This window comes from Aricia agestis, chromosome 10 (genome assembly GCF_905147365.1).
Source record: "Aricia agestis chromosome 10, ilAriAges1.1, whole genome shotgun sequence".
Lineage (NCBI taxonomy): Eukaryota > Metazoa > Arthropoda > Insecta > Lepidoptera > Lycaenidae > Aricia > Aricia agestis.
Genome location: NC_056415.1, coordinates 717,263 through 833,726, shown reverse-complemented (window position 1 = coordinate 833,726; position 116,464 = coordinate 717,263). Strand labels below are relative to the sequence as shown.

The following is a 116,464-nucleotide window of genomic DNA, read 5'->3' as shown; positions in this document are numbered from 1 at the left end:
TATCATACACATATTTAATACACATCCAGACCCGGGAACATTGAAAACTTTTTGTTCCGTCGGCGGGATTCGAACTCGCGACCTCCGGCTTGAGCTACCGACGCGCTCACCACTGAGCCACAGTCTTACGAGTAAACTATTTTAAGTAGAACACCTCTCACTTTGAGTTTGTTCCTAGAATGAAATATTTGGGAACTTATTACCTTTTTCTTGATTAAAATTTCATTGAAATTCATCCTAGAATGAAGTATTTAGGAATTTGTTATCTTGTTCTAGACTAAAATTTCATGGAAATTAAAATAAGAGATGAATACTTCGATATAAATGTCTAACAATACAAATATAATATACAGTAAAGTACATTCGCATGTTCTTGAAATCTAACTATTCAGAGACAGGTTTTTAGAAAGAAGTTGCGACAATGTACTAAAAAATTCATGTTGTAATAACATAAAAATATTATTTTACTTACGGCTACGTGAAACGACGTCCAACACGTATTTTTTGAATAACATATTTTAATTACGGCTACGTAAAACGAAGTCCAACAAATTTTTGCGTCAAAAAGATTTTTTTTAATTAAAGGGACGAAAAGGTACTTCTTTGATATTAAATTCACGAGTTACATCTTTGTGTACATTATATAGGGTGTAACAAAAATAAGTGATATTTTTTTTTTTTTATGAAATAAGGGGGCAAACGAGCAAACGGGTCACCTGATGGAAAGCAACTTCCGTCGCCCATGGACACTCGCAGCATCAGAAGAGCTGCAAGTGCGTTGCCGGCCTTTTAAGAGGGAATAGGGTGATAGGGGAGGGTAGGGCAGTAAAGGGAAGGGTAGGAATAGTTGAGGGTAGGGAAGGGAATAGGGTAGGGGTTAGGGGATTGGGCCTCCGGTAAACTCACTCACTCGGCGAAACACAGCGCAAGCGCTGTTTCACGCCGGTTTTCTGTGAGAACGTGGTATTTATCCGGTCGAGCCGGCCCATTCGTGCCGAAGCATGGCTCTCCCACGTATAAAATACTTAAGGATGTGTATGAGCCCCTTGTATAGAAAGGCTGGATGAGTATCTTATTTTTTTACTTTTGTGTGGGCAAAGATACATCAGTTAATGTCAGGCGTTACTTTGCGGAAATCCATAGTTTAAATTTAGTATTTAACGGACGTTGTTCCTAGAGTCCATATCCTGAGGATGCTCCGGTGTTGGGGCGAAACGCGCGTCGAGGTTTTCAACCTGCATGGTGGTGAGGGGCCTTGCACGGATTTGCCAACATGATTGCTTGTGTGGTGGTGGTGTTTGCAAGTTCTTGCATGCGAGTGTACGCATAGGCAGTGTGTACTCTACACTCACTCATTTACTTAAAGGTGGAAGTTGTTTACGCGGAATATTGCTAAAAATAATAACAAACTAAATTTTAATCATTTCATAGTATATCTGATTCTTACGGCCTGTCCAGTGTCCACATCTCCACGTCATGACGTCGTCAACGTGGAACGGTGCGGTAACGTGGCACGGTACGTTGACGTGACGTAAAAGTTTACGTCAACGTAATGTAAAAATGCGAATCACGGTGTAGCAACATTTTACGTCTTTTTTTTCTTAGATCTCTCTCTCCGTCTTCTTAACAATAGCAAAAGCAGAATACGTATTATGCGGTCCACATCTAGATGAGTTGTGAAGTATGTAGCAGTTTTACAAGGCATGGTGACGACGTACAATGTTGCTACATCGTGACGTGGATTCTTACGTTAGGTTGACGTAAACCATGCCACGTTATTGCACCGTTCCACGTTCACGACGTCGTAACGTGGACATGTGGACAGACAAGGGCCTGAAGTGAGACCTACCAAGTGAATGTTCAATAAAATTTTGACCAGCCGTTTTGAAGAAGTTTGGAAAGACGTTGGGACACGAGGATTTTATATATTACTAGCTGTCCCAGTGAACTTCGTGTCACTTTAGAATCTTTCCTGGACTTCTACGAATATTTTAAGACTAAAATTAGCCCAATCCGTTCAGCCGTTTTCTAGTTTTAGCGTTACTAACACAATTGAAAATCCATTTTTATATATATAGACTAGATGACGCCCGCAACTCCATTGCGCCAAAATTCGTTTATCGCGCGGGAACCGTACATTTTTTCGGGATAAAAGTATCTTAATAAATGTCCTTTCTCGGGACTCAAAGTATCTCCATACCGAATTTTAGCAAAATCGGTTCAGGGGTTTGGGCGTGAAGATGTAACACACAGACATACTTTCGCTTTTATAATATTAGTATGGATGATACATATTATAAAACGTCGAGATATCGCGTCACTGCGATGACGCAGCGCAATGCAACGAATTATCGTGGCCTCACTGTTACGATTAATTGAAACTTCTTTAGGGTTGATTCAGACCGCAACGCGACGCGTAGATGCATTTCTAAATTAGTATGGATTTGACAGATTTCAATTGCGTCAGACGTCTTGCGAATCTGTCAAATCCATACTTTTTTTTTTATGAAATAAGGGGGCAAACGAGCGAACGGGTCACCTGATGGAAAGCAACTTCCGTCGCCCATGGACCCTCGCAGCATCAGAAGAGCTGCAGGTGCGTTGCCGACCTTTTAAGGGGTAATAGGGGAGGGTAGGGAAGGGAATAGGGGAGGGTACGGAAGGGAATAGGGGAGGGAACGGAAGGAAATAGGGGAGGGTAGGGAAGGGAAAAGGGAAGGGATTGGGCCTCCGGTAAACTCACTCACTCGGCGAAACACAGCGGAAGCGCTGTTTCACGCCGGTTTTCTGTGAGGACGTGGTATTTCTCCGGTCGAGCCGGCCCATTCGTGCCGAAGCATGGCTCTCCCACGTCAGAAAAGAATACTAATTTAGAAATGCATCTCGCGTCACGTTGCGGTCTGAATTGACCCTAAGGCGCGTTGTTTTAACGTCACGTCATGCACCGACGTCATGACACGGTCGTCACGATTTTCCATTTCATCTACAAGCACATTGCACTCACTTTTTTCTTAATTATGTTTTAAATAGACCTTGAACGTATGCCAAAAAGCAAGGTGATACTCATTGTTGATGTAATTAGTGACACAAAGCGGAAAATTACACTAGTGTGTTAAAAATATTTTTTGTATAAAAGATAAACAGTATATTATGGAGATATAATGACTGGAATATATGCCATCGATATAATAATATAATTTATGGCATAATTACGTTCACAAAACTGTAAAATTATAAGAGAAAAATAGTAAAAGTAGCATAGACTGTGTTAATATTAACAAATCAAAGCACGCTGGATTTTACAAAATATAATAACGAACTTACAAGTGATATTTTCGCTTTCACTATTTTCTCTACGCAATAAATATTATTTAAGGCCGGCAACACACCTCCCCGTTGCCCAATGACCCCTTTGCTCGCTTGCCCCCTAATTTTATAAAAAAAGAGATTCCAATACATTCTTATAGTATTATTCAACAATGAAAACACCTGGACAAAAGAAAAATACTTAAAGCTTTCAAGCACGAGTAGACATTTGGCCTTATCATTTTCTTGGTGCTTTTGAAACTTTGAAAGTTAAATCTTCTAATTTTAGTGGAGACGGTAGATCAACAAACCCAACTAGGCATATTAAATATGCCAACTTGAGAAGTTTGTTTTCAAGGTCTATATTATTTGTCTTTGATGAAATTTATTCCTATTTTAGATTTAAATAAACTGAAAACTTTCTGTGACGAGAATTAAATGGTGGTACCATGTTTTATTAAAATGCGAATTGGACTCTTTTCAAAAGACTCCTCAATAATTGGAGATAAGAATATGTACATTTTACCACCATAAAAAGTATCTTAATAATTCCTTTCCATATATTTGTGCTCAATTTTTACAAAATTGGTTCAGTACTTTTGAAGTTTATACACAGCAATCGTATTTTTTTTCAATAAAACACTTCTTAGCTTTGTAGCTTTATTTAGCTAATACTTTATAAGTTACTAGCTGTTCCGGTGAACTTCGTGTCACTTTGAAACCTTCCCTGGACTTTTACGAATATTTTAAGACTAAAATTAGCTCAATCTGTTCAGCCGTTTTCGAGTTTTAGCGTTACTAACACATTTGAAAATCCATTTTTATATAGATAATATTATTCTATACTTACATGATTATTTAAGGTTCAAGCAACTTAGTGTCTCTATATAACTCCGCCTCAAGCTTTAATTGGGCACAATTATACCGTCTCGAATATAATTATACAGCATTAGCAGTGATAATATTATACAAACAAATTATAAGCAGCAAATTCGCGACTCGATCTCAGTGCAAATTCAGTCAAACACCATAACGTCTGGCAGATAGACGTATTGCGCGAAGCCGAGTTGAACGTACGAAACTTACAAGTATTTTGTTTTGTACTGCGAAAGTATGTTATACAATGAATAAAAAGTTTTTTTGTATGATTTAATATCTACAAAGCTTAAAATATAATTGCGAAGGTGTATAAGAAACAGTAAAAGTGTGTTTGTGGAATTTTTATGCGATACAATATTTTTTTATTACAAAAAATGTGATTTACAACTATTAACAAGGTTAAAGATGTGAAGTGAGTAATAGTAAAGTCTATTTAGTTCCTACTTAAAGTGGGATAAAACTGTGAAGTTTTAATGATGTGTTTATAGTAGTGAATTATGTTTTCTAACGTGACTGTCGTGGAGGATTTATTTAACGTGACTAATATAAGTAAGACGTTGAAGTTTGCTCTGCTGCTAGATGACTACCTCTATCAGCCTGATATTATACTGATAGTGCTGTATGTGCCGACGATACTGATATCTTTAGTGACGAATATACTACTAATAGTCGTAGCAGTGAAATGTAACTACACCAAAAAGTGAGTATTGTAACACTACACTACACCTCTTACGCGATATTTCTTTTTGAGTGTTTTTTCTAATATAATTTATGTAAACAAACCGGCTTAAATATAATATGGTTATACCAAAGTCTTACAGAAAATTTCTCCATTTCATCTTTTGGAGACAGTTGTAGTTTTTTTAGTTTAGAATTTAATCAAGTTCTTGAAGTTTTTTGGGTATCGTCATCTTGTATGATGTACCGTAATATATCATTCCTACGGGGAGCCGCTAGCCGTGCCAAGAGCTATTAAGAACGTCGTCATTATAAGCAGTAAATCTATGTTCTTACTACGAGTACTGAATCATGTTATACATATAATTATTATTCATTCAACATACAACGACGATATCAAGAGAAAAACGACGACCCCCAAAATGTTATAAGATCTAGGTCATATCACTTGTATTTAAAGTACATGTAATTTTTCCTTTTCTGAAACACTCTATGTGTACTCACAATTTCTAAGGTCCGCTTTCACCAGTCTGAATGCACTTTAATTCTTGGTTAGATAATATTATGTTTTTTCTCTCATTTCTCATATAGTACTGGTTCTTTTTGATAAGACGTAAACAATTTCCTCTGCGAAAATTCTCGAAAGTGGTAGCTAACAGAGATAGACAGGATTTAAGATTTTGATTTGATGGTCCCAAAATATGGATTGTTTTATTTGTAGGACAATGTTACTCTTAAATTATATAACTATTAACCTATCAATGTACAAAAAATCAGCCGGTTAGTCACGAAAAATTAGCTAGATAGTAATAAAAAAAATCTTCTAGGAGATCCGGACTAATATTTATGATTATTTAAGACTCAACTTTAGCTCGTTGTCAAAAGTGGCTCTCAGAAAATCAAGCAACGGATATTTGACACACTTTACTGAAATTACTTGTAATTTATTCTGTGTGTTTACGGGCACTCGCTAATGGCTTTCCGAAAGGCCCACTGTAAATTTAATTCTGTCAATTTTCGTGAATTGGCGACCAGAATGGCTATGGAAGGACAATTTTTCATCTGTTAATTGATGGCCCAGGAATTTACGGCGTTTTTCTCGCCTAGATAGATTACGAACCGGTATTTTGTATTTAAGTAGAGTCGACGTTTGCTCAATATTCATTTTGAAAAGTACTCAATATACATATTTACGTAATCGTAAAGTTTTTATAAATTTGCTGTAGATAAATATAAACATATCTATCTATCTATATAATATATAATATAAAACTCAAAGGTGACTGACTGACTGATTGACATAGTGATCTATCAACGCACAGCCCAAACCACTGGACGGATCGGGCTGAAATTTGGCATGCAGGTAGATGTTATGACGTAGGCATCCGCTAAGATAGGATTTTGATAAATTCCAACCCCAAGGGGTTCAAATAAGGGGATGAAAGTTTGTATATAATAATACTTCTTAACGCGAGCGAAGCCGCGGGCAAAAGCTCGTCGTAATATACATTGAAACAAGTCTAATTTACGTCAAAACGCCAAGGCCAAAAGGTTCGAAGATCTGAAAAGATTTATTCGATGCAAAGTTTCAAGTACATATAAATATTTACGCGTGTTTGTCTGCTCACGAAATATTGAAATATTTTTCTTTCAACGTGTCATTAACAATATATTTACATTCATCACTCGTTTGATGTTCGTTGCTGTTGGGATGTTGATGTTATCGCCGTAACGTTACGCGGTATTATACGTCATATCATACTAATATTTTTTGCTCTTAATTTGTTTCTAGAGGTATAAAGTGAAAATATAATTGCCATTGTCCAAAAAAAATCTCTTACTACTTTTTATATTTTTTTTCGTTAAAATAGGGTATTTTAAGAATATGAATTAAATAATTTTGAAATTCATTGGCTAGTTTTTTCTCAATAAATTTTTAAAGTTTTGCTCTGACGTCATCATCAGCCGCCAATTGACCTCTGCAATTGTTTTAAATTTCCTTTCAATCTTATTTATAATGGCTGGTTCGTCAAATGCAAGTTCTGATTATGTGAAAGCTGATACGAGGAGCTTACCATAAGTTCGAAACGTAATGTTGGTCGAATTTATTGCTAATTTAACGCCATTGAAGGTCAAACAAAGGTTAAACGTATTTGTTCAAAAATATAAGTACCTAACTAATGGGTATCTTTTTCGTTTATATACAGAAAAACGATCACTGACCTTATTCCTCGAAATGTTTTTGTAATGAGCAAAATTTAAAAAAAATGGACAATCCCCATTCATACTATTATCCGTACAAATTATTAACTTAAAAAACACTTAAAATGTGAAAACTAAAACTACCTTACATCTAAGGTAAGCCAACCATGGGTCTGCTTCTTTAAAACTCTTCCACCTCCATAACAATTACACGTAATATTTTATTGCACAGTTTACATTTTCCATCGTTATAAAATGCCTCCATAATGAAATGAACCAGTTTACTTTTTTTTTAAAGTTTACAGCATGACATAATCAAAAGTCGTAATCAACTGTAACAACGTAAAAAGTTACGACCGTAAATCTTTTTACGTTGTAAACTTTGTTCTCGTGATACATTAGGAGTAATAAATTATTCGTAGAATCACGTACTTTTACGTGTTACTTTTGAACATTAAAAATATGATAATATTTCGAGTAAATATCAATTATTGGTTATATAAATATCACGCCGCATTGCTAGACCTAAACTCCACCACTATTAGATTCACATCCTTATTAAAATCGTATAACCTAATTAATTTATTTAATGAACCAACTAGAGTTTGCGAAACAACTGCCACTTGCATTGATAATATTTTCACAAATGTTACTCCCTGTAAAAAAGAAATAATTAATGCTCTGAGTTCTGATCATCGTGGACAGTTAGCTTCTTTTAACATTAAATGTGATAGTAATACTGAAGAAAAGATTGAGTTTATTCCTGTAAATACAAAACGCATTGAGAAATTTAGAAGTAAACTTGTTTCAAGTCTTCAGCGCTTAGATATGTCAAATAAACCAGATGAAGCTTTTAATACATTGTTTAAAGTAATAAGAAATCAATTTAAGTCTGTGTTTACTTCTAAAACGGTCAACATAAATAATAAAAAAAATAATTTCAGAAATTGGGCAACTGCAGGTATTATTGTAAGTAGGCAAAGACTGTATGAGTTATATGATGAAAAAACAATTAAAACTAGTGAATCCTTTAAAATATACGTGAAGAAATACCACACTGGCAAAATTAGCGGAACATTGGTAAAAAGGGCCAAAACTTGAACTCAACTGGGCCGGGCTGTCTGAAAGCCTTTTTTATAGCTTCTAAGCTCATTCAAGAAATAAAATATTGAACAAAACTGGCAAGTTGACAGGTTTTTATAGCAATTATACCCTAATAAGTGTTTTTCGATTATTGACGTTGTAAGTGTTCCTGATAAGAATGGCGTTTTAGCGGGGTGCAAGGTATGCTCAGCTCATTTGATTATTTGGTTTTTGGAAGAACACATTGCTTAGATACAAAATTAGTGATTTCCCAGCATCTGCGACAGCTAGAGCTGTAACCACGATAGAGAAAGGTCACACCTACCGTTCGGTCAGTCAGGCCTTAGGTGTGTCGGCTTCCGTGGTTCATCGTAACTTTCAAGGCTTCAGAGAGACTGGATCTTACGTTCGGAGACGAGAACAAGGCAGATATCGGGTGACAATGGTTCAGAATGACCATTTTGTAAGGAAACAAAACTTAAGAAATCGACCTCAAACTGCTATGCAGACACGAAACCTGTCGGAACAGGTCCAAGATGAACGTGTAAGTATTGTACAGTAAGAAGAAGACTCAAATAAGTTAAATTAAACTCAAAAGTGCCAGCAAGGGCACCAAAACTTGAGACAGGACACCGAAGAGCCAGGCTAAGATTTGCGCGTGAACATCAAAATTAGACAAGTGAGTGAAATCTTGTGCTGTACAGTGATGGGAGCAAATTCTGTGTACATTGTATTGACAGGCGATAAAGAATGTGGATAAATCATAAGGAAAGCTACAGGCCATCAAACTTACCGGAAACAGTGGCCTATGATGCAGGCTTCGTAATGGTTTGGAGTTGCATATGATTTGGAGCCCGCATGGAGCTGATGATTATAGATGATGGTACTTTGACAGTACAGAGCTATAGCACCGACATCCTGGAACTGCATGGTGTGCCTTTTACACAGTTTTAGGTAGTTATTTTCAATTTTATGTGCGTCCATAGAGTAAGAAAATCGGGCATTATTACCTAAACGATGCTGGCGTAGCCCAGGTGGAGAGGCCAGCGTGGTCTACGGATGTGGATCCGATTGAAGACATGTGGCACATCAATGGGTGAACGGTACGAGTTAAAACTCCAGCTCCAAAATGAGTCCAGGAGCTCGAGTTGGCGCTACTGGAGGAGTAGGAGAATATCCCACAGGAAATGATTGACAATTAAAATGCAAGCATGGAATGGCGTATCCAGGCCCTCTTGAGATCCATAGAAGGCATTACACCAGCATTACACGCTTTTAACATGGCATTTCTTTAATAAAAATGAAGAATTTATCTTAAAAACTTACTACTGAAATTTATAAGATTTTCTTAATTTTTTTATTTTTGCTTATTTTTTTCTATTTTTCACGTTTTTATGCCCTAAATTTATAATAAATTAATTTTTTAATAATCAATTAGTAAATAAATATATAAAAATCAGTGAACAATTAAAAAAAAATTGAAAATTTTGTTATGTTCCTCTAATTTTGCCGGTGTGTTTATTCAAAAATTTTTAGAAAAGTCTGTCAAGCTGCGAAGGCCCTCCACATAAAAGAAAAAATTAAGAACTCTAAAAATAAAGTGAAAACCACCTGGAAAGTTATTGCAGATGAGACTGGAAGAGTCAACTGTCGTAACTCAAAACTTGAACTTTATATTGATGATAAAAAGGTCAACTCTGACCTTGAGGTTGCGACAGTCTTTGAGAAGTTTTTTGCTGACATTCCGATCTCAACTACAAAAGACTTAAATTCCTCACCTGCAGTTGCGGAAAGGTTGCTTAAAGAAAATGTCAAGGAATGTGATGTCAATTTTATTTTTAAAGAAATCGACTCCAGGGATATTATTAAGACTTTTAAATCGCTGAATGTTAAAATTACAACTGATCTCTGGGGTATGTCCACAAGAGCTAGCGCTGTTTTCATACAAAAACGTCATTTTTGACAGTTCTTCTTTACCAGCAGCGCCCATTGATATATTCATTTAAAGCCTTGGTGCACTATATATGTTCAACTTGTAATTTTCCATCTTTTTAGTAAAAGATGGCCCCGTGCGAGTTTCTTACGCCGGTTCTTCTCGCCGGGTTAGTTCCCGAACCGGTGGTAGGCACCTTAGTATCGACGTTCAGAAATATTTTTGTAAAAAAATTACTCTGAATAAAAAATATTTTGATTTTGATTTTGATCAATTATTAGTTATAATATTTTTTTAAATACGTGAAAATAATATTATCTATATATTAATACGTGAGCCAAAAACTTTGTATCCCTGTTGACGAAAAATGGGGAAACGTAGGTGCATGAAATTTTGCACAGTTATAGTTTACATGGTGAATGAATGCATCGAGCTAATATTATTTTGAAATTATGCTTTTATCATATATTTTTTTAACAAATAAAACATTACACACAATACAACACACACACAGGAAAAATGACAGATTTTTGAGTGACAAGCCTATACATACGAATTATACTCTTCTATTTTATTTATTTATTTATTTATGGTTGAAGTCTGTTTACAACAAGGTGACAAATTGAAAATGGATTATAGTTTTTTTTATTGAATCTAAGATACTATTAGACAATGCTTACACGGCCAGTCTGAGATCAGCTGAGTCCCAGAGACAAGAGTTGAAAATTATTATTTTTAACAAAAAATTTAAACCGACTTCCAAGGTAAAAACAATAATAACATTCTTTAAATAATATGAACTAAAAAGTATTAAATAATTTTTCCTATCTAATAGTGCCTTTTTCCGCATTCGGCTAAAACTCAACTATTTCTGTACTCAATCTTCATCATTTTGAAGTCGGTACCAGATATACTTAGGTGAATCTTCAGTCTGCCAGAATATTTGAAACTTTTTTAACTGGCATTATTTTTTTTTTAATTCGATATTCAATTTTCATGAGATGCACACTGAATAAAAATGCTGCAATTTGCAAAATTTGCAAATCATTTACTTACCTCCAGTACATATTATGTAGTTTTCATACAACCACAGTCCAGATCACAGAACACAATAATATTTCTAAAGGAGAACCAAATCAACATCTGTTTGTATATATTTTGTAAAGACAAGACTGCCTGCTCTTTCATTTTGTTAGTTTAGTTGCTTTGTTTAGGCCAAACAATGCACTTTTTTGGGTCTAACCACTTGCGAATCGCGTCAGCAAAAATTACACTACCGAATTTAATAATAAAAAAACTCGAGTATCTACTCGTTAAAAGAAACAAAAATAAAATATACCTTTGTTTAAGTACTTTTGAACTATTTTTACGGTTATACCTTTATAATTTTTATTATTTAACTGTAGATACGTTATTGAAAACGGCCGTAAGTTTCTAGGTAAGTACTCAAATATTAGAAATAAACTCCAATACTTTCAAATCAGACTCTGATGAGCTGCTCGTATTCATCATGTTAATTTTAATATTTTAACTGACAATTTTATAATAAGCTAAAAGCTAAAAGTTTATGTAATTTGCTTGAAGCAAAACGTCAAATAAAGTTATGAAATCGATAAACGGCCAGTTAAGTTAACCTGCGGTTAAACGGAGTTTCTTTACATTGCGATGTTCAGAAACGCACTTTCTTAGTTTATCGAACCAATAGCGCCAACGAATAGATAAACTGCCGTTAAAAGTTCCTAAGAAACCGGGCATAATTCAGCTACTCCACAGAATTCACATTTGTACAAGCTACTGTAATTTAACTAAGTTTCTATTAAACACATTAACTTATGAGTAGGGAAGTATATTGTAAAAGAAACACAAGCACGAATATTTGTTCGTAATTTATTTATTTGACAACTATGAACTACTTTGCTACATATCCACCAATAGGAGGGTGAATTTGTGTACGAATTTGGACATCTACCGGTCCATAGCTTTTGTATGACTCGAGCGATCTTTACACGAAATATTTCGAGTGTGAAGTTTTGAGAATACACAAACTATTAGCAAGAAACAATGCCCAAGCGGCCACATGTGGTGTACGAATTGGGACATCTATAACCGGTCCCACCGTTCGACTCGAGACACCGTTCGGCCCCAGGTGCGCGTGGTCTATGGTGGTTGCATAGTGGATGGATGGCAGCCGCGGCCTGGCCGCTGCGGCTCGGCCGCCTATTATCTAAGCAACTTACTTCTCAGAAATAATGTCAAATTTGTGCCTTACACACTGGAGTTAAGGTTGAATTTGTTATGTTCAATTTTGGTGACATTGGTGACCCTGTCGTGGTAATGATGATGATGATGATGATGATGATGATGATGATGAATGTAATTTGCATAGTAGCATATGTTTTCAGTTCTTAAAACAGCGCCGAAACCCCCAAACTTGTATCTATAAGGAATCCGGAGTTCTCTTAGTGTCTTCGGAACCATAGTATACCTCGTTGCGAAATCTTGCGTTTTGGTAGCATATGCTTAGGATGCTTCTCATAAAACCAAAATCACTACTACATTGGTTTAATGTTACTAACTTACTTTTAAACTCTAAGAAAACCAAATGTTTAAAATTTACTTTGCCCAATGTTAGGCAAGTTCAAACCAATTTACTATTAAATGATGAGAAAATGAATTTGGTGGACTCCACTGTATTCTTAGGCATTACATTAGATAGTAAATTACAGTGGGGTCCTCATATTGCTAATCTTGCAGGTAAGCTCAGTTCTGCAGCATATGCAGTCAGAAAATTTAGGGAAATTTCTGATGAAGACACGGCAAGACTAGTTTATTTTAGTTATTTTCACAGTAGAATGTCTTATGGTATCCTTTTCTGGGGAAACGCTGCCGACATCAATACAATTTTTGTGCTGCAGAAGCGAGCTATACGCTCAATTTATAAAATGTCAGCTTTTGAATCTCTGAGAGAAAAGTTTAAAGAAATTGGTATTCTAACTGTTGCTTCTCAATACATTTTGGATAATGTATTGTATATTCTCGCCGGGTTAGTTCCCGAACCGGTGGTAGGCAACATGTAGTTCAACATTCTGAAAATATTTGATTCAAATTTATTCAGAAATAAAACAATTTTTATTTATTATTTTATTTATTTATTTACTATATGTTTCCATATAAATTTCGAGGAGTTCCCTCGATTACTCATGGATCCCATCATCAGGTCACCACTTTTGTGAACATGGTACCAAATTGGAGTGAAACTTAATACAACAAAACAAAAATTTCGAAAATCGGTTCACAAACGGCGGAGTAATCGTTGAACATACAAAAATAAAAAAAATAAAAATCTCCACAGCCGAACATATAACCTCCTCCTTTTTGGAAGTTGGTTAAAAATATGATAAAGTCAATATTTTTTACACAATATAGGTAAGTAATATTTTTTTTAAAGTAAAGTCAATATTTTTTTACAAAATATAGGTAGTAGTCCTAATAACGTAGAAACTAAGGTCGAATTTCGACCATTGGGCGATCTCTAGTAATAAAAATTGTTTGAGTCGGGAATTTTGTAACATGAGAGCGAAAGAGATTTTTCCAGAATCTGCTTTTAAAAATCAAATTTTTGACTTTTTGGAATTTAAAACTTATAGATGAAAAAATTCAATCAATGTAATGGTTATTATAGTCGTGTTTATTAAAATTTTCGAATAAAAAAAATATTCAGGTTTATAGTATACTTTTGCGTATTACTTTACGACCTGCAAACCTTCAAGAAGAGAGCGTATTCCCTCTTAAAAGGCTGGCAACGAATCTGCAGCTCTTCTGATGTTGCGAGAGTCCATGGGCGACTGTAGTTGCTTTCCATTAGGTGACGCGTTTGCTCGATTGTCCCATTATTAAAAAAAAAAACTTTTCATTATGTTAGTGCGTATGTCACATGACAAAATACTTGTAAAAACCTGAAGATTATATTTTATATGGAATCTCAGAAAATTTATTCATAGGCGGATATCAGACTTCATTGGCAGGCTTGTGGTTGGCTCATGTCAAACTCAGGGGATAGAAAACTAGGCCTTTACATCCGTTGTAGATGATTTATACAGTATTTTCAGAGCGAAGTAACCACTCTTCAAATACTGTAGAGCCTGGGACAAGATTTTTTATATGCCTGTATGATTACCCAAGCACATACGGCATTCTCGCAACATAGTCGACCTAGTCCAGAGGAAAGAACGGGTCAATATGTCTGGGACCAACCATGTCAATACGTCTGGGAACACGCCTCTATCCGGGATCGAAACTGCACCCTCTGCGAGTATGAAGCAAAGGTCTATCCATTAGGACGGACGGACGGACGCTCAGGGAGGATAGAATATAATTAAGTCGCATTAAATTGACATAACCCAACAAAATAATATTGCCAGTTGCTTATAAACATTTTCATGGTACCTACATTGTACACAATGTAGATTTATCATGGTTGGTTATCCATAAATGGACATCAATACAATAAATAAACAATAAACAAGACTCGATAAAACAAAACGAGTTTATATTATTTTTCTTAACTTTGCCTACAAACTTTACCTACAAGTTATTCTTTAATCTTTTGTTCCTTCCATGAAAAACGTTTCCCCCATCTTTTATTTTCCCTTTGTTTATGTTGAAAAAGTAATTAATTTTCAATTAATATACTTTTAGTTGCTTTAATATTTTATTCTTTGAAAAGATGCGCAGTAATCAAATAAATTGGTTCATGCCAAGCCACGCCCGGAAAAAATGTGAAACATGATATCCTTATAGGTACTGAAAATAAAAAGCAAGTGTGTTTGTCTATTACCTCTTTCTACCTAAACTACGGAATCAATTTTCATGATAGGTATCTATGGAGATACTTTAAGAATATCAAAAAAGCCAACAATAGAATGAATTTAATAATAAATGAATAGGATGAATTTTTATCACGCAAAATACAGTTTCCTCGTGATAGACGTATTTTTACGCTTACAAAATTTGCTCTACATAGGCTTTATCTAAATAAAGAATTTTGAAAATCCATCTATAGTTTTAACAAGACAAGCCTTCTTATGTTGGCAAACATGGGCCTTCCTATTTGGATACAGTACAGTCAAAGCAAAAAGTACAAACAACGTCTACATCCACGGAGAAAAGCTAATATTTGAGTAACGAAATTCTGTTCAAATTGATAGAAAAACATTATTTTATATTTGAGCGCTTATTGACAAAGCTGTGCACGGGAAATTAAATGCTTAGCAGATTCTGAAATTACTAAATGATACTACCCATAATTCAGAATTGCTCATTTTACTTTTAAGTTAATGTTTATTCATAAACGAATCTTCTTGAAGTATTGCCACTTAGTTTTGTTTAAGCCTGTATAATATACATTTATAGTTTTAAAGTTTTAAAAACTGTTTAGTTTGTAAATTAGCCAACGTCAAACATTGCTGTTTTAAGATATTGTTGAAAACTACAAAAATTACCCGATATACCTTGTACCGCTATTTAATATAATTGTTGAAAAGTATAAAAATTATATATATATATATATATATATATATATATATATATATATATATATATATATATATATATATATATATATATATATATATATATATAGCCAAGCTTTTAGCACGGCACGGCCGTAGCATCCTTTCCTCGAAGCGGTTCGCGGCTTTTTCACACCTCCTTTATCTTCGATGTTAACAAAGCTAGAGATTTAGAATTTCGGTGACTAGGAGCAAGTATTAAAACTAGCTTAACCTCCAAATTACATCACATTTTGATAAATAGTTTAATAGTTACGGATGATCAAAGTTACAACATTTTGTCACTCACTGACTGACAGATCATCAAAATTCTAAGGTACTTCTAGCAGACTTAGAACCTTAAAATTTGGCAACAAGGTACGTTGTTATCCACAATGAAAGGAAAAATTATGAAACTGGCCAAGTACGAGTCGGACTGGCGTACATAGGGTTCCGTACCGTAAATGAAATTTAGTATATAGGGGGTTTCGGGGGCGATAAATCGATCTAGCTAGGAATCATTTTCAGAAAATCTCTTTTTATTCGTGTTTTATCGATAATCGATAAACTGAAAAATATGACTCTTCCTGACATCTATTGGCGAATAATAATACTATTTTGTTAGCAACTAATTCTTTTAACGACAAGCAGATGGCGTTATTAAGTAACACGAAGTCAATGAGTGTTTGCTATACCGAGCAAAGCTCGGTCATCTAGTTACTGTACTTTTTATTACTTATTATTAAAGTTGAAATACAATTAAGTATTTTCTGAAATTTTCAAAAACCTTACTTTTACCATTATGGATATAGAGCAAAAAAGGGCAAGAAACGTGTTTGTTGTATGAGCACCCGATTAATCATTTATTTTATTTTAGTTGGACCTCAGCTTTTATAGCTACAACAAAAGTACATAATTTGTAAAAAAATAAAATATCTAACTATTGCGGTTCTCGAGATCTAGCCTCATGACACACGGACGGACGACAGACAGACAGCGAAGTCTAGACTCATTAGGAATAAACACAAATAAATCACAATATTACTTGCACTTTTTCCACTATATTCAATAATTACTACAAATTTAACTTAAACACGACCGGTTTCGACATCGAAACCGGTCGTGTTTAAGAACAATCAATTATATATATCATTAGGAATAGGCTCCCGTTTTCATCCTTTGGGCAAGGAAACCTAAAAACTGAAAAGTATAATATAACTTTATTAAATAAAAGAAAAGATTTTTATATTTGTGGCTTTGCAAGAACATTAAAAATGAGTTTCGACTTCATAATAATTATTTTACTTACAGAAGGAAAAATAGTGTTAACAAAGTTAAAAATGAAACTATGATAATTAAATTTGATTAAAATATAAATGAAATCAGAACTGCGAATTACGATGTACACTCCATACTCGCTCGATAGATGGTGTAGCACTCTCTTTACATCGCGGTATCACTTGTTTGCGGAGTATAATTATTATGGTTTAAAAATATCCGGAATAGGTCGTAATACCTACTCAATCGAAAGTAACATCGGTGCACGAATAACCTCCTGAAATTTCAAAAGTTGTTGGGCTATCGTCATAGAATTTGTACTTTGTCGAAGTACCTACCTGTTATTATCAATTAATTTTACGATCTAGAACATATACCTAGAGATAGAGAATGGGTGCTAAGCTAAGTACAGAAAAGTTTTAACGTCACCTGAAAAGAAAAAAGACCTTAAAAAAAGAAATGAAATCCCACCAAAACATTAAATGTAAAAAGGAGCCAAGCAAAATATTGCATAGCCATGCAATATATCTATCGTAAAAAGTTTTCAGATCACATTCAAGCCAAGCCTTCAACTTATTTTGTAATTAAATCAACATTCAGTGAATTTATCAATAGTTTTCTTTATTTTATAATTATTATAGTGGCTTGGCAATGAGCACTAAAAAAATAATCAGCGACTGATTGGATTTATTGGGTACCATCGTCCACATGCGTCGTTACATACTAAAAACACTTTATGCTTGCCGTTTGTGAAAGTATGAACTACCCCAAATATGAAGTTTTATATTTGTTTTTCTTGTGCTCATTGCCGAGCCACTATAGTAATTATATAATAAAGAAAACTATTGATAAATTCACTGAATGTTGATTTAAATTACAAAATAAGTTGAAGGCTTGGCTTGAATGTGATCTGAAAACTTTTTACGATAGATATATTGCATGGCTATGCAATATTTTGTTTGGTTCCTTTTTACATTTAATGTTTTGGTGGGATATATATTATTTATTGTGTCTGGTTTTTCCACGATCGAGGGATTCGGTTTCGGATCGAGAAAAATCGAAAAACAATGGCCTCAAGCTGCACATCCCTATAGAACAAAACAAAGTTGCCACATCAGCTAGTAGTTTATACAAATTAATATAATAATACCCGTATCAATGGTTTAAGATTAGTTAATATTTAGTATGGACAGAATATGTAGCCCGACCTTTGTCAACGTCTAGATAAGATGATGTATTGTTATTGTGCCGACTGCCTTAAGTGCTTTGTCTTAATCTATTAATTATTATGTACAAGATTGACATAAGCAGGGTACTCCGGTAAAGGGTAAGCAAGAAATGAGAAATGCTTCAATGTAAAGAGCCACATGCCCACTTTTTGTTTTGCAACCTCATTATATGAGTATGAATGAAATGATGGCTGATTCTCAGACCTTCCCAAGAAGCAGATAAAATTTCATGGCAATCGCTTCGGTCGCATCGGAGGAGTTTGGCAAAAAGGACACGATAATTTCGTAACATAATATCGTCCCCGTAGAGCTAAAATTCACCAGATAGCTTTTTCATCATTTTGAGATACGACCGTTTAAAGTTTTAAAATTTTCAAAAAAATCCTGCAGATTTCTGTTAAGAGATATAAACATTTTCTTTTTGCTATTGCTTGGATGGTATACCAAAGCTACTGAAACAATAATTTTTAATGAATTTAAATGTATTTTTATAATAAATATTCAATAAAAACTACTTTAGTTACTTTTCGCCCTCAACGTTTCTTTCATTAGTGTAATTTTATTGCTTGTTAAGTGCATTTAGTGAGTTTTCGCATAAAAACTGAAGAAATAAAAAGGGTTATAAGTCTGCTTAGTTAATTTTCAACTAAATAAAAATTAATAATGCTCACTTAGTGAAAAGTTAGAATTTTCGTTTATTAATAAAAACAACATTTTAATCAGTAATCCTTATAAAATTCACAGCATGAAAACGAAACAAATTTATTATTTTTTTCTATCATTCATAATTGGATACGGATATGGTAGACTGGCCGACGAGTAGTACCAGCCAACCCACTAAAAACATTTGCCATCAGCCGTATAACGAGAGTCTCCTGAAACTATCTAACACAAGAAGCCCACCTCGACTGGCTGGTCTACCACATAAGGGATAGCATTTCTAATAAAATAAGGGAACTTAGGCCAACTGAAGCATTTTCATCGGCACCGAGACTGGGTCAGCTGAGAAGGTTCCCATCTACACCCAAAACCCTTTTAGAAAAAGTCTTAGAACTTTCCAAAACCACGTCTCTGCTCTTTTGTTCTACCGAAATCTGTATCCTGAGCCGAATGGAGGGTGGATCTTCCTCCCTGTTCCGCTCTGCGGTCCTTTTCTGTGAAATTACGGATTCACAGCTAATGTCATGGCGCTGCATCGCACACCACAAGTCCTCCGCAACAAGACATTCGTGGCAGGCTGACGTAAGCTCTCCTGAATTGTTAATATTACGTACATGTACGTGCCGAAACATCTGAGTCCGGTGAGTGCAGCTGTGTAAGGCGGAGCCGGAAGGTAAGAGATTCTCTGAGTTTTGAGAACTGGACGCAGAGTCTGCGTCTCTGTTGGCGTTAAGCTTCTCACTTCACCTTATCAGGAGCTACTGCTCTCTTTTTCCGCACCTGCCAGAGCTGGTTCCATTGGACGTTTTTCACCTTGTGACCTTATCTCTTATACGAGCAGGTGCAACTTGGCGAAGAACCCGCAACACACCCTCATTGGGTCCCCCTTTCATACCTCAATGCTCCTACTCATCGTGTCGTGTTCCTCATGTCTGAGGATCTTGACCTCCCCCTTCTATGACCTTCCTTTATATGGTGTTACGCCAGCTATTTCTATCTTTGGCCACTCGAAAAGCGTTATAGACATTGAACTCAAGTGTGGTGCGGATTTGATCGGACCAAATCATGGGACAGCGGCCCTAGAATCTTGCCAGTTATCATAAGTTTTTCAAGGTTGCCTCCTTGTTTCTGCCTATGTGTCCGAAAGATTCTAAGATGTGTGATATTTTTATCTCTCTTTATTAATAGAGAAGCCTAAGGTATTGATGATTTGCTCCATTCTCTGAAACAGTTCTTGCATCTCGACTTCATTTGCAGTCAAGAGAGTAGTGTCATCCACCAAAACTTTATAGGGAACCTTTAAAGATAAGTTACCCTTATTTGAAAAATATTTATAATTAAGGTAAGGGATAAATTTTAGTAAAGTTATAACAATTACATAATTTTATGTCTTAATTCTCAACGTAAAGGACATGTTGTGAGAATTGTACTAAGCTGAAGGTAAGAGACTGCATCGTATAATTTTAGAAGCATTTACGCTATTTTTTTACACGTTAAAATATTTACGTCCTTTAAATATTTTTTTACTAAAAAACCTCGAAAGTTCCAAAATGTGTACATTAAGAGACATTTTTTAACGATAGAGGAATTTCAAGTATACCAAACGATAGAGCTCGAAATTCTGAATTCAATGATATAAAACTCATTTTCGCCAAAATACATTACGTTAATTGATATTTCCGGTCAGGGGCGTCTTTCCTTTAGGTGCAGGGTGTGCGTTGCACACGGGCGCCGGGGTCCTAGGGGCGCCAAGCGCCGCTCGCAACGGAGCCCCACTCGGCGCGCGCCCGCGTTGGCCGGCCACCGCGCTTTAATGATCAATGTAAACTTAACTCCCGTTTGCATACATTTTGTGTAGCATCTGGAGCTCTTCTTATATTTGTCGAATTACAGCAAAATAAGGCGCGCCACGAGCGGCTCGGCTTTTGCAATATAAATATTTTATTTTTCAACGTGAAATTAACCTTAAAACACATAAATGAAGATTATATTATATTTTGCCGTCAAGATGGGCGCTAAAATGAGAGCCGCGCGACTCACGTCAGCAAATGTACTCTTGCACGGCGCCCGGTGCGACCGCAAGGGCTACACCCTCCGTGCCTCCCCCTCATGGGATCTGCGTATTAATTTGCTTTCCGCTCTCTTTATGCAGCCTCCGTTTGCGACATAACAGTTTCGCAGAAACTATATAAGCTACTTCCTCCTAATAAGTAGTAGGGTCCAATCCAAGGACGGTGCAAAATTCAGACCGTTGCTCAGCCCAAGCAGAGCGTTCAATGAGTGTATGCTGCGAATTTCATTTTCACCGCGCGCGCTTGCTAGGGGGCGATAGGGTAATATTTGCACACGGGCGCCACATGGGCTAGAGACGGCCCTGTTTCCGGTGTCGAAATATGCACTTAGAGTGGCATACAATAGTCACTAAGTCTTGTTAGATGAACACATAATTCGCATTTGCTGTATTTAAAAGAACTATAAAACTCATTAAAATGGTTTAGTTGAATAATTTTTACAATATATTTATGCAAAAAGTAACTAAATAAGACATAGTGAATTTACGCATACCAAACACAAACGCTAAACGCGTAAATTAATAGATCGAAAATTCACTAAGCAGACTTAATTAGTTTCATTTAACATTATTCAATGCAAATATTTAGAGAGTTGTGACTAAATCAATGTAGTGAATTTTCGATTTACTTAAGTTATTTGAAATATGATTTGTTCATAGGACGAAAAGTACCTAAATCAATTTAGTTACGTAAAAATGCGCTCCGTTAGTAGCTATAATTAATTATGTCCATTAAGTGTTTTTTCGCTATCATAGTCGATCTAAAAACACGAAGTTAGTGAGTTTTTACACAAATTATCTCCGAAACTACGCAACGTATCGATAAACTAGTAACATAGAAAAATAGAAAAAAAATCACACATCTCAATTGCCCTTAACACAATTTTTGCCATTTTGCTATCTGGTGAGTTTTAGCTCTACGGGGACGATATACATTTTATGTATTGTGCTACTATAACTGAAATGCAAAAATATTATAAGCATATATAACACAGTCACATACGTATGTAATATAGGAATTCTGAAACATTCGTAAATTATTTTTTCGTCGAGCTAAAAGTCCAATTTATCTGCGGCGAAGGTTTTTGCCAATCCCTTCATATTTGAATTGAAAACCGATATATTTTATATACTTTAATTATATTGGAAATGTTTAATGTTTATTCATATCGAAAGTCCGATCTGGGTCAGCCATTTTAATTAAATCCTGATGAACTACAATATTTTAAAAGGTGGACTGTTAAAGTCAGTTTATCAAAAAAGTAGTAAATAAAGTTTGTCTATGTGTTAGCCTAGAGCATAAACTACTTCCTAGATACCAAAATTGGTCAGATTTCACTCAGTAAATTTTGCGTGCAGAAGCAAAAAAAAATCAGACACCCAAACATTTATTAAGCTCTTATATTTATTGTACATAGGTATAAGATTGACTCGACAAGAGTTATTCGCATAGAGTCAAAAGGTTCAATGTGGGACTACAGAATACAGGACTTATTTTGTTTCTGTCCCTTTTAGGTTAATCCATACTAATATTATAAATGCGAAGTGTGTCTGTCTGTTACCTCTTCACGCCCAAATCGCAGAAATGGGGTATGGAGATAATTTTGACGTCCGAGAAAGTACATAGGATACTTTCTATCCCACTGTACACGAAAATGTACAGTTCCCGGGCGTTAAACGATTTCTTTATGAAATAAGGGGGCAAACGAGCAAACGGGTCACCTGATGGAAAGCAACTTCCGTAGCCCATGGACACTCGCAGCATCAGAAGAGCTGCAGGTGCGTTGCCGGCCTTTTAAGAGGGTAAGGGAGGGAATAGGAGAGGGTAGGGAAGGAAATATGGGAGGGTAGGGAAGGGAAAAGGGTATGGAATTGGGCTTCCGGTAAACTCACTCACTCGGCGAAACACAGTGCAAGCGCTGTTTTTTGCCGGTTTTCTGTGAGCCGGTGGTATTTATCCGGTAGAACCGGCCCATTCATGCCGAAGTATGGCTCTCCCATGTATAAATGCCAAGTGTGTATGTCTATTACCTCTTCACGCCAAATCGCTGAAATTTAGTACGAGGATACTTTGACGCCCGAGAAAGGACATAGAATACTTTTATCCCACTGTATACGAAAATGTACAGTTCCCGGGCGTTAAACTTATTTTGACGCAACGGAGTTCCGGGCTTCATCTAGTTTTCTCTAGAACAAAAGATTTATGAAGTATTGAAAGCTTATAGGAACCGGAGCTTACAGTATAATAATGCTTCAAAAGAAATATTTGTTCTGATAGGATTGTAACAGAAAATTGTAAGACTTGGCTTGTTATAATAATAGACTTAAGTATGGAGTCACAAATAAAGAAAATTTTTATCGTTATAAGAAAATTTATACCCCATTTTTACTAAACATTTTATGACGGTTTACTGTATCCATACTAACAACTAATATTATAAACTAGATGTTCCGCGCGGCTTCGCCCGCGTAAATTAGATATTTCAGTGAAAAATTATTAAAAAATTAAAAGCCTATGATCCTTCACGTGGTCTATCTACTTCTTATCTGATCCGATTAACAGAAAAAATGCTCCAGTAGTTCGTGAGATAAGCCCTTTCAAATAACTTTCCCCGTTTTTTCCACATTTTCCTCTATTTCTCCGCTCCTTTTAGTCTTAGCGTAATAAAATATAGCCTATAGCCTTTCTCGATAACTGGGCTATCTAACACTGAAATTTTTTTTCAAATCGGACCAGTAGTTTCTGAGATTAGTGCGTTAAAATAAGTTCTTTCAAATAATTTTCCCCGTTTTTTCCACATTTTCCTCTATTTCTTCGCTCCTATCAGTCTGAACGTAATAAACTATAGCTTATATAGCCTTCCTCAATAACTGGGCTATCTAACACTGAAAGATTTTTTCTTTGAATTGAAGAATTCCTGAGATTAGCGAGTTCAAATAAACCCTTTCAAATAATTTCCCCCGTTTTTTCCACATTTTCCTCTATTTATTCTTAGCGTAATAAAATATAGCCTATAGCCTTCCTCGATAAATGGACTATCTAACACTGAAAGAATTTTTCAAATCGGACCAGTAACTCCTGAGATTAGCGCGTTCAAACAAACAAACAAACAATCAAACAAACAAACTAAAGAACTCTTGCGCTTTATAATATTATAGTATAGATGCGAAAGTGTCTTTATGTATTCGACAGAGAGCTGGCGACCAAATCGGTCATGTGGCTTGAGCTGACAGCTGTATTAAAACTCCGTAAGCTACTTCCCTGAACAACCCTTTCTGATAATCTGCGTGCTGGCCGTGGGCGGTGTGTGTGGGAGTAGTGGGGTGGGGAAAAAAATGGAAAAATAATGTAGGTTCAGCGACTTTCATTTTTTTTCCAAACAGTTGCTCTTAATACTTTTTAATCGATCGGGTGGTGGGGAGGGTTTTCCAACGTTAATTAAAAGTAGGAAAATTATTATTATTTTTATGTCGGCTCAGCTGTGCTAGCATTTTTTCTGGCGCGAGTTTAGTTAGAATAGCTAAAAGAAGCCAAAACAGCTACCCCACATGAAAATAATAATAATTTTCCTTTTTTTAATTTTACTTACGTTGGAAACCCCTTCCCACCACCCGATTGATTTAATTTTTTTTGGGTGTACGGGCAAACGGGCAAAAGCAACTGTTTGGATTTTGGAAAAAAAAATTAAGTCACTGAACCTACATTTTTTCCATTTTTTCATTGGATGTCTTATCAAGGGCTTTCATGACATAATTATAACATAGGAATTTATTACTATGCTTATACTAGTAGGTACACAAATTATTCATTTCAGTTTAGTTCTTCACTTCAAAGAATATAGAGCTGATAGAGCGAGAATTCCTCTCCGCCGGAGTAAAATTAAAACGCATACCAACATGTGGAAGTGAGATGCATCACTCTAAGTATATTAAAAATACCAAAATGTTTTACTACAGTAAATTTTTATGTGAAAGCAACTACGCAATTAATATTTGTGAATAGATATTCAGATCGTAAAAAGCTATATTTATAAGTCGTCATATCAGCTGTGGATGCCTGCCTTATGTTATTGTGAAATTTTTATGTTAAATAAATGTATATTATTATTATTAAAATATAAGTAATAAGTACATTCTCACCATACACCATACCGCACATAAATGTGGCCTTATGATGTAGAACAATAATATTAATTAGATGTTACACTGTTTATCAGAGCCTTATGCCATTGAAGAAATTGATTCTCAGGCAGTTGAAGAACCTACGTCATTTGGTTGATTTATTGTTAATATTAATACGTGAGAGAAAAACTTTGTAACCCTTTCTACGAAAAATGGGGAAACGTAGGTGCATGAAATTTCGCACAGTTATAGTTTATATGGTGAAGAAGTGCATCGAGCTAATATTATTTTAAAATGATGCTTTTATCATATATATTTTTAACAAATAAAACGTTACACACACTACGACACTACTACTAGGAAAAATGACAGATTTTTGAGTGACAAGCCTATACATACGAATTATACTCTTTTATTTATGGTTGAAGTCTGTCAAGAAGTTGACAAATTGAAAATGGATTATTGTTTTTTTTACTTAATTTTAGATACTATTAGACAATGCTTAAACGGCCAGTCTGAGATCAGAGATAACATGATTTCTATGAGATTAAATTGTCAACGTGCGGCACGTGCCGACTGGACGTCAAAAAAAGAGTGCTTATCACACGTCTCTTTTTACCACACAGTGTTACTGATAGTGACATCTCCCTTGCTCAGGCCTTTGTTTCTCTATTCCGCTAGGTATTATAGAGGAACAAAGGCCTGACAAAAAGCGACCAAAATGCGGAATCCGCCATATTTTGCCTAGGTTCCCGCGCGATAAACGAATTTTGGCGCAACGGAGTTGCTAGAATCGTCTAGTCTCATTATAATATTATAAGGAAATTTCCTCACGCAGTGGCGGGCACTTATCACGGTAATAAAATATAAGATGCAAATAACGTCGTGATAAACGCCGTTATAACTGAAACGCGTGAGGGTGCGCGAAGTGGTTTGTTGATTGCTTTCATTTCCTTCTGTAATAGCACTTGCTAGTTTATCTTGAGCTGTTATATTGATGATATTTCTAGGAAGAAAAATACGTGTTGCACTCGGAGACTGGCGCAGTAAAGCTACGTCTAGTCGCATGCACACAAGCACCGCGCAACGGAGTGGGGGGGGGGGGGGGGGGGGGGGTGTTAGGTTTTTTTGTTACGGATTTTCTTGTGAACGAATCTTGGTTGACTACAGAACCCTATAACGGAACCCTAACGAGCTGATTTTTTGTATATTGATAAATTATTAGTTATATAATTTAAGAGTTACAATAATTGTCCTGCAAACAGAACAATTCATATTTTAGTACCATTAAAGCAAAGTACGAAATCCTTTCTATCTCTTTTAGCTACCACTTTCAAGATTGTTCAATTTTTCACAAATACAAATGTTGTTTGTCTTATCAAAATGAATCTATTCACAAAAAATTCAGTTGTTAGTAATAAAAAAATGTTCTAGAGCTCCAGTACTATTAGTTATAGAACTAAGTAAGTACTAAGTAGTCTAATTGAAGTCGTCTTGTATAGGAATTGTGTAGAAACTTGACAATAAACTCAACAGAGGGAATGAATTGATCGGCTTCACAATAGTCTATCGTGTAGAGTTACACTATCGACTCAAGTACGATGCCAAGTTTAATTGCTTTCTACAGATTTGTATTGTTTTCGATTGCGTAAATCGAATTGTCTTAAATTTAATTTCGAAAGTTTGGGTAATCCTACGCGTGGTGAAATTAGCTGTACAATTAGAACTAGCGTTGCTACTTGTACAACGTCACTTATGCCTTGATCACACCTATCGAGTAGTCCTACGCGTGGTGAAATTAGCTGTACAATTAGAACTAGCGTTGCTACTTGTACAACGTCACTTATGCCTTGATCACACCTATCGAGTAGTCCTACGCGTGGTGAAATTAGCTGTACAATTAGAACTAGCGTTGCTACTTGTACATCGTCACTTATGCCTTGATCACACCTATCAAGTAGTCCTACGCGTGGTGAAATTAGCTGTACAATTAGAACTAGTGTTGCTACTTGTACAACGTCACTTATGCCTTGATCACACCTATCGAGTAGTCCTACGCGTGGTGAAATTAGCTGTACAATTAGAACTAGCGTTGCTACTTGTACAACGTCACTTATGGCTTGATCACACCTATCGAGTAGAGCGGCAAGACAGTGCCCTAGGCCGAGCACTCTCTCGCCACTGTCGTTTTCACACTTTTGATGACCTCTGTGGCTCAGTTAGTGGGCTGTTGGTAGCTTAAGCCGGGGATCGCAGGTTCGAAGCCCGCCGACGGAACAAAAAGTTTTCAAAAAGTTCCTGGGTCATGGATGTGTAATAATAATAATACTCCCCACTCCGGTTTCGGTGACGGTGGCCGGTTTCATTGAAACTAGACCAGGTACGCAGGAGTACTTTTATAGCGCCCAAGTGCGTGCGCAGTACACAAGAGCACTCTCTATTCCTTTACTCTCATAACCCAGTGCGACGGAAGACCGACACGACTGGTGAGAGATCAGGCGCAGGACCGACTTTTTACATGCCCATCCGACGCATGGATCATCTTACTTGTCAGACAATCAGGTGATCAGCCTGCATTGTCCTAACCAAACTTGGAAATAACATGTTTCCAACGCGGGATTCGAACCCACGACCTCCGGAGTCGAGAGCCACGCTCTAACCACTAGACCACGGAGGCCATGGATGTGTATTAAATATGTGTATCATATAATAAAAATCTTAAATATATTATGTATAGTATTATAGTACTAAATATATTTCCGTTGTCTGGTACCCGTAACACAAGTCCTTCATGTACTTAGCACGGGGCCGGACTGACGTGGTGTGAAGCGCCCATAGATATTATTATATTATTATTACTGTCTCGCCACTTTCGGCACGTGCAATCAAGCCCTTCATGCTTTGAGGAGCATCAGCATACGTGTTGTTTACTTACCCATTTCTCATATACCCACTAACGCCCGTATCCAGTGTCACTTTTAATATTATAACAGACCTACAAGAACTGACAAGTTTTTTTTACGTAGGAGAGCCATGCTTCGGCACGAATGGGCCGGCTCGACTGGAGAAATACCACGTTCTGACAGAAAACCGGCGTGAAGCGGCGCTTGCGCTGTGTTTCGCCGAGTGAGTGAGTTTACCGGAGGCCCAATCCCCTACCCTATAGATCAAATCAAATCAAAATTGTTTTATTTCTGAATAAATTTAAAATTTAGAGAAGGGATTCTCTACCCTCCCCTATTCCCTTCCCTTCCCATCCCTACCCTCCCCTATTCCCTTCCCGTCCCATCCCTACCCTCCCCTATTACCCTATTCCCTCTTAAAATTCCGGCAACTCACCTGCAGCTCTCTGATGCTGCGAGTGTCCATGGGCGACGGAAGTTGCTTTCCATCAGGTGACCGGTTTGCTCGTTTGCCCCCTTATTTCGTAAAAAAAATGTCACGAAATAACTATGGTTGAAAATTACACTAACGACGATATACTAAATGGTTGCGTCGGATCGGCATGTCCAACGTCCGCGTCAGTCTGATCTCTCGCCAGTCTCGTGGGTTATGAGAGTAAAAAAGAGAGAGTGCTGCTTCGCACTGTACATACACCTCAGTGCTAGCACGGCGAAAAGTAGAAATGCAAAAGTTGCGATAGACAAACTGTGGACATAAACTTAAGGTGTCTTTCCGATCTTTACCGCGGCTAATCGCGACCGACAAAAATTCAATTAAAATGCCACTTTATGACAGACTACAGTATATGTCATTAAGTAAGATGTTATTTAAATTTTTAGGACTATATTCTGTCATAAAGTGGCATTTGAATTGAATTTTCGGAACGAAAAAAGATCAGAACGGCACCTTAAGTTTATCTCTACAGTTTGTGACTATAGTCTGTCATAAAGTGCATTTTAATTGAATTTTTCGGAATGAAAAAAGTTTGGAACGACACCTTAAGTTTATCTCCACCAAATTTAATCAGTTTATCTATACTTTCGCATTTCCACTGGTTACCATGCTAGGCCTACTTGGCATTATAAAACAATCCTACGTAATCTGGCCGGTTTTAATGAAACCGGCCAACGTCATCGAAACCGGTGTGTGGGACATCTAATAAATGGATTATTTAAATCACATGAGGCCGTATATGTGAAAATGCCTCTAAGCTTAAGCATAAACAGGTTTCAGACAAGTGCCAAAAACATCCTTGTCGGCTTGTACTATCAGAGAAATTGATTCCTAGGCAGATGGCGGACCTAAGTAATTTGGTCGCGTTACGTTAAACCCATCCGATCGGATGGGTTTGACACATTTGATCACAGCTAACATTGAATTGACATAAGCCGACCAAACGACGTAGGTCCGTCAACTGAATAGGAATCAATTTCCTCGATGGTACATAAGGATCATTAGTTTTATATTTACTACAAGGTGTAATAAAACTAAGTGATAATAGCTTAGGGTGTGTATGTGTCTCTTATATAGAGTTCACTGTGAAAGAAGCAGTGCTGAAAGGGCATTTTTTTGTGATATATTATGTATTGCATGGGCAAGCAATCACGCGTTATAAATTTTTTGGTACAAAGGTGAAAAAAGTTACTCTTTCAGCGCTGCTAATTTCACAACGAACTCTAAATTATAGGGTACTCATGCACATATTGCATATCCTTATGTACCATCGAGGAAATTGATTCCTAGGCAGTTGACGGACCTATATATTGAAAAAGGTTGTAATTATAAACATATTATTAAAGAGTTAAAAGATAACAGCTGTACACAATGATATTCGTTATTTTGTATAGTTTTGACGTACTTCATTAAAAAGTTCTTTTCATTCAAGAGAGTTTTGTAGTAGTCGCAACTCGAAAAATAAAAAATATTATTAACAACACGAATGTCAGACTGTCAGTGCATTGATGTGTCTAAGTGTGAGTCGGAATTTCCGTCCACTATAATAGAGCAAAATAGGTAAAAAATACATAATCTGAGAGATTTTCAGAAGGGTAGCTATACCGTTTCATGAGATAAAGCCCTGAGACAGATCTGTCTGTCTTAGGGCCTATTACTGAGACTTATTACTGAAACTTAGATGTCTGTCAGACTGTCTGCAGTCTGCCAGACATCTAAGTCTCAGTTATAAGTAATAGGGGTTATAGTCTCAATAATAATAATTTTCACCCTTTAGATACTGAACCCTAAAAAAATGGATACAACTACATAATATTAGGATAAAATTGTTCGGCGTGCATCCGTTGTCTGATTGCCATAACACGAGTTTTTACTTAACATGGGATTAGATGTACGCTACCTAGCTTTTATACTATTGTATATTATTGTATGCTTAATAAAGAATATTATGAATTTGAACTCAAACTGACTTTGAAACTTTGACGCTTTATCTTAAACATCTGAGAGTCCTTTGATTAACTAAAAAGGACAACTGAATGTAAAATGACAACAAAATTAATTGCCCAAGCTTCAAATATAACTCGAACAACAATACAATTTTGAACTTGGAACATCCACACAAATAGTCATATTTCGCTGGAGAAATGGCTGAACTAGAATAGCTAGCTTAATTTTCTAACATTGTTTACTATGTTAGAAAATTAAGCCAGCTTTCGATTTATATTTATAGGTTTGTCTATTTCATTTTATATGTTTAGATTTTTGTCAATAGTGTAGGTGTATTGTTACAGTTAATGTCATAGTTTTACTTATTTTATGTGTTATGTATTATTATTACAGTATGACAAATTTATTAAAAACACTATAAAAACATTCATTTTAGAAATGTTTATTCTCAGTTCGCGTTATTTCCTTTTAAATAAAAAGTACTAATTAACTAACTATTAACTAATTACTAACGCCCGCAAGTATCCTATTTCCTGGAAAGAGGTCCAGGCAGACAGACACTTATTTAGTATTAGTGAGGATAAAATGGAAATCTCTCATAGAAATATAAAACTCTCCTAAAGTCCCTTGTCGTCGCCATGACGGTAACAAGGCCGCCATTATGCAAACGCAATGGATATCGCCGGCAGATGTTTTTCCTCATTGTTTCTGTTTATTGTGAAGGAATGAAGATTTACGACTAAACACTAAGTGATGATTTCAATGTTACTCGTCATCCACCGAAATAATTGTTATCGCTTTCGAGATTTGTAGGCGAAATAATTATTAATTTGCCTAAATTATCGAGGGTGTTTTTGGAAAAACTTCTTTGGTGCAGAATATGATTCTCTTAAAACTGAAATTGATTTGAAAAAAATGTTAGAAAGCCTTTTTTCCCTACAGTTACCAGGCTACATAGCGCTAAAGGTAAATAAAAAAACTTTTAGTGCTATGTACTTGATGATGATAACAATATTATTGTCAAAACACACTCACATTTGAGTTCAAAACTGTGTACTCGTATCTCTATGTTGTAGGAAATTGATTTGCTCTATGTTAAAATTATTCACTTTTCATCTAGATAACTTATATATTACGAGCTTTTGCCCGCGGCTTCGCTCGCGTTAAGAAGCATTATTATATACAAACTTTCATCCCCTATTTGAACCCCTTGGGGTTGGAATTTATCAAAACCCTTTCTTAGTGGATGCCTACGTCATAATATCTACCTGCATGTCAAATTTCAGTCCAATTCGTCCAGTGGTTTGGGCTGTGCGTTGATAGATCACTATGTCAAACAGTCAGTCACCTTTGAGTTTTATATATATTGATATAAGTAAAACTACTAGTCTATAATGAAGGTTCGTAATCATATCTTAAGAGAGGTTTTACATAACCACTAAAAAGAGTCTAAGACGAAAATAATTAAAGAGTTTTACACAAGTTTGCCTTTTGTAAGTTAAGTCTCGTAAAATTCTGATTACGTATTCAAAGCTAATTAAGTGTTTTGAAGAAAATTTATGAAAGTACAGAAAAGTTTAATAAATAATAATAACAACATTAATTTGTTTTTAAAAGAAATCTAGAACAACTCAAAGGCTACTTTTTGTTATCCTCTAAAACTTTTTATTTTAAATTAAATTTACATTCCTCCGTACTCAGAGATATTTCATTATGATTAACCTTCAATTTAATGAAGAGTTTGACAGATAATGTATGGGGCTTATGTCAAGGTTTTGAATTAATTACATTTAAGTAATTAATGTTCCAATCTGAGTGCGGCAGTTTTTTTTTAATGAAATAAGGGGGCAAACGAGCAAACGGGTCACCTGATGGAAAGCATCTTCCGTCGCCCATGGACACTCGCTGCATCAGAAGAGCTGCAAGTGCGTTGCCGGCCTTTTAAGAGGGAAAAGGGTAGGGAAGGGAAGGGAAGGGAATAGGGTAGGGGTTAGGGGATTGGGCGTCCGGTAAACTCACTCACTCGGCGAAATGCAGCGCAAGCGCTGTTTCACGCCGGTTTTCTGTGAGAACGTGGTATTTATCCGGTCGAGCCGGCCCATTCGTGCCGAAACATGGCTCTCCCACGTATGTTAACGTAACGTAAGTCACACGTACAGTACGTAAGTCACATACATAGCCTTTGGGCCCTAAATATTCAAAATATAATTCGATTAACCCTCTAAACAAACCAAAAGTTAGCTTTCGTGGCCACACACAAGGGTTACTCGTATTAGTCAATTTGCATTTAGTTATCATCGAATGCAACTTGACTATGCATTCGATGATAAAGTTTACTGAGTTTGACCTTGACTGAGGTTTTAAGTTTTTTGACATCAGGTAGTGTGCATTCTTCAGCTCCATACAAAAAAAGATTGCAAAACTATTAAGGTACAGTTCCGATCAATTCGACAAGCGTCTGCGACCGACAAAAATTCAAATAAAATGCCATTGTGTGATATATAATAGGTTAAAGGTTTCATTTTGCTCAACACTACTGCAAACAAGCGTGGGAGAGCCATGCTTTGGCACGAATGGATCGGCTCGACCGGAGAAATACCACGTTCTTACAGAAAACCGGCGTGAAACAGCGTTTTCGCTGTGTTTCGCCGAGTGAGTGAGTTTACCGGAGGCCCAATCCCCTATCCTATTCCCTTCCCTATCCTCTTCTATTCCCTTCCCTTCCCTACCCTCCCCTATTACCCTATTCCCTCTTAAAAGGCCGGCAACGCACCTGCAGCTCTTCTGATGCTGCGAGTGTCCATGAGCGACGAAAGTTGCTTTCCATCAGGTGACCCGTTTGCTCGTTTGCCCCTTTATTTTCATAAAAAAAAACTGCAAAGCAGCGGCGGCATGGGTCTCTTTTAAACTAACGTCGGTAGAAAATAACACATATTATAACCTAGGTCATAAAGTGGCATTTTATTTGTGTTGGTCGCGTTCAGTTGCTGCTAAGATCGGAAAGCCACATTTAGTAATGTTTATTCTTGTTACAGTTTTTAAGCTATAGCAGTGACCGAATTAAGAATTAACGGAACGAAAAAAAAAATAACACGGGGGCAGCGGTGCGTTGCGCTGTTGCGAGATTTCGGCACGGTATTTGTGTGCGTGTGACTTGACGTATGCGAATTATAATGCTTTGCAATAAGCTCTGCGGCAGTACCCGAGTGCCACAAGTATTTTTTCCGTCACTCTTTGACAATTGACGACAACGGCACGTGTTTGTCCATTCGCATCCGGCATCCTAAACGCCTGGTCTACCTCTGGCACCCGATCAAATGGACCTGGCACTGCGCCAGAATATTATTCATTCACAATTTGTTTATCACAGGAGCCTCTCCATTCGTTATTCTCGTCGATAACATAAATAAAACGTGTGAATGAAAAGCACGGTTTAATACGTTTGTTGAACGAAATAGTTTGAATATTGAAAGTTTTATAGGTAATTTTTAAGAAGAATACGCCAGTACGTTGACCCATATTGACGTAATGATGCGGAACCGCCGCGTAACTGCAGCCTAGTGTGTTTAGACACTTAGAGCTGGTTGCTTGAAACTGTACTGGTGCATTGTCCCGGCACTGCCGTGCATTGTCTTACTTCGTTTCAGTTCGGCAGACTTCCGCTCAATGTTTGATGAGACGTGTGCAACGTGTGCTAGGCTAGATGCTATGCAATAGCTCCCCGGCAGTCCCCGAATGCCACACGTATTTTTGTTTACAATATAAATTAGTCTACTGGGTGATACTTCGGAATATAGCCTAGTGTTTGTGTTATTACTTTAAACTTGTGGACTGGATAAGAACTTAGATGTAAAATGTAAAAATATAAGATAAAAGATAAATAAAATTATTACGTTGAGGAAAAGAAAATGTTGCAACCCTGCAGGGATTTGTTCTTCTTCTTCTTTACAAATGGCCGACTCAGTGAGTTGCCAATGTCAGAGTGGCTTGAAAAACTTTGCTCTATGAAATGAAGGTCTGGTGAAGTAACAAGTGTACAGTTACAAAATTACATATTTACAGGAATTGATTGACCTAAAACAAACACAAACACAAATGTAAGTAGAAACATCACAATCTAATACTGTTAACACGAATATATGTACATAAAATATCAACAAATGGGGTATCGATGAACAGAAGTAAAGTGAGTCCGGTGTTGCTAGATGACACGACCGGAAGACGTCTTGACGTAGGTTGGATTGCTTATGTTTTTTGCCCGTTAAAAAAGTAATAACCGTGTATGGTTATTCTAAATCGCGGAATCGCGTACACCTAGATACTTAAGTACGAGATACTTATGAAAAACCTTTAACCGCCATTTAACCTAACTAATTAATTTTAACGAATTCGGTCGTAATTTGTGAAGCGATAAAATTTCATTACCGCTTCATCGCTTTCTATTTGCCGAATAATTGTTGTCATCTCTTTGAACAATTAGCGAGATTCCATTCCAATTCATTAAGATGCTATCAGAGAAGTCGATTTCTAGGCAGTTGGCGGACCTAAGTAATTTGGTCGCGTTAAGTCAAACCCATCCGACCGATCACAGCTAACATTTACGGTCGTTCCCAATATTTGATCTATCTCTGGTTTTGCCCTACTAGAGATAGGAATAGCTCAAATTTGACATTAGAGACATATATTTTATGTCAATTGTGAGCTATTCCTATCTCTAGTAGGGCAAAACCAGAGATAGATCAAATATTGGGAATGGCCGTAAGCCGACCAAACGACGTGGGTCTGTCAACTACCTAGGAATAAATTTTCTTATGCTACCTGCAGTTACCACGTATACCTGTTATACCTGTCGTTCCCTATAATATTATTATAACTAGAGATCGCCCAATGGTCGAAATTCGACCTTACTTGCAACGACATTAGGACTACTTAGCACCTATATTTTGTAAAAAAATATTGACTTCATCATAGTTTTTTTTTCAATTTTTGTCTCTGGGACTCAGCTGATCTCAGACTGGCCGTTTAAGCATTGTCTAATAGTATCTAAAATTAAATAAAAAAAAATCTATTTTCAATTTGTCAACTTGTCAACAGATTTCAACTATAAATAAAAGAGCATAATTTGTATAGGCTTGTCACTAAAAAATCTGTCATCTTTTTTAGTAGTAGTGTCGTAGTGTGTGTAACGTTTTATTTGTAAAAAAATATGTATGATAAAAGCATAATTTTAAAATAATGTTGGCCCGATGCACTCCTTCTCCGTATAAGCTATAACTGTGCGAAATTTCATGCACCTACGTTTCCCCATTTTTTGTAAAAAGGGTTACAAAGTTTTTCTCTCACGTATTAATATATAATTATATAGATAACTAAGAAAGTAGATTTTAGCCACTATCCCTGCAGTCCTGTAGTATAACTGGAAAACTGCGGGGCTAAAATGGTCACATTTAGCAATTCCTATAAATCAATTCAGCAAATGAATTGTCAAAACTGCCAAACTGACAAATGTCAAATTAGTACGAATTACTAGATATGAATTGCAAGCAGACTTGCATTTTGCGATTTTAAAAAGAATGAATAATAACATGATTCATTACATGATTCTTCAAAGCGACCATTTTAGCCCCGCTGCACTTTTCCAATTCATCTTGTCTTTCATTATAATAATATTATATTGACCTATATGCCAAAGCATAGACATAGAATAGACCACAGGAAAGTATATGGGATACTGTTTATCCCAGAAAAATATACGATTACCATGATATAATGTTTTTTTTAGCCTCATACTCGTAATAATATGATCTATCGAAAATTATATCGGCTCATTTACACGTGTTGGTCTGCGGTCGTGTATCACGCGATTCCTGTAGTCCCACCTTCAGGAGGAGGAACACCGTTGGGGTTTTAGTGGGTAGTCCCGGTGCGTCTTCTGTCCGACCCGGGGAGTCCCACGTACCTCGGTGGTGCTCCCCAGTCCCCAGGCCGTAAAAGTATACCCCCAACGCAAAAAAAAAAAACATTTACACCTGTTATCTATTAAAACATGAAAATAACATTACTGCCTATCTAAGCTAAAGAGCAAAGAAAACTCAGTAATGCTGACAAAGGTCAGCATCGTCACTGCCTCATTAGAAGCTAATAGACTACATTATGATCTAGTATACTACATATCCGCTCTTGATGTAGGGTGGCTTTGAAAGGGGGGTTACAGGTGGTAAGGGGGCTAGAAGGTGAGGGTTATAGTGTCTCCATCAAAGGTAAATAGGGTGGTAATAAAGTGCTATTAAGTTGGTAATGTAATCTTGGAATTCGCTGGTGTTATGAGAGTTACTATGATGATCAGCTAAAAGCCAACACATAATAAAAGCAAATATATTGTTGACTAGCTGTGTACTATTTGAGCTGCTGAATATTGCAGTTTAAATAATAATATAATTATATTATTTTTTAAACTAATTAAAAAAATTGAACTTGAAAAATTGAAAAAAAAAATTGCTCGTACTGTCAACAGTAAAAAAACGTTTCAATATGCTAGCTAAATCTCTTGTAACAAAATGATCCGCCATTTTTTATACAAAGATCTTCCTTTGCAGCCTCCACGCATAATATTCCCACCTGCTTTCTATTTATGAATGAATTTCTCTGATAGTACATTTTATAAAGTCTCCCTACGAACCTATAACGTTACTAATTACACTCTCAGTCAATGATATTCTATGTTACTAACGTAACTAGATTGGAAGTTTACGGTAGCAACGCGTTGCCACTTCGAAGATGCCTGCAGGCATATCTCACATACATAATGACATAACGAATATATGTCTTGACCGTGGTCTTGACATTGTCTTTTGAACAAAAAAGTGGTTACGCATTTCTGAGAATCTTTTGTAAGACATTGCTACTCTAGTATTTTAGAAACTCATTGCTCTCAGTCATCAAACATACGATTTGTGTATATCGATTACTAATGAATTGAAAATGGTTTGGATCTGCCACCGACATAGTATCTTTCGAAAGTAGGTGGTCATTATTTTGGGATAGATAGGAAATTAAATACTAATTATTAATTATGAGTAATTATCATTGATAGTCAAAATGTTTAAATATTTATATTTTTATTTATTTATTTATATCAGGCTACATAGGCGGTAGGCCCATACAATATATAGCTTAATGACTAACATACGCATAAATTATATTATACACTTGATAACTACACTTTATCACGTCGGCGACGTGACGCGCGCTTCATTCCGGAGTCTCCCCCGGAACCTTCGGTAGACTACATCAGTCGGCCAGAATTCCTCCGCTTCAAAGGTCGACAGAAGATGCGTCGGTACTCTCACCACAAAGGAACTGACTTGTGGCGAGACTGCAGACGTTCGAGTCTCAAGTGGAGAGATGTCTTCTTACTGATGTAGTTCACGACGTCCTCGATCTCCATGGACCAGTGCAGTATACTACTGGAAAAAATATAATAGTGAGATAATAATATAATCATATTAATAACTAAAATAATATTAATAATAATAATATAATAATAAAAAAGCATAACGAAAAAATACAAAAATGCATTCCCCTTGCAGACGAGATTAAGCAAATGTGGCGCCAGAATACTGTTAAAATTGTACCTATTATCATATAATCTTCAACCGGTGTCATCCCTAAAACTCTACATTCTGCCTTAAAAACAATAGACTTACATAAAAATACATACACATAAATGCAAAAATCAATCGTCATTGACACCTGTTCTGTAGTCCGTCGTTTCCTTAACCCATCTTCATCTTTCACCACACATCAATCATAACTCTTAACGTGAATCAGGTTACTTGGCATTAGGCCGTACCTGAATCATTTATCCGGCAAATAGCCGAGACTCAAATTCATTTTAACATAATAATAATATTTATTTATTTCTCCCAAAATTACAATGTAGTAATTTGTGGGAGACTTGGAGCCCAAACTAAGCCTGAGCCTGTATATTGGTGCCCCAGATATTTTAATTTTTAACTTATTTAAACATGTATTTTTATTTAACTTAAAAATCTATTTTACTTTTTAACTTAAAATTAAATGCTGTATTATAATATTATAATATTTTATACGTAACTAATTATATTCGTCGCGGAAAAAGATTTTCAGTATCTTGATAACTTAGGGTGACTAGCCAGCGAGTAACTTTTTGTTGCACTTAGTTTTGTTTTCGTGGTAGATTGATAATATTTCATTTACCTTATTAGTTACTATACATGAAACTACCAAGCAAACAGAAAAATCTTTGGGCAAAAGTAGTCTTAAATATAATAAAATCTTCGTTAGGGCATATCTTTAATCTACGGCGAAGATTATGTTTTAATTCTCTATCATAGTCTAAGGAAGAGTGTTTTTTGATGATGCAAGCAAAATGAACAACTGGCGTACGCTTAAGGCTCCGCATTTGGCATAAAAATCAGCTGTAGGATAGAGGTTTGCTAACTTCCAGCCAACTTTTAGAAGGCACCTTTGCGATCTTTCCAGCCCCAACATTCTAGTTTCAGGAGCGCCCCCCATATGAGAATACGATAGGAGTGATTGTACTAGAACAAAGTAAGTTTTCTTAATGAGATTTGTATCGCAGACACTCATTCTGTCTACTCTGTCGCAGTCTGTAAAATAGAAAGGTGAGTTTGCGTATTTTTTTCATGATTATGACAATGTGGTGATCAAATGACATTTATCACACATCAGACACATCTATCAGAATTCCCAAATATTTAACACACCCGGTTTGAGCCAAAGGGATACATGTATAGTTGTTAGAAGTGTGATCAAGACATGAATGCGCTTTTAAATTTAAGTACCTGGTGACCGAGCTTTGCTCGGTATAGCAAAAACTCATTTACTTTAACAACGCCATCTGCTGGAATAGCTTTAGCTGTTGTGGTGTCGTTAAAGCAATTAGTTGCTCAAAATAGTATTATTATTCGCCAATAGATGTCAGGAAGAGTCATATTTTTAAGTTTATCAATTATCGATAAAACACGTATAAAAAAACATTTTCTAAAAATGATTCCTAGCTAGATCGATTTATCGCCCCCGAAACCCCCTATATACTAAATTTCATGAATATCGTTGGAGCCCATTCCGAAATTACAATTATATATATATATATACTAGCTGTTGCCCGCGACTTCGTCCGCGTCAGCAAAATGTGATGAAAAAAAAAACGAAAAAGAGAGAAATTTTCCCCTTCTTTACCCAAATAGTAAAAATGGGATCTTGTTAAGTAGTTGATCTGATAACTTTTCATGAACCTAAAGTTACATAAAAACGCCAATACTGTATAGAAAATCTTAAGGATAACGAATAAGAGTAAAATTATTATTTTTAAACCAAAATTGAAACCGATTTCCAAGGTAAAGACAATAGTAATTTTCTTAAATGAACTAAAAGTATTAATTAATAATTCATATTCTGTACTCAGTATTTCTGTTCTCAATCTTCATAATTTGAAGTCGGTACCAGTCATATAAGTTGCAGTTATATTTTGTCATAGAACTGGCGATTAGGTTAGCTGGTAGTTGGTACCGACTTCAAAATAATGAAGACTGAGAACAGAATTTTTTTATACGTGGGAGAGCCATGCTTCGGCACGTATGGGCCGGCTTGACCAGAGAAATACCACGTTCTCACAGAAAACCGGCGTGAAACAGCGCTTGCGCTGTGTTTCGCCGAGTGAGTGAGTTTTTCGGAGGCCCAATCCCCTACAATATTCCCTTCTCTACCCTCCCCTATTCCCTTACCTTCCCTTCCCTACCCTCCCCTATTACCCTATTCCCTCTTAAAAGGCCGGCAACGCACTTGCAGCTCTTCTGATGCTTCGAGTGTCCATGGGCGACGGAAGTTGCTTTCCATCAGGTGACCCGTTTGCTCGTTTGCCCCCTTATTTCATTAAAAAAAAGAAATACTGAGTACAAAATATGAATTATTTAATACTTGTTAGTTCATTTAATCTAGATCTACAAAAAAAATCCAGGAGTTCCCTCTATATCTCACGAATTTCAGTATCAGATCACCACTTTCGTAAGCATTGTACTATCAGAGAAGTTGATTCCTAGGCAGATGGCGGACCTAAGTAATTTGGTCGCATTCAGTCAAACCCATCCGACCGATAGCTGCTAGCATCGAATTGACATAAGCCGACCACATGACGTAGGTCCGTCAACTGCATAGGAATCGATTTCCTCGATGGTACCAAATTCGGGTTATTGTACCTCTATAAACAGTATACACTAAATAGCAACAAAAGAGTTTTGAAAATCAGTCAACAAACGGTGGAACAATAATATTATAATAATCAAAGGCAAGATTTTTGATAATAATATTATTGTGATGATTCATGGCATAATTATTATAGTGATGATGATGATTAGTATTATTGACACATTAACATAATATTGCTTTTAGTTGTTGAAACAATGCCAAAATTGCCGAACATTTATCTATAAGGATTCAAGAGTTCTGTACAGCACCTTCGGAACCAGGGTGTACTTCGGCGCAAATTTTTTTTTTTGGTAGTTTAAGCTTAAAATCCTTCAGAAAAACGTAAAATCACTATATGTTTCCATATAAATTTTAAGGAGTCCTGTCGATTTCTCATGGATTGCATCATCAGATCACCACTTTTGTGATCATGTTACCAAATTCGGGCTACATCTCATACAAAAACAAAAGAATTTTGGAAATCGGTCTACAAACGACGGAGTTGTCCGCGAACCAATATAAAAAAAAATGAAATATATCCTCCTCCTTATCGGAAGTCGGTTAAAAAGTAGCCTAAGTTATGCCTTACTACATCAGCTATGTGCCAAAAAAAGTCCCGTCAAAATCGCTCCAGCCATTTCAGAGATTAGCCGGAACAAACAGACAGACAGACAGACAGACAGACATACAGACAAAAATTTTAAAAAATGTTGTTTTGGTGTATGTACCCTATATACATTCATATGCATCGAGTAAAATACGGTTCTTTCAATATTACAAACAGACACTCCAATTTTATTTATATGTTTAGATGTTTAGATTTAGATGTTTAGATGTTTAGATATGTTTAGACAAAAATTAAAAAAAATGTTGTTTTGGTGTATATACCTTATATACATTCATATGCATCGAGTAAAATACGGTTCTTTCAATATTACAAACAGACACTCCAATTTTATTTATATGTTTAGATGTTTAGATTTAGATGTTTAGATGTTTAGATGTTTAGATGTTTAGATATGTTTAGACAAAAATTAAAAAAAATGTTGTTTTGGTGTAAGTATATACCTTATATACATTCATATGCATCGAGTAAAATACGGTTCTTTCAATATTACAAACAGACACTCCAATTTTATTTATATGTTTAGATGTTTAGATGTTTAAATGTTTAGATATATACAAGAATGGCTCGTTTGAAGATATAAGATTTAGAGATTTTTATTATAGCTTGTGTATTAACTTATTGAATGACACCCGTCAGCCGTAACTATTTTTTTTAAGCCGTACATTTTGTCGCAACTAAAACTTAATGTGTCCTTTACCGTCTCTCAAAGTATCTCAATACTAACTTTCGTGTAAATCTGTTTAGCTGTTGCGTGAAGAGGTAACAGACAGACAAACAGCGCACGTCTGCATTTACAACATTAATATAGTTATTAATGTTGATGACGCCCACAACTCCGTTGCGCTAGAATTCGTTTATCACGCGGGAACCGTACATTTTTCCGGGATAAAAAGTATCCTATGTTCTTTCCCGGGACTCAAAGTATGTCCATGCCAAATTTCAGCAAAATCGGTTCAGCGGTTTTAGCGTGAAGAGGTAACAGACAGACAGACAGACAGACAGACAGACAGACAGACAGACAGACAGACAGACAGACAGACAGACAGCCAGACAGACAGACAGCCAGACAGACAGACGGAAGGACGGACGGACAGACAGACAGACAGACAGAGCCTTTTGTAAAGTAAACTATGTTTATAGATTAAATGAAGCAGAAGAAAGTATTTGCTTTGCTCTTCAACTCAACTAAATTGCAAATTGCAACGTGTTTTTGCGATCGGAACATTCGCTATTTATGGAAATGGTGGGATTTAGGCTGCGTTCACACCAAACTGACTATCAGCCGCGTGAGCAAGCGGCGCGTTGCGTCAGCGTTGCGACTTGCGTCAACGCAACGCTGCCTTTGCATTGTTTTACATACAAATAACCATGGTGTTCACTGTTCACTGCGCGCTGCGTCGTCGCAACGCACACATGACGAATAGCAGCCCCCGAGACGAAGCGAATTTAAAGAATTTAAAAACAAAGAAATATAAAGTAAAATCCTCGCGAACGAGCGGTTTGGCCGCTACACCGCGAGATCACAAGCATGTAACCATTTATTTAAATAGCGGAGCGGTGTCATTTACGTGCATGATGCAATTTCTTGTGATCTCGTAGCGTACTATGTGATCATGACTATCATGTGAGCATGTCAAAGTCAGCGGTTGATATTTTGTTCGGTGTGAACACAGCCTGAGAAGATCGGAACTCAAAAATCCGAAAACACGTTTTCACATGAAAATTCAGTTTCTTTTACAAATGGACGTTACTTTGGCAAATGTCAGGCTTATTTCCATTTGAAAGGTTCTAGGTAAAATTTGTTCCAATATATCGAAGTCACATTTTGGACTCATAACTCAGGTCCATTATTCGACTTTATTTTGAACATCACATCGTTTACTAAGCATCAGTGATTTTAGTTGGAAATGTTTTAGGCTTAACCCTAGAATCCTAGGCATCTCCTGGGTTTTTCCGTCCGAATTCGAATTTGACACGACGTAACTCGCCTATTTTATTTATTTATGAATTACTGGGCCTCGGAGGCGATCGAAAATAATAATTATTTTTTTAGAAATTAAGTATATCAAAACCACTTATTTATGGGACATAATAGTATTGGACATATTGAGCCTTCCGTGAGATAGCTGTGCGAGTATGTAGCGTAAAAGAGGTTTGAATTGTAGAGTTATAAATAGAGGGAGACACGTGATAAATCAATGAAAGGTAAATAGAATTCTAAAATTCTTAGCTAAAAATAGATCTACGTATGAAAATAGTTCTAAATGTTACATCTCAATTCTCACAAAAATATTCTAGCCAGCTTCACTACACAGTACACGTATAAAGCGCTATTTATATCCAAATGGAGTGACTTCCAGTGGAAGTGATATTGTCGGTATCCAATGAATGATGACGATCTCTGAAAGCTTTTTGGAATCGAACGAACCGTCACATCTGGAATGGAATTGATATTTTAACGGAAATGCCCGATATGTAGTTACTGTGCACTGTCAAAAGTAACAGGTTTATGTAGCTAAAGGTATTTTAAATATATTTGTAAATACGTAGAACTTATTAAGAATGTTCTTTAAATTGTTTGGTTGTTGCCTGATCATGTTTTATCCGCTGAAACGATAACGACGAAATTTAGTGAGTTACGTATTTTATATTTTGAATTTTAGCTACGGTTATAATATGATTTACTAGATGTCCCGCGCGGCTTCGCGCAGCTTTTTACAGAAACCGTACATTTTCCCATGAAAAATAGCTATACTCTCTTCACGTGGTCTACTCTATATATTTTATGTACATATTATGTGCCAAATATTGCCATAAAAATTGCTCCAGTAGTTCGTGAGATAAACCCTTTCTAATATTTCCCAAGTTTTTCCCACATTTTCCTGAGTTTCTTCGGTCGTATTAGTCGTAGCGTGATAATAATATAGCCTATAGCCTTACTCGATAAATGAGCTATGTAACACTGAAATTTGAAATAAGTTTTTAAATCGGATCTGTAGTTCCTGAGATAAGCGCGTTCAAGCAAACATACTCTTCAGGTTTATAATATTTTTATTTTTTTTATGGCCCCTGTTATGGGACCTCTTGTTCCCCCTTCAAGGAGAAGGGACAATAACTTGCATATATGTACTTTTTTACATTTGCATTAATTTTTTAGGTTTTATTTACTAACATTGTTTGCTTTATATTAAAATGTCATTGTGATTTATATTCTAATTTTACATTCATTTCTTTACCTCAGTTTACATTTCTTTTTATATAACATACATTTTAAAAGCATTTTTATAGTTTGGTTTGCGTTAAGAAGTATTATTATGTACAAACTTTCATCCCCTATTTTAACCCCTTGGGGTTGAAATTTATCAAAATCCTTTCTTAGCGGATGCCTACGTTATAACATCTACCTGCATGCCAAATTTCAGCCCGATCCGTCCAGTGGTTTGGGCTGTGCGTTGATAGATCACTATGTCAATCAGTCAGTCAGTCACCTTTGAGTTTTATATATATAGATAACTATAGATTTTTTTTAAATTATCGCTTGACAAACTCGAGTCTCGATCTAAAAGACTATGAAAAGTAACAATAACAGGCTCATCATCATGGGACGATGCATAGTATAATATGGTAGTGATGATGATGATGATGAATCTAATTTGCATAGTAGCATATGCTCTCCGTTCTTAAAACAACGCCGAAACTCTTAAACTTGTATCTATAAAGAATCAGGAGTTCTCTCAGCACCTTCCGAACCACGGTATACCAGGTATACCTCGGTGCAAAATCTTACTTGTTGGTAGCATATGCTTAGAATACTTTTCACGAAACTGAAGTCACCACATGTTTCCCTATAAATTTTGAGGAGTTCCCTCGATTACTTATGGATCCTTAATTAGATCACCACTTTTGTGAATATAATACCAAATTGGGATGATACCCTACATACCAAAAGAAAAATTTTGAAAATCGGTTAACAAACGGCGAAGTAATCGTTGAACATAAAAAAACGAACATAACACATTCCCCATTTTGAAAATCGGTTAAAATTGTAGCCTATGTGTTATTCTGATGTATAAGCTATATTAAAGTTTCATTAAAATCCGTTCAGTAGTTTTTGCGTGAAAGAGTAACAAACGTCCATACATCCACATATCCACACATCCACACATCCATACATCCATATTAATATAAAATTATAAATTTTAACTGTGAAAATTATTGTTACGAAAATATTTGAGAAATGTCAGATGCATGAAATGGAAGATAAGCCAATAGAGATTGACACTGTTGAATCGAAATCAAATCGATAAAAAGTGCGGCCATTTTAAATTGCCGGCGCCACTCTGAAACGTCAGTACGAAATCGATAATTTCGATTGCAATTCCTTTACGAAGTGATTCGATATTTTTAAATTATCGATTAATTTTCTTAGGTAACTTCCCTACTATTGTCAATTATAATGTGTCACCCATATCATCTAACGGCCGTTCCCAATATTTGATCTATCTCTGGTTTTGCCCTACTAGAGATAGGAATAGCTCACATTAGACATTAGAGGCATATATTTTATGTCAATTCAATGTTAGCTGTGATCGTTTGTATGTCAAACCAGAGATAGATTGAATATTAGGAACGGCCGTTAAAACGCACTAACTATAGTAGGAAGTAGGATTGAATAAAAATGTATGGTTCTCTCTCTCGATAAACGAATAACGCAACAACAACTTTGCGAAATACGTATGGCACAATATAAGCGTAAACGATTTCCACGTAAATAAAATTCAGGCTTTTTTAACCCTCGGCCAATTACATGGGACGAATGACCCACGTTAACAACGACAGCCCAATCCCGTCTGACGTCACAAGATGTGGGATTTCATTAACGAAGGGTTGAAATCGAACTTAGACGTAGATTTGTAACTTTAGTAACGATTTATTTAACGATTTAACATTTGATAATATATTATGTAGTAAACTGATTTTAAGGGGTCCCGATACGATCAAGCTTGACGGCAAGCACGTAGATTTTTGCTTGCTTCAAGCGTATTATATTGAATGTTTATAATGTTTGCTTGATGCTTGAGTCAAGCATTTACGTGCTTGCTCGTGTTTTTATATTATGTTTTGCTTGATGAGACGGCTTGACGCGGCGTTTTGATGGTATTGCCGGTACTGTGGCTGAATCAAGCTGCTTGGCGTGCGCATCAAATTTCTATAATAATAACTTTCATTGAAACCAGGCCTGTTACGCAGGAGTAATTTTATAGTGTGTGCGCAGTACAAAAGAGCACTCTCTATTTCTTTACTCTCATAGCCCAGTGGGACGGAAGACCTACACGACTGGCGAGAGATCAGGCGCAGGACCGACTTTTTACATGCCCATCCAACGCATGGATCATCTTACTTGTCGGACAATCAGTCTGCATTGTCCTTACCAAACTTGGAAATAACATGTTTCTTACTCTAAACCACTGGACCACGGAGGCGTTAAACGTCTATTATAGCAAGCTACACATTACACAAGTCTACGTGCTTGCCGTCAAGCTGCTTGATCGTCTCGGAATCCCTTTAGGAAAGCCATTTTTTACGTGCTTATTTAACTGTGCAGTCTATGAAAATGTTTGTTTAGCGCACAAAATTTTTCATTTACTGTGTTTATACACATTAGCATTTAACACCACGTCGTGCAATCCCATGCTTATTGCTTCGTAAAGATTAGTATTATGGCAATCAGACAACAGACAATCAGACAAGGTTTAAAACCTCGTCAGAGGCATGTCTTCGAGGCTGGCTAGGCATGTGCAGGTGTTGCGAAGTGCCAACTGTCCATAATCCGAGTCTTTGATTGTTTCGCGATTCAGATTCAGGGTACAGCTGCTGCATTCGAGAATCATCAATCAGGCTTTCTTGCTCGTACAGTCTCTGGGTTCCGCGTAAACTTTCGCCACTCAAATGTAGCACCTCCACCTATGCCTCCACATTTCATAACACTTGATCGTGGTTAGGGTACATTGTAACAGATACTAATTAAAGCGCGGGGGCCGGGGGGGGGGGGGGGGGGGGGGGGCGTAACAAACAAAATAATTACGTGTTAGCTATACAACTACGCGCGTGGTACTAAACAGTATATAATAAAGTACTCTGTGTACTAAACGGTCGCCGGCGACCGGCGGGCCTCCCGCCTCCCACCCTGCGCGTCACCCCCGATTTACCCCTACGCATAACCGGTCTTCCGACTGGATATCGTAATAATTATTATGAACTTATGAAGTGACCATTGTGCATCGATTTTTTTGGGATAAAATATGTTATTGTAAAAAAATTAACACCCTATTTTTTTTTGGTTTAATGGACTCACCTAATGATACCTAAGCCCCAAAAAAAATTTGGCGGGTAGGTTTAATTGCACCCTGTATATTCAAATTCTTTAAATTTGAATATACAGGGTGCAATTCTGTGCCAATGGTCGAAATACGACCATAAATTTAATCATCTTCTTCTTTTGGGTCCCCGTTTAAAGTATTGACTCTTTCAGATTTAATAATAAAAACAACAATCCATTTTAATTTGACAACAGACTTCAACCATATACAATTAAGGAGTATAATTCGTGTGTATAGGCTTCTCAGTCAAAACATGGTAGTGTGCGCGTTGTAGTATGTGTAATGTTTTATTTATTAAAATAATGTATGATAAAAACATAATTTTAAAACAATATTAGCTCGATGCACTCCTTCTCCATATAAACTATAACTGTGCGAAATTTCATGCTCCTACGTTTCCGCATTTTTCGTAAAAAGGGTTCCAAAGTTTTTCACTCGCGTATTAATAATAATATATATTATTTTAGATTATGTTGATTAAATAATTCCTGTCTCTCTCGTTCCTAGTGTTCATGGAAGGGATATCATTAAAATTTTCAACAAATTATTATAATTCAATTTCTTGGGTCGTTTCATCGCAGGTAGTTTTTCTGAAATAAACGATTTGAATTTGAATAATATTAAATACAAGTAGTTGTTTATTATTTTTTGTTTGAGTTGATGGCATTACGACAAAATGGCATTACGGCATTAGGAAATGACTATGTAATAGTCTTCAAATATAATCTGGAGACTTATTTTTGATATATTGTTACTTCTCTTTCTCTTAAATCTCTGACCTCATTATTGCACTCCACTAAGCACTACAGAAAATTATCAATAAACAATCTTGCCCGGTAGGCCCGATCCCCGCACAAAAGGTTTTTTGTTGTCGTTTCTTGTCTAATGGAAAAATATAATACAGGTAATTTTTTACTCTTAATTTTTTGTTATTACAAGCGTCTCGTTTGGAGGCTCATCAAACACAAAACATTATAACGAGCCGTAAATAAAAGGGAAAATTTCTTGAAGAATTTAAAGTATCAAACTGATTGTCAGCATTTTAAACAGCTGAGTATTCTTTGATATTTTTCTATACAAAAGAAATTAGTGGCTACCGCGAAGAAATTCTGCGGGGGAATAGCAAAATTGTCGGAAACGTTTATTCCTGTATTTTTAAAATGGTCGAGATTTAATGTATTCCACAGCTGTTGAGAAAGATTCGCGGAAGATCTATCCCATGGGAACCTGAACGGAGCATTCGGTACAGAGATAAGGTCAAGCAAAGCAAACATTTTAAGCAATCTTAATATATTATAACAATTATGATAAATGATTTGTTTTCTGCAGCTTACTATAAAACGGGCCGAAAAATTATAATTAGATACACCACGATCCTACGCGTCTTATGATACTACATAGGAGGACAAAATATGGCGTTGCAGTTCTTATAAAATACTTTGCGAAAACAAACCGTTTTTATTCGCTTCTCACAAACATTAAAAACGCCATCATGTACTATCGAAAACTTGGTTTGTACATCCTTTTTCTCGTGACATACTAAGGTGTGAAGGCTGAAAGGCTTAGATTTTATTATTCGTAGGCGACCTCCCAATAACGTAAAACGTCCGTCCGATCCTTGTTTATGTGCAATATATTCTCAATTAAGTCGCTGCTACCGAACCTAACTGCACAGAAAAAATACAAGCCACTAACATAGTTATTGAGAATCATATTGGAAAATTGGCTATATCAGCCATATACATCCCCCCAAAACATAACATGAAAACTGAGGATTACGCAAGTTTTCTTAAGACCTTGGGTCCACGCTTCCTTGCCGGAGGGGATTACAACTCCAAGCACATCGAATGGGGATCGAGAGTCACTACAGTAAAGGAGCGGGAATTTTTAAAATGTGTCAAAAACTTACATCTTGATGTATTCTCTACTGGTACTCGTAGCCAACCTACTGGCCCACGGACAGTAATAAAAGGCCAGATCTCGTAGACTTTGCTATCGGGAAGGGCATCACTCGCAGTTCAATACACTGTAAGTCCTGCTTAGAATTAACTTCAGACCATTCGCCAGTTATAATTCAAATTAGCTGTGATGCCCACATTACCAACAAATGTAAGCTGCATTCAAGAAATACTGACTGGATGCGCTTTCAAGACCTAGTAACAGAATCATTGGATTGTCAAATACCACTAAAATCTGACGAGGACATAACAGAGGCAGTTGAAAAATTTAACTTGACAATTCAACAAGCTGCTTGGAATGCCAAACCAGACCAAACAATACAAAAGTCAGTACCGTACTTCCCAAAAGATATACTAAATCTAGTGGACGCAAAACGAAAGGCTAGAAAATTGTGGCTAATAACAAAGTACCCGAGTCACAACACGACTTACAACAAACTTACAAAAGAACTAAAAAATAAACTAGCTATCCATAGAAATCATGGAGTAGAAAATTATCTTAAAAGCTTAGATGCTACAGCGGCTACCGATTACTCTTTATGGAAGGCCACCAAAAAAAACTTAAAAGACCAATAGCACACTGTCCACCTATTAAAAAACCTGATGGAACTTGGGCAAGGACTGACGAGCACAAAACAAAGACCTTTGCTGAACACCTGAAAGGAGTGTTTACTGCAAATGAAGACCAGGGATCTACAAAAACAGAGGAAATTGACTCCGTACTAAGTCAACCTTACCAGCTAGATATTCCGCTAAAAAAGTTTACAAAAAACGAGGTCAGAGATGCTATAAAAAACTAAATATCCACAAAGCGCCGGGCTATGATCTCATTACACCAAAAATACTAAAAGAGCTACCAGAAAAGGCTACCAGAAAAGGGAATCACCAATTCGGTTTTCGACAAGCGCATGGGACTATTGAGCAGGTACACAGACTGGTAGAAGAAATTCAAAAAGCTTTCGAAAGCAAATCTTACTGTTCAGCCGCATTTCTGGATATATCACAGGCCGTCGATCGAGTATGGCATCGTTACGAATAACCAAATCCACAACGACGTGAAAATCAAGTATGTAAAAGAGGAGATTAAAAACTCTCTCCAAAACTATTGTAAAAGGATAAAATCACATCCGAACATATTGGCAAAAAAATTGATGAAAAACCTACCTAACCAAACATTCAAAAGGTTAAAAAGACCCACAAGATCTTCTGTAAATAAAGATAAAATATAGTAAATACATGGACGCATCAATGGATGCATGCCATACATGCCTTCAAAGAAGAAACTCAAAATGACTAGTTCAATGTCTAAGACAGATCGCTAGCAGAATGAGAAGTTTAAAAAAAAAAGTCGCTGCTAAAGCTGAAATATTCGACGGGTTATCTCACGAGGCTGAATATTAATGAGGTACAATACCTCATTAACCTGTACCTGAGCTCTGTTGGTTAAAAAAGGATCCTGATTTAAAATATCTATATATATATAAAACTCAAAGGTGACTGACTGATTGACATAGTAATCTATCAACGCACAGCCCAAACCACTGGATAGATTGGGCTGAAATTTGGCATGCAGGTAAATGTTATGACATAGGCTAAGAAAGGATTTTGATAAATTCCAACCCCAACGGGTTCAAATAGGGGATGAAAGTTTGTATATAATAATACTTTTTAACGCAAGCGAAGCCGCGGGCAAAAACTCGTTATAACTTTATTATACAGCTGATGATGAAGTTATAATTTAAATATTGATTTAAACTTGTTTGATACGCTCAAAAATCACTTAACAGACAAGAGCATAACTGTAAAGTATACACATACACATTGTGGATCCTTTTTATTGTTCAAGGAAAAAATCACGTCGTTTTGGTTATATAATAAAAAACCTCCAATTCCATCTTTAACTGTTCTTTCTTCCACAGTTCCGTGACGAACATCTTCCTGGTGAACCTGTCGGCGGCAGACCTGGTGGTGGCGGCGGTGTGCATGCCCATCCAGCTCAGCAAGGCAGTCACACTGGTGTGGTTCTACGGCGAGACTGTTTGCAAGATAGTCAATTATATACAAGGTAAATAAAACCCACACTAATGATGTTATAAACTAGAAGTTAGGTAGGCCCCGTCCGCGTTTTATCAGCCACGGTAATTGTTTTATCAGAGGAGAGATTCATAAGCAGATTGCGGGCCTAAATAATTTGGTTGCGTTATGTCAAATCCAGCCCACAGATCACGACTAGCATTGAATTGACATAATTCGACCAAACGATGTAGGTTTGTCAACTGCCTATGAATTTCTGCGATGGTACATTTTCCCATTAAGTCTATGCATTTTCCAGTGTACGTCGATGTCAAATCAAAGCCGGCCCGGTGTTGTTCCGTGTTCTTACCATGCGAAAAAAACTAACTTACCGTTCCATAACAATTATTATTGGATGTAAAGTGTGAAAGACTTTTATACAATTTTTTGGTCCAAGCAATAAAACATTTCTTGAACACTTGCAGAATAAATAAAATAAAATATCTTTTTATTCAAAACTAGCTGTCCCGGTGAACTTCGTGTCACATTAAAACCTTCCCTGAACTTTTACGAATATTTTAAAACTAAAATTAGCCCAATCCGTTCGGCCGTTTTCGAGTTTTAGCGTTACTAACACAGTCGAAAATCCATTCTTATATAATTACTAGCTGTCCCTGTGAACTTCGTGTCACTTTAAAACCTTCCCTGGACTTCTCCGAATATTTTAAGACTAAAATCAGCCCAATCCGTACAGCCGTTTTCGAGTTTTAGCGCGACTAACACATTTGAAAGTCCATTTTGATATATAAGATATAGATGGGTCACACATTTTGAAAGTCGTAGAATAATAATAATATCTATGGACGCTTTACACCACGTCAGTCTGGCCCCGTGCTAAGTACCTGAAGGACTTATGTTACGGGTACCAGACAACGGAAATATATTTAATACTTTTATACTATACATATATTTAAGATTTTTATTATATATTACACATATTTAATACACATCCATGACCCAGGAACTTTGAAAACTTTTTGTTCCGTCGCACACGACGAGATTTGGCACATGTATACAGTGATATACAAAGATTTTAAAAATAATCAATTTTTGTATTTTTTTTTCAATGTATACATATTTATTTTAGGTTAAAAAAAAAGAAAAGAGTAAAAGTAATACGGGTAGTACTTATATGTTTATTTTTTATAAATAAGTACTAATATGAGTAAAATTAAGAAAACTTAAACAATTACTTATCACACAAGCATAATAACATACATAAAATTATAAAATCGTATAGTACCTATCTATACCTCACACCAAAGTAATTGATCTCAGATTAGACATATCTTATAATATTATTGGTTTTATAATATAACTAGGTTTTAGTTACTTAATGTTATATCTAATTGTTATTATCCTCGCTACTTCTAACTAAAATTACTTCCGGATCACCTTCAGGTACCACCTTCAAAAGACTTGGTGCCTCTTCATCAAGATCCTTCACATTTCTCACATAAGGTTTTCTTAAACTTGAAATGTATGGATCTGAAGTATATAGAAGCGTTTTAAATACGCCTTCATTTGTAGCTATACATTTTCTGGCATGGCGCTGGCGCATATTTCTGTAGTCTTTATTGCACGACTCTTGTGCATCTTCCGACAATTGCCCAATAGGAAGAACAGAAAAATGTTTGATCACGTTTTCTCCGTGTATAAGTAATTTGTGCACGGAGGATGGCATGTAGTACCAAGCATAGTTACTTACATTAATTCGCGCAATTTCTAGGGCATAAACTCCAAATTTTTCGGGATCGATCATCATTCCAGAAGATAGAGCTTGTAAAATAATATACAAGCGTTTAATCAATATTTCATCAACACCTGTTATGTTCGCTGAGCAAGTGTAATTGTAAAAGAACTTTCGTGCTGTATTTCCATCACTTGAGTTTCCACTTACTGTCGATAATTAATGCTAGCTCTTCCCTGAAACGTTTTTGAACAAATTCCTTCTTTTCTTTCTTCACTTTCTATTTTTCTTCTGTTGTAGCAGACCAAGTCTTAAAGTCAAGATTTTAGCAAATGTTTAATACCATTTCCATGCTGCGAATCCAGGCATGCAATGCATATTGGTAAGCACTTTCATTTTCAGGTCACTTTTAATTCATCAAGCCCCATACGCTCACCGGTGAACGAGACACAATAGAACATCTATTGTGTCTCGTTTTCCCACGATCGACGGGTTAATAGGTCATTCATATCCTGACTCCAGCCAGCTTATGAAACGACGGAAAAAGGACAAATTTATTCCGAATAAATTTGTCCTTTTTCCGTCATGCTTGGGCCCAGCGCTTATTGAAAGAAGGCAGAATACGTCTTTGAATGTCACCAATTACAAAACACAAGTTGTTTTCAGAAACATTTAATGTTTGCTGTAGAACTATGGACGACGATTCCAAGGTTCTGCTACACTCGATATAGGGAATGATGAAATCGCCCTTAGTACAGTTAAAAGTTGACATTTTAATTGAAATAACCAATTTAAATAAGTGTCACTTAATATGAAATACACGCTGAAGTGTGCAATTTGAAGATATTTGCTTCCCCTTATATACTAGTTTTTTTGATATAAAAAACGTACTAATATCAATGTTATGGCATATTTACTCACGCAGGACAAGTGCAAAATATATGATAAGCTATTGCTATCAAAATATTGTGGTTAATATTGTTTTTGTAAACTATGTCAGCAGTAACCGCAAAAGATACCGAAATATCTACTCCGACCTCTATCGCATTTTTCCCCATAACTTCCAGGACCGCAAACTTCCGCAGCTGACTTTTTTTAATTTTTCATTTATGAATAGTTAGGCTATCAAATAATATATAAAGTTGCGCGTGGGGAGCCGTGTGTAAATGTGAAAACCTTCGACGAAAAAAAAAGAAGTGAAAAATAGGGCATGTAAATTTTTAAGTACTTACTCAAAAATAAAAGGCATATTAAAAAAACGGGGGAAATTATTTAAAATTGTTAATTATCTTAAGAAACTACTGAATAAATTTTTATATTATTTCGCACACATGAAGAATAGACCACGTTAAAGGACATAGGTTTCTTTTTTTGCGGAAAAATGTACGGTTTCCGTGATATTCCTAAATCACGCGGGCGAAGCCACGTGGAACATCTAGTAATATTATATTTCTATGTAAGTCTTATGGCTTAGTTGACAGTGACTGCCTCAAGATCTCAAATTATAAAAAAGATTAATCAGAATATTATAATGTGTAATCTCAGTAAAAAATCTAAAACATAAAAACCATTGTCCGATTAAATATGCCTATTCGGGCTACACAAAATTCAAAGAATGTGCACATACTTAAAAGTCTTTGCCTTATTATCTTTTGACTATGTTCATTACGATTGTTTGAAACTCTTATTAACTTTTTCAGTATGGACATTTTATTTTCTTGTGCAAGATTGAGCAAAATTTGTTACATCATAATTAACACTACAGTCGACACTTCTGAGGAAAAAGTCCCCAAAGCAAAAAGTTGGGCCTTTGTATCGTCTGATTAATTAATGGCGTCATGGTGACGTCACAACTCACAAGCCGTTTGAGAACAAGTTTCATTTGACAACTTTTCTAACGGCCCCGACCCATTGGGAAACATAATAATACTTTATTGACCTAATTTTACTCGTTAAAAACTTCGTAATGATGATACATGTTACGGTACTTGCGAATTAAATATCCAAAACGTATCAACTTTTCTTGAATAACAGTATTTCGATGTAAGCAACCTAAAATATATATATATATATATATATTTTTAATTAGGTTCACAAATTAAGATACCATTCACAATACATGTATTAATAATTAATAATAGAGTATAAAATGGCTAATACTAGGGAACAAGTACATAACAAAATAAAAGAGTTGTGTCAACGAACTACTTAAAATTAAATACAGTAACAATTTTTTTTTACTGTAAAGAAAATAACCAGCCAAGTGCGAGTTGGACTCGCCCATGAAGGGTTCCGCAGCAGCAATAAGATTTTTTTATGAAATTAAAAGGTTTTTAAAATTTTAATTCACTCGTATGTGCCTCGACAATTTTTGTCTCTTTAATAACACTTGTAACTTTTATTAACTACTTTCTTTCCGAAAAACAACCACAAACACCAACAAACACCTACTAGTTGACGCCATATTGTAAATAAAACGCACCTAGCGCAGCAGCGGTGCGCGCTGAACTACTTCAATTAGACGGCGGCTTTTGAATCAGCTGCAGTGTTGAACGTTTTGAGCGACTAAAATATTCAATAGAAAAGCTAGACGTGTGATTGAATGGCGTTGTTCAGTCAAAGGGCTAGCTGTTTGATTGAACGGCCATTTAAACCAGTCGGCTGCGACATATACAAGAATTGCTCGTTTAAATATATAAGATAAGATTATGATGAACACATGCGGTACTTAGGGCCGTGTGTTCCTAAAAACTTGTTACGATAATAGTAAGTGAATAAAAATAATAGCCGCCGCTTTCGAGAAAATTGGCTTCGAGAGAACGGAAATGGTCTAATTAGATTAGGTGAGAATCCCCCAAATCCCCAGGGAACCGGTAAACAATTTGAGCCAAGGACAGGACATAAGACTGGCCCTCACCTTAGTAACAACTAACAGCAGCAGCCTGCTGCGAACCGTTTTTCAAGCGTCAAATTTCGTTTACATCGCGAGCCGTCTGGTTCACGCGTGAGACAGTAGGTGTTTTCCAATAAGATCATTATAGCGCAACAAGCGGCATAATGCTTAACGTTGAATGTTTCAACAACCATTACACCGCTTCGCACAATCGAGCACTATCAAAAGTAGTGCTTTCGCTTGATGCGTGCAATGTATACAATGTTTTATACGTGGGAGAGCCATGCTTCGGCACGAATGGGCCGGCTCGACCGGATAAATACCACGTTCTCACAGAAAACCGGCGTGAAACAGCGCTTGCGCTGTGTTTCGCCGAGTGAGTGAGTTTACCGGAGGCCCAATCCCCTACCCCCCCTAGAAATGCCGCAGTTGAAAAACAATTTGTTACCCCAGGAGGGTACCAACTGCGTTGGAGAATCCCTCTCTGGACGTCCATGCTCAGGAACCCCTGGAACTGAACGTGGACGTCCAGGCTGCCCCTCGTATTCTGGGGAGGGCAAAACTGCGCTCCAATCTGCTCGGGGCAAGAGCAAACACACAAAGGCACCCCCCTCGATATTAAACATGGACTTTTGTAATATCAGGGGATTACACTCCAACCTTAATGCCGTCCATTACCACCTTGAGACGGCAAGGCCGGCTTTGCTCTTTTTAACCGAGACGCAGATATCATCTCCGAGTGACACATCATACCTTTCCCACCCAGGGTATTACCTCGAGCACTCCTTTCTACCCAAAGCTGGAGTGTGTGTGTATATCAGAGATGATATCAGCTCTCGCCGCCTCAGCAATCTTGAGGTCATGGACCTATCAAACTTATGGCTCCGCATAGATTGCGACGACCACCCTCGCGTCTATGCGTGCCTATATAGGTCCCATAGTGGTGACCCCGAGACGGACCGACTCTTGGAGCACCTACAAGCTGCTTCAGATTTTGTGCAGCGGCAGATCCCATCCGCAGAGATCATAATACTTGGCGACTTTAATGCCCACCACGCCGACTGGCTCAATTCCAGTAAAACTGATCACGCGGGGAGATCTGTCTGCAACTTTGCCCTTGCGAACGACTTGACACAACTGGTTACTACGCCTACGCGAATCCCAGATGTGGATGGTCAGAATCCTTCCTTGTTGGACCTCCTGCTGACTTCAAATCCTGACGGCTACCAAATATCCGTAACCGCACCACTTGGTTCATCGGATCATTGCCTTGTTAGGAGTTCTGTGCCACTTACGACGGTGTTAAGACAGCGCGCTGTTAAATACCGTCGTGTGTGGCACTACAAGTCAGCAGACTGGGATGGGATGCGGTCGTTTTTTGCATCCTATCCTTGGGGGCACGTGTGCTTCTCGCCGGATGATCTCGACAACACTGCCAACTCTGTTGCCGATGTGGTGATGCAGGGGATGGAACTTTTCATTCCGACCTCTGTAGTGCCAACTGGCGGCAGATTTCGTCCCTGGTTTGGTTCATCCCCCAAAAAAGCTTCTCGCCGGAAGCAGGAGGCTTACCAATCCTGGGCCAACGCAGTGTCTGCTCGAGATTTAAATACCAGCACATATAAAAAGGAGTACAACCTTGCCTCTAGGTCCCTCAAGAAAGAGATTACTCGGGCAAAGCAACAGCACGTCAATAGAATTGGCAAGAGACTTGAGCGCCTCCCCTCGGGAACCCGTGCATTCTGGTCTCTGGCCAAAGCTATTGAAGGAAATTTCTGCAAGCCAACCCTACCATCCCTACACGTAGGAAATGGATCGTTGGCCCAGGACGCAAAAGACAAAGCCGATCTTCTGGGCAAGCTCTTTGCGTCAAACTCGACCCTGGGTGACGGGGGGCAGAAACCGCCGACCATACCGCGATGCACGAGCATCATGTCGGATATACGGTTTCATCAGCGCTCAGTGCGAAAAGCCCTCTGTTCCCTTGATATCCAAAAGTCGAGTGGGCCTGACGGAATCCCGCCTATTGTGTTGAAAAAGTGTGCTCCAGAGTTGGCTCCGGTCTTGACGCGTCTTTTTCGGCTCTCCTATTCCACTGGCATCGTCCCGGCTTCCTGGAAGACAGCCTTGGTGCACCCGATCCCCAAAAAAGGTGATCGCTCAAATCCTTCCAACTACAGACCAATCGCTATAACCTCTCTCTTCTCGAAGATAATGGAATCCATTATCAATAGCCAGCTTCTTCGATACTTGGACGGCCAGGGATTGCTAAGCGACAAACAATACGGGTTCCGTAAGGGTCGCTCGGCTGGTGATCTCTTGGCATACCTGACTCATCGTTGGGCTCAGGCAATTGAGTCGAAGGGAGAGGCATTGGCTGTTAGTTTGGACATTGCGAAGGCCTTCGATCGGGTTTGGCATAAAGCGCTGCTATCAAAGCTTCCATCATACGGGCTACCCGAGAAATTATGTAAGTGGGTCACTAGTTTCTTAGCAGACAGAAGCATAAAGGTCGTAGTTGACGGCGAATGCTCGGAAACTCAGTCTGTTAATGCTGGTGTCCCTCAGGGCTGTGTGCTATCGCCTACTCTATTCATACTGCATATCAATGACATGTTACAAACCAAAGGCATTCATTGCTATGCGGATGATAGTACAGGTGATGCTGTATATACCGGCTCCCCTAATATTTCTCGGCAAAATGTCACTGAGAGTCGAAACGAACTTGTGTCTAAGGTGGAGAATTCATTGGAGAAGGTCTCTGAATGGGGTAGACGTAACTTAGTCCAATTCAACCCCGCCAAGACACAAGTCTGCGCGTTCACCACTAAAAAGTCACCAATGGTCGTTTATCCTCGTTTCGAGGGCACATCTTTAACCATCTCCCCTAGCATTGAGATACTTGGCGTCAACATATCGAGCGAAGTCCAGTTCCGATATCATCTTGAGGGTAAGGCCAAATTAGCCTCAAAGAAGCTTGGCGTTCTTAACAGAGCGAGACAGTACTTCAGTCCGGACCAACGCCTACAACTCTACAAGGCGCAGGTTCGGCCTCATATGGAATATTGTTCTCATCTCTGGGCAGGGGCGCCAAAATACCAACTGCTCCCTCTGGATCGTATCCAACGAAGGGCTGCTCGAATTGTTGACTGCCATAGTGTTTCAAACAGCTTGGACCCCCTGGAATTACGCCGAGATGTTGCTTCACTCTGCATCCTCTATCGGTTGTATCACGGGGAGTGCTCTGAGGAATTGTTCGGAATCATACCACCTGCAACTTTTCGCTATCGTCCCACGCGAAAAACATACCATCCTCATCACCTTGATGAGTGGCAGTCTTCCACAGTGCGTTTTTCGCGTAACTTTCTGCCGCGCACTGTAAAACTCTGGAATGGGCTGTCACCAGCAGTATTTCCGGACCGATACGACCTGCAAACCTTCAAGAAAAGAGCGTATACCCTCTTAAAAGGCCGGCAACGCACCTGCAGCTCTTCTGATGTTGCGAGTGTCCATGGGCGACGGTAGTTGCTTACCATCAGGTGACCCGTTTGCTCGTTTGCCCCCTTATTTAATAAAAAAAAAAAAAAAAAATACAAACTCTGACAGAAAAGTAGTTTCAGCATAATTCGACATTAAGCGCCACTGAGTCGCGTTATGTTCTCTAATTGTAAAACTAGGAGTATGTGCGCACGCTTGTGACTTGTGAGATAGCCTGCGTCGAATTAACATTCGAAGCTTGAAAATCGAGTGCCTGGTATTTGCCTGGACTTCAATTACATCTGAATATCAAACGTTTTAAATGTGAAACTTAATTTTACTTTTGGTAATTGAGAAAACCGCTGAGGAATAACGCCTACGTTTTTTACCGTGTGGTTGGTATTAAAAAATAGCACAATTTTCATTCTAAATAGAAAAGCTTTAACTGGAAATCTCATTCTATAAATTATTATTCAAAATTCCGATTTTGCACAATCGGTAGGTTAAGTTAGCTTCCTTTTCACTTTATTTTTTTTGGACAGAGTAAGCATGGTTTTAAGTGGCGGCTAAAAATAGACACAGCAATTTTTTTACTTATTTAATAATTGATGTACATTTGTACACATAACCAATTAACATAGAAAAACTTAAAACTAGAGATACATTTTAGTATAAAGGTGCTACTTATTCCAAATTGGAATCTCTTCCAGGTAGGCCTGTTAGTGTTACAGGAAAAATTAAAAAAGTTAATAATAACATTAGTGCACACGAAAATTTAGTAACAAAAATTTATATATCTAATATATAAAATTCTCGTGTCACAGTTTTCGTTGCCATACTCCTCCGACACGGCTTGACCGATTCTCATGAAATTTTGTGAGCATATTGAGTAGGTCTGAGAATGGGCCAACATCTATTTTTCATGGCAAAACAACGTTGCCGGGACAGCTAGTAATTATATAGAATTACTCTCAACTCTCAAGTTTCAACAAAGAATCAGTTTATTTGTCAAAAATACCAATAGCCTAGTATAATACATATTATAATATCTACGAGTACCTAAGCATTTCTCACGTAATTCAATATATTTATGTTAAGTGCGTTGTATCCGTAATTTGAACTGATAGAGATTAATCAATGTGTGGTTGTTGTAGAAACACTCTTAATTTCTTTCTCTTGTCCCCAGGAGTAGCAGTAGCGGCCAGCGTGTTCACTCTCACCGCTATGTCAGTAGATCGCTGGCTGTCCATCGCTCCAGAACCACGCCTGAGACCCCCCGGCCGAAGACAGGCGCTCATGCTGATAGCTCTACTGTGGCTGGCCGCGCTGCTCATATTCATCCCCCTGATCATTGTCACCATAGTGACTAAGGAGACCATACCTGTGATACCGAAGGAGAATAAGAGTATCTCGGTAAGTTGATATTTCAGTCTCGCTTTCTTTATTTTTCTCGACTAAGACAGTTTTTAGAGTTCCGTACCCAAAGGGTAAAAACGGGTCCATATTACTGAGACTTCGATGTCTGTCCGTCTGTCTATCTCCAGGCTGTATCTCAAGAACTGCTATAGCTAGACTTCTGATCGTTCCACAGATTATGTATTTCTGTTGCCGCTATAACAAAAAAATACTATAAACAAAATAAAATTAATATTTATACGCTCCCATACAACAAATGTTACTTTTTGGCCTTTTTTTTCTCGTAATCAATAATGGCAACATACTAAATAATATTTGTACTTGATTAATAGAAATTCAATCTAAAAATATACATATATTATACAAACTTAAAAAAAATAAAACTATAAAAAGAATAACTTCCCCAGGTCGTCCCGTCTGGGTTGTGAGAGTAAGAAGAATAGATAGTGCTCTTGTGTAATGCGCACACACTTGGGCACTATAAAATTACTCCTGAGTAACTGGCCTGGCTTCAATGACACCGGTCACCGTCGCCGAAACCGGTGTGGCCTGTGGAAGTTATTATTATTACTTGCAGTCAGGATTTTTTTTGCGTAGGATTATTTATTATAGATTTTCTTTAGAGGATTACATTGTAATTCTTATCCAATTGCTATGCTGCTACTAATTTTGCTATAAATGCTATTCATAATAAATGAAAAATATTCTTTCAGTTGAATTTAAAACCGACCGAGGGAAGTTGCTCAGACTTCACTGCATTAGGCGAGAGGAATATTTCAGGCATTCCATATTTTAAAACGAAAAGTTTATTATTGTTGGCTGCATTTTGTTTCAAACAGTAATTATGTCATACAGTCTGTAGTTAAATGGTTTTATCTACTCAGTTGAGAGAGACCAAGTTACTTTATAGCGTTTGTAGTTTGTAGTTAATATATAATTATAATATAAGATGTCATCATGTGAATCCTTATGAGAAAAATAATGTATTATAATATTATATGTAAGAAAGAATCAAAACAATTAAAAAAAGTGACAATCATTGGCATTGTTTTAACACTATCGAAATAAGAACAAGTTAGAAATATCAGTGATCAGACTTATCAAAGTAAGCAAATCTTTTAAAGGCCAGTGTATACGCCTATAATAGAATCCCAGAAAACGTTCAAAATCTCTATAGAAAAATAACGTTTGTGTGCTAAAGCATATTATTTTATCTTTTTGTTGAAAGATGGCCCCGTGCGAGTTTCTTACGCCAGTTTTAACCGGTGGTAAGCACCATAATATTATTAGCTTCGATGTTCAGTAACAATTTTGTAAAAAAATTACTCTGAATAAAAATTTCATTTGATATGCCAATACAATTATAAGATCGAAAGCCGACCTGACCGAACTCGTTTTATAAATTCCCCTACGTACGTCAATTCCAATTCCAATTGATTGGCCTCCTGAATATGACGGCAATAAAGTAACGTCAATAGTCTAGTAATATCTGGACAAACAAAAGTTTGACTAACTATTCTCCTAGGACGCACTTAAGCACTCAAGTCATATTATAGACAGACTCATACAAGTCTAGTAGTTTTGTGAGTAGTTTTCTCAAGGTTTTCTCTAACAATTTGTGCGTTGGCGTCAATATGAATAAAGTTTTCGTAGACATATGTAGGAGCACAAAATGTCTGTGACCTAAGAAATATTGAATACACTAGTCGTCACCTTTAACTTCCGATGTTTATTGATGCTCATAAATTATAAGGAACTAGAACGATTCTATGAGAAAGTAACATGCTATGATGTTTCTCAATCTCAAGGAATAAACAAGGTTTTGTGGCACTTGTACTGTCATGGGGATATGGATATAATAGCCTATATTATGGCTAAATTGTAATCATGGCAAGCGAAGCGAGTGCCCTAGTATATCCTACAACCAGCCACTTTAAATAATGTAGTACACATTACGGAACATTTATTACGCCAATAGATATTATGTGCTTTAACATATTAAATTCTATATTTTATATGTAGATATGTTATCATCGGTCAATCAAGGTTTGGTTACTATTAAAATAAAAAATAAAAACTGTCTTAAAGATTTAATTCGCAGAAAAACGACGCGAGCCCGCACAAAGCTCGGCTCTTAGATAGTAAAAAATATTACTATAATTATAATAATATAATAATATCATATCATGTTATTTTTACTTTCAACAAAGATAAGTATTGCCGGGACCTGCTTGACAATAACAATCCATGTAGCTGCCCATAAAGTTAATACTAGCGGAATAGAGCAACAATCTCGAGCTGTCAAACGAAACCGAAATTGGTTTCATCTGTGTGTAAAAATATGTGTACGTATACACTTACACAAGTATGATTGGACATGATTTCTATGAGATGGAATTGTCAAAGTGCGGCACGACTAGATGTCAAAAAAGAGTGCTGCTGTCATATATCACACGTCTTTTTTCAACCGACTTCCAAAAAACGACTTACTTACTTACTTACTGCGACGCAGCGACCCAAATTGAGTCTTGGCCTCTGACACAAGCACACGCCATTTATTTCGATCCTGTGCGACATCTTGCCATGGTCCGGCTCGTAACGCCTTCAGGTCCTTTTCTACCTCATCCCTCCCAGCGGTATCTGGGACGGCCTACCGGTCGTTTGCCAGTCATTTGCCCCACATACGCTTTTTTAGCCGCTCGGTCATCATTCATTCTTTCTACGTGACCGAGCCAGCGGATTCGGTGAGATTTGTATTCCCCGATAATATTGGGCGTTGCCACGAGTTCTTCAATCTCAAGGTTTTTCCGTGGCCTCCAACTGCCATCTTCATCCCTCGTCGGTCCGAGAATCTTGCGCAGTATTTTTCTCTCAGCTACTAACAGCTTTGTTTCCTCCTTTTGAGTTAGGGTCCAAGTTTCACTGCCGTATAAGAGTATAGGTCGAATTACAGTTTTATATATTCGTATCTTCGTACCTCTACTTAGGATCTTCGACACTAAAATTATATGGAGTGCCGCACTATACCGAAAAGCACTTTGGATTCGGATGTCGATCTCATCTACTCTAGAATTTGTGTCGGTTATAGTGCAACCTAGGTACTTAAACTTAGCTGTTCCTGTGTATGAGATGTTATCTACTACAAGATCTTCAGGTGGTTGTCGTTTGGGGGTGGAACCGGTTCCTCCTAGTTGGTATCCCTGGGCCCCTGGGTACGCCACCCCGCCTTTTACACGGGGTGAGGTACTCGGGGTGGCTGATCGCCGGTCTGTCTCTATCTTTCTCTCCTTTTTATTAGTACTCTTGTTTTGCTTATTATATTTTATCTATTCTGTCTTTTCATCGTCTTTTCTCCCTGTCTTTCCTTTATTTGTTCCTTCTTTACACCAGCGTGTGCTTGTATGTGTATGCTATCAGTGAGTGTTTGTGTGATGGATGGACCCGTGGGTCCCCAAACCAGGGTTCTGGTGCCCGGCCGTGGGTTGCGTGGCGAGCGGGCGGCTGCGTCGCAAGGGCACTGGGGCAGAACCACCCCTAATTGGTCAGGCCAGAATCAGCCTCAATGATCGAAGATGGAAGAACGCCTTGTAAAAATAAGTCCCCGGGCGGGTACCAACTCTGTTGGAGAATCCCGCACTCCTGGCTCACTACCAGGAGTCTGGCCCACGTATACGGGGGGTGCCGACAATGCGTGTGAAGAGGTGGCCGCTACTGCGGCGAGTAGTTCGGAGGTGGGCGCGGTGACGCGTGACAGTTTGAGGCTGGTGCACATAACCGCACCGGAAACGGACTCAGTATCCCTAAATGACGACTCAAGGCAATCGCAACATACACCGATGGTGCTTTTGGAAAGACTTGACGATTCCGACTGTTCCGTCAACACAATGAGAACAGCCGGCAGCTCTCGCACATCGTCTCGCGATAGAGCTGGAAGTAGTGTAACGGGCAAGCGGAGATTATTGCTGTCTGAATCAGATAATGGAGACTCCGAGAGATCCATTCACTCCGAAACACGACAGAAAAAGCCCGCCAAAAGAGGGCGAGGGCGTCCCCCTACGACAGGGCAGTATGTGGGCATGGCTGCAGCGAGACGGAGTTATATTGAACTCGAATACGAGGACCTCCGGCTGCAAGAGGAAAAAGAAGTCACAGAGGCAACTCACAAAGCCCAGCGACAAGCAGCTCAAGCTGCAAAAAAACAGGCGGAGCAAGAGGCACTTGAGAAGCTCCCGGCCGCCACCAAACTCAAAGCGATGGGGGAACAAGGTCTGGAGATTATTAAAATGGTCCGTGCTAAGAGTAGCAACCTTAAGGGTACTTTTACCAAGGCCCTCAAGGAGGGAGAGGCGAAGGTAAAAGAGTCCGTTCTTGGCTTCGCCACTCTCAAGGAGGACACATTAAAACTCGAGGCTGAGAACATCCGCCTTCGAGAGGAGATAGCACTGCTACGGGAGAAGGTGAGCCAGGCGCAGGAGGCGCCATCAAGGCCACCGCAACAAGATGACCAGGAGAAACTGACAGTCGCGGGAATATGGGCCATGTTTGAAGAATTCTCCCGTTCTATAATGGAGAGAACCTCAAACATGATTAATGCGCGCATCGACGGATTGCAGGACCGTCTGCTCCCAGCAAAGCGGCTCAGACCGCCACTGGCAGCAGACAAAAACAAGAACGGCAATGCTGAAACAAATTTGGATGAGAATTGGCCCGCCCTTTCGCAAGCTGGGCCCTCCAAGAAGGCAGCCACCACAGATCCCACGGCGACAGCAAGTAGGAAGAAACAGAAAAAGGAGAAACCGGCAGAACAACCGCCGGCCGCATTAGCGACTGCTATTCCCGGTCCATCTACATCTGAAGAGGGCTGGAACGTAGTGGCTAGAAGAAAGGGAAAGAAGACAAAGACACCGGACAAGACGAACTCGGATGCGACGAACCCGGATACGACAAAGGATGGACCAAGAGAGGCCTCAAAAGCCTCTCAAAAGCCAAAACCCAGAAAGAGGAACCGCAGAAGACGGACCACGGCTCCTGCTACTGCTGCGGTGGTGATAACCCTGCAGCACGACGCAGTTGAGCATGGTGCAACATACAAGGATGTCATAACCAAAGCCCGTCAAGAAATTAACTTGGCGGAGCTCGGTTTAACTGAGGGCGTTCGAGTAAGACGGGCAGCAACTGGGGCCCAGATTATGGAGCTCCCCATCACCGCGACAAGCGAAATGGCGGACCAGTTTGCTGAAAAGCTACGTGGCGTCCTCGCCGGAACTGCAAGAGTCGCTCGACCCGTCAAATGCATGGACATCCGTGTCTCAGGCCTTGACGATTCGGTGACGAAGGAAGCGGTACTGGCAGCTGTTATAGCCAGGACAGGTTGTTCCCCGGAACATGTCAAAGGGGGTGACGTTCGTGAAGGTCCAGGAGGCACTGGGACAATGTGGGTGCAATGTCCCGCGGCTGCCGCTAGCACCTTGGTGGCTGCGGGTCGCCTGCTTGTAGGATGGAGCTCGGCGCGAGTCAAACTCCTGGAAAAGCGTACCACGAAATGCTACCGCTGCCTCGAGATAGGTCACATGGGTCAGCGGTGCACCTCGGAGATAGATAGAAGCCAGTTGTGTTTCCGGTGTGGACAAGCCGGGCACAAGTCCTCAGACTGCACGGCCAAGCCCCACTGCGTAGTATGCGCAGAAGCGGGTAGGAAAGCAGACCATACAATTGGCGGCAAAGGATGTGCCCCTCCGAAGAAGGGACGCAACAAAAGAGCTAAAGCTTCAACGGAGGCTCGGTCATTAACCCGACGAGAGGAAGTAATGGACACCAATCATGGATAGACGCCCATTGCAAATCCTTCAAGCGAACATCAATCATTGCGCTGGTGCCCAGGACTTGCTTTTCGAAGCACTGACGCAATGGCAGATTGACGTAGCGATAGTGGCCGAGCCTTATTACGTCCCGACCCGTAACACCTGGTTTGGGGACGCATTGGGCTCTGTAGCCATTTATGGTAACAACAATGGCCCCCCGCTAATATTACGCGAAACAGGCCAAGGATACGTAGCAGTGGATCGGGGGGAGTATACAATCTTCGGTGTGTACTTCTCCCCGAATAAACCTCTCGCCGAATACGAGGCATTTCTTGGCGAATTGCAGGCGGCAGTATTAAGAACGGCTCCTAGGCCCGTTCTTGTCGCCGGCGATTTTAACGCAAAGCACGAAGCCTGGGGATCGTCCGTGACCAACGCCCGGGGCGATGCAGTGCTGGAGTGGGTCGTTTCGACCAGGCTCTCGATTCTAAACCGTGGGGACGCAGCTACCTGCGTTCGGCATCAGGGGAGTTCGATAGTTGACCTCACCTTTGCCAGCCCTGCGGTCGGAGAAATGGTCCGTGACTGGAGGGTAATGAGGGACGTTGAGACGCTGTCTGATCATCTCTATATCAGATATAGTGTCTCCCCCCCACAAACCGCCCAGCTGACCCCTCGCCAATCGGTGAGAGGTGCGGAGTTTCCACGGTGGACGCTCTCGAATTTGGACCTGGAGGCGCTTGAGGAGGCAGCAGAGGCAGAGGCTTGGGCCCCGAGGCCTACGACTCCCGTCAACGTAAACGAGGAAGCGCTATGGTTTCGCGGAGCACTCACCCGCATATGCGATGCGGCCATGCCCCGTATGAACAGGCCTAATCAAAGGAGGCATGTCTACTGGTGGTCGGAAGAGATAGCAGAGCTCCGACGCCAGTGTGTGCGTACACGTCGGTCATATCAAAGACAGCGGCGCAGAAGGACTCCGGATGAATTATTGCTAGGGCGGCTCCGAGAGGAGTATGTTGTGGCCAAGAGCGCGCTGAGTGTTGCCATAAAAATGGCTAAGGATACTGCCCGCCAAGAAATGCTAGCCGAGCTAGATCGAGACCCATGGGGACGTCCATATCGAACAGTGAGGAAGAAATTCGGCCGTGGACCGCCAGTGGTGGAGACACTTCCCCCGGAGCAGCTCACCAGGATAGTGTCCACGTTGTTCCCGACTGTGGCTTTTTCAGAACCCTTGGTCGGTAATAATGAATTATTAGGAGAGGTCCCGCCTGTTACGGATGACGAGCTCAGTGCCGCTATCCTGAGGCTCAAAGAAAAGAGCAAGACCGCCCCAGGGCCTGATGGAATTCCCGGGCGCATCTGGGTAAAGTCTTTAGGTCCTTTGAAGGAGAGGCTCCGGGAACTATTTAGCACCTGTATGGCTCAAGGAGAGTTTCCAGAATGCTGGAAAGAGGGGAAATCAGTACTTCTCCGAAAGGAAGGTCGCCCCATCGATTCCCCGTCGGCTTATAGGCCCATAGTCCTTCTGGATGAGGCGGGTAAGTTACTGGAACGAGTGATTGCGTCAAGAATTGTCAAACATCTTGAGCAAGAGGGACCAAACCTGTCAGAGGCACAGTTTGGTTTCCGTGCACAGCGCTCAACAATTGACGCAATTCTCGAAGTAAAAGACTTTTCGGAGAAGGGGACAGCTGGTGATGGCGCAGTAGTGGCAATATCTCTTGACATTGCCAACGCTTTTAATACATTGCCTTATGAGGCGATTGAGGAGGGCCTTCACGACTTGGAACTTCCCACATACATGCGGAGAATCGTCGCCCAATACCTGCGACGTCGGACCATTGTGTGCATTGGGCGAGATGGCCGAGTGATCCGGTTTGTGACGTGGTGCGGTGTTCCACAGGGGTCTGCCTTGGGCCCTCACCTGTGGAACATCGGATACAACCGTGTCTTGCGTGCGGCGCTGCTCCGAGGGTTGCGTCTCGTATGCTATGCAGACGACACACTCATTCTGGCACGAGGAAGGACCGTTGAGGAGGCTATCCGCTTGGCAAGGGTGGGCGTTGATCAGATAGTGGCACGAATTGAGTGCCAAGGGCTGAGAGTAGCGTTAGAGAAGACAGAGGCTATTCTCTTTCTTGGCCCCCGCCGGAGATTTCCCACGAACGCTACAGTCCGAATCGGCGACGTGAGCGTCCAGGTCGGGAAGGAATTAAAATACTTGGGTCTCCTCCTAGACTCGAGATGGACGTTTGCCGAGCACTTTCGTCGGCTGGCACCGAGATTGAAGAGAACGGCAGCGGCTCTCGGTAGCCTCCTGCCCAACCTCGGCGGACCAGGGTCCAGTTGTCGGCAGCTTTACACGGGGGTCTTACGATCCATGGCCCTGTATGGAGCTCCCGTATGGTCGGAAGGCCTAAGCGCCCAGAACAAAGCGCTTTTAAAGAGTGTCCAGCGGGTAATGGCGTTGCGAATGATCCGTGGCTATCGCACAATAGCTGGTGATGCAGCACTTGCTCTTGCGGGGACCCCGCCTTGGGACATTGAGGCACAAGGGCTGGCGGAGATTTATTTTCGAACAGCGGAGATTAAACGGAGCGGGGAACGGGTGTCACCCGAGCTTATAGCCCGATGGCGCCGCCAGACGCGCATAATCACAATGCGTACCTGGGAAGACAGGCTGGCGTCTCCGACATACGGACGACGAGTCGTAGAGGCGATTCGGCCTCACATACGACAGTGGGTGACAAACCAGAGGGGTTCTCTCACATACCGGATGGTGCAGATGTTGACCGGGCATGGCTGCTTTGGTCATTACCTGCACCATACGGCCAGACGGGAGCCGACCCCCCGGTGCCACCACTGTGACCATGACGACGACACCGCACAGCACACGCTCCTGGAATGCCCAGCCTGGGTAGAACAGCGAGCGGTGCTTGTTGCGACCACCGGATTAGACCTCACACTCCCGGCCATAGTTACAACTATGGTACGGTCGAGACAAGGCTGGGACGCTGTGGCTACCTTCTGTGAAGATGTTATCTCACAGAAGGAGGCCGCCGAACGGGTCAGAGAGGAGGATGTGGCCGCAGACCCGGTTCGAAGACGGCGCGGAGGGCGCAGGCGCGCCGAACACGAACGCCAGCTCCCGCCGTAGATAGGACTCGGGCGACGGAATGGGGAACCCGTCGCCCATTGCACGAGTCTTTCCGGTTACAGAGCGCCCAGTGCCTTGGGCAGCTCTCCCGGAGTAAGCGGCAGCAGAATGTCGCGCGGAGGAGCTGCGCTGGAAGCAGAAGTCGCTGACTGGGCCGCTGCAGTTTTCGTCTCAGACGGGTCCAGCGGCCCAGCACAAAGCGGAGGAGAAGGCACGGACGGGTTTTAGTGGGTAGAGCTGCGGCCAACTTACCATCTTCTCGGCCGCAGCGAGTCCCACATACCCCGGTGGTCCTTCCCCAGTGCCGCCGGGCATGCTTAAGCGCATTTCCCGTCTTGAAAAAAAAAAAAAAAAAAGAAAAAAAAGGTGGTTGTCGTTTATCTTTATATCTCCGTATGTGCAAGTATTCAGTTTTGCCATGATTGCTTTTAAGTCCGACTTTATTGGCTTCCTTCTCAAGGGTCCTTACCATATCCACGACATCAGACTTTTTCTCACTCATGAGAGCCAGGTCATCTGCATAGCCTATTACTTTATGTTTTCCATTAAGCTGGACGCCCCTGTCAAGGTCTGTTACTTTCCTTATTATGTATTTTTTGTGTCACACAGCATTGTAGTAGTTAATTTTATAATAATATTATAGTCGAACTGTATACTTATATTATGATGTATTGTGTGATGCTAAAAATAAATCCATTCTTATTCTTATTCTAACGCTAGGTTAAATAACATTGGTGAGAGAGCATCCCCCTGTTTTAGTCCAGTCTCTATGTTAAATAAACTCATATAGACAGGTCAGTCTACCCGTACCACCGCATTACTCTTACTCGTAGCTGTCTTGATCAAGTTAATAAGTTTCTCAGGGATTTGGAAATTCCTTAATATCGTGTATAGGGAAGCACGATCTATACTATCATATGCCTTAGCAAAATCTACAAATAGCACATGGATGTTCTGTGCATATTCCCATTTTTTCTCCATCAACTGCTTAAGGAGAAAGATCTGATCTACTATACTACGGTTTCGCCTAAATCCGCATTGATAGTCCCCTAACAGATTCTCAGCATATAGTTCTAATCGCTTTAGGAGCACGTACGAAAGGATCTTGTTTGCTGTTGGCAATAGTGCAATTCCTCGGTAATTTGCACATTTCTTCCTCGAACCTTTTTTAAGTATAGGGCAGATAATGGCAGTGTTCCATTTAGTAGGTAGAACTTCATTTTTCCAGATTTTACTTAGTAGGTCATATATCCTTAACTGTAACATCTCACCACCACATTTCCAGATCTCAGAGGGGATGTTGTCAATACCTGGTGACTTGTTATTTTTTAGTTTGGAGATTGCTTGCTTCACTTCATCAAATTGCAGTGGTGGTATATCTGACATATTGAGGGCATCACTCTACTGTATATGTTGGTCCGCCTACATATAACACTCCTATACAGCCGAATATATAACCTCCTTTTTTTTGGATCTTGTGTTAGTTCCCGCAGCACAACCCCCAAAATGCCGGAGGATCACATCCTACGTTGGTCGGCGAATCCATCGGATTTAGCCGTGTAGCTAGCTAGGCTGTGCTACCGACCTTCCCCCCATCCGCCACCCGGGGGACGCCCCCCTACGCTGTGTAGGCCAAGCGCGGGGCTACACAGGGGACTTTACGAAAGTTTAATGAAAGAAGATGACGAAAATTGAAGATGAAAGTGCACAGTGTGGACATACATAGCTAATCTACATCGTAATAGGAATAAGAAACACAATCGCAATTAGTATAAAAAATACTACGTTTATACGGTTTATATATACACGATCATAAGTACATAATATACAGATCGAATTCCTATGCAAGTTTATAGGTACAATAATTGCCTAGCGGCTAGCACGTGTTTACTGTTCACTTCGATTTTTTTTAAATGTATTCTTTAAAATGATCTGATACCTGATATTTGTGAGCACATGCGACTCTTAACAAATTGTAATAAGAATTAAGATACGTAGAACATTAATTAATACTTTACTACTACTAGGTAACTAAAAAGAGTGAAATTATTATTTTTAACAAAAAATTAAAACCGACTTCCAAGGTAAAAACAATAATAACATCATTTTAATATGAACTAAAAAGTATTAAATAATTTTTCTTATCTAAACGCCTTTTTCCGAATTCAGCTAAACCTCAACTTGCCTGGAAGAAACCGCTGAAAGCGGTAAGGCCGCCTATTTGCTATGTTCCTTGCCTAATGTTGTTTTTGTTATTTTATATTGTTTATAATGCAAATAAAGAATTCATAAATAAATTTATAAATATTTCTGTACTCAATCTTCATAATTTTGAAGTCGGTGCCAGTTCCAGTGAAATATTCTGTCAGAGAACTGAAGATTTCAAAATGATGAAGATTTAGTACAGAAATAGTTGAGGTTTAGCCGAATTCGGAAAAAGGCACTATTAGATAAGAAAAATTATTTAATACATTTTAGTTCATATTATAAGGATGTTATTATTGTTTTTACCTTGGAAATTGGTTTTAATTTTTTGTTAAAAATAATAATTACCACGCAGTGTTACTGATAGTGACATCTCTCTTGCTCAGGCCTTTGTTTCTCTACTCCGCTAGGTATATTAAGTTTATGTAGCTGCCACATAATACTAGCTAACAAAGTGACAAAAAATCAAACTGTGTTTTAATATTGTTGAATTCGAGACTCTTACAAGCAAATTCTTATCCATTTATAGCCTCTGATTCAGCAAAATATATATTTCTCTGAACTGAAGGTTTGAGTGATAGACAGATAAAAAAGGCCACCATTTTGTTTTAATGCCAAAGAAGGAACGACAGGTGCAGTTACAAGATGCCACGCGAGAGACGCGATATAAAACGTTATTTAGCGAGGAATGTTCCCCAAAGGCTTTTGAATTGAAATGTTTCAGTTAAATACTGGAATTGGCCTTTGATATTTGCTATTTTTTGTATCATAAAGCGTCCTTCTGGTATGTTTTGAAATGTAATATAGCAGGGTGTGAAGGGTCACACACAAAACATGGCACTGAGCTGCCCCATTGCGTTTTAACAAAAACTTTGTCGTTTTTGTAAACGTATATCGTTTTAACAAAACTTGCTAATACATATACAAATAATAAAGCGACGGTAATATAGGAGGGGCGCTCTTTTTATCTGTGAAAAAAGGTTGACCATTATTGCTCGTAAAAACTAATGTAAGCCGTGATAATATTTTAATAAAAATCATAAGGTTTCGCTATCTTACATAGAAATACCGAATAGTAGCAAAACACTTATAACATAATAAGTCTGCAATGATTTGTAGTCGATCGTAGCGATAGTATCCCGTATGGGGTAATACAGCCAGTTGTTATTGAGTTCAGGGAACACGTCCCCGTTACAACAAATAGCCTGCCATTATCCCGAAATAACACTTTGAAGAAAAATGTGTTTTTGGAGCACACTTCTGTGAATTTGTGAAAAGGTGACGGAAAATATTGTTTTTTTTATGAAATAAACGAGCAAACGGGTCACCTGATGGAAACCAACTTCCGTCGCCCATGGACACTCGCAGCATCAGAAGAGCTGCAGGTGCGTTGCCGGCCTTTTAGGAGGGAATAGTTTAATAGGGGAGGGTAGGGATGAGAAGGGAAGGAAATAGGGGAGGGTAGGGAAGGGAATAGAGTAGGGGTTTGTGCCTCCGGTAAACTCACTCACTCGGCGAAACACAGCGCAAGCGCTGTTTCACACCGGTTTTCTGTGAGAACGTGGTATTTCTCCGGTCGAGCCGGCCCATTCGTGCCGAAGCATGGCTCTCCCACGTAAAAGCTTGCACCACCTATTGCAATAATATAACAAAAGTAATTAGTGTTGCCCGCGACTTCGCCTGCAAATCACCTGTAGGAATCGTACGTTTTGCCGTATACAACGTGTAACAAAACTAAGTGATAATACTTATGTGTGTGTATGAGCCCCTGTATAGAATTCACTGTGAAAGTAGCGCTGACAGAGCAATTTTTTTTCACTTTTGAATGATAAACTCGTGATGCTGGGGCGGTTTCTCATACAAATCACAAAAAATGATCTTTCAGCGCTGCTATTTTCACAGTGAACTCTTTACAAGGAAAGGAACACATACACCTTAAAATATTATCACTTATTTTTTTAACACCCTGTATAAAATATTATGTGTGTGTGAGTCGTCGTTTACAAAATGAATAACTTAAGAAATAAAACCAATATTATTCTGCAGTAATATTTAAAAGCTAAAGATATAATTATTATGTTGTCCTTCATAAGTTTTATTCTATTGTAAAATAATTTTATGAGAAAACTAAACTTGTTATTGACTCTTGAAGTACCTCATTATATTCAATAATCTTTACAAAACAGCTCATTAGTACTTATTGAATGTAAAGAAAAATGTTTTGTTTCTATGAACAACGTAACAACAAAGAGAGTTCAAAATAAACTGTTACGAGTAGTTAGTTTTTCTTTAGTCTTTAGATAAAGAATTCGAAGAATAAGTTATTGCATGTAAGATCTCATTATATTTTATTACTTTTAAAACTTTTCCTTCTCATGTGAATAATATATTATTTGCCAGATGCATGAAAATGGTTTTCGTATGCAATAAGACTGTTATCAAAAATTTTGCATTTTAATATTGATCCCAACATTGATTTCATTAGAAGTATAAGTAATAAGTTTAGTATCTGTATAGAAACTGCTTATGAATGATGATGTATAAGTAGAGCTTGTCTAACTTAAAATGATACGCTCAGTTCTTGTTTTTGCAGTATTTTCCCATTTATATTTATAACTAGCTGTCCCGGTGAACTTCGTGTCACTTTAAAACCTTCCCTGGACTTCTACAAATATTTTAAGACTAAAATCAGCAAAATCTGTTCAGGCGTTTTCGAATTTAGCGCGACTAACCCATTTAAAAATCCATTTTTATATATAAGAAGACTAGCTGTCCCAGTGAACTTCGTGTCACTTTAAAACTTTCCCTGGACTTCTACAAATATTTTAAGACTAAAATCAGCCCAATCCGTTCAGCCGTTTTCGAGTTTTAGCGCGACTAACACATTTAAAAATCCATTTTATATATAAGACTAGCCTGGTGATCTTCGTGTCACTTAAAAACCTTCCCTGGACTTCTACGAATATTTTAAGACTAAAATCAGCCCAATCAGTTCAGCCGTTTTCGAGTTTTAGCGCGACTAACACATTTGAAAATCCTTTTTTTTTATATAAAATAAGGGGGCAAAGGGGGTCACCTGATGGAAAGCAACTTCCGTTGCCCATGTACACTCGCAGCATCAGAAGAGCTGCATGTGCGTTGCCGGCATTTTAAGAGGGAATATGGTAATAGGGGAGGGTAGGGATAAGAAGGGAAGCGAATAGGGGAGGGTAGAAAAGGGAATAGGGTAGGGGATTGGGCCTCCGGTAAACTCACTCACTCGACGAAACACAGCGCAAGCGCTGTTTCACGCCGGTTTTCTGTGAGAACGTGGTATTTCTCCGGTCGAGCCGGACCATTCGTGCCGAAGCATGGCTCTCCCACGTATATTTTTATATATAAGATTTGTTAGGGCGTCATTTCAAGCGAGACTCTCAAAAACCTCTGGCACATTTCGAGCTATTTGATTGCTAGATTTTGGCGATATTCGTGATGCTCAATTATAATATATTATCTATCTCTCTTATTACTTTCGCTCGTAGGTGAATAATAACTAGACATCGGATTATATGCACGATAAAAGTGCCGAAATAAACATGAAAATATGCACCTTAAATGGCTGATGTGTGCACAAAATATATGCAATCAAAAGTAATTAATTATTAATTATTTTTTTAAGTTTCTGATAATAACAATTCGCGATTGTTACAGCTAGACACGAAGATAGTCCACTTCTGCACGGAGGAGTGGCCCAAGCCGGAGTCCAAGAAACACTTCGGCATACTCAGCTTCACGCTGGTGTACGCCATACCTGGTAAGTAAGGGTTCTGTAACTAAAGGGTAACACTGGCAGGCAGTACCTGCAGACTCAAGCAGGCCATATACGCAAGAGTGTACTGACAGATTTGCCTGTGCAGGCCTATCGGGCAAAGTTGAGGCAAAACCTAAATAGTTCTATAACATACACGCTCCAGCTTAACAGTAATTGACCTGTTCAGGCAAACCCGTCAGGTACACCCTTGCCTGTATGGCCTGCATTAGCATAAAAACATTAGGAACGGAAAGGAATGGACATACTGACATATTTCAATGACAAAATGGTGGATCCCCTTCAATCAATCACTTTGTCTATTCTTGTCTATTCTTGCGTAGAAAGAAACCGTTTCTATGGCGACCATGCTAAGACTGCTGATAGATTACAGAGACATCATTATCTCGAAGTCAGCCATTATCGTAAGAAGTACCAAAAATTAAATAAACTTTTTAGAGTTCTAAAAAAACAATCGTGTTTTTGGTCGTAAAGATAACTAGAGGCATAATATGGGAAGCCTATACAAGCTTAATCTGAAACGCTCGAGTATGTCACAAATCCATCTTGGCCTCACCAACTAATACGAGTATTGTGTTCACACACGTTTCATATTTGTATTCGTACTTATACTAAGCGGAAATTATTTTGTAATGTAATTCAAATCGCTTTTCAATAAAAGTAGGTCAGACTTCCGACCTTCGGGAAAAAGTGTACGGTTATCGTTGGATAAAATATACACACGTCACATGTAATTGCGAGGAAAAGCTGACAAAAGAAAAAGCCAGTTTGCAAAACGTAGGCCTTTGACAACGCGAACACGGCAGATAAAATGGGCACGGTTAAAATAATAAACTGTAGGTTATAAATGTACGAGCTTTTGCCCGCGGCTTCGCTCGCGTTAAGAAGTATTATTATGTACAAACTTTCATTCCCTATTTTAACCCCCTGGAGGTAGAATTGATCAAAATCCTTTCTTAGTGGATGCCTACGTCATATCATCTACCTGCATGCCAAATTTCAGCCCGATCGGTCCAGTGGTTTGGGCTGTGCGTTGATAAAATATCACCGTGTCAGTGTGTCCTTTGAGTATATATATATATATATAATATATATATATATATATATATATATATATATATATATATATATATATATATATATATATATATATATATATATATATATATATATATATATATATATATATATATATAAATTTTACGGACGCTTGCCACTTTTTGGGGTGGGTAAGAAATTGTTAACATGTATTAGGACATGACCTGACCGAAAATTCGTAAGATACAGGGAGAGTCTGTAGACTCGTTTATGCTTTAGCTGTTTTTTTTAAGATTCTATTACTAAAGGGTTATATGTTTAGTAAACTAAAAGTAGCGTCAAAGTAAAGTAAAAGTGGTTTTTATTATTGACGTTTAATGTATATGCTTAAAATCATATAATTTGAATTGCTGGAATATTCCTTTTTCCTTTGATCAATCAAATATTATGATCAAAGCTTTCTAAGTTGTTTTCCCAAGAAACTTGAAGATGCTGCGTGCTTCTACCGGTCCTACGTTATTTGCAACATATTCAGACGTAATTATACTTTATTTATTTATTATATTATTTTAATTTATTCGGAAAACATATAGTGTTTAGTTACGTCTATATAGAAGGCTGTATACGAGTCTAGATACCATTTACACGTTTCCACATGTAGATACTACTTAATTAATAAACAAAAATATGCTTATACAGGGTGTAACAAAAATAAGTGATTATACTTTAGGGTCTGTACGTGTTCCTTGTACTCTCTACAAGGAACACGTTTCACTTTTGTATGGGGAAACTCGAGAGACTCAGGCCATACAAAAGTGAAAAAAAATTTTCGTCTTTCAGAGCTGCGACTTTCACAGTGAACTCTCTACAAGTAACACGTACACACCCTAAGGTATTATCACTTATTTTTATTACACACTGTAGAAAGATTCATATTTAATATATTTTATTATAAAATGGCAGTCAGAGAACACCGTCAAAAAATGCTTAGATATTATATTATAAGTATTTTTGTGCCAGTAACCGTTGAGTTAAATATGTCTAAGTCAAAACGTTCGTGCAAATCATTAAAGTGATTACAATATCTTATAAAGAAATATTTTTTTCTAAAATTTGTGTAGGAAAAAGGGATATGAAGGAGATTATAAGAGGACATTCAGGAAAAACGACCTGGTACTTTGATGTTAAGTTTTGAAAGTAGGAGACGGAGTCTATGTTGCGCAATTTTGAGCAATATCGAGGTGTCCACTATTTGACGTCTTAGGTGTAAAGGCCTGCCAGGTGGTATTGTCTGCACCTGGTGCGTCTACAAATGATGAATTTTGATCGAATGTTGCATTTAAATTGCAGAAATCTTGTGAACCGTCTTTGGATTGACTCTAACAGCTGACCGACTCAAATGCTCCAAATTAGATATTGGGGATTTCAAATTTCAGAAATCAGAACCTGGATACTCGAGAACACTGCGAACAAACGAGCAGTAGAGTATTTTTGTTGTTTTTATACTTTCGGATTGGAAGTTCATCATCATAATAAAGCCAAAGGATCGATTAGCTCTGGTGTTTATGAGGTGAAAGTGTTTGTTGTAATTTGATAGCATTGAGTCATAAATTATACCCAAATCTCGGACATCATTAACAAATTTTTTCTGAATACTTTCATGTCATCAGCATACAGGAGGAATAGTGAATGATGAAAGCAAGTGTATAATATTACGTCGTTAACAAATATGTTGAACAATAACGGTCCCAACAGTGACCCTGAGGGACGCCTGATGGCACCTCATTCCATGAAGATGTAAATCCCTTAACAAATACTGCTTGGGATCTATTTCTAATGTCAGAGGTGAACCATCAAATAGGTTGTCGTGTATTCCTGAGTTGTGCTTTTGTGTGTGTGTGTCGTTTAGTTGTGCATAAGTAGCAGAGAGTGGCCTAGACGGTCAAAGGCTATAGTCAGTGAAGATGGCATCTACTTGACCACCTGATTCCACGCCCTCTGTGACATAATCTGAAAATGTTATGATAATATAAAAAAATGACGTTTATCCATACTTATATTAATATACATGTGAAAGTCTGTCTGTCTGTATGTCTGTTACCTCTTCACGCCCAAGCCGCTGAATCGATTTTGTTAAAAATTGGTATGGAGATACTGAGAGTCCTGTGAAAAAACATAGGATACTTTTCATCCCTGTAAAATGTACGGTTCGTCCACGAATTTTGGCCCAACGGAGTTTTATGTGAGTTGAAGTCTTTATGTGAGTTTATATTATACAATCTAAAATTCAGTTGAAATGTTAAATTAGGATTATAATTATTTTGACTAATTGTTATCAAATCTGCAACAATCGAAGCTCAAAGGAAAATGTACGCCACCAATTAAGAGGTTACACCAGGGGCTAGAAAAATGAAAAAAAAGTACGTGTAATATCTATAGCTGTCTCCCTTACCTCAAGCCTATACCGCAGAACGCGATAGAGACAACTGCAGAAAATCCAGAAAATCAACGATTCGTTGTCCCCTGATTCCTTCTCCAAAACTTAACCGATTTAAGTACTTTTTTCATTAAATATTAAAAAAAGGCTTGAGCTGTGTTCCTATGTTTTGCTTTTTTTGTATAATCTAGCCAAATCTGTTTTCTGGGCGTTTGAACACAGCGGAAAATCTGGCCATTTTTTTGGGTTTTTGAACGTTCATATCTTATTTAATAATTAAATTATGAAAAAAAAGAAAACATAGAGACATTGTATTCGTGGCCGTAGATATTCAGGAAAAAAATTATAACTCTACTAGCATTATCCAGGAAGGAAACAGGGGACAACGTTTGTATGGAAAAAAGGGCGGTGTGGAATCCTCTTAAGGCAACCACATTGTTGCAGGTTCTATCACGATCCTGTCGTACGCGTGTATGGGTCGCACGCTGTGCTCCGTGCGACCGCCCTTCGATATCGACGAGGGAAATGTTAGCATGCAGCAGGTAAGTTTGCCGACATACTAGTTTGTTAGTACATAGATAGTACTAGTATTTTGTTTGCAATTATAAGAATTGATCCGGTAAAAAAAGAATAATATTATCAGCCTTATGTAACACCTAGTATTACAATAATATTATAGTTTTGGGCTAAAAATTTATGTTACACTGACTTGATGGAAGCCGGCCACAAGATGATATTCATTGAAAAGAGATCCGCTGCGGCTGTGTAGATAAGTATAACTAATATAATATTATGATATTATGGTACCGGAACGAAGCGAGTCACGTCGCCGGCAAAACGTGACAGTGTTAGTTTTTAAGTAAGTATAATATATAAAATATGTTTGTTAGTTTTAAGGTATTTATTCTATAATTAATATGTATGTTAGATTTAAGGTATCTGTTAAATGGGCCTTTGATGCCCGAAATAAATGATTTGAATTTGAATTTGAATTATAATATTACATATAAACTAGTGTGCATTACATTTTTTTTTTAAATAGTGAGACGTCCATCATTCTACTATTTTCTATTGTTTCAATGTGGAAATCGAACTTAAGAAAATATCCAAGGTCTAAAACTCGAGCATGCAGGCGTTGTTTTAATAACAGCTGTATTCAACAGCCTGTGATACTCACTCGCTGACCCGTGCATGATTCAATCAATAATAAAAGACGTGAGTGGATACGTGGGAGAGCCATGCTTCGGCACGAATGGGCCGGCTCGACCGGAGAAATACCACGTTCTCACAGAAAACCGGCGTGAAACAGCGCTTGCGCTGTATTTCGCTTTTAACGGAAGTTGCTTTCCATCAGGTGACCCGTTTGCTCGTTTGCCCCCTTATTTAATAAAAAAAAATGAAATGGAAAAATACTTAATTTTTCCCTTAAAATTTAAGTAACCTACTTTATAATGTGATTAATATATTTAACCATACATAAATTCCATATTTTTTGATTTCAAATAATTTTTACGGTCCTAAAGCATCCACTTATGCAAAAAACTAACACTTTAAAAATATTGTTTCTAACCAGTGGGTTAGAAACAATATTTTTAAAGTGTTAGTTAAAAATAGGAAGACGTGAGTGGATAAAGTGTTATCCACTCACGTCTTACTAGATAGGAACATAGTATAGGATAGATACTATGTTGATTAACATAATAGCTACTAATGGATACGTCGTATTGAATAACCTACCAATTCTGCTTGGAGAATATTGTCTTTCACTCGCATCGACTGTAGAATGCTTGCAGTCTTACAAGGATGTTTAAGCCACGATGAAATCAGAACTAACGCCGCCATATTCAGACCTCAACGCGACTCGTAGATGCATTTCTTTTGTACTGAATCGACAGATTTCCTGAGCGTGAGATGTCTCGCAAATCTGTCAAATCCATACAAATTTAGAAAATACTAGCTGACCCGACAGTCCTGTCTTAACGATGCGGTCAAGTCACAGTCTGAACTGACAGATTTCGATTTCGATTTTAAATCTTGATTAAGTCACCGCGCTCAAAGCAAGCGATAAAAGCTACCCAATAGCTTAAAACATAATAATATATTATGTTATGTTTTAAGCTATTTTAAGAAAATTAGTATAGCTAACTGCACAAAACATATTCTAACATTTATTACATACGAAGCCGGGACATATCATTGACAGAACACAGAATAATATTCGACAGGCGTTACATCAGAACATTAAATAAATCGCATTATAATTTATTTATCTCCAGTAAATCTATTTTTCGTAACGCGATTTTCGATCAACAAGATATTATGTCGGAATCGAATCGTAAGTGAAAGATATTGCGATGGGCGATCAATCGTCACAAATTGAGTTTCCTCCTAAGTTGGATTCCTGTATTCCAGTTAACTGCATATTAACCTATTAAAGGTTTACTGCGGAACAAAAAAGCATATAATAATTGGAACGGAGTTCCTTATCGCGCGTTCGGCGTAAAGGGGGCTAGACAGAACTATATTTGTATTTTGTAGGCACTTGAATTTTTCAAACATCCTTTTGTTTTATGTGTACTTTAATGTTTAATAATAATATTAAAATAAAATAAAAATTTAAGGGTTTCCCACACAAAAAACACAATTTTTAGCCTATTTTTGCTCCGTATCGGTACGGAACCCTTCGTTCACGAGTCCGACTTGCACTTGGCCGACTTTTTTATACAATCCGTATTAATATTATTTTTTGGAGTAATTTGTAATAAAAAAAAACTTTAATCAAAAACTTCTTGGTTGGTCAAGCCGGGGGTCGCGGGTTCGAATCCCGCCGTCGGAACAAAAAGTTTTCAAAGTTCCTGGGTCATGGATGTGGATTAAATATGTGTATCATAATATAATAAAAATCTTAAATATATTATGTATAACTTATAAGTAGTATAAAAGTATTAAAATATATATTTTCGTTGTCTGGTATCCGTATTAGGTAGGTATTATATTATAATAATATATTAAAAAATGTTTTTATGCAATTATCACGTGACTAAAATCGGCTATTTCTATGATGACGTAGATTACGCGTAAACTAACTGTTGATCGTACCGTTCCTTTGTTTGTTCCGTTATTTCAAGATTTTTAAGTGTTTTATCGCTCAGGATTTCTCAGGATACATAATATGGATATCAATTTTGAGAAAGCTGACAGCCAAAACCCACCAACAGTTTTGAAGAAGTTTTTATTGTTGTGTATTGATATACTGCACACCGTATATAGGAACTTATTTTTATAGATCTTTACAAATATGACGTGGCACAAAATAAGTATAAAAAATTCAAAATCAATCAAAACAGTCAAAACCGCTCGAAACACCAATAAGATCACTTTTTATTTACGTGCTATTGACGTCACTGAGCGCCATAGCCGCCATATTGCTGCATGTCGCGTTTTTAATTGAATATTCGCGATTTATATTTGAATATAGCATTTTGATTTTCGTTTTTAACAAAGTAGCCACAATATAGACAGGAAAAATATTTTTAGGGTTCCTTTTAAACAAATAAATATCATCTTATGACAATGTTCATAACTTGATTAACCTTTCGATATAGCGTTATCGCGGCCGGATGTGGCCGCTTGGGGCTTCATGAATATTCATGAAGCCCTGAATGAATGAGGCTATATAGCCTCTCAGCATTTTCAGATACCAAACTATAATATAATTACTTGCATAGTAAAATTTATGAGGCCTTTCAAAATTTTTTTCTTAGTTTTGTACGTAAAGAGAATAAAATAAAAAACCTTATAACTTACCTACTTCATCATCTATAATAATAATAGCTCCCACACCGGTTTCGTTGACGGTGGCCGGTTTCATTGAAACCAGGCCAGCTACGCAGGAGTAATTTTATAGTGCCCATGTGTGTGCGCAGTACACACATGGGCACTATAAAAATATAAAAGGAATAGAGATTCCTTTACTCTCATAACCCAGTGGGACGGAAGACCGACACGACCGGCGAGAGATCAGGCGCAGGACCGACTTTTTACATGCCCATCCGACGCATGGATCATCTTACTTGTCAGACAATCAGGTGATCAGCCTGCATTGTCCTAACCATACTTGGAAATAACATGTTTCCAACGCGGGAATCGACCCCACGACCTCCGAGTCAAGAGCCGCGCTCTATACCACTAAACCACGGAGGCGTTATATTCATCATCTATATATTGTAGTTATACATAATATAATCAACATTTTTATTTTAAATCCTAGTTATTACAATACAAACATGCTATATTCCTAGTCTTCCGCCTCCGGGCAATTTTCAAATTGTTACCGGCTTCTTCCACTCATGTCTTCAATTATATTATTCAAGCGATTTCTCATTACTTGGCCTATTATATTTTAAAAATGTGCTGTGGCAACCACATGATGTTAACTACACATTTCAAGAAGCTTATTTCAGGGTCTAGTTGTACCACTACCTAGTGGCCTACCTGGCCTAGTACCTACCAGGTACTAGTGTTTGAAGAGTGGTTACTTGCTCGGATATAGTACACAAGTTTTCGGAGAATACTCCACAGTATAATATGCACATACCTTTATAGCATCTGGTATAAAAACGAAGCCTGTTGTAATATAAACAAGTATGAATATAAAGTTGGCAATATGGAGCATTATAATATATCTTTCACCCCATCAAATATATTACGTTTCGGAAGTTGCTTTCCAACAGGTGACCCGTTTGCTCGTTTGCCCCCTTATGTCATAAAAAAAATCAAAATATTTTTAGGTAGATACTATATCTAGTTATTCGTAAGTCTTCATTAAACCTTAAAATCAAACACAGGAGAGGAAGGCGCAATGTGTAATTACCTATTATTTTTCAATAGGACACTTTGGTGGGGCGAGGAGTGAGCGGGGCGGGTGCATAATGTTATGTGCAGCCGCCCCGGAAATTATATTGTCATGTTATGAGATAATTAATTCCCCCCTAAGATTTCGCCGGGTGATCCTAAAATCGTGTATAGCCTAACCTATGAAAAATCAATGTTGTTTGTCTTATCAAAATGTAGCTACTCACAAAAAATTCGCTTGTTAGTAATCTCAAAAAAAATGTTCTAGTAGCTCCCGTACTAGGATCATAACACTCAACTAAGTATGCAAATGTCATTTCTAAAAACAAGGAGGATACAAAATGTCACTAAAATAATCATTAATGTGTTAGTGCACAAAAGTATCATCTCTTGTGTCAAGTTGCCAAATCAGGAAAATGCAAGCGACAGTTAATTCCGTCAATCATGAATTATGTTTGAGTTTGACTGACATGGTGACTGATGGACTGACGAATGGTATTAGACGGTCACTCAATTCTCTTTAGTTTTAATTTTTTTTGTCACCTGATAGAAATCAACTTCCGTCGCCCATGGACACCCGCAGCATCAGAAAAGCTACAGATGCGTTGCTGACCTTTTAAGAGGGAATAGGGTAATAAGGGAGGGTAGGGATGGGAAGGGAAGGGAATAGGGGAGGATAGGAAAGGGAATTGGGCCTCCCGTAAACTCACTCACTCGGTGAAACACGGCGCAAGCGCTGTTTCACGCCGGTTTTCTGTGAGAACGTGGTATTTCTCCAGTCAAGCCGGCCCATTCGTGCCGAAGCGTGGCTCTCCCACGTATGTCAGTCAAAGCCAACATTTTCAAAGGTAGTCGTTTTCCTATTTTGTCAGATGTGACAACACTCACTCAAAATTCGTGACTGATGGTTGCATGAAGCAAAAATCAAGATATCCAGATTTTCGTCAATCAATTTCATGCAACCATCAGTCACTGTATTACACGGTAGGTTATTCAACAATCACAGTCATGACTGTAAAACTGGCAGCTAAACCTACCGTGTAATGGATGCCTTACACAAGTCAGAATTAAGCACCCACTTCAAGATTGTCTTTACCTTCACAAAAAAATTTATCCGGAAGCCATTCATAAAGTTTTCTTTTGAAATTTTTTTTAATAATAATAATATCTACGGGCGCTTCACACCACGTCGGTCTGGCCTCATGATAAGTACATGAAGGACTTATGTTATGGGTACCAGACAACGAAAATATATTTAATACCTATAAACTATACAATATATTATAATATTTAAGATTTTTATTATATTATGATGCACATATTTAATACACATCCATGACCCAGGAACTTTGAAAACTTTTTGTTCCGTTGGCGGGATTCGAACCCGCGACCCCCAGCTTGAGCTACCAACACGCTCAACCACTGAACCAGGTCGTCAATCTAAACTATTAATAATGTGAATATTCAAAAACACAATCGGTGAGTAACGTCGTTGTACCCCGAAATATTATCATTCCCTGACCCTCGTTCAAATATTCCTGAATTATTATCAGTTTATTCTTAGCAGTCGACGGAAAATGTGGTGACCGGTGAACAATATTTTGTGATATAATAAAAATAAGTCGGGTTTTCCTTCCTGACGCTATAACTCCAGAACGCACGAATCGATTTCTTGCATTCGTTGGAAAGGTCCCGGGCTCCGTTAGGCTTATAGAAAAAAAATCAGAAAAAACTTCAAGAGAAAAGCAAGAAAACAGGGAAAACTGGCAGAGCAACGTTTGCCGGGACAGCTAGTATTTTATATTTGGCACTCGGCAATATCTTTTGTTGTTATTTAATGTGGGTTGGCTAAATTATATTATAATTTTTATTTCTGGTCAAAAGTGGTGAATGAGTTAATACCATCCCATTTTTAATTAATTGTAGTCTGAACAAAAACACAACCACCTAAGCGCGTTTTAATTTTCTAGCACTTTATCATTGTAATGAGAAAAGATTCGTTTATTTATTTGATTCTAAGCTACAGCGGGGTTAAAATGGTCGCTTTGGAGAATCATAATATTATGAATCATAATATGTTTTTTTTTAAATCGCAAAATGGTCACTCTGCTTAGCAATTCATGTCTAGTAATTCGTACTAATTTGACATTCGTTTGTTTGACAGTTTTGACAATTCATTTGCTGAATTGATTGAGAGGAATTGCTAAATGTGACCATATTTTTAGCCCCGTAGCTCAGCGGGGCTAAAAATTAATTAACAGCTTAGTTGAATCATACAATGGTATTTACGATTCATTTTTAAACTTCTCTTAACGTGCAATTCATTTAATGATTCGTACTGAGCAATTCATTTGTTTGACATTTTTCTATGAAAAGTCGTAAAAATGGTCCAATAAATCCGAATTGTTTTCTGTCAAATAGCAGAATCTCAAATGTTACTATAAACGTCATCTTTGATCTTAGAACTATTCTTATGTCGTAATACAGAAATTGTTTAATTAAAGAAATTTAAAATTACAAAGTCGGTTTCAAAACTTGGAAGTTTGTATACAAACATGACTAAAGTAAAAAATGTTGCCAGCATATAGCATGGCTTCATAACGTTATCGATTACTAGAAAAATTACCCGTTACGTACCGTTATTTTTATAAGGGTAGCTTAACGATATTTTTAACGATATCTAGTAGGTAACATAACATTTAAATATAGTTTAAAAATGCCGTTATTATTACCGGTAAAAATATCGTTATTTTCTGGTATGCGACGTTGCCAGTTCGACGCGACACATTTCGTTAATATTCATACAAGTCTGTGGGTAACATTTTTAGATACCTATAGGTATAAAAATAACGTTATTAATACTGATATTTTAACGGTAATTTTTGGTATGCAACGATGCCAGTTCGACGCGACACCTTCCGTTCATGTTAGTAGACGCACGAAATCTCAGTCAAAGCCCAACTTCGAGCACCAAAGTTTTTTCGCAAGATTTGTGCTTACCTACTTTTTAGGGTTCCGTAGTCAACAAGGAACCCTTATAGTTTCGGTCTGTCGGGCCGTCTGTCTGTCTGTATTAAATTTTACTGTGCCAGATGCGGACATCTATACTTACCGTCTTGTACCGTGTTTGAAATAACGCGCCATTCCACGTGAACACGGACATGTCATACTTGTTTTTATTTACAGCGAACACTGCACAGTGCACGCGGGTGTGCTCGTACTATTTATTTACGTGCAAGATTGTTGATTAATTCAATTATTCAGTGAACCGTGAGCCGTGACCCGTTTGCTCGTTTGCCCCCTTTTCATTAAAAAAAATCGACATGACGCATATTTTAGGGTTCCGTAGTCAACAAGGAACCCTTAGGGTGAGGCCAAACGAGCGTAATTTTGTGAGTCGTGAGTTAATTGATGGAAAGCAACTACCGTCGCCCATTGACACTCGCAACATCAGAAGAGCTGCAGGGGCGTTGCCGGCCTTTTAAGAGGGAATACGCTCTCTTCTTGAAGGTTTGCAGGTCGTATAGGTCCGGAAATACTGCTGGTGACAGTTCATTCCAGAGTTTTACAGTGCGCGGCAGAAAGTTACGCGAAAAATGCACGGTGGAAGACTGCCACTCATCAAGGTGATGAGGATGGTAAGTATATTTTTCACGTGGGGCGATGGCGAAAAGTTACAGGAGGTATGATTCCGAACAATTCCTCAGAGCACTCTCCGTGATACAATTGATAGAGGATGCAGAGTGAAGCTTCATATAGCCCGCCTTAAAAATTTAATTTATTTTGTTTTTAGTATTTAGTATTATAGCGGCAATAGAAATACATAATGTCAGAAAAACAGATGGATGAGCGCATTGGTAGCTCAAGACGGGAGTCGCGGGTTTGAATCCCGCCGACGGAATTAAAATTTTTTTTTTTTTAGTATCTATATTTATAAAAAAATATAGACATTTTAAAAGAGCCAAAAACTAAAAGAGTTAATAAAGCTTTAATAAATGTCATTTCCGATTAAAATTAATCAGCGACATCTTTGGGAGAATTTTGCAGTTTGTGAACGTGTTTTAAAAATAGTCTACTAGATGGTGCATTTATTTATTGTATTTTTTATTTGTTAGGCTAATTTGATACACTCAACGCCATCTACCGTTCAGATGAGAACTAAAAACTGCAGACACGCTGTTTTTTATGGGATTCAAGAGTCTTATGTATAATTGGTCTGTGGTGTGATGGTAGTGATGATGATGATGATGAATGTAATTTACATAGTAGCATAATAATATGCTTTCTTCGTAAAATAACGCCGGAACCCCCAAACTTTTATCTATAAGGAATCCGGAGTTCTCTTAGTATCTTCGGAACCATAGCATACCTTGGTGCAAAATCTTACTTTTTAGTAGCATATGCTTAGGATACTTCTCTATCTAATATTGAAATACCTATACAATAAATGTACAGTTTAATACATAAAATATAACAATTATATCAAATATTTCGTGGATCATTCATAAAATCATAAATAAATGTAGAAAAAAAACCGGTCATGTTCGTTTTCATGTTTTTCAGAATGGCAATACAGTTTCAATTATGAATCTGCTAATGAATTGAACAGCCATTGACGTAGGACTTTATTTTACAAAATTAGATGAATCACCGACGATATTGCTCGTAATATCGTCGCTGAATTGATTGAGAGGAATTGCTAAAAGTTACCATTTTAGCCCCGCAGGTCTAATTTTGAAAACATTTCGTACAGATTTATAGTGAACTATGGCAAAGGATTATTACATCTTTATTCCAGCGAAATGTACGGTTCGCGACAATCGAATTTCTGTCAAAGTAACTGGCAACTTCCAGCACGTAATAAAATGAAAACATGACGCAATAGCTACATTCTTTACGTTTCTAGTGGCGATAAAGATTTACAGAGAGTATTATTGAAAATCTTCAATAGACTCTTCAAATGAAATGGGAAAGTTTTGTTGTTATCAGGCATCGGAAATTGTTGAAGTAGCGTGTAAAGAATTTCAGTTCGTTAGGACAGAAGTTATGGCGATGCATGTTCAACTTATTTGGTTTTGCGACAGAGCAATGGCCGCTCGTCTATTCACAAAGCAATATGCTATGTTGCTGTGTCTTTTCACGTAGCAATATGCTATGTTGTTATATCTATTCACATGGCAATACGCAATGTTGCTTTATTTATTCATTTATTCACGTAGCAATTAATATACTATGTTGCCATACTTTTTCACGTAGCTATCGTGTTTTATACGTGGGAGAGCCATGCTTCGGCACGAATGGGCCGGCTCAACCGTAGAAATACCACGTTCTTACAGAAAACCGGCGTGAAACAGCGCTTGCGCTGTGTTTCGCCGAGTGAGTGAGTTTACCGGAGGCCCTATACCCTATTTCCCTTCCCTACCCTCCCCTATAATTCCCTTCTCTTCCCATCCCTACCCTCCCCTATTACCATATTCCCTCTTAAAAGGCCGGAAACGCACCTGAAGCTCTTCTGATGCTGCGAGTGTCCGTCCTGAGGCGACGGAAGTTGCTTTCCATCAGGTGACCCGTTTGCTCGTTTGCCCCCTTATTTCATAAAAAAAGGGTATCAATTTTGAAATACACAGCCTTTAAGCTACGAAGCCTGGCGCCATATTGTCTGTCACTTCTCTGCTCTGTGATCTTTGCTGCACCCCTTTGAACGCGCGCAGTTTAATCGTACACAGAATATCTTTTATAAAAAAGTTATAGTTACAAAATATTCTGTATACGAAGAAAAAGGTAAACATCAGAAATAAGGGTTTTTCAAATTGGTCAATTGAAAGTTCAAATCAATTTTTCACTTGTAATTGTGAAAGTGTGTCAGTATATTAACTATTATGATATTCAGTCCGTATGTCTGCTACCTATTGACGCTTTGCACATTATATTTCCCAGGAAAGATATTTTTTGTAGCGCAATAAATTTGCATTATCTTGAAGTGTGTTAATTATATCTTAGTATATTCTAATACTATGCTTTATTATATTATAGTATAGTATTGGTATAGCTTAATGTATGACATTAACTTTATGCTTATTTCCCAATGCGTCCAACGTTGTTTCGAATATTGTGGAGTAACTTCTTAATAATTATTGTACCACCCAAGTAAAATAAGCTAAGTAATAATTTTAAGTGAGATTAATTATTAATAAAGATGCACCGGAGGAGACAAGTCGTTTTCATTTAATAACTCTACAAGTCCAAACTCTTCAATCTAATGTAAATTCGATAAGTATAAAAAAATTGAAAATAATATATTTTTGTTAAATTACTTTTTTTTTTTCAATCAATTCACGTAATATTATGTGTCATAAAAAAGGAATAAAGATTTTATTTATTTATTTATAATATTAAGTTAATAACAATTATTGTTAAAGTTAAAAGGGATCTATAAATTCAAAGCGGATGAAGTTGAAGTAGTTAATAAAGTGAAAAAAAAATCATAATAGACGCTGCCAAAATAATAATATTATAAACTATAATATATTGCGAAATATATCATGATTTTTTCAAATGACCCGGGTGTGCGAACACGCGCGATCGCCTTGATTGATCGATGCGAACTAATTTATATATTTATACGCAAGCAAAAAACTTTGTATCCCTTTTGACGAAAAATGGGGAAACTTAGGTGAATGAAATTTTGCACAGTTATAGTTTATATGGTGAAGGAGTGCATCGAGCTAATATTATTTTGAAATTATGCTTTTATCACACATTTTTTTAACAAATAAAACATTACACACATTACAATACGCACACTCAAAAAGATGACAGATTTTCGAGTGACAAACCAATACATACGAATTATACTCTTTATTAGACAATGCTTACACGGCCAGTCTGAGATCAGCTGAGTCTTATGGCGGCTCTCGACATAGGCGAACGCGTTGGCCAACGCGTCTGCAGACGCGTTGGCCAACGCGTTCGCCTATGTCGAGAGCCGCCATTAGATACGAGAGTTGAAATTTGAAAAAAAATATGATAAAGTCAATATTTTTTTTAAAATAAACGCAGTAGTCCTAATGTCGTTGAAAGTTTAGGTTGAATTTCGACCATTGGGCGATCTCTAGTTTTAATAAAATAAGTAATTATTATGCGAGCGTGTCCCAAACGCTGACTCCTTAAAAACCCTTAAATGCTTGATGTACGATATGGATCGTACAAGGTATATAATATAACATATTATTATTACACTCATATATTACAGTTCATACACTTCATATAAACAAGAATAATACTTCTCTGTACTTCTCTGCAAATATTTTTTGCATCAGATTAAAATCTGATCTAAAAGTTATTTAGAGAAATTCTTCGAATTATGAATTAATCAGGCTTTGAGCAACGGTACCAAATATACTTTACTGAAAAATCAAAGTACTTTCATACATATAAATTGTTTCAGCGATCTATTCTTGAATTAGTAACAGACAGACTGTTATATAATTAATAATAATTAAATGTACTTAAATAAAAAATAATGACTTTCATGCCCCTGCGTGGGCGCGGACCGCGGTTATCCTGTTTTGATGGAATTCAATTATCTCTGGTGACTCGCGGTTTTGATACCTCCCCCCCCTCTTCCCCCTTCCCCTCGTTAACCCCTCTCATATTAGCCGTCAACATTTTTCATTGTTGTTATAAAATAATCTTATATATAAAATTCTCGTGTCACAATGTTAGTCTCCGTACTTTTCCGAAACGGCTTTACTGATTTTTACCAAATTTTATATGGAATATGGATATTCAGTGGGTCTGAGAATCGGCTACTGGGTACTTTTTATATTGATAAGTGCATTTGTTGAATATATAATAGTAAATTATTACAACTCGAGACTGTCAGCAACCATTGTGTGTGCGACGGGATAGCGATGGACGTTGCCATGGTAACATTTAATCACTTCAATAAAATAATATGGGCGAAATAGGTACTTTATGTTATGGCAAAGCAACGTTTGCCGGGACAGCTTGTAATGTATAAAATGTTTACTAAAGCGATGTATCATCGAAAAAAAAATATTCACACGCAGATGGCGGACTTATGCAATTTGTTCGCGGTATGTCAAACCCAACCTACAGATCACGACTAAAATCCGACTAAATGACGTAGGTGGATCTGCCTATGATATAGTACCATCGAAGTTGGTGGACTTAAGTAATTTAGAGATGCCACTCGCATCTCTGAATCTAATCTAATCTAATCTAAAAATCATACTATTGACGTGACATGTTTCGACCAAATAACGCAGACTTTCCATTTTCGTACGGTCTCCTGGGCGGCAGCTACTGCCCTGGCGGGTGACCTGCCGTGAGAGCTGGTTGCAAGGGTCTTCGCCGAGTTGCACCTCCTCGTTTCAGAGAGGAGGTCGCGGGCCGGAGGCCTGCAATGGAAGGAGCTCCGGCGGGTCTGAAGGCTGGGAGAGCAGTAGCTGTTGAGAAGGTGGGGTGAGGACCTGGTGTAGGCCCAGTACGGTCAACGTTCTGCTCTGGCTCTGCGACCAGTTCTAGCGGCATGGATGAGTCGCAAGAAAAAACCAGTCACCTTCCGCCTTACACAGGTACTCACCGGACATGGATGTTTCGGTGCGTACTTGTGTAAAGGTTGCCATAAGGGAGCCAACGCCAGGCTGCCATGATTGTGGCGCTGCGGAGCACACGGCCCAGCACACCCTCGAAGTGTGCGATAGTTGGGCCGTGCAGCGCCATGATCTCATGGCGGTGCTTGGGCGGGACCTCTCGCTCTCGAGCATGGTTCGTTGCATGTTCGAGAGTGATGAGGCCTAGCAGGCGGTGGTCTCTTTCTGCGAAAGGACGGTTTCGTAGAAAGAGAGGATGATCCATCCTCCGTTCCGCTCCGCCGGCGTAGGACGGGAAAGCGGAGGCGTCGTTACGCGGACCTCTAAACTTCCGTCTAATCCGGGGCTCCGGGAAAGTATGGAAACCTGCCCGGCTTAGCTAGTCCCGGTGCCGAGGGGAATGCTTCAGGTTGCCCCATAAAGGGTTTCCCCTGCGCAAATAAGAAAAAAAGGTTTTCCATCTTACTATGGACCAATGTCTCTCATGATAGTACATAATTTCATATTATCAGGGACATTGATCCGAGTTCTGTGGCTCAGTGATTAGCGCATCTAAACCATAAAGTTAATATACCTAGCGGAATAGAGCAACAATCTCGAGCTGTGAAACGAAACCGAAATTGGTTTTCATCTGTGTGAAAAATATGTGTACGTATACACTTACACAATCATGATTGAACGTGAATTCTATGAGATTAAATTGTCAACGTGCGGCACGTGCCGACTGGACGTCAAGAAAAGGGCGCTGCTGTCATGTATCACACGTCTCTTTTTACCACGCAGAGTTACTGATAGTGACATCTCTCTTGCTTAGGCCTTTGTTTCTCTACTCCGTTAGGTATATTAATTTTATGATCTAAACTCAAGCCGGAAGTGCCGCCAATTGCACAAAATGTTTCAGTTTTCTATGTTTTGGTGGATTTTTGTAGGCACTAGTGCAAAAAAAAGTTGACTGAATGGCTACTAACACTAAACAAGGTTGAGAATGATACACACACACACACACACACACACGCACACACACACACACACACACACACATTCACACTCACACACGCGCGCTCTCACACACACCACTTAATAACTCTTAATCTCTAACTATTAACTACTAAAAATACGAAATGCTTGATAAAAATGTGTTATTTGTTTTTTTTGTTATGTAAGATGGAATTCTGGTGTCCTGAAATACAGGCTATGAATGGCTTATGCACCAGTCTCCCACAAAATAATTGTACTAATTATATCTACAATTAATTGTAATAGTATTGTGTATTGTGGTGAGAACAACAAACATTTTTATTCTCATTTCATTTCGTTCATACATTAAAAAAAAAACAATTGTACAAATAAAACCTAAAATATGACTGAAAGTAACTAATTATCATAATCATTATTTGCTCTATTTTATTTGCTCAAAATGTGGTTATTAAAAAGATGACAAAAGTGATAGGTATAACAGTTTCAGCACAATTCACTAATAAATAGTTAGCATGCAAATATTAATTTCTCATAATTTTAAAATAATAAAATAAATATAAACAATTAGACAAAAATAACAGTAGTAATAAATAACGTTTTTTTTATCTAGACCTAGACATAATTATTAAATATAACTAAGGTAATTATAGTTTGATAATTTTTAGTCTGAAAGATATTGTATATATAAATTACGATGAGATGAGAAGAGAAAATACGAAAAAAAGTCTTTTAGATCTACATACTAAAAAAATAATAATAAAACAGCATTATAACCAGAATAACTAATTTATAATACCATACTATTTGAAATAAATACAAAATAATTCGCCTATAATGCATAAATACTGTATGTATATTTAATACATTCTACAGGTTGTCAAAAACTGTTTCTATCGTCTAAAAGTAATTTACCCTATCCGTCAATATCTCACCGAAGACCTTAGAATTAAAATTTGTGAAACCCTGATATTATCCAAATTAAATTATGCTGATACTGTAATTAGTGGCTGTATTCTCTCCAGAAGCAAAAGTATTCTTCAACGTGTCCAAAATGCATGCACCCGCTTCTGTTTCTCAGTTCCTCGCCGAGCTCACGTCACCCCTTTCATCAACAAAGCCAATATTCTAAAAATGGAAAACCGACGAACACTTCACTTTGCCTCTCTACTATTTGGTGTTATCAAATCTCATAAACCTAAATATTTATACGAAAAATTAAACTTTTCTAAGCGAGATGTACGATTTTCCGACCTTCTTATATACCCGTCGTTCACTAAGTCTTCTTTCCGCGGTAGTTTCAAATATATGGCTACGAAATGCTGGAACAATATTCCTCCCCCTATCAGAAGCTGCTTGTCAATTATCACGTTCAAACGCAAACTGCGCGATTACCTCTTAAACGAACAAAAATATTCCACATTATAATGTACCTAATGTCATATGTAACAAAATATAATATTCTTCTCATAAAATTTAACAGATTTTTTTTATTTTAGTCTTTTAATACAAATGTTGTTGTTTGTTTGTTATAACAAAAGCGGGTAGAGTATAGGCATACAATAAGTAGCTATCTGGCATCTGCGTATGAGCTACACTCTGAAATGTACTCTATTTAGTTTTGAAATAGTTTTATGTTACAGTTTTGCTTTATAGACTTAGTCAAATGCTTAGGCATAATGTTAAATATTGTTATTTAATATTATATTAATATTATATACTGTGTTTCGCAACATATGCTGAGTAGGCGCCGATTTGGTAAGACTTGTATTTGAAATGTTATTGATTATTTGTATTGTATATATTTTACTGTTTTACCAAATAAAGTTTCTTTCTTTCTTTCTTCTTTCTTTCTTTCTTTAATAACGGTATTTAAATGGATTCTTGAAGATAGTGCTCTTTTAACTTTTTTTTGAATAAACTGATAGTGGGGCAATCGCGAACAGCATGAGGAAGTGAGTTCCACAATCTGACTGCATGAACAGTGAATGAGTAAGAATAAAAGTTGGAACGATGTGGTGGAAGGGAAAGGTTCATTCTAACACTGGTTCTACATGGGATATGGAGGGGTCGGGAAAATGATATAGTATGTGTATCTAACAAAAAAAAATCTTAAATATATGTATAGTAAAAAGTATTAAATATGTTTCCGTTGTCTGGTACCTGTAACACAAATCCTTTAGGTACTTAGCACGGGGCCAGACTGACGTAGTGTGAAGCGTCTAGAGATTTTTTTTTTATGAAAGAAGGGGGCAAACAAGCAAACGGGTCACCTAATGGAAAGCAACTTCCGTCGCCCATGGACACTCGCAGCATCAGAAGAACTGCAGGTGCGTTGCCGGCCTGTTAAGAGGGAATAGGGTAATAGGGGAGGGTAGGGATGGGAAGAGAAGAGAATAGGGGAGGATAGGGAAGGGAATTGGGCCTCCGGTAAACTCACTCACTCGGCGAAACACAGCGCAAGCGCTGTTTCACGTCGGTTTTCTGTGGGAACGTGTTATTTCGTGCCGAAACATGGCTCTCGCACGCATAATAAATATTAGAAAAAAAAATTTGCTTCGCCTTCGAAACATATTTTTTATTTAATTAACGTATAAATTTTTTTTTCTATTTAATTAACGTATTTTATCTGCGTCGTAGCATATCCACATTGTACCATCTATACGCCTTAGCGTCTCTACGCCAAAGCAATATTTACGCCCACCCGCGCCGTTAGGACCCACGCTACAACACGGGCGGGAGCGGGCGCGGGCGCACGCGTCGGAAGACAGCCGCGGGCCACGAATCCGCGAGCGGGTACCCGTCGCGTGCGCCCACCTCATTTAGCGCTGCTAGTATAATTTTTATCTCGAGCGTGTACAGTTGTGTCGAGTAGATTACCATTAACGATTCACTAATTTATTATTTACCGGAGGCCCAATCCCCTACCCTATTACCTTCCCTACCCTCCCCTATTCCCTTCTCTTCCCATCCCTACCCTCCCCTATTACCCTATTCCCTCTTAAAAGGCCGGCAACGCACCTGCAACTCTTCTGATGCTGCGAGTGTCCATGGGCGACGTAAGTTGCTTTCCATCAGGTAACCCGTTTGCTCGTTTGCCCCTTTATTTCATAAAAAAAAATTGGCAAAAAAACGTCAACGGAAGCAACGTCGATTGCGAAAAGCGTGCACCCGCGTCGTGTGCCCGGCGTCCGCCGCGCCTGTGACAGTCCATCGTCCGCGTCCGCGCTCCATCGCACGCGCCTGCACTGCCCATACTATTTTTCACTATACAGTATACACACGCAAGCGTGCGCCCGCATGAGTTTTAGCGTTGGTCCTAACATCTTTACATTGTTGCAGCCCTACGCCGTAGCATCTCTACGCCTTAGATTCTCTACGCCGTAGCATCTCTATATTGTAGCATCTCTACGTCGTAGCATCTCTTCGTCGTAGAAGCTATACGCCGTAGCAGCTCTACGTCGTAGAAGCTATACGCCGTAGCAGCTCTACGCTGTAGCATCTCTACGCCGTAGCAGCTCTACGCAATAGGAGCTCTACGCCGAAGCTTATTAGCACTGACAGGTCTCGAGTTGCGACTTGCGGGTGGACAAGCTGACACAAACTGATTACAAACACGTTTCATAAACTTTCATTATAATTTTATTAATAGCATATAATATTGTGTTTTCATATGAAATATTGTCGTCTAACAGTTTTGAAAATCTAATAAGACTATTAGTCCCCAGTACACGGAACTAACTTTTTTCTGATACATACAAATTTACCACTTTGTGAGTGCCTTGTTTACGATGAGTCCGACAAACTTTTCTATGCGAAAAATTTCGGCGCTGCTGCGTTTTCGAATGCTTGAATCCTTGAATTGTCGATATGACATCACCATGGCTTCTAAAATAAAAGTTGTATGTACGCATACAACTTTTATTTTTTGGAATTTGTTTAAGAAAGTTAATTTAAAAACTGTGGTCAACTTGTCCGACAAGAATCACGCTGCGTCTGGAGTGTCCGACACTCCAAAGATGTCGCTATGACGTCACTATGACTCTTCGTACATACAACTTTAATTTTTTCAAATTTGTTTAATAAAGTTAATCTAAAAACTATGGTCAACTTGTCCGACAAGAATCACGCTGCGTATGGACTGACATGGCTCTTCGTACATACATGTCGGACAAAAATAGCAATGATAGATAATGTTATTGTAAATACTTATATCAACTTGTCCGACAAATATATTGAGTTAAATAGTCAGTCCGACAAGAAAATGAAAAAAAAATCACGAACGAGATAATATCTAGTTAGTAGTTTTTTTATACGTCATTAATTGTAAACCTTCATTTAACTTTCATTATTATTATTATATATATTTATTCATCAACAACTGAAATATAGAAAATTGATCAAAAACCTTTTATGTAATTTCATAGAAATAAACCTTATTTCTGCTGCGGAACCCTTCAATAGGTGAGTTCAACTCGCACTTGGCCGGTTTTTTAGGGTTCCGTACGCAAAGGGTAAAAATGGGACCCTATTACTAAGACTTCGTTGTATGTCCGTCTGTGTGTCTTCAGGCTGTAACTCAAGAAAGGTAATAGCTACAGATTTGAAATTTTCACAGATTATGTATATCTGTTGCCCCTATAACAACAAATAAGAAAAAAATATACGGAGAGCCATGCTTCAGCACAAATGGGCTGGCTCGACCGGAGAAATACCACGTTCTCACAGAACCTCACTCACCGGCGTGAAACAGCGCTTGCGCTGTGTTTCGCCGAGTGAGTGAGTTTACCGGGGGCCCAATCCCCTACCCTATTCCCTTCCTTACTCTCCCCTATTCCCTTCCCTTCCTTACTCTCCCCTATTCCCTTCCCTTCCCATCCCTACCCTCCCCTATTACCCTATTCCCTCATAAAAGGCCGGCAACGCACCTGCAGCTCTTCTGATGCTGCGAGTGTCCATGGGCGATAGAAGTTTCTTTCCATCAGGTGACCCGTTTGCTTGTTTTCCCCCTTATTAAAAAAAAAAAAAAATTTTTTTGCTCTATATTAACAACGAGCTTTTGTCCGCGGCTTCACTCGCGTTAAGAAGTATTATTATATACAAACTTTCATCCCCTATTTGAACCCCTTGGGGTTGGAATATATCAAAATCCTTTCTTAGCGGATGCCTACGTTATAACATCTACCTGCGTGCCAAATTTCAGCCCAATCTGTCCAGTTGTTTGGGCTGTGCGTTGATAGATCACTATGTCAATCAGTCAGTCACCTTTGAGTTTTATATATACAGAAGATGACAACAGGTAGGTACTTTAATTTTTCACAAAATCCTTAATTATATGTTTACTTTAATATTTAATAATAAAATTTACATAAAATTAAAAATTAATGGGGGCTCCCATACAAAAAAAACACAATTTATGGCCTAATTTTGCTCTATAATGGTACGGAACCCTTCGTGCGCGAGTCCGACTCGCACTTATCCAATTATTTAAATATTGAAGGGCTTTCTCTTCCCCTTCCCCTCTATAATATTTACTAAGTGTGTTTAAAAAACTGCCTGTTTTTCTTTAAAATCAGGCGTTCTATTACTTTAAAAAAAGGCTGTTTTTAATTAAAGCAACCTTAATAAATATTGTGTTTTTGTGTTTTTCCAATGACTGGCACTGTCCAATCACTAGTCATTTACCCTACTTTATTTTAAATCGAAAACTACTAAATTTAAAGTTGCATGTACGGGGAGACATAATGACGTCACATTAACATTTTTGGGCTGGTCGAAACTCCAATATGCAGCGTGATTCTTGTCGGACAAGTTGACCACAGTTTTTACATTAACTTTATTAAACAAATTTGAATAAAATTAAAGTTGTATGTACGAAGAGCCATAGTGACGTAATATCAACATCTTTGGAGTGTCGGACTCTCCATACGCAGCGTGATTCTTGTCGGACAAGTTGACCATCGTTTTTAAATTAACTTTATTAAACAAATTTGAAAAAATTAAAGTTGTATGTACGAAGAGTCATAGTGACGTCATAGCGACATCTTTGGAGTGTCGGACACTCCAGACGCAGCGTCATTCTTGTCGGACAAGTTGACCACAGTTTTTAAATTAACTCTATCAATAAAATTCCAAAAAATTAAAGTTGTATGTACGAGGAGCCATGGTGATGTCATATCGACAATTCAAGGAGTCAAGCATTCGAAAACGCAGCAGCGCCAAAATTTTTCGCATAGAAAAGTTTGTCGGACTCATTGTAAACAAGGCACTCACAAAGTGGTAAATTTGTATGTATCAGAAAAAGATTAGTTCCGTGTACTGGGGACTATATATTATGAGAATCTGAGAAGTTCAACAAATGTTAGTTTTATAACGTGTATTCCTTTGTATAGATTCTTAAAATAAGATAGTACCTATCAATAACTCGATTGTTTGACCTTATCCCCAAAATAATAAAAGTGACATTCAACAAGTCTCGGTCGACATAATTAGGTTGACAGAGTTCTTAAATACATAATAAATCGTTTTATGCCTTTCTTACATCTTTTCCGGAAAAATAAAAAAATTCTGTATCTTTGTATTTTTGGAATTACTGGCTTTCTTTCTCTCGCGGTATTTTTAACCTTATTTCTATACTAAAAAGGTCCATTTTCCAGGGTCTGCGTCTGATGAAGGAGCGCAAGCGAGTCGCCTGGTTGCTGCTGCTGCTGGCCGTGCTATTCGCGCTGTGCTGGCTGCCATACAACATACTCCAGCTGTTGCTGGACATCAACCTGCTCAGTCCCACAGATCTAAGCGACTATCTGCCGTACGCGCTGTTTATTGGTGAGATTTTTACTCTATATACTGAAACTAGGCATTTGCATCTGTTCCGGGAGCTTTCATTCGATGAAATTAAGAATTTTGTGGATGATTATTAAGAATTTTCAGAGCGAAGTAACCACTCTTCTAATACTGTAGCGCCTACTACAAGATTTTAAATACCCGTACGGTAGCCCAAGCACATACGGCATTCTTGCGGCAGAGTCGGCCTAGTCCAGGGGAATGAATACGTTTAGGCCCAACTATGTGCGGGTTTCCCCACGATGTTTTTCTTCACCGTATGAGTGTCCGTACTATGTACTTGAGATCTGAAAATGTCTCATTGGTACTCGCCTCCACCCGGGATCGAACATGCACCATCTCGAGTGCGAACCAAAGGTTTACCCACTAGGCTAACGACGGCCCTCTCTATATACTAACAATAATGTAATTCAGTTGGGTTCATGTAATATTTGTGCAAAGAAAGACCAGGTTTGGACTTTTGCCGGGAATGTGAAAGATTTGTGTTTTTGTATTATTTTCCTAAAATTGTGGTGACAGAGTTTTTAATGTGTTATATTGATAGATTGTTCACCATTAGATATTCGTTATCATGCACAAATGTAGGCAAAAGATGCAACTTCTTACGCCTAAAACCAAAACTCACATAGTTTTAACCCGGCGTCATGGGGGTTGGGTCTGTGAGACCCATAACTTTTTATTTCACTTGTAATTCAGTTACCATGCGTTCGGCGTTGCCAAATTTTTTAATAGCTGGTGCTGTTGAGTTGGTCTATGAGTCACAGGTAACGCGTTAGTCCTGCGACGGCCGCAGCGGTAGTAACAGGGGTCCAAAGTTGCATAAGGTATGTGAGACCCATCCCCGCAATCAGTGTAACAATTTCGGGACATCTTACGTAGACATTATTTTAAAAATTATCAGTGTTTTTAACATTTTATTTTTGTATTTTTGTTGTATTTTACAATAAAATTAGATGATTTATAGTTAAATGTATTTTATTTTTTGGAGGTACTTCCTTAATTACTTTTTTTGCGTTTTTTGTAGGTACTTGAAGTATTTTAATCTTTTGATTGTGGATTCTTGGAAATCTATTGTTATTCTATTGCTGTCGCGATCACCTGTGATCTTATGGCGCTTGATAGGTTAATCTCAAAATGGATCGAGAAGAGGCAGAACGACAACGCATTCTTTCAATTTTACAAGAGTCGGAACTCGGACTCTGATTCTCTCGTCAGACCAGGAAATATGCGAAGCAGAAGATCACTTGAGTAAACGTAGTAATCCTAGTGACACAGAGCAAGATATCTCTGACGATGATTCCACTGTCTTCGCTTGCGGGTAGAAATCGATTGTCAGAAGAACATTGTACACCTGAATCGGCCAGTTCTTGACCAAGACGATACAATTTGGTACAAGACGCCTATTGAAAAATTTGTTGGTGAATCTTCAGGGGAACCTCCGGTAAAGAAGCCAAAAAAAGACCGTAAAACGAATAATTATTACACTTGCGAAAGTTGCAACTTGCACCAAACACATTTGCTTAGAACATGTTGTAACTTTCTGTGTCAAAGATAATGATTAGATGTGATTATATGTTATTTTTTTATAAAAATATTTTAGTATTCCCTAAATAAGTGCCATTAAAAAATTAAAACTGATTGTTAATAAGTAATAGAGTAACATTTAAGTAAAGGAGAAATATTTTGTTGACATTTGTCGTTCTTTTTTTAAAGCTCTATTAAATATGGTTAAAAATTATATAATATATTTTTGTTTCATTAATTCATATAAATACATAATGAACTTAATATAAACATATAAAATAAATTGATTATTATAAAAGGTTGGACTAATTTTGATATCTAACACACGGGTATGTGAGACCCACTCCAACGTCCGTGTAACACTTTTCTGCCCCCATGACGCCGGGTTAAAGTTAAGCTCCTAAATAGTGCAGTTTGGGAGACTTTTTTGCAGTCTGCTTCTGCATAATATTATGTTTTGCATGGTAATTTTCGGTACGCGTCGTAGGCTTTCCAGAAAGAGTAGAGAAACAGTTACTTTCGAACATATTTGGAAATAAAACATTTTTTATAGTCTCTACATTGTAATTTTATAATTAAGCGTAATCAAATTATTGTAATTGTGTTCATTATATTATATTTTAAATTAATTTCCTCTGCACTTGTAGTAATTATTTTCCCCGTTAATTTATTCAACAGTCAGATATTTAAATAAAAGCACCTAGTTTTGGCTTAATTAATGATTTAAAACGGAATAATAAATTAACGACGAAATTTAATAATTACAGAAAATATTCTTCTCTGTAAATATTTAATAGAAAATATTACTTCCTACTTCAGTCCCTCGCGAGTCAATCATCTCTCTATACAAATCTTTACAATTTTACATAATATAATATTATTTTCTACCGTAAGAACAGGCACCGAAGCGCCATAATTGTATTGTGGGACGGGGTGTTTTGGCAATGTTATTATTGTATCATTATTCCGTTCCGACGACCTCCTTATTGCTACGCATCTCTGCAATGAGTTCAAATTAATAATTGAAGACATGAGTGAATGAACTGTGTACCTAATTAAAATTTTACAACATAAAATCAATAAATAAAAAATAAAATAAAATCATTTATTTCGGGCTTCTGAGATCCCTAACATTACGTTTAAAAATCTCAATACATTATTACATTATTTTTATCATATTAATTATTACCTACTCATTTTTTTCCATAAAACTTGAACAAACCTTATAATTTACCTATTTCATCATCTGGCTATACATAATAGCTATACATAATAAAATACACATTTTTTTATTTCAAATCATTTTCCCGCCCTAAAGAATCAATTTATGAAAACTACGTTTTTATACTGTAAATTAACCGCTTCATCCACATGTGTCCTATTATGTAGCACTCAAAACTATTACAACTAAATAATAAGAGACGGAGGAAAATCTGACCTTCCAGAAAGTACAGAATTAAGGTTTTTTTTTATGAGATAAGGGGGCAAACGAGCAAACGGGTCACCTGATGGAAAGCAACTTCGCAAGACACTCGCAGCATCAGAAGAGCTACAGGTGCGTTGCCGGCCTTTTAAGAGGGAATAGGGTAATAGGGGAGGGTAGGGATGGGAAGGGAATAGGGCAGGGTAGGGAAGGGAATAGGGTAGGGGATTGGGCCTCCGGTAAACTCACTCACTCGGCGAAACACAGCGCAAGCGCTGTTTCACGCCGGTTTTCTGTGAGAACGTGGTATTTCTCCGGTCGACCCGACCCATTTGTGCCGAAGCATGGCTCTCCCACGTATAATAAAGGTATTAATTGTACATGGGCGTTATCCGCTCCATGTCCATGTACGGAGCTCTGATTTGGGCTGGGAGACTGTCGGCCGTCAACAGGCTTATACTAGGGCGGTTGCAAAGAGTGATGGCGGCGCGAGCGGTGCGTGGGTATAGTACCATCTCCCACGATGTGGCATGCCTACTCGCTGGGAGTGTCCCGTGGGACATCGACGCAGAAGCTCTTGCCGACGTTTATTGGCGTTGCGCAGCGCTTCGCGCGGGGGCAGCAACTACCTCCCGGACGTCGTCCGTCGGTGGAGGGCTGAGGCGAGCGAGAGGTCGTTAGACCTTTGGGCGGAGCGTTTGCAGGAACGGCTGGTAAGCGTCGCTCTGATAGAAGCAATCCGCCCACTATTTAAGAGTGGGTAAAACGGAGACACGGAGCACTCTCCTTCCATCTGACACAGATGCTGACCGGGCACGGCTGCTTTGGTCGTTACCTGTGCCAGATCGCGAGGAGAGAGAGTGACACAAGGTGTCATCACTGCCTTAACGAAATGGACCCGGCTGAACACACGTTGTCGACCTGTCCATCTTGGACGGAACACCGCGCGGCCCTTACGGCTGCCATTGGAGTGGACCTCTCCCTGCCAGCAATAATCCAGGCAATGTTGAGCAGCGACATTGAGTGGCAGGCGGTGAATGACTTTGCCCAGGGTGTCATCACTGCAAAGGAGGAGGCCGAGCGCAGGAGAGAACGGGAGGCGTTCGACCCCTTGAGACGGCCGAGGAGAAGACGCGCACCACAGAGTGGCCGCAGCGCCTTTTCTTAGCTAGGATACTCTGGGTGGTAGTGTGGTGACACCGCCGCCCATTACACCGAGTTCCAGAGAGAGCCGTGATGCGCATGGTGCTCCTGCACATCGCGGCCACCGTGTGGGCTTTTCTAGGCCACCTCGCGAGGCGACCTAGAAAAGCCTGCATGTTTTGATGGGTCTGACACAGACAACCGTTGGTAAAGTTGCGGTGGGTTGATCGTGCCCATAACTTTGCCTAAGCGGTGAGTGGATCACCATGGGGTTTTAGTAGGTAGTTCCCCGGAGAGTCCCACATAACTCGGCCGATGTCCCCAATCCACCGGGGATGCGTAATACATTTCCCCATGTAAAAAAAAGGTATTAATTAACACGAAATGCTTGAAGCGGCCCATCCTTACTTTCGAATTCGTTGGTTTGAAATCTTTGACATTTTTACAATGCGGCCCTCAACAACTTCAGATTTAACAAATCTTCAAAAATGTGCTTTTGTATTTTATTTATGTTCAGAAACATTAACTAAAAATTACACGAATATTCTGCAAATCATTTTTAATAATTTGAAACATTTTGACTGGTTACCTAAATTATTTATTTTGATTGCATCTTTTATAAGTATTTAACAATAGAAGAAAAGAAGTATTAAGGTGTCTTTTCGATCCTCGCGGCAAGCGTACGCGACGGACAAAAATTGAAATAAAATGCCACTTTGTGAACAGCTAGGCTACAGGTTTTAATTTCTACCGACATTATGGTGCGCTTATACTATAGGTGTGCAACTAAAATTGCTCAACTCCAGTCAATTCTCGTCAACTTTGACGTCACTACTACATCAAGCAATTTGTGGCAACATGTAGCAATATTGCGCAATACAATATTGAGTGATGTGGCCATCGAATATTTGAGCGATATGACATTGAACGATATGAAATAAATTGCTCCAGATCGCTCCATTTGTGTCGCCGAACAATTATTGCCGTAATTATTGCCCGTGTAAGCGTTTCTTAAGTCTAGCGAGCGATGCCGCTGCTTCTTTGTAGTGGCGTAGAGTAAAATAAACCTTATAGCCTAGTAAATAAAGTGACATTTTATTTAAATTTTGTACCGGTCGCGGTCTATTGCCGCAAAAATCGAAATGTTGCCATAGTAACGTACGCAGAAAGATTAATTTGTACTGGCTCTATGATAAAACCTCCTTATTAAATCTCTCACTTTGCTTTTTCTTCTAAGGATTATCTCTAAGCTTCTTTAGGTAATCTTTATTGTTGTTTAATATACTTTATTTTAGATTACAACAATGGACAATATAGAATAAAAACGATGGTCAGAGAATTTAAAAGTAATTTGTTGAGACCCGTCACTATAGAAAATTTACTTAGGAAAATCGTTATCAAGCTGTTCGCACAGTTTTCCGAGCGCACCGCATAGTCACGAAATGCGGCACGTACGGTGCGGACGAATGTGCGACGTTTCACATTATTTAAGTCCATCCACCAAGCAAACGACCTTGACCATACATTTGCCGCATCGCTGAGATCGCACCAAAAATATATTTTTTTAACTTATCTTAGTTCAAAATTTAAAAAATTCAAACTGGGTTTATTGGCGTGTGTTTCAAATAAAAGTAATTTGTAAATACTAGGGAGATAATGAAAATATGCTTGAATTGAAATAAATTGGTATTACTTTGGAAGCTGATATCATGAGTACAATAAACAAAAATAGGAAATTAATAATGTGAAGAGGAATGTTGATATACTAAGATTATTGCTGTATTTTTATTATAATTTTATAGCTTTCAAATTATGAGTTATAAGGCTCTGAAAACGGTAAATTTCGGCATCTCCGTAGGCGCTTTCGGCGCGTACGTGCTGATAAATATGCGATCATCTTTATTGATTTAATTATAACAATATTAATATTGTATAATTCGTTTGTACAGGCTTGTCACTCAAAAATCTGTCATCGTTCCTAGTGTGTGTAATGTTTCTTTTATGATAAAAGCATAATTTCAAAATAATATTAGCTCAATGCACTCCTTCACCATATAAACTATAACTGTACAAAATTTCATTTACCTACGTTACCCCATTTTTCGTCAAAAGGTATACAAAGTCTTTCACTCGCGTATATATATATATATATATATATATATATGACTAGATGACGCCCGCCAAAAATTCGTTTATCGTGTGGGAACTGTACATTTTCCGGAATGAAAAAGTATTTTATGTTCTTTGCGGGACTCTGAGTACTCCACACCAAATTTCAGCAAAATCTGTTCAGCGGTTTAAGCATGAAGAGATAACAGACAGACAGACTGTAGCATTTTTAATATCTATAAGGATTTTCTTAAGTGGAAATAAAAAAGATAGTTTAATGTATTTACTACCAAAGTTTTTGACATTCGAGGTGATGATGTTGAAAAGTATTCGGCAACTGTAATATACCCTGGTTGGAACTAATATCGTTAATCTAACTTTCGGAGCCGAACGCTTAACGGACGAAGTTCAATTTATACTCGCAGGAAATAAAAGTGACACGAAATAAATATCACTATTCTAATCAAATCAAATCAAATCATTTAATTCAGGCATCAGAGGCCCATATAACAAATACCTTAAATCTAACATACATATAATTATATAGTAAATACCTTAAAACTAACATACATATTTTATATATACTTAAAAACTAACATTGTCACATTTTGCCGGCGACGTGACTCGCTTCGTTCCGGAGTCTCCCCCGGAACCTCCAATAGACTACATCCAACGGCCAGAACTCCGGCGCCTCGAAATTCGACAGAAGATTCGTCGGTACTCTCACCACAAAGGAGCTAAAGTTAACCTTGTGGCGAGACGGCAGACGCTCGACCCTCAGGCGCAGTGTCGTTTTCTTCTGGATGTAATGAGCCGTTATTAAATTTGGCCTAATCCCCTACCCTATTCCCTTCCCTACCCTCCCCTATTCCCTTTCCTTCCCATCCCTATCCTCCCCTATTACCTTATTCCCTCTTAAAAGGCCGGCAACGTACCTGCAGCTCTTCTGATACTGCGAGTGTCCATGGGCGACGGAAGTTGCTTTCCATCAGGTGACCCGTTTGCTCGTTTGCCCCCTAATTTCATAAAAAAAACCTATGTAAATAGCCACTATAAATTAGTATTTGGTTTATAGATCTACCTAGGATTTAGATCTACGTTCTAGATAGCTTTTTGGTCTTATCGGATAATTACTGTAGTTCGGCGAGTGCTGAAATTGCTAAATTGCTTTTGTCGCAATTCTGACAAATTGTGTTTTGTGTACAAACTCGCGCGGTGTATGCAAAGGTATACCTTGTGTTAATAAAATCTTTGCTTTGTTCTGCATTATTTAGTGTAAAAAGTGAATTATCAGTTCGATGGGCAATAATACTTAGGATTAGAAGTTAAATATTCAACTAGTACGGACCGAACATCATTGGAGACGTCACGGCAAACATAAATAGGGATATTACGCAAAAGTCAGAGCAGAGGGCACTACTAGCATATTATACAGTAAATAATCCGACTAAAATCCGACATGTTGCACACGTCATATTATTAGAATATTAATGAAAACATTGCAGTGATATTATCCTTTTGGATTATGCGTTTATAGGTTACCGCTTAAAGCTTAAACCGCAAAATTATCGAGTTAATTTGCTATAAGTGGAGCTTATAAGCCGTTAACAAGTTTCAAACTGGGTTAAACCAAAACGTCGGTTAATTTGCAGGTCACGCTAACTTCGCTTTCAATCTACCATAATATAACGTTAAGTTTAAACTGAGTATTAGTACAGCTTATATACAAAACAGACTGAGTCTAAACACACTAAGCCGAAGTTACGCGGCGTAAATTACGCATGATTACGTCAACGCATACAAAATACGGACGGAACGCGACGTAATAGTGTGTCATCGGTAATTTAAAATACATTGCGGGCGTAATTATGCGGAATTTACGCCGCGTAACTTCGGTCTAGTGTGTTTAGACACTAAGTCATGGCACAAACCGGTTAGCTTAAGTGATTCACTTGGCAAAATAAGACGTTATAGAATGTACATTGCACAGTATATCAGTCGTTTCCTTAATATAAAATTCATTCAGTACAATATGGCAGTCTGAATTTATCAGCCATGTGAATTTATCAGTCACAAATGGCAGTGCATGATTTTGCTCTCTTAAAAGGGGTGCAAAATGCGTATATTATTGCGTCAATTCGGACGAGCTGGGTGAGCTGATTTTGATGAAACATTTGTATTGCAGGTCACGCGAACTCGGCGATCAACCCCATAGTGTACTGCCTCATGACGCGGAACTTCCAGCGGTCCGTGCAGAAGCTGCTGTGCGGGAGGGGCGCCTGCCAGCAGACTAAGTTCACGGTGAGATTAAGTTCAGTCTAGTCAAAGGATAGAGAAAAAATCCTCCATTGGTTGAGTAGCCATCGATAGTTCAATTATAGTTAGTTCCGTCAAAGGTCCAGATAAAATTGGCCATTGAGGAAAATATACCTGTTTCTTTCGAAAATAATAATTGATGCCTTGATTATAATTATCATCATGCGCATTTAAAAAATACAATTTATAAGGAATGAATTGGATTAATACTATATGCTAGTCAGTGGAAGGCTTTTTTTGTTTTGCGACCGGATAATATAATATACACTATACAGGTACTTCGCTAATTTTGAGTAAGGCTTAATTTTGTGGTAGAACAATAATATGACGTAAGCAATGAAGAGGAAATATATTGACGACAAGCATAATATTACATCTTAAAAACATCTCAAGCCCAGCCTAAGTCTATAACGCTAGAGTCTAGTCTCTAGACTGCTAATACCTTATTCTGTTTAAGTTTCATTAAGTCTTCACTATAAATACTTTCGCAAACAAGCGGAAGACTGCTCGTTTTATTTTAATCTATTCAAAGGCGGCTACAAAAACAAGAAGCCTGCAGTAGTTTTTTTTTAATTATCTTAACATCAGCTTGAAGTAACTATCAGATAAATTAATTCAAAGGCAGTTGAAGAATCTGCGTTTACTGGTCGAGTTACGTCAATTCTATGTAATGCTTGGTACAACTAATATAATATATTCTGTGGTAATGCCAAGTACTCACATGCGGTTTTGCTAGATAGTTTTACTCCAAATCGTGTGGACCGCAAAACTGACAGCTCAAACGCTCGCATCGAGCCGGCTTAATGGAATTAAATAAAATTTATATCGATGTATTATATCGATTTAGAATAAAACTATCGAGCAATTCTGAATGTGTGGACGAAAGTCCGAGCCACGGGTTTTGCTCGACGTTATTGCTCGATCGAGAAAAACCGTATGTGAGTACTTAGTGTAAGAGCGCTTACAGATGAACGGCACTTGTCGACGGCATGCCTCAACGGCACGAGACAAGTGTAAAAAAAAATAATGAAAATAAATGCAGCGACTGCCATCAACGCGTGTCGTCAACTGCCGCCGACTGCCATCGAGGCGTGCCGTCGACGAGTGCCGTTCGAAGAAGAAGCCTTAGTCGTGATCTTTGGCTGAGATTGATATTATCTGACTAAATTATGTAGATATGCCATCTACCTATAAATACATTTTTGATGATATTCAAGGTACACCGTTATAAGAATACTTTTTTTACAGTGGCGCTGCACTAAGAAGCCTGACGGATCGTCCAGTGACTACGACTTATATCATGAGCCGCATAAGCGGTGCTACTTGCAGGTAATTCCTGTGACATAAAGTAGATAGTTTTAAAGCAAAAGTAACTTTGGAAGTACCGCTTAAGGATTTAAGGCCGGCAACACACCTGCAACTTCTGATGTTGCGAGTGTCCATGGGCGACAGTATTTGCTTTTTATCAGTTGACTTTGCCCCCTAATTATAAAAAGCATAGGAACTTAGGAACGGACGGCGCGTGTCAATAAAATAATAAATGTAATTATATTAGTCCACCGCGGACGTTCACGATGGGTGTTCGCCTAGCTAGCGGAGGCCCAAAGTACTTGCCCGTCAAGAATAATACGATCTACCTTCTCTTTCATAAGACATTCATCAAGATTCTCTCTCTCACAGATGAACACCCTACGCTACAACGGCCACGTGCACGGCCTGCCCGTCGCTCGCGGAATAGAGCCGCGAGCGACGCAACTGAGTCACGTGACCCGTTCCTCCCGCCGCACTGCGCCTGCGCATACACTCTCCGTCGAGATGCTACAGCGCCATGGACACGTTGACTATAAGCGTTAGGTGATAATTGACAATGAATCATTATAATTATTGATATGTACACAAGTTAGGGTCAATATTCGACCGATGGTGCTGAGTCACGTGACACGCTCCTCCCGCCGCACTGCGCCTGCGCATACACTCTCCGTCGAGATGCTACAGCGCCATGGACACGTTGACTATAAGCGTTAGGTGATAATTGATAATGAATCATTATAATTATTGATATGTACACAAGATATTCATATTCGACCGATGGTGCTGAGTCACGTGACACGCTCCTCCCGCCGCACTGCGCCTGCGCATACACTCTCCGTCGAGATGCTACAGCGCCATGGACACGTTGACTATAAGCGTTAGGTGATAATTGATAATGAATCATTATAATTATTGATATGAACACAAGATATTCATATTCGACCGATGGTGCTGAGTCACGTGACACGCTCCTCCCGCCGCACTGCGCCTGCGCATACACTCTCCGTCGAGATGCTACAGCGCCATGGACACGTTGACTATAAGCGTTAGGTGATAATTGATAATGAATCATTATAATTATTGATATGTACACAAGATATTCATATTCGACCGATGGTGCTGAGTCACGTGACACGCTCCTCCCGCCGCACTGCGCCTGCGCATACACTCTCCGTCGAGATGCTACAGCGCCATGGACACGTTGACTATAAGCGTTAGGTGATAATTGATAATGAATCATTATAATTATTGATATGTACACAAGTTAGGGTCCATATTCGACCGATGGTGCTGAGTCACGTGACACGCTCCTCCCGCCGCACTGCGCCTGCGCATACACTCTCCGTCGAGATGCTACAGCGCCACGGACAAGTTGACTACAAGTGCTAGGTGAATGTCAACCTTGTGTACAGGAAGTTACGGTCCATATTCTGATGTTGCTGAGTCACGACTCACGTGACACGCTCCTCCCGTCGCACTGCGCCTGCGCATACTCTGTTTGTCGAAATGTTTCAGCGCTACAGCCACGTTGACTTCCAGCCCCAGGCAATATTGCACCTTGTCTACAAGAGTTAGGGTCAATAGTACAAGTACAAAGTTTGTTACTGATTCTATGTACAGTTTCAAAATATAGGTATTATCGAATAGGCGTAACTACTTCTGACACCGCCATTTTGTAACGACGAGATAGCGGCGTCCATTTCATGAAAGATGTTTGTAGGACTGAACTTTGTAGAACGAAATGTATGACAAAAAATATTTGGTGTAAATAGCTTTAAATGAATGTAATGTACCTAATTTAGTCATAATATTTTTCAGGTGTAAATATTAATTACATAAAATTTAAAGTCTAGCGAATACAGACATGACACTAGCTAAATAAAAAAATATAATTATCGTATGCATTGTACGAGTTACATCCAAATTACTACAATTTACAAGAATGTTTACTGCATTTAATAATTATTATTATTTGATTTTTTTAACTGTTAGATACAAATTATTTTGTAAGATACAATAATTATTTTGTATAAAAATATTTATTTTTTAATAAATCCACTATGTATCATCAATGTAATCATCTTTCTATCTAACAATATTGTGTGTAATGTTTGTAATTATATTACCATTTTATGTCGTGTATAATAAATAATAATATACACACTATAATACGACGTGTCTACAATCTATATAACTTTATTCACATGTAAATATTGATGATTTAGGATCACACTTGGTGAGTGAATAAAACACAGAATACATCGCCCGAGGGGAGGACTCAACTTTTATTTACTTTCTATTAGAAGGACCTAAGTTAGACCTCTCAAAACCTTTTTGCGGTGGTCCCAAAAATATTTCAGCCACAATGAAATTGTACGAAGTCTATTTTAACTCATTAGTTGTTTATATAGCGTAACTACAACTTAAATGAAGGGATAATCTAGTAACTTTCATTAAAAAAAGAACTTTAGCGGCACACAATTTTTCGATTGGGTGTAAAATTGAAAATAATGCTCTAGAATTGATAGATACAATTCTAGAGCGTTATTTAGAAGTAATCGACTGTTATTCGGCGGTTTTTCCGAATTAAGCAGGAAATAAATCTGTTTTTAATAATACTTAATTTTGACTTTGCACGCCACATCACTGGCAGAATGTATGGAGCTAATATTATTACTTTTAAGACCTTTATTTTATGTACATTCATGCAAATAAATCAATTTGAATTTGAATTTGAATGTAAGTATATATTGTGCATCTTGTTGAATCGTTTCAAATATTTTCCAAAAAAATAATTTATAGGTAGTTTCGTATTTGGTTGAGTTATGTCAAGCCAAGCCGATAGAAACCAACCGAATAATTCAGTCAATTCCCTATGAATTAATTGCCCAGAATAAAATTTTATACGGCACACATTTTCGACTCCCAATAATTCTCATAGGGCTTATAATATGCCCCAAAGCCTTCTTTACGATACTCAATACTCGCATGAAATTGAAAAAGTCGTTCATTACTCATTCACCAGGTGTACGATGTTATAATTTATTATTATAAAGCCTCCTTACATAAGTAACGTTACATGTACATACTTGTATTTACTGTAAATATATTATAACTTTGTAAATGATTGTATGAATGTGAATAAATTCAATTGCAAGTGTTGGAATTTTTAATAAATATCAACCATCTGAATATACTGAATTGAACCCATTATGCAAATTACACTTATTTGAAACTTGTTTGAAACAAAAGATTTAGCGTCTTTTGTATAGATATTTTATAGTAAATGATCAAAGATATAAAATTAATATCAACTATCTAAATGTGCTGAATCGAACAGTTTGATTAGAATTGAAAACATTTCAGGTAATATTTAGCGTATTTTATCAGATACTTTAAAGTATCTGAGATACAAGCGCCCGTAGATATTAATATATTAAGATAGAATATTTTATTTGAGAATAAGAATTTTAATATTTCTCTGGAACAACTTTACCACTTTCGGCCAGTAATATGACCTTCTTGAGGACGAAGGAAGACAGCAGGTACAGTAGCTCTATAAGAGTCAGTATGGAGGCGCCGAAACTCAGAGAGAACACACCGCCGTATGTCGCTGAAACAGACATTTTGAACACTTTCTTATGCGGACTCTACACTCGCGGTGCGAAAGCCCGCGAAGACCGCGAACCGCGAGTGTGGAGGATTTGTGTTTGCGGCTTCGTATTTGTACGCATCGTGTTCACGGCGCAAAGCATTCGTGAGCCGCGGCTGCAATTCGCGCCGCGAGTGTAGAGCCCGCATTACAGCCTTTAAACATAATGTTCTTAGTGTTTCATTAAGGAACTTCCAAAGATTAAGTTATTCTTAAGCTATTGAATAGCTTTTATTGCGGGCTTTGAGCTCGGCGACCGAATCAAGAAATTCCGTAACGAAAATAGACCTAATACCCCCACTCCAACCGGGACAGCGGTGCGGTGTTGAAAGCCGTACATCGTCTAACATCAGCACGGTGTTTGTATGTGAATTATAATAGCATAAGTTGATAAAAAATGCGATGTAATTGCTTCACTGAGGCAGTCCCCGGCTGCCACACGTATTTTTTATTTGAATGATTTAAGATCCTTCTCTATGTAGCGCAACGTATTATTTTCCACAGAAACTCTTCTCATCTTAGAGGCGCCATGTTAAAATTGTACATTTTATATTAAGCTGATTTTTTTTCGTTATGTCACGTAATGTCTGATCCTACCCTAACCGAGCCCATCGAACTCATGACATGCGAAGTCGCAAGGCAAGATAATGACGAATAAAACGATGCTATATGTATAAAGAGTAAAGTGAAGAACGCTGGTTCTAATGAAAATATGCATACCGATGAAATAATTGAAGTCAATGAAAAGCGCCTGCTTGTAGCAGTTGCAGGTGGACTTGGTGAAATACACCTGCAGCGCCGACAGCTTCCTAGAGCTAATGTTGGCCCTGGTGAGAGAAATAAATTTAAATCTGGTACCATCAAAGAAATAGATTTAGTGTCTAAACACACTATGCCGAAGTTCCGCGGCAGAAATGCCGCATGTCAAACGCATAATTTAAAATACATTGCAGGCGGATTGAAGACGAACTTCCGCCGCGGAAATTCGGCATAGTATGTTTAGACACTTATAGGCAGTTGACGGACCTACGTCATTTGGTCGAGTTAAGATGCCCACACACGGGAAAATTTGTCGTTTCGATCGATCGTCAAGAAAATCGTCCAATCGATCTTTTGAACGTAAAATCGTTTGCGATATTGCTACACACGTACAATTTTTAGTTCGATTTGAACATCGAGGAGATAAATCGTTACGGTAATTGTCCCGCTACCTTTATGTCAATTTAATATACGTGGGAGAGCCATGCTTCGGCACGAATGGGTCGGCTCGACCGGAGAAATACCACGTTCTCACAGAAAACCGGCGTGAAACAGCGCTAGCGCTGTGTTTCGCCGAGTGAGTGAGTTTACCGGAGGCCCAATCCCCTACCCTATTCCCTTCCCTACCCTATCCAATTCCCTTCCCATCCCTACCCTCCCCTATTACCCTATTCCCTCTTAAAAGGCCGGCAACGCACCTGCAGCTCTTCTGATGCTGCGAGTGTCCATGGGCGACGGAAGTTGCTTTCCATCAGGTGACCCGTTTGCTCGTTTGCCCCCTTATTTCATAAAAATATATATTAGTCGCGATGTCGGCTGGGTTTGACACATAACGACCAAATTACGTAGGTCAGCAATCTAATATGAATCAACTTCTCTGATAGTACAATTAATTACAACATTTTTGGTTGTTTATTCACTAATACTACGAAGTTAGAAAAAATCTAGTATGAATAAATCTTTGAGGTGTTGAGAAAGTCATCTGGTTTCTTTGTGTGCAATATTTTACCAGTAGATGTTTCATCCATAAAGGTAGGTGTTTACTCTAGTACGTATTTACATTAATATATATCGCATAATAATAATTGTAAATAACGCGTCATTTTAGGTAAGACAAGCTTTGCGCTTATAATAAAAATACGTTCAGAAATAAGTATTTATCGCGTACGTTCACAAAAACTTCCGCTTTTATAATTTTGGTATAAAAGCGGAAATATTTATTTTTATTCCCAAATTTTTATTCTCCCTGAAAAACAGAATTGCGTCACGCATAATATTCGACATCCTTTAAGATTGAATAACAACAATGGTATATACCTACCAGATAAATTTTTATGAAAAATTTCACAAAACATTGCAATATATTTTTATGTTTTACGTCGTCAGCTT

General features: G+C 38.2%; 1 protein-coding gene across 1 annotated transcript; it reads left to right on the top strand.

Annotated features, from left to right (window-relative positions):
• The first annotated feature begins 4,682 nt into the window (after positions 1-4,682).
• Positions 4,683-111,207, top strand: LOC121731150 (neuropeptide FF receptor 2-like). Its single transcript, XM_042120506.1, has 9 exons — positions 4,683-4,885; positions 51,467-51,612; positions 60,867-61,093; positions 75,956-76,058; positions 79,993-80,090; positions 100,652-100,820; positions 109,223-109,338; positions 110,602-110,682; positions 111,034-111,207. Exons 1-9 carry the CDS (start codon positions 4,683-4,685, stop codon positions 111,205-111,207), a joined length of 1,317 nt encoding a protein of 438 aa, XP_041976440.1.
• The last annotated feature ends 5,257 nt before the right edge of the window (positions 111,208-116,464 follow it).

Coding starts and splice junctions, on each gene's coding strand:
- LOC121731150 (XM_042120506.1), top strand. CDS start 4,683: ATGTTTTCTAACGTGACTGTCGTGGAGGATTTATTTAACGTGACTAAT. Junction 51,613..60,866: donor GATAGTCAATTATATACAAG/GTAAATAAAACC, acceptor TCTTGTCCCCAG/GAGTAGCAGTAGCGGCCAGC. Junction 109,339..110,601: donor GCCAGCAGACTAAGTTCACG/GTGAGATTAAGT, acceptor CTTTTTTTACAG/TGGCGCTGCACTAAGAAGCC.